Below are 144,179 nucleotides of genomic sequence, written 5' to 3'. Positions count from 1 at the left end.
TGAAAATGAATATTTGGACAGGGAATTTGAAGTTCCCAGCAGTGTCCCACACATAACATTGTGAGTGATGGATGGTTATCACCCAAAAGATCTTGAGCCAATGATGACTGAGGCTGGCAGAGTAATTTTTGAACCATTAGAAGAACATCAAAATGTTTACAGTTGTAAAGATCGACGAGTTCTCAAAATTATAATTGCAGCTCAAGGACAGGGACAGCCACAGACTGCACGAATGACGCATGAAACAATTTACAGTGCTAAAATTTTGAGATTAGACGGTAACATTTGGATTATTTAAAAGAAAAGATGTTGAGACAAGTTCCTGAATCTCTGTGGTCAAAACACAGTACTGATATTGGACTGGTTAAGTCATCCCAACCAGTGAAGGCTCACCAGGAACTGTACCTCCCTGGAAAAACCAGTATCCTCTGAAAGAGGAAGCAGTTCGGGGCATTGAACCTCAAATCGAGGGCCTGGTATGAGCAGGAGTTTTAAGAATTGTTCAGAATCCATGGAGTAACACACCTTTGCTTCCAGTCAAGAGACCTGATGACACATATCGCCTGGCTCACGATTTGAGAGCAATGAATGAGTTTGTTGTTGACTTTCCAGCAGACGTACCTGATCCACATACTCTACTTGCTCAAATCCCACCAGAAGCTTCTCATTTTACAGTTGACCTCTGTGGAGCCTTTTTCAGTGTTCCACTGAGTGTTGAGAGTCAGGGATTGTTTGGATTTACTTACAATGGGCAATTTTATGAATATTTGAGACTTCCACAAGGGTTTAAATATAGTCCTCACATTTTTAATAAAATATTGAAAGAGGATTTGGATGGAACTAATCGCCTACTAAGCAGTACTGTACTCCAGTATGTTGATGACATCATCATTTGTTCCCTAGACAGAGATACATGTCATAAAGACTCAGTCACATTTTTACGATTGCTGGCAGAAAAGGGACACAAAGCTTCTCAAAAGAAATTACAATATTAATATAATATAACAGGGAAAAGTGGTCTATTTAGGCCAATTGATTGCAAAGGGACAGAGATGTATTTCTGATAATCATTTGGAGGCAATTCGCAAGGCTCCAAAGCCCCGGACAGTTAGAGAGATGATGACATTCCTTGGCATGGCAGGATACTCCTCTGCATGGATAGATGACTATGCCAGTTTAACAGGGCCTCTGAGAGCCATTATCAAAGATACTGGGAATGCTCAATTACACGGTAATCTGATTTGGACAACAGATGGTTTGTTGGCTTTTGAAACAGTCAAACAGCGTCTTCAAGAGGCTCCAGCTCTGGCGCTTCCTTATGAAGAGAATTATTTTATCTTGTTAGCATCTTTTATCTTATTAGCATGTGTTATACTATATGTTTTTGTTTTATGTTACAGTTAGTTTAGAAGTTAGGGATAGTATATAATCTTTAGTAGGAATACACATAAGCAAGTCAGTTGACCCTTTCTTGACATGAATACTGCTTAGACAGTTGGAGCCAGGCAGACAGGAAATGGTAGACTCTCATCGTAAAACGTGACAGCATAATTTACTGGTGATTGATAAGTTCCTGGACAGGAATATGGCCTCTGACTGGGCCATTTGGGAAGACAATGGAGAAGAAGGACTGCACCAACACCGAAGGAGGCTGGATGAAGAAGATGAGGTCATCCAAGAAGAAGGACTGGATTGGACTGAATTAGCATCAATAATTTACATATGTTTTTCTATATAAACTGGGCCAAGGGATAGTTAGGTTGTCAGACTTCATGCCCTGACAATGGACTCTGTTATTGTAGGGTTATGAACTGGCCCGGAGCTCTGTAATATTTGTATCTTGAATTGATTCTATGTGCTAAATACATTTTGAAATTGGTATTTGTTTACTTGAAGTCTTCATTTAAAGAACATGCAGATTGGCAGTGACACACGAGAGGTATTGCAATCCAACACTGACTATTCTAAAAATTTCTTACTATACGTGTAAACTTCTACAGGAGGCAAGCATGCATGTGCGGTGCTTTGTCAGCCAAAGGGAACAAGGACGAGCCGATTGCATACTATTCCACTGCCTTTTCCGAGGTCGAGATGGGACTTCCGCTCTGTTATCGAGCACTGGTGGGGACCTATCTGATGCATGAAAAGGCATCATCTGTCACGATGGGTTACCCTGTGACTATTCTTTGTCATCATAGTTTGCGAAACCTGTTGAATTATGGTAAATACACGTCGACAATGCCCAGACTGAGAGACTATCACAGATTGTTGGAGCAGGAAGATGTCACCCTGGTTAGGTGGGCGACTGCTAATCCGTCTGAAAATCTGCCAACCCCTGAGGATGGAGAACCACATGACTGTGTTCTGACAGGGCTCTTGTTATTGGCTTGGCAAAAGTTTGAGTGCTGGTCATGCAATCGTGGAACCTCAAGGCTCTAATTTTGTTGTTGTAAAGGCCGAAACGATACTCCAACCAGCCTCTGCACAGCTTGCAGAACTTGTGGGGCTAACAGAAGCTTGTCTTTTGGCAGAGGGAAAGAAAGTGACCATCTACACCGACTCGGCATGTGCACACAATGTGTGTCATCTGTTTGGGGCAGTGTGGAAGAGTAGAGGTTTCAAGAAGACAGACGGTTCTCCCATTCAGCATCATGCTCAGATCATGAAACTTCTACAAGCCATGATGAAACCAAAAGAAATAGCTATTGCTAAATGTGCAGCACACAAAACCGACCAGTTTAGGATTACACGAGGAAATCAAGCTGCCGATGATGCAGCAAAAGCAGTTACGGGAGCAAACAAGCCTGGCAAGGTCTTTTTGGTCACTCATGAGATAGATTTCGAGGAAAAAGTTACAGTACAGGTTGTTGTCATGCAAAATGGTGTTTCTCCCTTGGATAAACAACTTTGGCAGGATAGGGGGGCCATTAAAGATTCTTCTGGAATCATGAGGACTTGATCGTGGCACCCCCAGATCTTTTGGGTCTGATGATCCTGGAGGCACATGGGTTGGCCCATGTTGCAAATCACTAAACAATATGGTTTTGGGGCTCCTTATCTGGTTGAAGAAATTGATTATGTCATTGGCCGATGTGCTATCTGCCTGAAAAACAATGTTCGCCGTGGGGTGACAGTTCCTCCGGGCTATGTTTCAACGCCCACAGGTCCAGGCAAAGGTCTGGCACCTCTTCCTGGCACCGCAGGAAGAGGCACAACAGAGACTCGACGAGCAGAGGAGCACCTCAGTGCAACTGGGAGATAAGGTATTTGTAAAGGTGTTCTGGAGAAAGTGGTTTGACAAGCGTCGTGAGGGTCCGTTTCAAATCAAATCAAATAAATCTTTATTTATATAGCATCTTTTACAATCAAAATTGTTTCAAGGCACTTGCCAGAATCCCAGGGCCTAACCCCCAATAAGTAACAGTGGCAAGGAAAAACTCCCCTTTACCAGGAAGAAACCTTGATCAGGACCAGGCTCATGTAAGGGGACTCTCCTGCTGATGGCCGGCTGTGTAGAGAGAGAGGGGAGGAGGGAGGACAGGTAGATGATAGAATGGAGAGGAGAGGAGAGGAGAGGAGAGGAGAGGAGAGGCACAGAGCACAGAAACACATACAAAAATACACAAGCCGCCGGCCAGTCAGCGGGGCCGGAGGTCATCATGCAGCTCCGAAGGCGGCAATACCTGTAAATGAATACAGGGGGGAGCAGAAAAACTACACAAAAATCAGCATAACTAGTCTACTTGATGATGAGGAGGAGAGGAGAGGAGAGGAGAGGAGAGGAGAGGAGAGGAGAGGAGAGGAGAGGAGAGAGGAGAGGAGAGGAGAGGAGAGGCACAGAGCACAGAAACACATACAAAAATACACAAGCCGCCGGCCAGTCAGCGGGGCCGGAGGTCATCATGCAGCTCCGAAGGCGGCAATACCTGTAAATGAATACAGGGGGGAGCAGAAAAACTACACAAAAATCAGCACAACTAGTCTACTTGATGATGAGGAGGAGAGGAGAGGAGAGGAGAGGAGAGGAGAGGAGAGGAGAGGAGAGGAGAGGAGAGGAAACCATGACCCAGTGGGGTGACAGAGGCCTGTCAGGTGATCATGAGCCCCCCCCCCCCCCACACACACACACACACTTCTGTATTCATTCGCCGCTTTTGGAGCTGCGTGATGACCTCCGGCCCCGCTGACCCACTCAGCTGGCGGCTTGCATAAATAGTGTATTTTTGTATGTGTTTCTGTGCTCTGTGCCTCTCCTCTCCTCTCCTCTCCTCTCTATCATCTACCTGTCCTCCCCCCTCTCCTCTCTCTCTACCCAGCCGGCCATCAGCAGGAGGGTCCCCCTCATGAGCCTGGTCCTGCTCAAGGTTTCTTCCTGTTAAAGGGGAGTTTTTCCTTGCCACTGTTGCTTCTCTGGGATTAGGCCCTGGAATTCTGGAAAGCGCCTTGAAACAATTTTGATTGTAAAAGACGTTATATAAATAAAGATTGATTTGATTTGATTTGATTTGATTGACCTGCCAAAGAGTACAGACATGTTTTTCAACAAGGCAGCTAAAGTTGTTATATAACAGATTCTATTGAATAATGACCCCCTAATTAAATTATGATATAAATTTATTTGTTTTATTTGCCCCTTGGGGAGAGGAAAATAATAGGAAGATTACAAAGAAGGTCAGGCAGACAATAAACATAATAATAAAAGACTGCAAACTGGGCAGTGCTAGTCAGGCCTCAGGTCTTCTGGTTAAAAGTATGTCAGAGTGAGCCTATTCACTGACAGTGATGACAAAACCTGTGGGTGAGAACAATATATTTCGAATACTAATAAACTAAAACATTTTGTGGTCATTTTTCCATTTTTATGCCACAACTCTATACACTGCCCAAGAAAATGGCTGTTTAGGCATTTAAATTAGTAAATCCTCCAATTATATATTGAGTTTCAAACCTGCTGGAGGAAATTTGTCAGTTCATGTTGACTAGTGATCAATTATCTTCTGCTTCTACTAGCCCTTTGTGCAACTGTTAAATGTATTTGACAACATCCAACGGTCATCACAGTTAAACACTAACCTTCTAAATAGGAAATATAAAGACCAATGACTCCTGCGGGCTTAACTATGAGGACACACACACGCAAACACAAAATTGAAGGAGGACACTAAACAGGACATTTTGTCAACTACAATTATTGATGGGGACACCAAATCTGCCATTATACTTTTTGGCAGATACTGGACAACAAGTGTAAAAATCAGAGGGAAAACATTAATATTTATTTTCAGTATAGTTAGAATCCTATACACTGTAAGATGTAGGTTTATCATTCTGTTTGAGTCTATAATACTGTGATTTAATTATTTCATTCTGTAATTTGATTTGTTTTTGTTCAGATAACCTAAAACATAACAGAAACAAATGAGGCAAAGACAACAGTGTTGAATTTTACTTGCAAGGAGGACGGAGAGATGTGCTCAGTTACACATCTCCAACACGTCCTGAGGCACACCTCTCGCCACCCTTCTTTTTAGGATTAGGATTTAGGATTAGGAAGTCCCTAGTTACACAGAATTCAATTGTGCCTAAAGGGAGGGGGGAACACAAGAATAGCAGGGTCCATTCATAGTAAAACATGTGAACCATAATGGTGAATATATGAACATGTCTTCATTGATTTATTAGCTTGGCTTTCACACACACAGCACATCCTTCCATACAATGTAAATACATACACAAAGAGGAGAAATTATCCTGCGTCCCATGCTGTTATCGGCAACTCCAATCAATGTTGCATCCTGATACTCCTTACAGCGGCTGTATCCTGTTGTTCTTGAACATTGAACAGGTGTGCGAGCTCACACATTAAGCATCACGAACATTAAGCATTAACAAGTAATAAAAGCATAATGTGATGAGATACAATATAACAAGAGTAAAGAATATAACAAGGAAAAGCAAATAGGAGATAACTTTATTATAATGATTCTAACTGTTTTTATTATCAAAGCTAAGGGGCTTTTAATTATTATTTCTGGACCCCCCCTTTCTCCCATAAAACTATGGGAGAATCTACCAAAGTCGGGTGTAGGACAGCACTGCTCTCCGTGTCACCAGCCTGGTACCTGAATTAGAGAGCCCATAACTTGAGTGATGTTTATTAATTAGTTATTTTTGATTTAATGAGGATGGGCCATCGTTAGGCTCATTGTCCAATTGCTGTTTGGATAAATCAGTTGCTCTATGAAATTCACCTCGGCTGCCTTCTGTTGGGGTCCAGGGTTCCGTGTTGTGTTTGGTTTTTCCTGCAGGGGGCGTGGAAGAGTCAATATTGGCAACAGCTGGCGCTGCAGGCAGGCGCACCAGTCGGCAATTTCCATCAGGCCACCTATTTAAGGAGGGAGAGCATGCCTACCAGCGTCAGAGTGTTTTGGCGGTTTCCCTGCTTGTTTGAGTTCACCACACTGTCTTGCTGGACTTGTGAACACGCAGAACCTGACTTCTGTGTTGGCTCTGCGTTGGAGCTCTCTTTGTGCCCCGGAAGTTTGGATGAGTGCTTCACTGCAGTCCAGGAGGACTGCCATTTTGAGTTTGTTAGATAAAACCTGTTTTGGGACTTTTTTTTATCACTGCATTCTTGCCTGTTTTGGGGTCCTGTCAAAACCCAACCCTAACACCTTCTTTGGAGCAGATTGTTTCTACTTCAGCATCTTTTCAACCATCACTTGATGCGCATGATGTTCCACTGTGAACAGATGAGATCTGATTTTCATTCTTATTTATCACAAAGCTGAATTTTGACTGGCTTTTCTCAGCGTTGAGCAATTTTCTCTCAGCGGCCGGTTATTGTGTTTTCTTCCTCATCATGACAGAGACAACAATGTCATGCAGTTTCTGCAAACAAAGAACAAACAATGTAGAGATGATGGCATTTGGGACTGTTGGTAGCTATAATTATCATAAACTCTGAAAAGATATTCAAAGACAGAGATAAAACAGTTGTGACCTTCTGAAATTGTTTGTTAAAACTGACCAATAAAAGAGGACAAAAAGAATAAAGTGTCCCAGTGTATGTGACCTTCAACAGTGGAAATATAATGTGAAAGAATTGCACTTTCCAGAAGAAAGCTGATTTGTTACATTGGTACATTAAGAGGAAAATATGTGCCTCACACTCATTTTTGTACATTTGTGTATACTGTGACTATAAATTAAAATTATGTTCTGTGATTTATTTTGTTGTAGTGAAAAATGTTAATATATTATTCTTTCGAGCATTTTAGTAAGTGGAGCTGTTATTAAATTAAATTAAATTAATGCATTCCATCAATGCATCAATCAATTCATCAATTCATCCATGTCAAGAATATAAATTGCCAATCAAAATCAGATCATCAGTAGTAAATTGATGTATGGATTTGATGTAACTAGGTATTTCAGGCATTTCAACAGACCACAGACCTGATTTCGGTTGCCACGGAAAACCCAGATGCTGTCACAACTGATTGAATTACTGCCATCAGTGAATCAATCCGATGGAATTGAATGTCAAGAATTAGCACAGGCAACTCCATCCGTGGAGACAGGTAGACATCCAACTGCCAGTGAAGAAAAAGCTGCAACTCACATAAATGGGTTCATTCAATATTCATCAATGTGATTATTGGAAGAAAGTTCCACCCCAGTCGAGTAGATAGCAGTGCTAGGAAGTGATAATACCAGGCAAAAGACATTAAATAATAACCAAAATGTAGGGGAACTTTAGAGTGTTGCAGGCAAACTCCACATAGAAAACTGGAATCAAACCCCAAATTTTGTTGCTTTGAGGCCTCTACTACAAAAGTGGTGGTGTTCAGAGGAAACTTTGTGAAAATGTTTTGATGTTGATTTAAACAGCTGCATGATCAAAGTGGGCCCTATTTCATGTGATGCTGCAACGGACAAAGAAGAAACAGGTGTGCAAATGAAAGCACGCAATGTGAAGAAGTGAGGTAACGAGTATATGAGGTGGAACATGACTACATCAGTTGAGGTAAATATGCAGAACCTGGGAAGTGGTAGAAATTAAAGAGTCGGCTGGCTGGCGGAAACTGTGAGGGGAGCTTAATGAGTAAAGTGTAGGTGAAAAAGAGAAAGGAAAGGTTAACAATGGGGGGCAGGCCTGTAGCTGGCAGAGAAGACATGCTGTTTAGGAGTAATGAGGAGGGACAGTACTGGCAATAGGCACATCACAAGGGTCAGATCAGATTAGGTTGGAGGCAGAAGTAAAGGCCAGACTGAGGTGAGTTAGACAGGAAGGAAGAGGAGGGAGCACTGCATATTTTGGGATAAGAATGGAGTTGCCAGGCAGGAGGCAAAGAAAGTGGAAATATGTTGGAGGAAAGCTGGAAGAGGAGGTGCTTTAGCAATTTCATGAATGGAACGGCCTGATAATAGGAGAACATTTGATATGCCTTTCCCTGTGTCCACATATAAGCACAGTGTCATATAAGCACAGTGACATCCCACCTGTGTGTAGTGTAGCACAATGCAACAGAACAGAGTAATTTTAGTTCATACCCTATTCATCTGGGTTACTTCAATGCTTCAACAAGCAGCTGACTCATTGTTGCTCAGCAATTTACTGGTTTCTCACTTGCAACACTGAGTCAGATAAGGTCATCTAAAGGAGGACTGGTGTTAGAGACAATGTCAGGGTATTCACGAGGACTCGCTCACGTGCACATGTAGGATAATAATGCATACTTGCAGTAGTTTCTAGTATAAAAGCTGAATTGTACATTCTGAATTAACTCTTCCAAAAATATAAGCCTCTTTTTAAGGTATTTTTACACAAAGTTCTGATTAAACTTTTGTTAGGTTCAAACTATTCATATACTGTAGCAATGCTGTAATCGCTTATTATCACTCCTGTGCAGAACCCTGTGACCTGCTTTAACTGATGTTCTATCGCCTCGGGATAGCAGGGGACAACCTGACCATCCTGTGACACTCCATCCTTATATGTTCCTTTTGTATATATCATGCTTTGTTTTATCATGTGACGCTTACGCTTTATCATGTGACACTTACACTTACGCTTTTTGTAATCTTACATGTTCGTGTGCTAATATAAAATAAACCTTGTCAAGGCTCACACTTTGTAGCTCACACTGCAGACGTGTGGGTTGCCCTTGCAGCAAGTAAACTGTAGCTTCCGTCTCATTCCTCTGAAGGCAACAGCACAGGGAGAAAACTGATCCTTTTCTCACCAACAACTTAAAATTAAATAAGGTAATTTACTGTACCATCCTGTTCTCATCCCAGGACAAAATTTCAATGCTCGGGTATGGTAATCCCTTTAAATATTATAAATAAGATTTCAGATTTCTCAGACCATGGTTGATTTTTCTCACCCATGACTCTGATTTGTTGATTATGCAAACACATTTAACCTCCAGAGAAGTGGACATACTGTGCTGTTATTCTTTTCCTTAAATTAAACACAGTCATCTACATTTCTGTGATGACATGATTATTTTATTTCATCTCCAGCATGGAATAAAAATAATAAAACCCCTTCAAGTCATCATAGGCTGACTATGGCTGCACAAATGCGAGCGGCTATTTGATATTAAATGTGGGCGCGTCTTGACAAAAAGATTAATGGTCTGTCTCATTTTCATTTTAATGAAACCAGATGGACGGCATCAGATCCAACACAAACATTGTTTCGAGAGCTTGATTTAGTGGCATTATAATTTTACCATTTTGTAACAGCTCAACGGTTTCCTAATGACATTGAAGATGAGGGAATGATTGGGGCGTGTTGCCTCCACGTGGGTTTGTTCCCATAATTCTGACATGCAGACGTGCACATGCTTCCCCCTGCATTCACTTCAAGGGCAGTTCAGCACCATGATTTTTTATGCTAATGCAGGATGTCATGCATGCACATCATAATGAGTGATTTAGTACCTGACTTTGCCTGATTATCTTGACATTCCTGTTACATCCAAAGGACGGAAACATTTCCTGTCCTCCGAAACCCAACATATTGGTGATGAATTTCAGCTCATAAAATTGACAAAACTGCATGTATCATTTGTTTTGACTCACATATCCCCTAAAGAAGTAACAGACTAATATTATTTCATGAATAGAATATAATAAAATAGAACAGAATAGAATATCAATCTATCAATCAATCAATCTTTATTTATATAGCATCTGTTACAATCAAAATTGTTTCTACAGAATCCTATGGCCTGACCCCAAAAAGCAACAGTGGCAAGGAAAAACTCCTCTTTAACAGGAAGAAACCTTGAGCAGGACCGGGCTCATAGGGGGACCCTCCTGCTGATGGGTAGAGAGAGAGGAGAAGGGGGAGGAGGACAGGTAGAGGAGAGAAGAGAATAGGTACAGTTAGAATAGAATAGAATAGAATATTTACCACCAATATCTCAAAGTTCCTGAAAATTTAAATTATTATAATCTTACTTAGATCTAAGTAATATTGAAGTATTTATCAAATGCAGCATTTCTTTTCCCATTTGTCCTACATTTAGGTGATTCAGACTTGATCAGTCACAGATGTCAACAAAGTCTGGTGATGAGGACCCACACACGCACACACACGCACACACACAGATACATACACATGCGTGCACAATGATGCCTCATCCACAGCAAAATAAGATGGAGATTTCATGATTTCACGATGCTAAAAGTCATACAAAACATTAATTGTTAAGCGTTTTGATAATAAATGGGCAGCATAACTATTGTTCAACTTTTTTTAATTGCCTAACCTCGTTTTAATAATCTTTGTTGGCACCATGTACCTGGGTATTCTACTGTACATTCCTGATGTAGTCAAAGACTTTATATTGTGAGTGAGTGAATGGCGTGTGTACCCATTGATGTACTGGTGTAGTAGAGTGACAGGTTTTTCAGAGAGCCTCAGCAAAATAATCAACTTTTTTGAAATATAGAGTACCTACAAATGGACGCAATGGTTACTGTGTTGGAGCAAGTAGATTGATGAATCAGTGGAGAGGCTTTTTAAATCGGTTTACACAGTATTGTTCTCACTTGAGTAGAAAGTGTGTTTGCGTGTGCAGGTATTGCAATGAGTGAATCACGCCGTCATGTAGTTTTCAATGAGTTTCAATCTGAATTTGCTATTGTTGGAAAAGGAGAAAATTGGTGATTGTTTTGAGGCAGTTTGATTTGGATGATCACAGCCACTTCAGCCGGATCCCAACAGACTGTCAGGATGCATGTCATGGTTACACATGAAAGGCACCTTTCCATATTCAAAAGGAAGAGATTGCCTGATGAATTCAGTATAACACAAGAGAATTTACTGCAGAAATCTGTAAATCTGTCTATCAACTTAATTCATCTCTCGCCAGTACACATCGTACATGTGTATATGTACTCCGCCAGACTCTTAGCATGGAGGGATTCCATTAAGTATAAAAGGCTGAATTAATAGTGATCAATGGCTCTGCTCATCGGTCACCAGGAGTGGTCCAACCAAACGCAGTGTCAAGATGGATGAAGGGACAAGAACAGAGAAAGGAGGCTGAGACTGTGTGGGAATAGAGCAGAGGGAAAGATGTAAAGGAGCGTGATGAGAAATAATGAGGTTCACTGTCCTCAAAAGACTTTTTTAAAGAATTGGCAATGGGCTCTAATAGATACCACAAAATACACACCTGTGTTACTTTGTGACAAACAGCTCATATGAAGGTGCAAGGTTTGTCAGGATATCAGTAAGGTTGCTTCACAGACAGTGAAAAAGATGTGCTTAGGTAAATCATTCATAGCCATGACAAGAATCAGTCACTGGATATTCTCCGGCCATGTTTGTTCCACAAACTTAACTTTTAAAAAAACAGTCCAGAGAAGAGGAATAAAGAGAACAAAGTGTGTGTGCTGGTAAGCTTGGATATATTTTAAAAAATGCCAGTGCTAACATTGCCCTGAGGATGAATGTTTATTTAGTGTGCTACAGTGCAATGGAACATTTGCTACCCAGCACACCATCACTGTAAAAAAGAAAAAGTTGAGAAAACGTAAAATTTCAAGGCAACATGATGCAAGAGATTTTTGAGTTTTCTCAACTTTTGCCTACTGTTGTTGACTTAACTAAGGTTTACAAGTTCTGACAAGAGTTCTGCCAACTTGGATCTTTCTGGTTTCAATGCCATGTATTTCTGCCTTCACCAAATGCAGATATTCTTGTTGAATAAACATACAATTATTCCTTCAATGGCATGTATTCCTAAATTCACCAAACACAGATATTCTTGTTGAATAAACATACAATTATTCCTTCAATGCCATGTATTCCTAAATTCACCAAACACAGATATTCTTGTTGAATAAACATACAATTTTTACTCCAGTGTGTTGAAAATTTACCTATATAAATAAAGGAAAATGTATGTTGCTGTGATTATATTTGAAAAATGCTAAATAGACATTGAATAAAACAAAGCACAACTGAATGTTATCTGAAATCTTATTTATTTTGTTGAACAGTGCAAAATGGCATGGCAACATGGCAAAATCTCACCATATATTGTCAACAACATAGACAATAATGAATTTTAACAGTTCAAACACTAAATATGCAACTCTTGTTAACTGGCAAATGATTATATCAGAGGCAAAGGGGTTTAACTACTGTGCACTTGAACAGGCTAAAGAACACAGTTAAAGTCATGTCTGGCTTCCCCATTAATAGTCACAGCAAAAGCTTTGTTTTCAGAGCCCTTATGCGATGTGAACATCGAGAACCGCCAAGCTCAAAAAAGATGGCCTGAATCGCTTCAAAGGTATACCTCATCTGCTTTGGATAATCAATGTTGAGGGCATACAGAAGGCCAAAGAGGTATGCCAAGGCAGTAGAGAGGTCTGGAATGTCATGTAGCATGATTTCCCCTTCCAACACAACTACCTGCTCTAACACAGATGTACCGGCATCGTCATCTTGTAGGATGGTGAGGATGGCAACAGATGCACCGTTCAGCACTGGTTCCAAATTGTCAGTGTCCCGAAGAAAACAGATGTATTATTGAGAGCTAAGAAAAACTAAAGACAAAATACATTTCTACTGATATGAACTTAAACTTCTGTACCATGCTGGTCATTTGACTCATGGAGGTTTTAATAAGAAAAAGCATCTTTTTCTTTAATTAATGACACAGTAGCTTTCACCCGCAAACTTTGTGATGAGTTTTGTACAAAAGTATTTTCTGCTACGGAACACCCACCAATAATGCCCAGCTGCTTCTCAGCAGAAAAAAAGGGAGTGAGAGTTATAAACTGCAATCCTCACTATAAAATGATCTGGACTGCACTGAGGAGGTGTATATTTTCATTCTGGATGAACTCATCCTTCAAAACATCTCATGGGAATTAGGAATTAGTTTTACTTGCATTACTTTGTCTGTACTTACCAAGCACTTCAGGAAAACCTTTGCTGCATCTTCTCGGAGGAAAATGGGCAGGCCTCTCAGTGCTGCTGTCTTTCGGTGGGACACAATGTCGGATGTCTAAAGAGTATTCAGTGGAAAACAAGCATTTCAATTAGTATATTCTATATATAATTATTATATACATAATGTACTTAAAAACAATGCAAAATCAGGACTCTTTTATAGTAATGAAGATAAAGGACCCAGCAACATGTAAAACTTAAAAAAAAATTAAAAAAATACAACACTGCAACCATGTTAACAATTTTACTTCACTTTTACAAATTAAAATTCTGTTAAATCAAATACCAACATAAACACAAATAATAACATAAAGCAATGACTGCTGACATTCATTTTTACTGACACACATCCACTAATGTGTTTTTGCTGAAGCTAACATCTTTTTCTGTTTCTCTTATGAGAGAAGTATATTCATACTCTTCTAAAAATGTCAGGCAAAGGAGCACTTCACTCACCTGTTCATCAAGTTTATCCAGGAGGTCTTCCATCTTCTCCCCAAGAGCTCCCTTCTTAGACCGGTACAGTTTCAGCAGACCAGGCACAAATTTGTCAAGGAATGCATTAAAAGTCCCCAGGAGGTCTTTGCTTGTGATCCGATGAAATTCCTTAGATATCTAAATAAGACAATCAACAAAATATTGCCATTTATTCAGCACAGAACATTCCTGGGTAGCTGTCTTGTGCAGTCTGCCCCATGTTCAATGCCTGACCATGTTATCAACAGTAAAACCTACTTCAAAAAGCTCTTGTGAATACGTCTTTTGCACAGGAATGGAAATACCCTCCACAAAAAACAGTATCAATATGCGAATGCATATTATCATGTTCCAGTGTTGCACCGAAATCTGTGACCAATCATATTCTGTGACCTGCCTTAGTATTCTTTCCCTAACCAGCCCTATTTCCACCAGTAAAAGAAAAAAAAATCCATGCCAAGTCAAAATTATGAGTTAAAGTCCAAATTTGGTCGTTTTTCTCCAGGTGAAACTACTTTAAATTTTTGTCTCATAATGTCTTTTTATTTCACAATTTCGATTTAGCATGGGGATTCTTTTATTCTTGTACAGGCAGAAATGGGCTCTTATAGGAGTGAAATGTTTAGGGTAAGAATATTAGGAAAGGTCAAAGAATCTATGGCATTTGTTAACATGGACCTTGAGGACTGACAATTCAATTGTCAGTCCTCAAGTCCTTGGGAGGATATAACATAACAAAAACACTGGCATTGCACATTTCTGGAGTGGGTGCAGTGTGTTGAGTGGGGGCCTTGAGTGGGGGTGGTAGCGCAAGGTATAATAAAGTTTGCCAATACCCCAGCAAATACCGGTACTGTACTTCTTCAATTATCGTCAATGTAGTATAATAACTTGTGCCTAGGACAGTCTTACCTCCTCAGAGGAAAACAGTGCAGGCCACCTCTCCTGGACCTCAGATACCATAGGTTGACACTCCTCGACCTCTCTTGAGGGAAAATGTCAGCGCCATCTTCTGCTGTATGACTGTCATGTTCTTTTGTTTCTTCTTCATTTCGTTGACCAGAGCAACTCTTTCCTCTTCAAGAGTAGAATCATCATGGTGTTGTGGATAATCTGGGACATGATTGACCTCTCCACGTTTGGGCTTTTTAAGGGTGAAAGGACTGTCCTCTCCATCTCCCCCTTTTCTTTTCCTGTTTACATTTACCTCATTGCAGCCTGCCCTACGAAGCTTTGATCTGTAGTTTCCAAGTTTGTGCTTGATACTTGCTTTCCATCCCTCGTAGCCTGTGATGCTACCTGGCTCCTTCAGACATGGATACTTGAGAACCAGCGCAGAAGCAACTGACTCAAGCTCATCTTTCTCGGGGTAGCCTTTAATTTCAAAAACTGCCGCTGCAATTTTATCCAAAATCTCCATCTTTATGTCTCTTGTCACTGCAAGGCCCTTCTTAGATTTTTCGTATGTCACATTAGCCTTACACAATTTCAGTTCAACATCATATGAAAACTTGGGGATAGGAAATGGAGAGGGCCACTCTGAGACATGCCTTAAGTTCATCTGGATAGAATCGGTCCAGCTAGGCCTGAAATCTTCATAGTGAACACTTACTGTGTCCTGGGAAAAGACTGAAGAAGAGGACACTGAAGCAGTGGACTGGTTAAGTGGAGATGAATCACAGTCCCACATTATATGCAGGACTGCACGCTCAGCTGGTAATTCAGATATTGCCGTCAGGTTGCATAGTGCATTTCCAAACTCTGGATCCTCAAACTGTAGTGAGAAATCACCTCGAAGTTTGAGTCTTTAAGTATATCAATCAACTGCCCCACAGATGCTGGTACTTCAGGAAGCTGGACTCGCCAGCCTTCTCTGGAGGAAAGAACTAACCGAAGTAACAAAGTCTGAAAAGAGGAGAGAGAAAAGGTGGGAGAAAATGAATAGTCAAACCTGATTAGAAAACAGTTGACACCTATACCATACGGCTGCAAATGAGGACCTTTTTCCATATTAATCTGCTGATTATGTTTGATTTGCAAATAATTTAGTCTACAAATGTAAAAAAAAAACTAAAGTCTATATTCATTTCATTTCCTTCAATTCATTCAGCACAAAACTAATACCTAATGAGAGAAGAAAGGAGAGAGGTGAGAGAGTGCGTGAGAGGAGAGAAGAGAAAGGAGTTGATGAGGGGAGGATAGAGGGGGGTGAGTGGGGAGAAGAGAGATAGTAAGGAGAAGAAAGAAGAGTGTGGAGAAGAAAAGAAAGAGCAAGAGGAAAGGAGTGAGGAAGGGGAGCAGAGGACAATAGAGGAGAGGAGAGACAGAGGGTGGATGAGAGGAGAGACAGAGGGTGGATGAGAAGGGAGATGAGGAGAAGAGGAGACAGGGTGTAGGGAAGAGAACATACCATTTTGAGTTGCTTTAATGGAGAAGGAACGTCCTTGGGGTCACCATCAGCTTTCCACCAACTGTGTATGCTGTTAGAGGGTGGTAATCCGTCAGTGCATCTGGATCCAGGACAAGAAGGTCTGCACAGGTGTGTTCAACAAGCTCATAGGACCTGAAATGTTCAATGTACCAGGAACACAGTCTTTTACAAATGAATCTCACCTCCTCTGCATTGACAAGAATGGTCACAATCTTATGGAATTCTGGGAGGCCACTGCATTGCCCAGCAGATAAAATCATGCCCGCCACATACTGTGTCCCATGCAGGTGAATCGTTTTAGACAGAGACACACTGTCTAGATGAGGGTACTTCTTCTGTATTTCACACTTAAGTGATGGATCCAATTCTGAAACCCTGACCACTTTCACATTTTCAACATAGAGTTTTGGCTTGAAAAGGTTCCCGCTATCCAGATGGTATGCCATCATCTGCTGGTTTTTCGAGGAAAGAGTGAGCAGCACATTTTTCCAGTTGTGAGTGTCATGGACCACCTTTTTAAAGAAGCTATGTTTTGCTTCAAATCTCATCGTCCACAATTCCACTAAAGGCCCATAGCCGCATATAAGATGTGGGTAGTGGTCAGTGAAGTGGTGTTTTGGCCTCAGTCTGAAGTCCGGAAAGGTACTGGTGAGCAGCAGGCGATGATCCAGTAGTTTGCAAGATAAATAACACAATGCTTCCTCAGAGAGTCTGTTTGACACAACAATGTCAACAATTTCCTTGAGGTCCATTAAAATCTCCCATGCTGGCTCCTGTTCTGGTATCTTACATCCAATTATAAAAGGAAGTAAGCGCAGCAGTGTCCAATTTTCATGTCCATTACCAGCAACTGTTCCTTTTTCAAAGCTTGCTTTTGGAATTTTTTGAGGCTTGTTTACTTTGTCTGAATATTTGTAGGGAAATAATTTTATGAAGTTATTTAATGCATCAAATGTAATGAAACCTTTGGAGATCAGATTTTTCAAACATAAGGAGAACTCCAAAGGGATGACACCTTCAAAAAGGTCATGCAAAACATCTGGAGGAAATCCGGTTATTGGGTGAAAGTACAGTAGATGTTTGCCCAGTACACATTCCCTTTTTACCCCATTAACACTTTGGAGGTTGTCAGTCTGCCTAAGCTCTTCCAGAAATGTATTGTGTTGATCAACACCCCTCAGCTGGAAGTCATTAACTTCAGTGGTTGCAATTTGGTCCCTACTTATCAAACAAAAGCGACAGAACTTGTCAACAGTAAAACTTTCAGAAAAGCCTGCCAGACCATGTGCACCAAGGTTATCAGCACTTACACAATATACAGTGCCTTTAACAAACTGACCCACAACTTCCACAACAATTCCCTCTTGTTCTAGACACCTTATATCATTAATCAATGGCTCAAAAAACTTTTCATAACCATATTGTTTGACATCCACACTTTTACCTAAGAGAGCTAGCTGAATTGAACTGAGATTCGATTGGAATCTGGCTGGTCAATTTAGAACTACCCAATATACTGCAGTAATCTTATGAAGTTTTCTAGAGGTGCCCAGTGGGTTACAAACTTCAAAATCATCATTATATAACACCAAACTGATACATAAGTTTTGCTGTCCCAGTAGCTTATTGTCCTTGTAATACTTGCCATCTTGAAAAGACTTAAGGTGTCCAGATAAAGCTTCTTGATTAAATACAATTTGGTCCAAAAAAATCTGCCCGTCTGAGTAAAGTCTCAAGTATCTTAGTGAAAGATATATAAACAAAAGAGTTTTTATGAGCTGTGTTGTACAGATATTCTGTGGGTTCTAGAACAGAAAAGTGCTCTTTGAAATATATATTCCTTTGGTGATCTGTAGATAGGGAACCTTTCTCCGATGTTGTTAAAAGGAGTGGATTAGTTTGAACTATAGCATTAGAAATTTCTTGCAAAACAGAATCATTTACTTCAATTTCATGTTTTGAAAGGATCTCTTTGACACTGTTGAGAGCATGAATGTTAGAGAAAGAGAGCAGGTTACGCAAATCCTCTACAATCTTTTGTGTTGCAGCTCAAGAAACATGCAACACTGTTTGCATACACAGAAAGAGAGAAGCCAATTTTTGTTCAAGTGTCTCACTATCCACATCCTTTACAATCTCTTCAACCTCATCTGGTCTCACAATATTATAAGCTGATGTTCCTGCGTCACTATCAGATTGCTCAGTTTCAATTATCTCATCTTCAGGAACAGTTCTTGCAATTGTTCGAAAATCCTCAAGTGTACAATTTTTATGGTTTCGACTTCTGTGAGAACTGAGGGTTGGGCAAATGTTTGTTTTAAAGGTACACCTTAGAAAGGGACATTGTACAGTTTCTCGGTTCTTTAAATGATGTCCAAGATGGTTCCAAAAAGTTTTTTCACTGCAAATCTCCTTAAAATCACACAATTCACATTGAAATGTTGAATTTTTGTGGATTTTCTCTATTGAGTGTGATCTTGAGAGGTGTGATCGTAATGCTCCAGGTGTTTTATATACACATACACAGTCTGTGTGAATGCAAGGCCAATGTGCACCTTGTCCGTGATGAAGGCAAAAATGTTTCAGAAGAGTCTCTTGACTGGAGCTTGTGAATTTGCAAAATCTGCACTGCATGAAATCCACCCCTGAAACACAAGAGACACATAGGACACAATCAGTTTTGCTAAAAGCACTTTTGCAACAGTCCCTGTAAACATAAAATAACAATACAGATTTACTTCCCCAATTTGTGATGCTCCATGACTGGATAGGCAATATCCAGGGTGAATTTGTCATGCAGGGAGAAGAGGATATATCAAATGGCCAATGTAATTCCTAACTTACCAGACTGTCCTTGCTGTTCTATTATTTTCCTTTACCCATTTAGTTGTTATATCCATATTACTAATGATTACTGATTTTAAAGTCTCATTATGTCCATAGTTTGTGAAAGCACCAACTGTCATCACTACAATATTGTTGCAATATTAATAAAAGTATTTCGTCAAAAACATTATATTCTGAATGTACTTATAAGAAAACTTAGAAGTTTAAAGAGACTTTGAAGTATTACATATTAGACTATTAAGTTAAACTTATTATTGGGATTGAAATCTCCTGATATGAAAAAAATATATATCATGATAAGAATTTTATCAATATTGCCTGCAGCCCTACTTGCCTGAAATCTAATTGTAACAGTCATTATGGGATAAAACATCCATATATAACACACAGAAGGAATCCCTAGATGCAGGAGCTGAACACATCAACAAGCCAAAACCAGAGACAACATGAAAAAAGTATGTAGGGAATCATATTAACTTATATATGACCACTCTTCTACTATATCTTCTACTATATCAGGCATATAATTGCTAACATACGTGACGTGTAACATAAATGCAAACGTAAATTCAAACATTTGTCTTTGTTACTATGATAAAAACACAATAACTATGAAAAAATTAATACTATCTGTAATGTGACATCAACAACACACAATTATTCCTCAAATATTCTGTCTCCTTCCCCATTATGTAAAAAGCTCTGAAAATGTAGCGATCTTATAACAGAGCATGAAGCACAACTTTAATTTGTATGTAACAGTTAACTTACAGTAATTAAGGACATTAGACAGTGTCACACCAGCTGTCAAACTGTCAAGTTAGCTTTATACATTACTGTAAAGTAACAGTGCAGCACCGGATAAACGGTGTCTATTGAACAAAAGAAAAACAACTTTAGCTAATATGCAAGTTACTTACATCAGCATCGTATAATTGGCGCACATGTCTGCCATACACCGACCCATGAAAGCGTGTGCACGAGGACGCCTGCCTGCACCCGCGTAGCTTACATGGGCGGAAGTTTGTTGGTCATGTTAACATCATGTCTCCACACAAGGATAACATTAAAACAGATGCTAATTTCCCTGATGGACACCCCCTAAAGGGATCAATAAAGTACTCTTGAATCTTGATAAAAAAAACGAGTAATAAGCTAATAAGCTTTACCACGGCCGACGTGCAGTAAAGATGAGATACCGCCATTTAGTGATGAAAGTCTGTATCTGAATTTCAGACGTGATTAACATTAAACAGTATCAAACATTACTTTTTGCGGGGGTCGAACGAGCTGGGCCGATGCTCTGTAATAAAACCTTAGCATAGAAGTAGGTGAAGGGCTGGAAATGTCATTAGGCGCTTGTAGAAAACGCTAGCAACATACCGTATTGGCTCGAATATAAGACGGTGTTTTTTGCGTTGAAATAAGACTGAAAAAGTGGGGGTCGTCTTATATTCGGGCCAATACGGTACTTAAGCTAATTAGCTTACCTGCTAGGGCAAAATGGTCGTCAGCTCCCGCTTCTTTCCAGAAAATGGCCAAGCACTACTTTGGCCACGTTTGGTCAAGTTTTCTTGGGGCGGGGGGTTCAGTACAGAAAATGTCTACTGACCATCATCACACGTCTCAGGTCTGCTCAGGTTCAGTAGAAGGTCCGTTTGGTCGACAGCGAATTCAAACTTGTTCAGACCATGTGTGCATGCGCACGTCAGTCATCTATGGGGTTTCCCACTGGTTCCCAACTTAACTCAAAAAATCTACTCAAAAGTTGATAATCTTTATTGTGCTGCTTATAAAATCTTAGTTAGGACAACAATGAGAGAAATTGGTTGGGCAAACAAGTTTTTGTAGGTTGTAAATGGAAAGCTTTATTTCTGAGTCAGTTTAATTTGAAAACTTTAATTAAATCAACAATTACGAGTTATCGTTTTTACAGTGATGAATCTCATTAATACCAGTCATTGTATAATGGTTCTTCGGTGTAAGGACTAAGTTTGGGTTGCTTTATGTACTCGCAAGTAAACAACTCAATAAAGACAGGCAGGAATTATTGACAATTGAACACACAAAGAGTACTTGCCCAATGTCAAACCTGAAGGCTCTATTAAATATTTTATTATATCGTTGATCTCTCCTTGGTAGACAGGAAATTTAACATGTGTGACACACTCGGCTCCTCGGTTTGCTCGTGTTATGTCATGGGTTTGTCACATCTCACTTGTGGCACTTCTCAAAGGTCAGTGGCACCCGGGGTCACAGCTAAAATCATTTGAACTTTAAGCAGAGCTCAGCGGGGGCGCACTGAAAAACAATGGGACAGGCTGCAGAGTGCAGTTCTGCTGCTACTCACATTTGAGTCAGGGTCAGTGTCACCCACACCTCCATGTAAAAACATGCTCAGCACAGCTTTCAGATATTTTGTCTTTAGAAGACAGATAATTTTAAAACTGGTTTCCCAATTCATAAGGAACCAATGAAATATTTTATGCATCATTGCAGAACAATAATTTTGCTTCTTACACTCATACAGGTCAGCTAATTTAAATTGAATTCAGATTTAATGCAGTGCAAATGTATTAATGTAGTGTATTTTACAGCCAAACTACAAGCCCAAACTGCCTTAAATTACAGAACCCTGGTTCGTAATCCCTGAGCAACCAGTTTCCAAGTGAGGGGGAAGAATAACTGCCTTTAACCGGAAGAAATCTTGAGCAGGACCCTCCAGCCGATAGGATAGGGCAGATAGGGCAGAATGAGAGAAAGGGGAGATTACCAATGTTCCTTAACCTGACCTTTTTATATTAATCAGAAAGTGGAAAGGAAACGGGAATTGTTTTTTCTTCAATTCTGCAGTAATACAGGGTTGCACATGCAAAACATTGGATGACAGTTAAAACACAAAGAAAAGAAAAATATTGAAATAAACTTGCAGAGGGATAAAAATTATGCCAGACAAGCACTCTGTCACAGTAGTGGAGTGACCTCTTGTAATTGAATAGCATGAAATTAGTCAATGTCTGTAGAAATAAATTCCATGTGCAAGTTTCTTATTTAGCTGTATCCCGCTGACATTGTGGGAAACATGAGAAATGTTTCAGATTATGTGAAAACAGTGGAAAGTAAGCAGGTGCCTGTCTGCAGAAAATTGAGAAAATAGTCCTCCTTCGCCCTGCCACTGTTGGGATTTCTGGTTTGTGTCTGTCTTTGGCCTGCAGGGTGTGGTGTTGAGCACAATTGGGTGCAGCTGGCACTGCAGGCGGGCGCACCTGTAGGCAATTTACATCTTGCTGCCTATTTAAGCAGGTTGTGCCTGTTTGTCAGTTCGTGTGGGGTGTTTGTTTGTTTGGGTTCCTTGGTGTTGGTAGGGTGTCTGTTCGTGGTGAAGCTGTTTGGTTGCTTCCCTGTCGTGTGGTGCTCTGCATCTCCTGGAGGGTTGCCCCTGTTCCCAAGCTTCTGGTTTCCTTGGACGACCGCTCCTGTTCCTGTTGCCCTGGAGGGTTGCTCCTGTCCCCGAGCTTCCTGTTTTCCTGGAGGGCCGCTCTTGTCCCCAAGCTTCCGGTTTTTCTGGCGGGCCGCGCCTGTTCCTGTTCCTGGTCTCCTGGCGGACCGCTCCTGCTCCCCTTGCAGCCTAGGAGGACTGCCTCTGCCTTTAGTGTCTCGGGGCACATTCGTGTGGTAAGCGTGTCGCGCCGGACTCCCGAGTCCTCGCCGGTCCTGGGGGACTGCTGCGGTTTGAGGACTCACCGGTGTTCCGAGTTCCCCGCAGTCCACGGGGACTGCGTCTGGTTGGGGACTCGCCGATGGACCTGTGACAGGCGGACGCTGCCTCCCAATCCCCCTGCGGTCCAGGAGGACTGTTTCCTGTCGTCAGTGTGTGCTCCCCTTCCCTGTAAATAAAGCTCTTGACTACTCCACCACTGTGTCCTGGCCTGCGTTCGGGTCCTCTGCAACCATGTTTCGTAACAGCTACTGCTATCATCATTACCCAGCTTCCTAAAGACACAGCACAGCAAAGCCAATTAACCTCCCCCGGAAGCACTGCTAAAGGCCTTCTGCTCCAAAGGACTGACACGATGTGAAACTGGGTGAGGGAGTGAATCAATGGAATGGAAAATAAGAGAAAACAATTTGTCACAACATTGTCAACTTCCCTTCTGCCGTCTCTCCAGATGTAGGAACAGTGACTTTAGCAGCCATGCCTCGTGTTTCAGTGCAGCTGCTGCAGCCATTTAATGCTCGCAGCTGCATGAGGTGAAACCACACATCCCTTTTAGTATACGCCTTTGCAACCATTGCAGACCTCTCGATGGAGGGCGAGGATGAAGCAGGGCAATGCAGAAAGTGTGTGAGTTGACCTGTAGGAGCATATAGACTTTTGAGGATAGCTCTGCAGACATAGGGTGACACTGTTTCTCTAATGGTGTCAGGTTCCCAGTTTCTGGGAACTCTTTTGCAGGGTTTCTCCTGCGGGGGGCGTGGTGGAGCCATGCCTCAGCCACAGGTGGTGCCGGGGACTGGTGCACCTGCAGACTATCGGCAATCAAGCCACCTATTTATGGACTGTTCTCACGGGTGGCCAGCGTTGGCATGTCTTGTCTGTTTCGGAAGACCCCAGCTACACTCACTTGGACTATTGTAAAACTTTTTCCTTCGTGGATTACTTTTGAACCCGTTCCTCGGACTGTTCGTTTATCTATATCCTTCGTGGTCTGCTTTTGACTCCGCTCGGAATTTTTGTAGTAAGTTTTCATTTTTCTGTTTGGGTGAAGAACGGAGTCGTGGTCAACACGCATTTTGAGTTGCGCGATTTTGTGTGAACAGAAATAAAGCTTCACGGAAGACGATACGCCACTGTGTCCTGCCTGCTTTCGGGTCCTAACACAACTGCTCATAACAAATGGCCAACTATGCAGCCACTGGAAAAGACAATGTGTTGCCTTATTACAGTGTGTCTGCAGAAGAGCATGATAAATATCTCCTCAATAACAGGTTCATTTGAAGAAGCACACTCAAATTGATTACAATGCTTATCTGCTCTGTTTGCACACAAATTCAGCATGTGTGTGTCAGAATTTGAAAAATATGACGCTAAGCATGTGCCACGGAAGTTCTATGTTTTCCTGTCAAAGTAAACAATGAAATGGCATAACTACAGTTTCACAACAGCTGGTTTATTTGCTTGCCTTCAAAAGTTTAAGAAGTTTGAGTGATCCAAAGTAAGAGGAACTTTACATCAGTAGCATGGTGAAAAGAAAGGTGTTACCCAGATGATTGCAGGTGGTCAAGACATATCAGGAAAAAGGGAGAAAGGCCAGATGGTAAGTAATCACCACTTCAGCGTCTGTGTGTGTGTTGCGTACTGATGTTCTGTATGGGATTCCAGAGATGCCTCTTTCACAGGAGAAATCAAGTTCCCCCAGTTTCTTCAAAGCTAAATCTTTTGCTTGCTTACGCGAGACCCATAACAACTGAGCATTTTTCTTGAATTACAAGAATGTCAACAAGCAGAACTGCTTCATAAAACCACTGCTTTGGGTCAGGAGAAAACTTCCCATGAGGTTATTGATGCTTGTCCAGATTCTAAAATGTTAGAAATTCATCTAACAAAGAGACTCCACAAATCCTCCGGCAGACAGATTGTATCCAAGTTAAGGGAATTTAAAATAGTTTTCCACTGGGAAGGGACGGACTGCCAGAGATGGAATAGTAAGACAGGTCACAGAGGAACCCACGAGAAATTCTGAGCATCTAAATTCTCTTATTAGCCAGTTCATGTTCATAACCATAAAGTGTTCATGGTAGGTTTGTTTGTTTGCTGGCCACCAAAAAAAGAAAAATGTTATTTTTTCAAAAAGCAAAACACTGAACTGTGCTTCAGTTCAGTGTTTTGCTTATGTCTAATTCTTGTGATGGGAGGACCTTATTTTGCTCTTTTTACCGACATTTGGGCGAGGACAGATCACTATCACTGATGAAGCAATAAATTATACTTCCGAGCATCCATGGACCACTGAAGGATGCATTGCCAATATCCTGGTGCCAGGAACTAAAGGACATCTTTAGATATCCTCCATATGTGTCCTGTCAGAGCTGTTGGAGGAGTGTACCTGTTGCAATGTTGTTGCATCCGGATATAGTGCAGTGAGTCTCTACTGCTAAGGTATAGCTGGAAATATCAGCTGCTTCAAATGGAAATAGTTCAGGATTTGTGGCATGTGTGTGGAACACTCCTGCGTGCATGTGTCCTGATTGCTTGTCAAATCATGAAGCCCTGTGAAGACAGACAAAAGGGATAGGATGTATAGCTGGGCCAGGTCACCAGGGAGTGGAGGAGGAGGACAGTGATGAGGTGAGAGGCATAAAGTAGGGCCAACCAGAGGCCAGGGAGAATGGATTAACTAACCCCCCCCCCCCCCCCCCCCCACACACACACACACACACACACACTTTCATCTTGTCTGGTATTTAACCCCTTGATGCACAACTTATGAACACACCTTCTAATTTTATTATTAAATGTCCCAATTATAATTTTAATATTTTGTTTTTGATTAGTACAAGGTCAGTCCTTCCATTGTCTGTTTATTATTTTAGGAATAAAAATAGATTTTGGATTACTACACCACATGGGTCAAAAATGACCCATTTATCCAAGTGTGATTTTGAATTAAATTACTTCAAACTATAACAATAATTTGCTTCAAATAATCACTTTAGCAATGCTTTGTGCCAAATAATCATACATTTTATCTTTGAATGTGTTTGTCGTACACAAACATGAACATTCTGTAGACACATACCTCTGATAACAGTTGAAAAGTTGATACTTTAACCATTTTAACATCTGATTTGTGCCCAAATAAAATATAACTGATCACAGTGCAGTAGATAAAATTGAACTGATAATTTAACAATGTAATCTGATTTGATTAGATTTAAACTAATTTGACTTAATTTAAACTAATGTGACACATTTAATTTAACAGCATATGCCACTTGTACAAAGTTCAGAGGTTGCCAGCATCTAAAGCAGGGACACAGACATTTGCATATCACATATGAATTATAACTCTCCACTTTGCTGTTTCAGATTTTGCTGTTTTTTTTTTTGCCATTTGTTTTTTTTTTTGCCAGTGAGGATGCAGCTGTCAAAATATAAGAGTAATCTGGAATTGGTACATTTATATGCGTGATATTTTCCTCAGGATCTTCTGCGTTTGAGTCATATTGGAAAGCGGTAAAGTTGGAAATTTGGAGCTATGGGTTTAGTGCCAGTTAAATTATAAACCATTGAATGTAATCGGGCGATTACATGGATTTAAACCTCTGCTAAGATGTTTTTGGAGATAGCTTCCCACTTCTGGACATAAATCTTTTGGAGATTGTCTAAATAATTAACTGTCCAATTAACAGATTGTAGAATAACAGTTGTTTTCCAGTCACATTTGCGCCTGTATTTTAGAATTCAAAGGACATTGTTTCTATGGTTATTCAGTCTTTTTATTTGCAGGTTATTGAAAATATAACGATCCATCATTAGTGAAACGTAACGCTTATTTTGATTGCCCCTTTAAACATGCAGCAGCCATAAGGACAAAAGGCTTTTAAATCTGGGAGAATAAAATAGCACAAGAAAAAAACTTTGGCCACCACTCTTTCATCCATCTTTGACTTTTCTGGCCACTTCCAACTGTAGAAAATGGATTAGCTTCATTTGTAAAGCAATTTCCTCGCAATGAGGAACAAGAAATGAATACTCTCACACATCTACACATACGGTACTTATGTGCACAGACATATCATCTTAGAATAATGAAAAAATATATTAAAAAATAGGATTTTTAGATTTACCAGTATTATTTATAGGTGCAGTTCCATAAAAGACACTTTTTAATCAATTCTAATCAGGTCTTTTGCTGTTTCTTGATGAAACATTAGATACAAGACGTGTCAGACGATCCAGTGTTGAACCTGAATTAAATATCAACACGTCAGACAGGAGATGTGACAAAACTGTGCTGTGATTAGATACAAATGAAGAAAGCTCTGAGTACACACAGAGCTGACATGGAAGCTGGCAGTAATTTGGAATATTTGATGTATCCTTTGAATACAAATAGCTCTCCCCTATAGCTGAAGGCAGGTGTTGATCAACCTAAATCTCTTTAAATATCACAGTTGATGTATGTAAGGGTTCCTTAATATTTGAAGATCTGATTTTTTTTGTGATTTTGCAGCAGAAATGTTCACATCCAAAAAATACGTCATAAAATCCAGACTGCCTCCACCAAGAGGATTTCAAGGATTTTAAGGATTTCAAGAAAAGCAACACCAAAGACATTCCAAAAAAATTGCATTGGTGTTTTGAGGGTTGAGGCTTTAAAATACCTCTCTAATTGTGATGGCAGTTTTTTGGGCAAAGATACTGATATTGTGTGTGTTTCCAGTAATCACATGCCTGCATATGAATTTGAATTGGCTGCATTATTGCTTGACAAGCAGATATGATTACCAGTAATGCTATAGCACCAGCAGGTTTAGAAAATGCACCTTTATGTGGATGCCGCACAATGATAACTGGCATGACTTAATCGGATTTCAGCTCGCATAAACCAGTTACTATATTCAAAACTGTTATTACTTTTACTTATCACCATAATTTCTTAATGAAAAGACACCTAACTTTTAATGCAAATGGTTTTGGTCAGAACACCACGTTCCCACGACAACAAATGGTATTTTATGCACAGCAGTTATCCTGAGGGGACACGACAGTGGTGACAGCTTCCACTCCTGCCCATCTGGCCAGAGGTTCTCCCTTTATTTCGTTCCAAAATGCTCCGACTCGCTATCCAGGGCATCCTTTAAACAACTGTCCCTTTGGTGCTTCTTTATTCTCCCATCTTCTTTACTGAACACTATCAATCCAGCCATTTTATGTTAACTTTATTTCTCACTCCATTACTTTCTAGGACATAGAGTGGCACAGCATGAGAGGATGAGGTGGGAACGATAGGGAGAAAGAGAACACAGGACAAAAAGAGTTTGCCTCCTTGAAGAGATAAAATGTAATTTCACAATCAACTTGCTGAGATATATTATTTTACAACAATGGGATGTGGGCTGATACAACACTTCTTGGCACCTGTACAGAGCAGTTAGAATGTCAGCAATGGCTCTCTGGAGGGGGGAGGGGGGAGGGGGAGCAGAGCTGGCACAGCCAACTGTAAATTATGAGTGACCACCAAACATGGTAGAAAAAAATCTTGTTTTGTTTAGTATAGTTGAATACGAAACAGTATTTCCAGTATGTAAATCATTACTTTTGTGGCTTGCACTTAGGTGGGAATAACCATTTTAATAGCAGGTGTATAAGAAACTCATGGGAAGGTGGGGGGGGGGGTCTTATATGCTCTCATTTGTCAACAGGTTTGCAAAAAAGACAGGTTGGGAAAATGGCAGAATCTAAACGTCATTTTTTCCAGTTACTGCGCTCCCACTTTGCAGCATCTGCACCACCGTTACACAAGGAACCATCCAGGAACACAGAAAAGCATTGACAGATGCTTCCTACTTCATTAACTACACTCTCCCCTCTTAGGATTTGTGCGGTATAAAACATCCTCATGCATCATGTAGATTGTTCTAGTTTCCATCCAAATATAAGTGCTGCTGATAGCCAGGCAGGTGGCTTGATTCACTATGACAGGTTTTCTGTCAGTATACTGATGAAAGCGGGTGCCTTTTAAAATATGCATGACTGTATTCATCTCAGTCACAGTTTGCTGTTCTTCTGAAACTGTGACACCAGTCCCAAAACCTGCTCCGAAGCCGTGACAACCTTGTTCTGCAGATAAAGAGCACTGTTCTTTGACGTGTCATTCAGGAAATAACGATAGTTAACCATGATGCCACATGAGTTGGCCACGCCCCTGGGGCTAGTGTCGGCGAGCCAGTTGATTCGCCACATGGTGGCGCCGTTCTGCAGGTGAAAGTTCGCAACAGGGTTGAGGGCGCTGCCTCGCCTCTTCTCCCCGTAGAGGTACCAGGCGCAGAGGCGCATTAGGACGGGCTCCAAAACTCTGGACAGGAGCTCAGAATGCATCCATTCACCAGTTCCGATTAGTTTGCGGAGGGCCTCGGTAGCAGGCATTCCTGGCCTGCTACCGAGGCATTCTGTAGCTAGTTCCACCTCCCTCCATTCTTGCTCAGACAGGAGGTCAGGGTGACATCTTTCCTTTCTGTACTGGCCGAGCAGGCCTTGGAGCCAGGTGCAGAAGCCTGGGATCGGAGAGAGGCTGGAGAACTGGGCCATCTGAGGAAACTCACTCTAGAGAGGAGAGAGGTCACACTTTAAATCAGAAAAAAAACACAGTCCCTTCATCAACCACTTAAATGTGTGACGAAAAAAAGCATTTTCTTGATTGTGCTCAGTCTGCTGGTCGGACCTTAGTTTCCTCAGACAGCAACGACATAACAAACCAACTCTTTTCTTTCTTTTTATTCTCTCCTCTTGTACAAGTCCACTTCATTCAGTTGTCTTTGTCTCATCTATGCGCATAGACACATGGGTTCCCCCATCTTCCCCCATTACTCTCTCCTCACACTTAATTCCTCCTACCTTTGCCCTCAGACATCTGGGTTGATAAGTGACACACAGCTGTGGCAGGAGGAATGAAAAACTGAAAATAAAAGTAAACATGTCAGACCCCTGCTGGGGGGAGGTGTGCTGCTGTCAGTCCAGCATTTCAAAACCCTGGCTCATTTCCCTCTCAAAGCATTGGGTACCTGAGAGTATGCAGGGAGAACATAGAAAACTGTGCCAACATAATCAGACTTCCATGTCAGATTTACAAAAATCTATGAAGCCAAGGAAGACCTCCTTCTTTAGCCTGACACCTGTGGCACAGCTCTTCACCATTAAGATAAAAAAAACAAAAACATGCAGATAACGCTGCACCACCACTTGTTTTAGAATCTGCAAGATCGTTATATCCAGGCCTGTGCATAGTTTTATTTAACTCACCATCAAACAGCTGATCAGCAGCTAAGGTCAAACCTTCACATTTTGTGCAAAAGTTCCTTGTCTCTTGTCTTTGTGTGGTGGTAGCACAGTCTGTTGGGAACTTGGTTGAGAAGCAGAGGGTTCTCGGATTGAGCCCTAGTGCAGACAAAACGTGGAAGGTCTTCTGGTATTTGGAGAAGGTACCAGAACACCTTCAAAGCACTGCCAAGGCACCCTTGAGCAAGGTACCGAATCCACAAGTGCTCATATAGGGCCCTGTGATGAACTGGCATCACATCTGGGATGGACTCTGCCTTTGCCCATTGTGTACCCTCCCTATGACCCCAAAAGAGGAGACAGTTCCTTGTCTAGAAACCTGGATGCCAAAAAAGTCTTAAGTTACTTTGAGTGGCTGTATAATGTGTGTTTTTGAGCCTGATTTAGGTGCAATGACCAAAACTGTCATGAAATTAAATCACTGAGCATTATAGACACAAAGGAAAATGAGTTTTGAATATCCCAAAGTTAATTCAATTAGACTTTAGGAGAAGATTAAAGTTCAGATTTTAAAACTAAACTTTAAATTGTGGATTCTTCTTGCAGAAACCCTGTTTTTAAAACTGACATCTGCAGATTAGACAATCCATTTGACAGAATATACATAATTTTTTATTGTAGCTGTGGACTTGGATTCGTCTAATATAGGAGAGTACATTTTTTGCAATAAGTGATAGAATTCACCACAGAATATATGGCTTAAAATTGAATGCATTAATTATTGTTGCTGTGGATACCAACATATGAATTCATTTGAGCCTTCAAGACATATGTGAACAGTGCAACATAACTTCCAAAGTGACAGAAATAGCTATTTTTCTTGGAGCAGAAAAACGCAGAATAAGTTCTGAGCTCAGTGTGGCATAATGTTGCCTACCATTAATATAAATCCCAATAAGTCAGGAGCTGGTAGCCACCAAGAGTTCTGTGCAAAATACTCAATCTGAAGGAGCCCAAAACACAACTGCCTGATTTTTACAGGATGAACTATAAAAAGATTGTTTCCCTTCACTTGGGCAGAGTGCTGTTCTGATGTTCCATTCAATTTTCCAATCATTTCAAGTGCTAGCTGGAGTGGACTGAGATGGAGGACTCTTGGTGTAGTTATTGAGAGGTCTAGAAGAGATTTCATTGCTGCCTGTCTAGTGCTTGTCTGTGCGTGTACATGTGAGTACATGTGTTCACTGAGCAAAAGTAAAACAAATGGGAGATTTAAGAATGCGTACAGGCATAAAAAACCAAAACACCATTTTATTTATTTATCTATTCTTTCAAACTGGTTTGGTGACCTTTACAACAAGTAAGTTCTAGTTCTTAGTTTCACTGCCCCCCCCCACTCACCTGAAGTTCTCGGACCACCCTCTTGATGAGGTAGTTCCCCAGCTCCACTCCCTGCAGGCCGGGCTGGGTGGAGGTGATGGAGTAGAAAATGGCTGAATTTATCTTGTTTACATCTTCTGTGGACTGAAGGGTGGTAAACTCACGAACAATGCTCTGAGAAGAAAACAACAAACTCAGCATCATTTACCCCCGATACACTGCAGAGTTACAGTGGCAGATGTGTTGTCTACCAAATTTTTCAGGGCTGCGGGAGCAAAACTACATATATCACATTGCGAACTATTCGAGGTGGTGAAACCTAACTTTTCTTCATGGAAAGCGTCAGGGGAAATGAGAAGTCCATGCTGCATAGTTTAATCTCAAAGGGATTTGCAGTCCAAAAGTCTATATTTTGTGAGCTAAGTGTAAGAACAAACAGCAAACTCCAGGTGCTTAACCATCCTGTAAAGCATAGTAAATTGAGACACACCTTTCCAAATCCCTGCAGCTGCATGGCTTCTAACCTGAATGTTGTCAGAGATGTCTTCAGTGAGGGCCACGTGGAGCACGACCAGGGGTTCGCCCGGCATGGCTGCGTGGGTGAAGGCATAACAACGGCGATATGGTCCCACTCTGCGCTTCAGGTCAGCCCAGTTCCTTATGGGATGCACAGCCTCATACCTAATGGAAGGTTGCTATTTAGCATTTCGTCCTGCAAACTGCTTCACTGATCGCTGTTACACCTGAGAAGCACATCTGTTTATGCAAATGAAAGCTCGACAAAAAACTGTGGTTGAATTGTGTTATGTATAGAAATCACTGAAATACCTGGCTAAAACACCCATGATTCATTATAGTAATGAGCAAATATTAAAATTCTTCTGACAATGGCCCGATGGGAAAAAATGTAATTAAAATTATGTAACGACATGTATAGTACTGGTATGTATGTGCTATATGTACTGTCTGCCCAAAGGATTAGAACCCCTGTCCCCAAGATAAAAAAAAAATATGAAAATGGAAAAAGATGGTGTGAATATATTTTTTGTTTTAACATAATTTCTGTAGGAGGAAAAACATGACAAACATTCTTAAAGTTTTCCAATGCTGTAAAAATGTGTATAATAAATATTTAATTTCAACATTTCATTACAATGGAAATTAAACTTAAAGGACCATCGTACAGCAGATTAATCATGTGGTGTGTCATTCTCTCCAGGATGCGCTGCAGGGAAAATAAAAATGTAATCATGAATGCTCATTATTTATTTGTAGCCTACTTATTATTTTGAAAGAAGGCTAATACAGCTAATATAGACACTTACAGCATGTGTTGCCTTCATAATAAGGTTTACATAAGGTTTTTAATTTTTTGCGTCTCCAGACAGATTTGTTTTTTGGTCCAAAATGGCTCTTTCAACATTTTGGGTTGCCGACCCCTGCTCTAGGGGTTGCAGCCTAAAGGAATTTGTAAAGAATCTTAACATAATGATTGTTATATATTCTGTATTATTCGTTTTTTGCAGCATTACTTTCCTCTTGTAAATATCGATTTTGGTTTAATAAAAAACATTGTTTAACATTCATTAATGTAACTAGCTGCAGGACATATTGTGAAAAGAAACTAGTTACCACAGTGATGTACTGTATATTGGAGTTAAAATGCAATAGTTGCCTGCATAATGCAGTGGAGCAGATGTTTAGGCTACCAAACAATGAACATTAGGTTTGACAACTACTGTACATTTATTGCAAGTACAGCACTTTAAATACTTTGCCTGCTATTACGCTTTCTTACCACAACATTTGCAGCGCAAAAATAGTTAAAAGACTTCTTGTTTGTCAACACAGCATACAAATACTATGACATGCTGGATTTGTGCTTCCATTTTTGTAATCAAACATTAGGCCTCTTTTGGATTTACTTTTTAATTAAAATTTTAAGGTGTCTACAGAGCTTCAGGATTTGGATTTTATAGATAAAAAGTGATGGAGTAAGAAGGCCCTTACTGACTGATCTTCTGCAGAACCTCACAGGGGGACTTCCAGGTGATTCGTTCCAGCCGGAGCAGACCAACGGAGAACCACTCACACAGCAAGCTCTTCAAAGTGCCATTGAGGTCCTGCAGATGAAATTTGAGATTCGATTTACATTCAAATCCATGACAACAGTTAATTATTCATACACCTCCTTTCAGAAGCCAGTCTGTTTGGCAATGAAAGACCCTGCCCTCAAATTTCCCAAGTGAACAGTTGAAGATGATAGATGAGAAAATCAAGGTCACTGTTACCGCCGTGTTTATTCAGCACTTATTTCAGCTGTTCATTGTTCTTCATCCTTTAAAAAGCAGCTTTTTGGGGGCTCTTGAACATAGAATTCAACGCTAAATGTCTTTTTAGCAAACTTTATGGACAAAACTATTTGTCAACAGAAAAATCCAACATAATCCATCACAGTGGTATTTTGCAATGATGTGAATGTTTCTGGTCCCATGAGCTGTTCTCAGAGAAAGAGCATTGTGATTTATTTGTAATTTTATTTATTTGTCCCTGTAAAAGGTCAGATTTCATTTCACAAAGGTGCGCAAGTAAACAAGTGTATTGCACACTCAGTGGAGGAGAAGCTCTGTATCAGGTTTACTTTATTACCAGATCGCCCACAATTTCAGCGAATGAGTGACTATGGAGGAAATTTTCTGTGAACAATTATCGCAAACACCGAATAACACAAATTCTTCTCCATATGTATGCACCTGGCTCTGCATTTTTCAGCTTGTAGAGCAACATTAACTTAAGAAAAAAATACCTTGGGCAAATCATTTCTCATACAGTCTATGTGATGAATGAGGCATATGCATTTAAAAATGTTTGTTAACGTTGCCGTGGATGGCGTATGTATCCCACTGACCTATGGGATACATTTAATGCAGGGGGGAAAAAAGTTATCAAATGAATGGTGCCAGCATTCAGAGCCAGAGGTGAGATGTCAAGGCAGGAAAACAGAGTGAAAACTGTAGATGCTACTTTAGCATCCAGTATTGCCATTAAAATCTGAGGGGACAGATTGTTAATCAAAAGAAAACACCCATCAAAGGCCAAATAACTAGACTGATGTTTACAGGTAAGGTTTACAACAGAGAGCAGTCTGCCATGTTGATTATGCATGTCTGAATATAGTTTTAATAATGCCAGGTAGCATTGTACAGTTTCTGGATGAATAAAAATAAATAAAGAGAAGATTTAAAAATAAAAAAGTGAGGAGAATGAAGTTGCAATGTTCTGTGGCCCAGGCTTACACTTCTTTTAGAAATGATTTTTTTTCGCTTGATATTTTGATGTTAACTGTATTTTCTGTCACTTCTCATAGTTCCCTTCACCACTCTTATGGACACGACATCAATAACAGTAAAAGCTTTATTTACCATGACCTTTCCTCATTTTAGTTCAATCAATTTTAAGAATGAGTCTGGTGTGCCGACCAAGATGAAGGTGATCAGCAATTTGAGCAAGTCTGTGCTCCTGCAGGTAGGCTTAGACCTTTAAATGCAACAAAAGGTCCCAGTAGGAACAGTTATTGAGATTAAAGGTATCTAGCCTCTTGACAGAAATAAAATAGATTCTGTGCAGAGGGGTTGCAGCAAGTACTGCAGCGAGAGTCTTGGTAAATTGGATTTTCCACAGCGAAACAGTATCAGATTGCAAATAAGAAGAGCACTAACAGGAAATTTGCTCTACGGTTCACCCAAAGACAGGTCATTTTATACTTACCACTACAAATCTGGATGACTGTTATATTTGCATCTGATCTGGTGTTTCTATTTTATTACTTAATTGTATTTTATTAACACTCTTCACTTTATTATCAGTGTGTCAATTCCTCTGCTCAGACTGTGCACAATTAGACAATAGAATGAATAACATAAATTGTAATTTATGTTAATATTATTTTCACAATGTAGAAATAAATCATTTAAATGAATCGCCTTTGATTTACACATTCAGTGTTTACATGCACAGTATGATATAGCAATAAAACGTTGACCACTTATTGGTATTGTCTGAGATAATGACTTCATGAGAATAGTTCTGCTTTCTCATTGTATTTTACTAAACAATGAAGTAAATAAAACAGCAAGAAGGGGCTTTTTGGGGATACACATTGCAGAAAAAAACAAGGTCAGTAAGAGCTCCAAGGGAATAATTTGTGTATTGTAAAAGCAGAATATATTTAGTTGTTTGTCAACAAAATACTTCACCAAATATTCATTAGTAGGTATTCCCAGTGCATTTCACTCTTGCAACTGCTTACTGCGGGACAATGGCCTCTCCTCTTAAATTATAAGTGTTAGCACAGAACTTTTCCTTCTGCAGGTAGCATTGGTAGATTTGATGTTGAAGCAACAAAATATGGAATTTGGAATAATGCCCTATGTCCCGAGGAAAGTTTTTAAAAATTCTATTTTGGGAACAAGAGGAAACTGGGGCAAAGGTAACTCACGTTGTGGTGGAATCTGATCACTGCAAGGGGCAAAGCAAGCGCCGAAAATGCGTCATTGGGGACGGGGGCAGTCCTGGGGGCCACGTTGACTTACATGGTCACAACATGTATATAAATCAATTAAAACATATAAATGAAGGTTAGAAGGAGAGCGCCGCAGCCACCCAAAACCAAGTTAATATTTTTTGAGACAAGCGAGCACCCGTATATTGTGAAAACAGTGGTTTTACCCTGATATCTGGACTCTCGCTAGCTTTAGATGAGATTATTTCAAGCACATCTGCTCGGAGGTCCACAAGAAACTTCACTCCTCCTTCGGCCTTGCTGATGTGGTTGAAAAGCTGTTTATATCGGGGAGTCAAGCTGTATCTCAGCCTGTCTTCTGCTTGCAGAATGGTCGCCAAATCTCGCAGCTGAGTGTCCAAGAGCTTCAGCGCTAGTTCTGAGACGCCTCTGTGGTCTACCCCGAAGTCCTGGGACAGTTTGTTGAGGAAACTGAGCTTGTCTTCCTTCAAGAGACCGTTGTAGAAGTGCATAAACTCCAAACTATTCGATTCTGGAGGAGGAGGGGATTTGTCTCTCGTTTCATATGTGGGCAGTGGTGCAACGATCCTAGCGAGTATCTCATCCATACCCGGGACGCCGCTTCGTAGTGGTGTCGAGTACCAGCACCGAAAGCCGACCTCCGGAGTTCGGACTGCTTTGAGGAGCGTCTTGTATCGCCAATGTCTCGCACTGTTTCGAATAGCGAACATAACAGGATGGCTCATCATCATGAGGAAGGGAACTCAGCTGTCCTCCAATGAACTCAGAAAGGATCCACTTCCGGGTATATTAAAGGGACATCACCGGTAAAAATAGAGGCGCGTTTCCACCGCAGGAACGTCGTGTTATTGATGGGTGTAAAGCAAGACGATACAATTCCGAAAAAAGATGCTTCACAAAAAATATAGCTTTGTTAATTTATTATTACCCCGCCTGGAAGGTTATGTGACAGCCAGAGTTCGTCTTCCTGTCAGCAAAATTACTTATTGCTATTTGCGGAATGTAACATTTCAGGAAATGATAACGAACTGGAATTCTTTTTTTTTTGGTGGTGGTGGTGGGGGGGAACCTTTGATCTTATGTAGATCAAAGTCAAGATGCTTTGATTATAAAGAAACCTAAACAACGTTATGTATGTATTTATCAATACAGCATATGTATTTTACTGGCACTAGTTAACTTTCAGTCATTTTTAAGTTAAACAACCTTCATTAGGTAGACTTCTTGGATCTCTCCAAGTGCTGGCTGCTAAGGTCTGCCCTCTCCCAGTGCGCTTGTTCTAGTATATGTGTATATTATTTGTTTATTTTCTTCCCTTTTCTGTTTTTCATGAAAATGTGAATTTCTCTCTATTATTAAACTGTCATTTCTATTTTTAATTATATCTACAATATGACTACCCAAGTCTGCATCAACTCTGTGGTTAAATGGGGACTTTTCAGTGGTGAATCCTGTCCAAATGATGCTGGAAAAGGCCGTAAAATCAGGAGGTCTTCATGCTGTTTGAACTTGTTCAACCAATCAAAGTTAAGCCGGAAGGGAAGCATGTTTAAATGCTTCCCTGGCGGCGTTTCCCTCTAAATGAGGTGAACTTCGCCGCCCAAAAGTTGGCTTTTGTCATTAAATACAGTTCACTAATTGTCAGTAGCGGTGAGCACGTTTTGAACAGCTCAGATGTCAATTAGACGAGAAATAATTCGGGGAAACAGCATCTGCCTTGAGAAAGTTTTCCTTTGTGTTTGCGTTCGATACGAAAAATCTGCTAATCAATTAGCTGCTCAGGCTTTTGATGATTTCCGAACTTTTGCTATCCGCGCTTAGTTCTTCGCAACAGAAACGCCATTGTTGTCCTATGTGTTCGCAACACAGGTAAAATTCAAGATTGTGATGGTATGGGGAGCGAGAGGGTTGATACAGAAGGAAAGGCCCGCAACAAAGAAGCAAAGATGAAAAGACGAAAAAGTGACCATGGAAGCACCAGAGCTGGCGGAGATGCGATCAAAAATAAGTAAGTAAAGGTGGATGGCACCAAGTTATTGTCCTCGGAGGTAAATACAGTACATACCTCCACTTACTGCCGTCAATGGCACGCTGTAAAGTTACATGCAAGTTATACATTTCCATTGGGTGGTTCATTATTAAGAGCCAGCCAGCTATAAAACCTGGCTACACATTTACTCACGCTTATTGAGGCGCTGGGTTAGATTTAGATACTGAGCTACCCACTATGATAATGCCATTATTTTTGTGCTTTTTGTTCCTTCATTGCTGTCTGATGGCTGTTTAACATTTTATCATTAATAAACCTACTTTTTTTTTATGGTGTTCCTTAATATTCATATAAACAGCAAAAAGACTCCGAAAACCAGAGAGAAGACAGATCTTGGCGAAAGTCACAAGAAGGTATGGAGATAAGATATCTGTCTTTAATATTGCGTATCCTTGTCCTCTGCAACCAGTTCTGTTATCACAGTGGATTCTTTGTTGACCATCTCTTCACTCTGGAAATGGATGATGCGTCCATAACTGTTTCAGAAATAGCCCAGCAAATACCAGGGTAAAAGTTACAGCTCCTTTTACCCAGTGACCCGGCTTTGAGTGCAGTGCTCCATAAGCAATAGAATATACTGGTCTAAAATAATTCTTTGCTGCTAAGGCAGGGTAACACTGAATTCCAGTTCCTAAAAAAAGAACATTTTATACTAATTTGAAAGTAATGACAAACAATGATGTAGCAACGATTGCAGGACAAGGATGTGATATTCCAAATCTTCAAATAGTTTTACAGAATATCTTGACAATATTTGAAATATAAAAAGAACTAGCAATTATGAGAAATAATTAATAATGTAAGACTTCTCATTTGTTACTATATAGTATATACATATGAACTCTGATATGTTGCACATTTTTAGGCTGTCTTTTTCTGGCCTTTGAGATGGTGACCATAATGTTTTTTCCCTCATATAGGTGATGGTGTTTAAATCAGAGAACCTGGACTCAACCATCAGTGCAAGGTAAGGTTGGAGTCACAAGAACAACGGGTAATCTAGCTTTTGCTTTCCTTTCTTCCTTTCTCCCTCCTGAAGTGACAGAACTGAGTCATTGTTTTGCGAATTCAAGGTGCTTTTTAATAATTTATGCCCATTTTATGTTGAAATTACCACATTGTGTGTAATGGGAATTCATTCCTCTAAAGCCCTTGAACACCAACAACTCCTCCAAATATTTAATTTCCATCACTTCGGGAGGCAGGGGAGCAGATACAGCCATGAGGCAGACTGTAGACAGCAGGCTGATGTAGCTGGCAATGCAAAAGACATCATTTTAAGAGATGCAGGTTGGTAAGAATACATTTATCTAAACTCTGGTTTTTGCTGCTCCCTTAAAGCTTTGTTTTCCTTAGAAATATAAGCATTGTGGCTTGTTAAGTTTAGTGGGGCATTGAGTTAAAAAAGGAAACACTTTAGAAGCGTAACATCATGAAAATGCAGTGATCCACCTTGCTTTGACTGATGTATGAATTATGCTCAGTGGTACAGGATATTAAAGAGAGATACATTTAACACAGCTAAGTGAGAACTTGTACACACAAGTTGTCATCTAGCTGTGTTAAAATGGGTGGCTTTTTCCCATTTCCGTGACTCAAAACCACAAACGCAGCATGATTCACTGCCACTGAGTCAAGATGCTATGGAGAACTGGATCACATCTCTTTTAGTCAGGTCTTGGAAGTCTTTAAGAACTTGAAACAAACTCGAGCACCATTGAAGTTCTTCCCTTTATTGCAACATTGCTGGTATTTGAATAGCACTTGGACTAGCTAAATGTTTTTATTTTTGAGTTTGTATCTTGGTGCCTGATAAAGTCTAGTGATTAAAGTCATTTGTGGAATACTGAATAGAGAATGGATGCCGACTGTATACAATAAGAACAAATATCGAGTACCGTAATTTCTGGACTTCAGAGCGCACCTGATTAAAAGCCGCATAATCTAATTTTAAAAGAAAATAAATTTTGTACTTATACAAGCCGTAGTAATATAAAAAATTAGATCGAAAACATTCAGTACCGGTAGATGTTTTTATTACCGTAAGAGACGAGTCACTGACGAGTGACAGACAGACAGGTAAGAAACTTACCTGAAACTCTTTTCACTTGTACATTTATACAGAGACCTTAAATCCAATTTTCATCACGTCAGGATTTTTTAACTTTTCTTTTAATTTAATCCGCTTAGCAACATAAATATATTGTACCGGTAAATGCTTTTTTTTTCTAACGGTGTCTGTAATGCAGCTACCTTGAAATATACGTTTGTATCAGCTACACACAAATTACGTTGTTTATGCTTTTTTACTCAAACAACGAACAATCTAAAACTCCCCGATGGCCCACCTCTAAAATCTTCTATTTTCATCGCGGTGGCGATTGCTTTTGCCTTCAGTCTGATTTGTAGCTCATCAGGGCTTAAAATTCTGGTGTATCACCTGACAAACTGTAGACATTCATTTGTCTTTCCATTCCAACAACATGGGACACTAAGAATAGCAATTCACTAGGCACATTTGGAATTGTGTTTAATCATGACTGTAGCACAGCCAGACTGAAAAATCTAAATAATTTCACTGCCCCACAGGGAGCTTCATGAGAATGCATTATTCTGAATTGAAAACCGTAGCTCATAATATCTGCATCAATTGATTTTTTTTCTGTTTTTATCCCACATATTTTCCCTCTTTCTTTCATGTGTGGTAATGACTATCCCTTTCTATAAAAATGCTTTTTTTTTTAATGCTGGCTTTTTCTTAGTTAATATTTTCCTCGGCTTTAATCTGAGCCAAATATTGTCCATTATTTGTCTCTAATTACTGTAATTATCTAACAGTTTTCATATTTCCTTGATACCTTGGTTATACGGGGAGGCTTCTGGTCATTTTCAAGTCACTTCTCTTCCATTTTCCCTTTTAAATGGCAATTTTGTGTGAACCAGTTGTATGCCAGAGAACAGTAAAATGCACCATTAATCATTGCATTTTTTTTTAAGTGAGTCTGTGAAAGAAACAGATGATGACTTCAGTGCAAGGAAGGGACCGAAAATAAGACGAGTTAAAGATGAGTCTATGGATTCCGATGCTATACCTACGTAAGTCAGACCAGGGCTTTGAGCTCTAGATTAACCTGAAGGAAAGGATTTTGTGAGGAAGTCTCCAATATTTTTCCAATGTAAAATGTTTAATTGTGTTGAAAGTCGATTCCTCCCTGCCACACGTTATCAAAACGTTTCCAGTCTTCATCCTATACGACAAATGCAGAAAATATTTACATTTTGAAAACCAGAACCAGACAACTGTCGACAATTCTGCTTGCTACTTGTTGGCCAATACACTTTTTAAAATGACGATCAGGAACCATACATATAACCCCTACATCTGATATGACTAAAATGTCTTTTTCACAGCACAAAATTAACACACTAACTCGAGATGATTAACAACAAGGACATGTATTAAAAAAAAAAGACCTGTTGGCCAAGGCTGTGGAGATCTGATCTAACCAAAGCACCCTTAATGTACCATTTCACTGCTAATCATGTGCTCATCAGGGCTTAATTCTGGTGTATCACCTGACTAACTGTAGACATTCATTTATTCATTTACCATAGCTCATAGTATCTGCATCAATTGTTTTTCTGTGTTTATCCCACATATTTTCCAAGTTTTCCTTCTATAGAAATGTCATGTGTGGTAATGACCATCCCTTACTATAAAAATGCTTTGTTTTTTTAATGCTGGCTGTTTCTTAGTTGATATTTTCCTCAGCTTTAATCTAAGCCAAAAATTGTCCATTGTTTGTCTGTAATTACTGTAATTATCGAACAATTTTCATATTTCCTTGATACCATGGTTATACGGGGAGGCTTCTGGTCATTTTCAAGTTACTTCTCCCTTTCCCTTTAAATGGCAATTTTGTGTGAACCAGTTGTATGTCAGAGAGCAGTAAAATGCACCATTAAGCATTGTCTTTTTTTTTTTTTAAAGTGAGTCTGTGAAAGAAACAGACAATGACGTCAGTGCAAGGAAGGGACTGAAAAGAAAATGGGTTCAAGATGAGTCTATGGATTCCAGTGTTATACCTACGTAAGTCTGACCAGGGCTATAAACTCTAGATTAGCCTGAAGTAAAGGATATTTTGAGGAAGTCTCTAATATAATGGTGGATCGTAAATAAGGATTTGTTTGAAAGTGGTCAAATTTGTCTATGGAAACATTACATTCACTAATTGATTGATTTTTAAAATCTGCTTCCACAGCTCAAAGAAAATAAAACACAAACTGGGAGAAAGTAGTGATGAAGAACGAAAGACAAAGAAATCAAATAAGAAAATGCAAAAGGTAGAAAGCCACCATTTTAGGAAAATGTCAACAATTATGTTTCATGTTAAATAGATCAGAGTGATGGAGTTTTAAGTAATTTTTAATGCTATTCTTTGCGCAGAAGGTGAAATGTGAAGACAGCAACGAATGTAAAAAGCCAAAGAGAACAAAGGGGGAGATTGAAGAGGCAAGGCAGCTGAAGATCAAAAAGAAGGAAGAGGAGGAGCAAAGTCGTTGGAGATGGTTTGGAAACGCCATTCCTTTCATCTTCCATTGACCCAACACATCCCTGCTGCATCCATCATCAGACAAGAAACCAGTGAAAAATATCAGTGTCTCTAAGTATGTCTTCACCCTTTCATTGGCTTCCTTTTCATTAGGTGGGAAGAAGAGAAATATGAAGATGGAGTGAAATGGAGGTTCCTGGAACACAGTGGACCCTACTTCCCTCCTGAGTACCAGCCTCTGCCTGACAACGTCCACTTCTACTATGATGGTTGGTTGTTTGGAAATGTTGAACATGTCAAATGTTCTCACTCTTAAATAATGACATCACTCAATCATATATTAGAGTTCTTGGAAGAAGGTGCCTGGAGGTGAGGGTAAAGGAGAAAGCTCAGCTGAAACTGTGGCAAAAGGCTGTTGGATCACACATTGATTGATGACTGTAATTGTTTAGCCCTACTTTGATGACAACAGTGCCCAACAGGGAATCACTTTGATCTATTAATTCCTACTTGTTTGTCTCATTGGAACTTAGCTGTAGTTCAGCCTGAATGCTAATTCTGTTTCTAATGCGGTTTCTGAATAACACTGCTTTAGGTTTGTTATTTATGTTCTTATGGCCTCTATATTTGATATTTAAACCAGCCATAGCTGAACAGAATCATGGGTGATGTAAAATAGGTTGACAAGATTCTATAGGTCATCACATGAAATATCTAATAATACAAATCCAAATAATTTGTTTTATTTCATGAAATGGTTTCTTTGTTCTGTGTGTGCAGGGAAGAAAGTGAAGTTAAGCCTCGCAGCTGAAGAGGTGGCGCTGTTTTTTGCCCAAATGTTGGACCATGAGTACACCACAAAGAAGGTGTTCCGAGAGAACTTCTTTAAAGACTGGAGAAAGGTAAAATAATACGGATGACCATAGTTGTTGAGGTAACTTCACAGTTTTAGAGGCCTTAATTGCTTAATCCAAACCAACTGCTGTTATCCTGGAGATGGCTTACCTCTTGACTGCAGAATGCTGGGAGGACCACCTCTAACTGAAAAGATATACAATTAAAGTTAAATTGTTTATGTTAAACAAGTATATCTTACAATGAATTTTGTTTGTTCTAATAAAGCTCACTGCAATCCTCATCGACGACATTAGAACTTAGAGGCGCTCTATGCAATCTTGCATGGTTTCCTCTTCTTGATCCGCTAGCGGTCTGCCCCTGAATATACTGTAAAAAAAATAGTCTCTGGAGACAACACAGGCGTTGTAAATGTCAAAACCACACCTGGGGAACAGACTGCGCATCAAAACATAACAAACTACATTCCAGCCAATCACTGACAAGATTTCAAGAGAGGTAGAACCCCTGCAGGTAGAACTATAAGTTTACTCGCCAAATTTAAATTGGCTCATTTGTAATGACGGCACAGATAAGTTTTCAATTTTGATGCATCTTAATGACAGGAAATAACAGGAAATTAATAAGGAAATATGGGGGGACGAGCTTGCTCTGTTTTGTATTGCATTTACTTTTAATGTCAACGGAGTTGATGTCATGCTAGAGTACATAGTGCACCTTTAAGCACTCTAGTTTACTTAATGCTTCAACTACTTAAATATTGGAACTTAATCTCACCTACGCTTAAGGGTTAAGTTATAAAGATACCTAGCCATCTCAGATATGGTATTTGTTGTTTGATTTGTCTGCAACTGTGAACCTGTAAGGCATATTGCGAGGACTTTTTTTCTGTTTAGTGCTCAGTGCACTTGAGAATATGATTTATGTGAAGGCATTGATATGCTAATTTAATACAAGTTGCTCCCCTAAAAATTAACAAATCCAATTAAAGACTATTATTATAGCCGGAAAAAACTCTGCTCGCTCCAGTGCCCTCAGTGCCTGCTCACTGTCGTGTGTCAGTCATGCTTAGACACACACACTGGCTGTTTATTCACACTGGCAGACAGGGTCTGGAGATGGAGGTGTGTCCTCCTGGTCATCTGCATGTCGCTAATGTAGGCAGCTGGATGGAAGATAAAATCATCTTATAAGCTCCAATCAGGTGATACCATAAACTGTGCTGTTATGATCATGAACATAAATCTGTGTAAAGGAAAAATATTCATCCTTTATACACTATTCATCCTTTCTTCTTAGTTTGCAGCCACGACTACTTCTGACTACTGTGCTTTGGGATTATCTGCCCAGGCACATGATCCCAAAGCACTGCTCTGTAATTTTAGTTGGTATAGAAATGTATTTATTGTGACTTGTGCTTCTGTTACAAAGCCAAAGAACCTTATTTCATCTAAATATACAGCTGATCTTTAATTAAGCAACTAAGTACATAAATACACACTGCGAGAGGTCTTCCAGTTCAATATTTAATGTTTTGTGTCTAATAAGGAAATGACTGATGCAGAAAGGTCACTGATTCAAGATCTTGGCAAGTGTGACTTTGGAGAGATTCACGCCATGCACAAAGCGAAAGTGGAGGCCAGGAAAAACATGACCAAGGAGGAGAAACAGGTTTGTAATATTCATTTTATAATGCTCAAGAATGTAATCATGAATAGATACAGTTTCATCATTGGTCATTTCAATAGGCTTTGAAAGAGGCCAACCAGAAAATAGTGGACGAGTTTGGGTACTGTCTGCTCGACCACCACAGAGAGCGCATTGGCAACTTCAAGATCGAGCCGCCAGGCCTGTTTCGGGGTAGAGGCGAGCATCCTAAACAGGGCATGCTGAAGAAAAGGATTCAACCAGAGGACATCATTATAAACTGCAGCAAGTGAGAAAGTGGAGAAGGGGAGATACATATATGGTGTTTACAGTATACTGTATGTTTCTAGCATTGGATAATGTAAAAAAGAATGTTTTCCCTTTGGGAGGTTGTGGTAAATCTTTGCAGGAACTGTTCCTCCCACTTGGTCCTCAATGATGTCTATGTTATGCCTACCCTGTGTGCTACGACCCCTCAGCCACCTTACAGATTCTGATAGGGCGACCTGGAAAACATGAAAGGAGCTGAGGTGGTGTAATATTCTAAGTGAATATGAGTATTGTTCCTCCTCTGCTGGGTTCCACCTTACATCAGGCTCTAGGTTTAGCAAATCGACACTAAAACTCAAGCCCCTCCCAGAAGTTTTTCAGGGCTGATGCAAGTACCTACCCCAGAGCAGGGACTCGGTTAGGCCCCCGTAAAGGTTCCTGTGTATAGCAGGAGCTGTCAATGTGAGTCTCCACTGCAGAAACCTCCCCCTATCGGCCCAGCCCTGTGAAATTCCTGCAGTCTACATGCTCCTCAAGATGTTACCATGCACTCTGCCTGAATCTACAGAAACTAGCTTCTATTTATCATTCACGCTTCTAATTGACAGAGAGGCTTGTATTCCGGTGCCTCCTGCTGGTCACCGTTGGAAGGAGGTTCGACACGACAACACTGTAACATGGTTGGTCAGCTGGACTGAGAACATTCAGGGCTCCATTAAATACATCATGCTTAATGCCAACTCAAAGCTCAAGGTACAGAAAATGTGTTTTTGTATGCAAAGAAGCAGGTGACATTCTGTGACCTTTCCAAATGGACTCAAAATCACATTTGATAGAGAAAAAAATTAATTATTATCATTCAGTAATATCTCATTTGGGTGTTAAAAAAAGTTGGCAAAAAATATACTGCGTCCCATGTCTCTACTCTTTCTTCTCACAGTTTTGACTCTTCTTCTGCCTTTTTTCCTTTGTTCACTGAATGCAGGGGGAGAAAGACTGGGAGAAATATGAGGTTGCTCGGAAACTGAAGTCCTGCGTGGACAACATCCGTAGCCAGTACCGCAGCGACCTCAAATCTCGACAAATGAGCACGCGGCAAAGAGCTGTTGCCCTCTACTTCATAGACAAAGTCTGTGTTTAGTCACTGATCCAGATATTTTGTCTCAGTTACACCAAAGTGCCAAAAATGAAGCTCTTTGTTAATGAGGTCTGACAGGAGATATTGGGGAAAGAGCAGGTTGAAATGAACTCTGTGTTTCTATCTGATTTTGGTGATCCTCAAGCTGGCCCTAAGAGCTGGTAATGAGAAGGAAGAGGGAGAGACGGCCGACACGGTGGGCTGCTGCTCCCTGCGTGTTGAACACATCACCCTCCATGAGCAAATGGACGGTAAAGAGTATGTGGTGGAATTTGATTTCCTTGGTAAAGATTCCATTCGCTACTACAACAAAGTCCCTGTCATCAAGAAGGTAAAGCTACTAGAAAGGAATTGTTCCAATTCATTTCAGTCTAACCAAATATGTTTATACCAGGAAATGTTTAGACTTGATTTACAAAAATTCTAGTCACTTTTTGACGGTGACTTGATACAAGCCAGGGTGCTTATTGCTAAACCAATATATTTCCTTATTATTATGATGTAGCTTTTACCCTTTTGGATGAGGTCACTTGTATGCAAATATGCAGTTACAGCCAAAAGCAGACAATGAACTGAGAAATGATCCTCCTCTGGGCAGTTGCTGATTACATTCCTGTGGAGGTGTTTGGTTTAATTCCTCTAACTGTTGGAAAGGTTGTAGCTGCCCCTCTTCTTCAGTCTGCTTCTCTTGATTACATGATTATGCAGCCAGATTTTTTTTTCATGTTGTACATGTTCTGATTAATGATATATGTGCTGTACTAATATGTGCCTACTTTCTGTTATCGCCAGCCTTTTACATTCGTTTGATAAATGCATCCCAATGGAGAACTCTTAAGAGAGGAGAGGCTGCAGGGTTAGTTCATTAGAAAAGGGCTGTGATGGGATGTTATTTCTTTCATTTTAAAATTAATTTAGTAATGTGGACAGTGGAACAATCTGAAGGGGGGATGGTTGAGAATCTTAAACTGTACTGGAGTGTGACTTTTTCCAATGTGGGAAAAAAAGCCAAGGGCTATTTTAGGTGGGGTTTTATATTTCTCTGTTTAATTTCCTGTGACAAATTATTTGATCTTTGGGAAATTAACCCTCCTTTCCTTACAAAAATAAAACACCAAACACTATATCCAAGGCCGATGCATTTGACCTTTTATGAATATAATTGAATGTTTTGTGTGTGTGCATGAATGCACAGGTAAAAGACAACAGCTCCTGCTGGTATTCATACATGAGATAGAAAAATGTTATCACCTGATAGTCATGGTATTTTGTTAATGGAAGAATATTTATAATTATTCAAATGAGTGCCTTCAAAGAGTAACGCATTAGCAAGTTTTAATTAGTACCTTGCATATTGTAGTGCCCTCATTTCCCAGACAAATTACCAAGATTGCAACTAAATGTCAGTTGTAATGAAATTGAATGAGGCTAAAAGGAATTTTTATTTCTAGTTTGAATGTGACACTGTATAATACCATACTTGTGGTTTTTCATGGGTTACCTATAGATTATTGCTTGCATGCAGAGAACATAACACACTGAAGGCCGAGCATTTAACAGTAATATGTCCACTTATGGTGTGTGATTGCCAGTTGTACCATTTGAATTTTGAGGAGGATGATTAATGCAAAAGCTTTGGGCCAGCCACAATTAACATTGTGCCAATTACTGAGTTTATAAATGCCAATTGGAACATTGACTTGTGTTTCAAAAAACATGGACTTAAGGGATAACAAGTTGATCAAGTTCAGGTTGTTAAAGTTTATTTTAGACCTCAATTGGTATCATGCATATTTGAACTTTGTAACTTTCAAAGGTGACAACCGTGGAAATGTCAGAAGTGGCAGTGTTCCACCTGTGGATGTGGTCAAAGTTGGACCAATCAAAGCATGTACTGTTGGCATCGAAAGGGCAACATTCATCATGACTGCAGTCTTAAAGAAATACTAGTATCTAAAGGAGTCTATAAGATTTAGTTTCTGACAACCATTTTATTCACTTCTCGGCGTAACACCGACTTTTAAACCACAAGTTTTTCAAGTCAGATTACGCAGGATAAATGTTAACTTACACATTTTTTTCCTCATTTTCAGGTTTTTAAGAACCTTAAATTGTTTTTGGAGAACAAGCAGCCTGGTGATGAGCTTTTTGATCGCCTCTATGTGAGTACTGCTTTTATCATTTTTACTCAGGGGAAATAGAACCTGCATTTTTTTGGGCTCACTAGCACATTGTCAGATGTTTTTGATGATTCAGAACTGCTGTGTATTTAGTCTACATAAAAAAACCTGTAATTTTTATTATTTTTGGACAAGAGTAGAGAGCTCCCAATATTTAACCTAATGTGTAATATTTGAGGAAAATCCCTAAATACAAATAATGAAAATAGAATCATATTTGTCTTTTGGAGATAAAAGACTTCAGAAAGAGCAGGGATTCAATTGAGAAGTGAGGTGAGATAGAACATGAAGGAGTGGGTGGTGTTAAGAGATGAAAGGGAGTAAAGTGAGGAAATGGAATATGAGAAGGAAATGAAATGGGTAGCAGGGAGACCATGAGCTGGAGGAGGTTCAAAAGGGAGGCGGGGGTGTACTCTAGTACATAAAAATGAAACTGCAAGTGGAAATTGAAAGCAAACCATGCTGGGTAAATTAATTTACACATTCTATAAAAATCCAGCATCCACTCAGCCTCTTTTTGTCTCCCTGCAGGCAGCAATGCTGATCAGAATCTAGGTAATTGCCGTCCGTTTACTAAAGGAGCCACTCTGAGTACATCCGAGCACCATCTTTTTAGTTTTGATTCCATATTGTTAGGTTCAAACGACCTAAAACATGAGAGAAACAAATGAGGCAAAAACAACAGCTTTAAGTTTTACTTGCAGCAAGGAGGACGGAGAGATGTGCTCAGTTACAGATCTCCAGCACGTCCTGAGGCACAACTTCCGCCATCCTTCTCTTATTGGAAATAGGAGGTCCCTAGTTACACAGAATTCAAATGTGTCTAAGGGATGGGGAAACACAAGATAGCAGGTCCCATACAAAGCAAAAGACTGTAAATCATAATGGTGAGATTATACGTAGGTCTTCACTGATTTGATTAGCTTAGCTCGCACACAGCACATTCTTCCATATCAGACAGATTAAAAGAACACCTCCTGTGTCATGCCCTGCAGCTCTATCTCCAGTCAATGTCACTTCCCCACAGCAACTGCATTTCTGTCGCCCTTGACCAGAGAAGTTCGAGTTCACACATCAAGCATCATGAACATTAAGCATTAACAAATAATAAGAAACATTAAGTCATGAGAAACAATATAACAAGAATAAAGAATATAACAAGGTAAAAGCAAATAAGAGATAACTTTAATATAATGGACCATTTCCCTCCTGTTTATCACATATTTGCTTCAAATTCTCAGTCATTTTACAACCTCTTCCAGTAGATTTTCGGTTGCAAAGTCATGTTTATGAACACAAATACATTTACACTCAGTGGAAAATTAGCTCAATTCCCTCATAGTCTTCAGAGTCTGTAGTCAAATCCGGTTCTTGTCTGCCGATTAAGGGATACAACTCGGCCATACGGTTTTCCATGGGAGCGAAAGCTGTGGTGATAAGGCGGTTAATAAGAGAACGCAGGCAGGGAATACAACAACATCCACACAAAGTAAGGATTGCAGCAAAAACAGCTACAGAAATCAGGATAGATGTAACTAATGCTTTATACTTCCCAAACACATTCATCCATTCGTCCCACATCGCGGTATTTACTCCTGAGTGCTCTTTCATTTTGCTATTCAGGGTGCGAAGGCCTTCTATGGCCAGTGTGAGACTACCATCCGACGCAGTGTTGTTAGGAATGAAGGTGCAACATTGATCTCCGAACACAGCGCACACACCACCTTTCTCAGCCAACAACATATCCACTGTGATCCTGTTCTGGAATGCCATAAGGGAAGTAGCCGACAGTTGGCTATGAACAGCCTCAAAACAACTCTGAGTCCAATTTCCTAAACGTTGAACATTGTAATGGATGTAGTTGACTTTGTCTACATTCTTATTTATTGTACACCACCAACAAATAGAAGATTCAAAACCAGCTACTTGATACTCTAATTTATAGTCATCTGGAACACTGCGTGGCACACCGATGGTGTCAATATACGTAGGAACATTTTCAGATTGCCATGTAGATCTTTTATTAGGACGCCACTGTTCAGGCATAAATCTATGCGTGTGAGTGACTAATTGATCAGCCAACGTAGGGAACACAGAAATTAGCATAAGAAGTGTTACTAAGCACATAGTCCTGTAGCTCTCATAGGCAATGTATCAAACAGTCTCTCATCCCCACACCACCACCAGAAATAAAATAAATAACAGAGACACAACTTCAGAACATTATAATGCATGCATGAGCAGCAGGGTGCAACAACTGAACTTTCCAACAAATAAAAAATATATTATTTTACAGTAAGAACAGTTTTTCATTTTGCATTGAAAATTGTATCAAAACTACTTTCAGAACGAACAAGCAATTTAAAGAGGTGTTAAAGAAGTGAAGCTGAAATAATGGAGCTGGTGAGCTTCAGGTGAATGAAAAGCTTACAGGTCAAATACAGCATAAGAGCTGCCCTGCTGGTAGTTAAATACCAAGGTTAATCTTTCCATGCTGCAGCGTTTCTACCAAAGATGCTAGGTCTGCTAAGGCTGGTGAAAGGAATTGTCACGGTTGTGCTTGCATTTGATGGCAGACACACTTGTGGTGCTATCGAAGGAACGCTGCTGTTGCCACATTGGTCCTTTAGGTTGTTATTTATGCTTCGCTTGTCATGACGTATTTTGGAAATGTTCAATCTTAGACCTGGGGGTTTCCAGAGGTATCATACAAATAAAAACACGCATATGAAGAAAAAACACACTCCCCAACATTTAATTGCACTCTGTAGCCACTTGGGAGTCATTTGAACTTATTTGGTTTCAACTGAGTTGGAGACTATTATGGACTACTATTATGTTTATCAGGAACACTATGATTACAATTAGCACCGAGGCTAGCATACTACAGCTTCAGCCAATCTTCTGTATTTTTCTGTATTATCTTTTGTTTATTCTACCCACTGCTGTCCTCGTGAAGTTTGTGAAATCGGTACACTGTTTATGGACAGCAATAGATCATAACCTGTTGAAGTAGCCTCCCTAAGTGAGTCGGCAGCTCTGAAAACTTCACTGACTTTCGGGTCTACCCAGACTCTACTCGTTTAAGTCCACCCTATTATCAGACTTTGCATCACCTTCCCGGTCGGGGTTTTCAACAGAAATGACTTTCTTGCAATGTGTGAGGTGTACCCAGGTTGATCTTTCAGCTATTTTAGCAGCAGTAAGTGTAGATAAAAGAACTTCGTAAGGTCCTTCCCACTTAGGTGAATATCAGTGTTTCTTTTTTACACTTCTTACTAGGACCCAATCGCCTGGTTTATAGGAGAGCCTGATGCTGTGTTAAAACCTGCCCGCAACCATTGACAAAGTTCTAACTGGATAGCTCCCACTACATATGCTGAATCTGAATATATAGTGACTTTCTTTCCCTTTGATATTTCTAATGCTCCAACAACTGCTTTCAATTCTGCAAGTTGTGCTAACACTTTACCTGTAATCTTTCCTGTTTCCACTTCCTCAAAACCTTCTTCTGACTTTCTAACTATTGCATAGGCAGCTTTCACCCCCCTCCTGTGGGTGTCTGAAGCAACAGCCGTCTGTGAATAGTATTTCATCTGGATCCTTTAACGACTCCACCTTAAGATCTACTCTGATTTTTTCATCTTTCTTCACTTTCTCCTCACATCTGTGTGTTTCGCCTTCTCCCATACCATCTGCCATATTGATCCCTTCATGTGTGTACGTTATGTGTGGTGCAGTTAAAATCTTGTCCATCCTGGTCTGTCTAAGTGAGGTCATGGTGAGTGCTGCTGAGCTGATCAGTCATACCATACTATGTGTTGTAAGAACTATCAGAGCGTGACCCATCACTAAATGTGCTGTTTTTTTTGTAAAAGTTTGGAATGGATATTGGGGAGCAGGAAATTTTCTACTGTACACTATCTGCACAGCGGTGTTAGTTTTAAGGGATGAAACCCGTCCTTTGTCCCCTGATCACCAGTACTTCGTTTTCATATGAGGCAAAATAATAAAACACAGGACTAGCAGAGTTCTCCTATCAACTCTTCAGTGGCTTAGTCCTCCATTCACACACAAACACAATTTCCTATTTTCTTAACTTAAATACGGCTAAGTTGTAACCTACTTAATTATGGCTAAGTTTAACCCAGTTAATTATGGCTAAGTTTAACCAGGTCTCACCTCTGAGGCAATAATTTGTTGTGAGTTTAGCTGTCCTTTGAATCCATAATCAGTTATCCACTTATCTAGATTAGTGAGTTTCTTTGGATTTTGTTCGTCAATGAATTTCCAATCCTTACACCGCAATTCATCTCTGAGCCTTTGGTTGCTGTTACTTGTCCCCATTTTTGGAGGATTAGGTTTTAACTTTTAGCTCTTCTTTTCTCTCTGTTTGTTGTTATGTTTTTTTTTCATTTTACGAGTTAACCTTATCCTAATTTCCAGTTTGTTTTTTTAATTTTATTAGGAATTTGGTCCAGTCTTGCACATAGGGTGACCTAAAACTGGGATGTTGATCTCATTGGGGTGATAATTAATTAACCGTTGTGGTACTTCTCACTTCAACTCTTTTGAGTGGAGAGTCTTGCCTCTGCATCCACAAGAGCCTTATCACTTACTGTCCCACTGCTTTGGTATGATTGAAAATACCTAGTGGTATTTAACAATCCTTTCACACTCACAATCACTCTTTTGTATGATTTGTCGTGACTTAATTTCTTTTACTCGCGGCCAGGACTCCCTCACCCTGCCTTAGTACTGACCTTAGTACTCTTTATTTACCTGCCATTGACTAGTATTCACGGGGTTTGTTTCTCATTGCGTCTTACAGAGGATTTTCGGGTTCCTCTCTCCCAAAACACTGCCTTAGTGTTTATCGCAATTTTACATTAAGTCCCTGACAATCATCACGCACACACTTTTGAATTCAAAACGTGCTCACCACTGTTGCCTTTTCATCCTGGATATCCGTCAACCATCAGGGTCCAAGCAGGGAGTTGAAGCCCAGTCCCGGAAAGGGTATCTTAGGTCGCACCTAGGCGGCCTGCCGTGGTCTTTCCTGAGGTTCAGCCTCACGCACTTGACCCTTCAAGTGTGTTGGAATCCGGCTCGAAGGACCAAAATGTTGGATTCAAACGACCTAAAACATGAGAGAAACAAATAAGGCAAAAACAACAGCTTTAAGTTTTACTTGCAGCAAGGAGGACGGAGAGATGTGCTCAGTTACAGATCTCCAGCACGTCCTGAGGCACAACTTCCGCCATCCTTCTTTTATTGGAAATAGGAGGTCCCTAGTTACACAGAATTCAAATGTGTCTAAGGGATGGGGAAACACAAGCAGGTCCCATACAAAGCAAAAGACTGTAAATCATAATGGTGAGATTATACATAGGTCTTCACTGATTTGATTAGCTTAGCTCGCACACAGCACATTCTTCCATATCAGACAGATTAAAAGAACACCTCCTGTGTCATGCCCTGCAGCTCTATCTCCAGTCAATGTCACTTCCCCACAGCAGCTGCATTTCTGTCGCCCTTGACCAGAGAAGTTCGAGTTCACACGTCAAGCATCATGAACATTAAGCATTAACAAATAATAAGAAACATTAAGTCATGAGAAACAATATAACAAGAATAAAGAATATAACAAGGTAAAAGCAAATAAGAGATAACTTTAATATAATGGACCTAACACATATATATCAAAAATTCATTAAAGTTATTGTTATATAAAGCAGAAAGAGTGAGAGCTGCCTGATAAAATGGGACACTTGAAGGTATGCGGCATCTTTACTCCAGCGTGTGCAGAAATGTCAGGGCTAGTTGGAGGTGGAATGGTAATGGGTGCTGTGGGCTGGTCTGATTAACATTCAGAAAGGCCAGGCTACCAAGAGGGAGGGGGGTGGGGGGGTAGATGGAGAGGCAGCAAAGTGGCAGCTGGTTCAGGTGAGAGGGGGCTGAGAGTGTGAACGCAGTATGGCTGAAGTGTGAGCAAAAAAACAGGAAATATGTTCAAAAAGGGCAAATATTTGCTATGTGTTCTGTTGATATGCTTAATTTACCCTTTAGATGAAAAAGCCCATGATTAAACTCATGATTGCATTAACTGTTGTGTTAGCTAGTGTGGAGACTGTGTAGACAGTCAGCTCCTCCTATATTCTTCACAAGTGGTAGCAATACAGCAGCATTAACATGTGATACAACCCATCAGATCATTTCTAAATTAGTAGCTGCAATTTTTGAGGTACAATTATTGGATCAACACAGGTTTGAGAAGTTTAGCATAACCCAGTTACAGTTGTCAGAATATGAGCCACACGAAGGGAGAAAAAAGAACTCAGGTTTTGCTTCCACTAATCTTATGAGTCACCTGGAAATTAGCCGCTGCAACAACAAAGTATTGGGGTTGAAAATAAATGTCCGTCCAGCTTGTCTCCCTAAATCACAGCCTCCTATTCTCATTTTGCATGACTACCTTTTTGGGAGCAAACCTTTTCATATTTAAACACCTCAAATGCATCTCTCACTTTGGGAGAGATTTCTTTTAAGCCGATGTATTTGGAACCTACCAAATATGCCTAAAAATATTCTAGTTACTGAATCGATGGTTATAAAAGGAACAATGAAGTCGTCATAAACTACTGAAGTAGGAAAAATGGATTTTCCAGCTAGAGAAGCTTTGAAGGAGGAGGCTTGTACACCAAGGTGCTTGCACTGGCAACAGATTTGCACAGTTGTCATGACTGTTTTTACAGCGTTGAGTGCAAATCAGAGCCCCTGGGAAAGTGAAATAATGCAGCCGGTGACATGGTCTGCATTGATTTCATACAGCCTTTCAATCACTGAGTTTGATGAAGAGCTAAAGTGGACCTGATCAATAGATCACGATTGCAAAACATGTTCCCATCTCATTGAGATGATTATGAGAGTCTACAACATAAACAACATAATTAAAATATCCTCCTGCTGTTCAAATCTTAAGAGAAGAATTCTTTGTGAATTTCTGGGTCTTGGACTAATACGGTTTCTGTGTTTAGAGATTGTGCACTTAGCACAACAGAAAGCGATGCTCCCTGCTGTAAGAAAATGTTGAGCTTTCTGTGAGCGTACACTCACAGGTGAGTGTACACATCATGTGTAGCGCCCGTTGCGAGGGAAAAGGTTATTCATGCAGGCGTTTGTCAGGTTTTCACAGAAGCCAGGCTGAGTCTTTAAACTTGCAGTGTGCAGCTCCTCAGTGGGGGTTCTCATTTTCTTTTCCGCTTCAATGTCTCGGTTTGTAATTCACACACCTGCTGTCCACACGTTCGCACCTATGGTTGTCTGTGAGTGTTGATTTGGCTTCGACATTCAGGCTGTAGCCTAACACTCCATTTCATCTCAGTGCTATTCTGGTAAAGATGCAGACATTTGACATGAGCTAAAAAATGTATAACTAGCAGCTTCAACTTGTTAAAATGCCCAAAGAAATGGTGCTGAGACCTATTTATATCTTCCTATAACAGATGATAATGAGAATGAGGGCAGAATTGAGAGTTCATGTTTTTTATGGGGCTATGACACAGTGCCATCTAGTGGAAGCTGTAATTATTTGTTTAAGATATTTGGGTGGTTTTTTGCCCTGATTTTTGTGTTGTGTTTTGTTTTATTTTTTGGTTGTTTTTTTTCACTGCAGACAAGCATGCTGAACAAGCACCTGAGTTCTCTCATGCCAGGTCTGACTGCAAAGGTCTTCAGGACATATAATGCCTCCATTACCTTACAAGAGCAGCTGAAAGAGCTCACTAACAGTAAGACACACCAACACACACCATACTGCCATGTGTACTTTATTAGCATTTCAGTTAGAATAAAATTAATCACAATTGTACTGATAAACATTTGTGCGTAAATGTTTTATCTTTCACAGTTGTGACCGACCCCCCCATTTAACTCACATGGTGTTCAATTTCTTGTCACAGAGTCCGACAGTGTTGCAGAGAAGCTACTGTCTTACAACAGGGCTAACAGAGCTGTCGCTATCCTGTGTAACCACCAGCGGGCACCGCCAAAGACCTTTGATCAGTCGATGGCTACCCTTCAATCCAAGGTAAAACCTTCTGTTTAACAATTCAACATATGTTGTCCAGCTGCCCCAAAAGAGGTTTGTTCAGTATATTCAGCATAATCAGGGAAAACACTAAATCAAATTCTGTCTTACTTCAGTAATAGTAAGAAAGTGGATAGTATGAATCTATTTTATTTCCTAGATTGATGCTCGAAAAGAACAGCTGGCGCTCGCAAAGTCTGGGCTCAAGCAGGCCAAGAAGGAGGCAAAGGCCAAAGGCAGCTCTGAGTTCAAACTACAGACGTATGTGTTAGTTTTTTTGATGCATTTTTTGTCTGCAGGTGTGATATTTTCTAATGCTTCTGTTTACTTGAGTAATAAGAAAGAGGCTAGAAAGAAAAACAGATTATTTTCTCATAAATCAGGAGCATTATTTCCTCCATCTTTGACTGTTTCGTGCCTCTCTCTGTTTCCCATCAGGCTGGTGGAGCGGAAAAAGGCAGCAGTTAAGCGATGTGAGGAGCAGCTGCTGAAGATGGAGATTCAGGCGACTGATAGAGAGGAGAACAAACAGATTGCTCTGGGTACCTCCAAGCTCAATTATCTGGACCCACGCATTAGTGTGGCCTGGTGAGAGACAAACACTCAGGGAGGGTTTGGTGTAAATAATCGAGGGGAAAAAAAGAACAAAAGAACATGCTAGTCTTCAATCACATTCAGTGTGTCTCTGTAGGATCCCAAGTGTTGGGCTCATACAGCCTCAGGAGACTAATGACACATAATGTCCTCATTTAATTTCCTCCTTGCATGATGTTTAGCCCATCACAATAAAATTAACTTTGGTCCATTCTTAACATACCAATGTTTATTCATTACGGCTTCTTTGCAAGGGAAGCTCTCCAAAGTTCCTGACCAAGCATTTTGTGCTGGGTTCTATTGCACTTTGACTCTGTTTGGAGCTGCCCAAAACAGCTGCTAATAATGACATAATGAAACTAATTCTAAAAAGACTGGACACTGATTTTTTTTTTAACCAAGACTTTTAATTTGTATCTATCTGGAAACCCTGGGCTTCAAATTCAAGTTATTCCTATGTTGAAGAATGTGCGCTTGGACTAGTTTGATAACTACAGAGCTCTGCTCATATAGTAATTCTGCTAAAAATCTTCATTAATTATGAAAAAATGATCAGTAGATTCCAGTAGCAAAAACAGGTATTATACACCTCCCTATTCTGCAGTGCATTAGAAATGCATAAAATGATATCTGGGACTTGGTGCCTTGTATTAGAAAATTAACTAATTTTTTCTGTAATGCTTAAAAAGATCCAGGATCAAATGCAATAAGAGAAAAAACAAATCTGGAATTTATTTCTAACATATGTCTGTCATGTGTGTTTCTACCTGCACAGGTGTAAGAACATGGGGTTGCCTGTGGACAAGATCTACAACAAGAGCCAAAGAGACAAGTTTGCTTGGGCCATCGACATGACAGAAGTCGATTTTGAGTTCTAGCTGCAACATCAGTCTAATAAGCAATATCTACCCTTTCATGCAACCTTTCACTTTGACAGAGTACTTTATTCTTTTCAATGAGTGCTGGTGTCTCTAATTCATCTGTGTTTATTTCTGCTTTTTCTTTTTAAGATGACTGTCGATAGTATTTTGTTAGCATTCCTTTAAATAAAGGTTCCCACCATCTGATAAAGTTCTACTGGCTGCATTTATTTTGCTTTAATGCTAAGTGAACACTTAATGTTGCATTATACAGAGAAAAATGTTAATTTGACCTGTACTTACGAAATGAATTGATTCCGGAAGTTGTTTCTTAACCTGAAAATTAGAGACGTGTTTTCCACGTAAATGCCCTAATCTGTTCCAGGCCCCCAAAAATTAGGATTTCTTTTTTTTAATAAATCATAAAAATGCATCAAAACATGTAACAAATACATGTTACAATTAGATTGCAGCACAATAAATGTAGGAATTCAGTCTCCAGGAACAAAATGAACTTTATTACAGGCTAATCTTACATTAGCCATCATTACTAGCAACGAACATTAACACTTGTGGTAACACCGCCATCTAATGGACAAACATACGAATAACCACAATAAATCCGAAGACGCTGGGATACACACAAACTTCTACATATTTATGTCCCTCCTAGCCAATGGGATTACAGGAAGATGCTAGGCGATAGCCAATGGCAGAGCAGCTTCAAGCATGTTTGCGTTCGCTAAACTCCGCGAGCTGCGAGTAGCAGCGGTAGCATATTTTTGCTTTTTGTATCCTGAAATTTCTTTCGTAACGAGAGGAAATATTTTCCCGTTGAGACATTTCATAACCTGAAAATTTTGCATGTAGAGCGTTCGTAAGTAGAGGTCCCACTGTACTAGAAAATCAAATGAGGGTATCTCAGTTACAGTTTCTTTATATACATTTCAAATTCCCCTCTGCACAACCTGCGCAATAAAACACGTGACAAATTTTGAATTAAGTAAGTTTAATAGAAGAAAATAAACATTGGAATGCATCCCAGTGGTGGGGACTGTGCTGAAGGCTTTAGGCGTTGCTGTACAACATCCTCATCCTGGTGTGGAAAACGATTGGCTCATTAACATGCAGGTCACCATTGTCACCAGCACCACCTTGTGGGACTTAACTGTGCATACACACTCCATGCCATCTGCATTCCAGTTCCAGGAGGGTGTATCAAACTATTCTAACCCACACATAACTCTCAATTTGAACTATAACTGTTTATCACAATATTCAATTTATAAAAAGGCATTTCACACTACAACACACCAAATCGACACAAGTCAGCAAATGGAAAAGTCTGCTGCTCCTGGACAGCGGGTCTCCTTCACACTGTCACTCCAGAACCTGCAGGACAGACATGTTGGTGCATAGTAATTTTGAGAAGTTGTATTTAGAGAAATCTATTCAAAGTTGCAATTCACTGACATTTATGAAGTTGAGATTTTTGGACTGGCGGGTGCATGTGTGGCACTCTTACCACCTTCATTATGATCCTTGACTCTCTTTGGCCTTTTCAGGCGTTGCTTCAATCTCCTCTACGCCTGCTTGGGTCATCAGATCCGCAATGTTCTTCTCCAGGTCGTCGATGCGTGTGCTCATCTCATCAAGTGAGGCAGCAGTTCAGGAACATAACTGACACCAGAGCCTACAAACTACATGTGCAGGTCATTCGCATCTCTTTGGAGCTCTTCACATAAAATTTAAATTCAAACATTTTCCTCTTTTCTCTTTGTAGGTAAACTGTTTCAATGGCACTTTTTAAATCAAAAAGGCAGGATATTTCTCCCGATGATCTGGTCCGACATGGTCTGGAACTTGTCCTGCATTTGTTGCAGGAGCGTCTGCACCTGCAGGAAACACAACATACATGCTTTTAATGCAAACGCCCGCCTCTTGATTTGTTTATCCCAAAACTGGCAACTATACATCCAATTTTGGTTCAGACAAAGTTCGCTGCTTTGGGGAACTATATAAAAACTGCCTGCATTACATTTTCAAGAGTACATCATCAAGCCAAAACAACATTCCACTCAAATGCACCATGTCGGTTGCGTATGCACGATAAAGAAAAGCTGCAGGACAATGATAACAATAGGACACAGTTTCCTTGACAACAATGCAACAGCTTTGTAAGCACAGGAGGCGGTGATCCTCCATTAGCGTGAAAAGCATCATGGAGGATCATAAATGCGCTACATTTTCTACTGTTGTAAATACTGCGATATCAATATAATATAAATTTAAATAGTAATATTAAAAAAAATGTGAATCGGGCTTAGCAATATGATCAAGTCATTATTTAATGTATCAATTCTTTTGAATAAGAACAACATAAAAGGAAACTAGTTTTTGGTTTGTAAAAGGTCTATATAACTGCTTTAATATGCATAGCAGACAGAATAAGAGAATTCAATTATGTGACATTAAATGCATGTCGTTTCTAGTCCACTGATGTCATTTATGCGACCGAGAAACCATTACATAACAGAGCTAAACACAAACTGTGATGTATTTACTTGATAAACAGATCTATATAAACAAACACGCGAACCAATGTCAGAATATCTCTTAAAGAAATGCCACGATCTGTTTTAAACTCGTATCCTTCCTTATGGTTGACGACTCTATTAGCATTACAGCTAAGCTACTGCAGCTAATTCTAGCTTCGTGGTCACGACTCACCACATTTGTGAGGTCCTGCATTGACTTGGGGTCCGTATCTGCCATGCTGTGGTGTAAATAATGATCAGTATGCTAAAATTCGGGGACCGGTCCACGGAGTGCGCCGCTATCAGTTTACTTAGCAGGTCAAAATAGTCGTTTCTCACACAACCCACCGTACAGTCAGCTGGTGTCACAATACTGGAAATCTCGCGAGAACTGCGTCGTTATTAGAAACGTATTCGCGTTTCAAATGAGGAGTGCGTCCGCCAGTAGTTGCGTTTACTTCGCATTCAGACAGGCTGCATTACGTAAACGAGCAGTTCCTTAAAAATACGTAAAGTGGTATTTAAAAAAAACAAAACTGTAGATTGTGGATTTTTTGTTTGCGCATGTTCCTTTCCATCGTGTGCACGAACTGTGGAACTGGTCTCGTCAAAGACCCAAGTTTGTTTTACTATCTCACTACTGGTGGAAATGCCTTGTTTTGATATGGTGAGGAAAAGTAACTGAAGGTACGTAAAGCTGAAACCTGCCTCTAGTAAATAAAAATATTACTACTACTACTACTACTACTACTACTACTACTACTGCTTTTCTACGTACTTCCCAATTCTGAAGTCTTCACAAGGAGCTGACGTCTGACCAATGGACTCCTCAGAAAGAACCTTTTAAAGTTAAAAGAACCTCTGACTAAGGTTGCAGGTGTTTTTAGAACAATTATATTGCAACAAAATGTGTTTTTACTTGCAAACTTTTTACTTGCCAAGTTGCTTAAAACCGACGTATGTATGTTCAGACATGAGCTACCCAACCCCAGGAAACTATCTTTAATCACAATAATAAAAAAAACAAACATGAGGCATATGGTAACACAAGTCAACTGAAAACAAGAAAATAGCTAAATGGTACATTTTAAAAAACGTTTAGAGTAATTTAAAAACTGGGAAATCAATAAAGTTGTCCGATTATGGAGTCATGTTGCGTTAACATTTTTTAAGCTTTTACCAGATGTCTTTGCCTGTCTTAAACTAAAATTCTACCTACCTTTCTCTAATATGTGTTAAAAGAAGACAAGTAAATATTGTTTTAAAAAAATCATGAAAAGCTCTAGCTACTTTACAATTAAAGAAACACCCACGTGATACACACCCAGTCTACAATAATTTTGAAGACCTGTTTTTCTGTAGTTCGACAAAGTCAAACTCCCATATACCACATACAGTATAGTTATAATGCAGCCTGAAACAGGACAGGCTTTTTTATTCTATATATTTGCAACCAGTGATGTACAGCCATACACCAGAGATGCAATACTTTTCTAAATGACAGATTGAAATCGAATTAAACAAACCAACTTCGCTTTAGTAGAGCTAGATTTATTACATCAACTGATGTGTGACGGGGTCACATATAGAATCACTCCTGAAGTACAGAGGTACAGTAGCATTTGCGGTAGTGCTGAAATACCATATTATCTGCAGTCATTACCACTGTTGTAAAAGTAAAGTGTTTGTGTCTGTGTGGTTGAGTAAGGGCAAGCGATGATCCAAGTATCTTTATCTGTTTTAGCTGGTGCTGGCTCTCCAAGCTTTTCAGACTGAGTTGTCAGCTGAGGTTGAATGGCTGCAAAGGACTGTATTTTCATATTGGAGATCTGCAGTATGTTTATTAAAGATAAATCACACAGTCACCCAAGACTAGCACCAGCTCTCATGCACATAGTCTTGTATGTGTGCAGTGCTCTGGTTTGGCAACATAGTGGACACACAATTTCCTTTTCCTGCAAGTTTATCATTTTGAGGACAACAGAATAAAACACAAGCCATTCTTTCTGTATTGTAGTACACTATTAATATAAGTAGTGTAAATTTTATTGGCATTCCAGGCTGAAGAACTTGATGGTGAATTAGTTTGGTTTTTTTCCCCCCACGGTTTATGAGCTGCATAATCTGCAGATATAATAAATTGTTCGTCTTTTTATCAGATCACAAGATGGTAAATGATTATGAATAACTTGTGCTCTTGAGTATAGACAGTCTCATTAGCACTGGGGTTAATTTAACTGCACAAAAAGCCCACAAATCTAAATTTACCAGGTGGAATCCAAACTAATCATAGGGTAATTTAATTTAGGCCCTAGAAGTTATATCAAAATATCCATTAGCATTAATACTGCTGAACTATTTATTCTGACGTGTAAAAGTACTGTTTTACTGCCTTCCAGGTGGGATGACTTGACAACCCAGACAGTGCATACACGTGACAGTCACTATATGAAATGGATGTACAGAAGGAGTATTGCATGTGGACGCCCTTGTCCTGGCTGGTGTCCTGCCTCATGGTGTTTGGTGGGGCCCTGCCTTACATCCCCCAGTACCAGGAGATTCAGAGGATTGGTAACAGTGAGGGCTTCTCCACCAGGGTGTGTCTTTTGTTGCTCGTAGCCAATATCCTGCGCATCTTTTTCTGGTAAGGATGACCACTAATACGCAATATGCATGAAATGTCTGACTTTCCTTTCAATTTTTCAACTTCAGGGGTCAACAGTGCGTTTTAGTATATTTTGTTACAACTGTGTCTTAAAATGCCACCTATCCATCAAATTGCAGGGTTTATGTGCAAACAGGTGTTGTTTTTTTTTGTTTTAGTAGGTTCCTATCATTTGATATCACCTCTGTTTGTGTCCTCATCCTTGTAGGATGGGAAAGCAGTTTGAGCTCACACTGCTGCTCCAGAGTGTCGTGATGATCGTCACCATGTTTGCCATGCTCCACCTCTGCTGCATCTTCCAAAACACCAACCGGATAAGCATAAAGCAACATAGACTTTCAGGTGAGTACTTCTTTCAACCGGAGACAGACGGACAGCAAAAAAAAAAAAAACCTGAAAAAAAAACACTAAGTCAGGCAATACCCACTTCATACCAAAAGGAGGCGTCATTGAAAAAGCTAAGATGGAAAAGCTACTGTTTTGTAATGCTTATGAACGTTTTTTTCTCTCTCTTTATTAAATAAATAAATGCTGTTTCTGTTTTTAAATAGATATTCATTAAGACCACTGTCTGGAGTAAATGCGGTTAATTGAGAAGACTTGGAAGATGGACAAATGTTAAGATTTTACAGTTTAGAAGTTATTGCTGTACATTTTGTGTGCACCTGTGAGAGAGGTTAAAGGGAGTGACACTGGCATATAGTAAGTGAGAAAGAAAGATGCTACAGAATGATGCTGACGGATCATTTTTAGTCATTTCTAAATTATTATTATAAATCCCCAAGTTGTCTGCTTTTGTGAATGGGCCGGCAGTTTTATTAGATGTCCTCCACGGTAAACCAGGATAGTTGAATATTTCAGTGCTCTCATCATGCATCGGAGTGAATTATTAAAGACACACACTGATGCATTGCAGCAGGAAAATACTGTGTGACTGCAATATTTCATGTGTTCAGGCATGAAAATAATGAACATCTGGACCTGTCTTGTCTCAGCAAACCACAGGATTACTCATCATGAGCTCTTCTTTTATTCCTTAATTATTCAGCCTGCATATTAACTTTTTTTTAAAGCAAATTCTAATAATTTATGCGGTGCTTTTCATCTGATGGTTTTGTATGCATTACACACTCAGCATATAAAATCAGGATTAAAGCTCATCACTCCACCTGGTACACAAACAGAGGACGTGCCTGAGGTGCTGTTTCACACATGACGGTACAAGGGGGCTGGGGTAGGGTGAGGACAAGAATAGATCAGAACAGTTTTTACTCCCAATTTACATCCCCCACACACCACCACCACCACCACCAGGGTCCTTTCAATGTAAAGTAGTTTAGGCATGACTTACAAGTCATTTTGACGGTCATACTCTCATCAGCATTCCCCTCTGCAGTGTTTTTCTTTTTTTCTCCTCTTTCTCTACTGTCCTTCTGCTTCTCTAAAATCTCCCTTGAACCCTCTCCTTCAATTGCGTCCTTTACACATACTGTACGCTTACTTTTCTGCCTTTTTCAAGTTGAGTCTGTCTCAAAAAGTATTTCATGGGCGATAAATGTCTTAAAATGAATGAAATCATTGATGGGGAGGCTTAAACAAATTCTGAGGTTTCTGTCTGGATACGATGTCCAGGCTTTTTTTTTTAACTCTATTTTAGCTGTTTATCCACTTTAATTCTAATTACTGTTTTGTCTTTGTTTTGTTTTTAATTTTTGCACCCATTACCTCGGGGTGGTGGTAGCTCACTCTGGGGAACTGGCTGAGAAGCAGAGGGTTCTCGGTTAGAACCTCAGTGCAGACAAAACATGGGAGATGTTCTGGTAGTAGGGGAAGGTGCCAGAACACATTCAGAGCACTGCAGAGGTACCCTTGAGCAGGGTACCAAACCCACAAACGCTCATATAGAGGCCTGCGATGAACTGGCAACTTATCCAGGGGGTGCACCCTGCCTTCACCCATTGTGTAACCTCCCTGTGACCCTGATAAGGGATATAATAGTTAATAAGACAAGACCCATTACCTCATTATCAGCAGATATTATAGATCTACAAAACTCTGTTTAGATTCATTATTACCAATACCATTAATACCAATGTCAATACCATCATGTTGCTCCCAGTGCCTTTGACAGATAAATTGCACATCTCGGATCATGAGCTATTCCTTTGTTTCTCTATAGATTCCTTTCTGATCCTTTGTTTTTTCTGTGAGTGTCCAGAGATTCTTTTTTTTTTTTTCATACTATGAAAACTACCTACTGTGAAATTGCTGATTTGGCCACTTACAGTTTTTCCTACACAGAAATTGCTACACCGGGCTAATTATGGACCTATAATATTCATTGACCTGCCAATGAGAAACATTCATAACTTACAGGGAAATGTAAGGGGATGTAAATTTGACCCATCAATAATTGTATTAGGTCCAAAATGTAGTTGCATCTAAGTAGATTTGCTTCAATTCATCAACTTGATGAAAGTTTTTCTCAGATTACTGAATTCAGAAAATCTAAAATTCTGGCAAAATGGCAGGTTCACAATGGGAGGTTCTAATATTCTATCTCTTTAAAAGCAGAATTGATTAGACTGAAATTTAATTACTTCACTTTCATATTTAATGTGCATGTGCAACTAGATGTGGACTTATGTGCCTGTAGCAGTACGTAGAGTACAGTAGGTACAGGTCCTTCAAAATTCTAGTGACTCAGCCTCAACCTCCTGGTCCATTTTATGCTGCTTTTGAATTATGACTTAAGGCGACTTCCATTTGCCATTGCAGAAGGCCACATTAGAAGTGCTGCTCTTATGATACTACCCAGCCGGCCATCAGCAGGAGGTTCCCCCTATATGAGCCTGGTCCAGCTCAAGGTTTCTTCCTGTTAAAGGGGAGTTTTTCCTTGCCACTGTTGCTTGTTGGGGGTCAGGCCCTGGGATTCTGTAAAGCGCCTAGAAACAATTCTGATTGTAACAGACGCTATTTAAAGATTGATTGATTGATTGACCGAGGAAGCAATTGGACGCCTAATAGCTGCCATTGACCCTGCGGTCATCCTTAAAACTGTTAGCACTTAAGCTGTGAAAGCAATTTTAAATCCCTCTAGATAACCTCTTCAGGAGATGATTGAACAGACAACCGACACATGTTATGAATTTCTTAAAGAGTGTGTGCTCACTGTGTTAATTTGTTGGCTGGGGTGTTGCAAGATGAAGTTCAGCCGGGGTTCCAGCAAATTAGACCCTCATTAATTCATACCGGTTCTTTTCTGTACTGAGCCGTCTGTAGTGTTCTGGTATTAAGCTCAGGTAAAGGATTATATCATGCATACTGGTTGTTTGGTTTATGTATACATTAGTTTGGCACCCATAGGATCACAGTTAGTGCACAATGTAGTGCAGCTAGTTTTCGCTGGGGACATATTTATACATTCACTTTTTTTTTCAAATATTTATAAGCTCATAAGAAAATGTTACAGTGCAGATAAGGAAGCCCCAAGCATTCAACCATGTCCACAGAAGAGGGGAACATCAGATGTAGCCCATACAAAAGCACACCAACATGCTGCATTTATCAAAAAATGTGCTTTTGAAAACCAACTGTAATTAAACCCCTGATAAGAGCTTCAACTCTAATTAGCAAGTCAAATCAAGGTAGGTTGTTTAGAGCTGCTGTAGTAGCATTTAAGCATTTGGATTACTTTGACTGAATTATAAAAACTGGAACTAAAACAAGAACCCTCACAGAAAGCATTTGTGACAATGATAATAATTTAGAAATAAGTATGATGGCAGAGCTGCAAGGGAAAAGCATTTACTGAGGAAGCTGTTTTTCAGTCAGTGCCTCATTAGTAATATAAAGCATTTGGCTGGAGGGGTGACAGTATATCAGAAGCTATTGGAGAGAAAAACACCGAATATGTGAACATGGAGAGGGTCTTTGTCTTGTAATGAAATAAAGAACATAACTGAATCATCTGATGCTCTTCATTGTGTCAGTGTTTGCTGTGTTTTATACATATTATACCATGTATGAATTTCATTTACATCTTCTGTCCCAGGCCCTGCTGTGGTGCATGTTACTGGCCCAACTTCCTATGAGAACAGGACAGACTCAGTGCCAAAAATTAAAGCCAGAAGGAATAAATGCAGGAAAAGAAAACAGTTCTCAGTAAAGTTACACTGGAAATGGCAGAAAGTGCAAGTTTGCATTTTAGGATAAGGATAAAAGACTTTATTGATCCCACATCGGCGAAATTGCACGTTACAGCGGTAGCCCGTGGTGTACAATACAGAAAAGTACTAAAATAAAAAAAAGACTCTTATATTATGTACATTGCTATGTACATTGTACAGTATATACAGAAATTAAAATTATGTACAGGAGGAGTGTCGGACAGTGTGAAGAAAAAAATAAGGTGCAAATAAGATGTGCAAATAAGACATTCCAGAGGTAGGATGATTAGTTAGTGCAAATATGCCAACCCTGGGTTATTGGTGCTACAATTAAGTGTTGTGCATGTTGAACAATCTGACGGCATTTTAGTGATAATGTACAACATAATAATTGTAATCTTGTAATCTTACATGTCCTGTGATTAAAGTCCAAACTAAAGGGAGATTCTGCAGCATTAAATACAAGCACACTTAAAAGGATAAAATTTCCAGCAGTAAAAGCCAGCAGAGACATGAATGAACCTGGTTTCAGACAGTGATATGGATTATTATCATGAATCTTTTGTGTGAGATGGGCGAGTTAAGAAAAAAAACCTGCTCTTGTAACCTTGTGCTCTAAAATAAATCCTAAGAAACTGTTATCAGGAAAGCTCGATACAGAAAATATTCAGAGGGTTGTGCCACAAACTCTGGACGTATTTATAGATGTAATTTAGGTATTCCTAAACATGCCTGTGATCCTACTGATCTGGTTGTGTAACTCAGGACAATGTGGACAGTTTGTCACATTACTGGACAAGCTCCAGTACTGGTGCAGCATAGATGGTGACAGTGGCTATCACCATCTACTGTATGCGCAGGATCGGACTGTGTGTGTGTGTGTGTGTGTGTGTGGGTGTGTGTGTGTGTGTGAGAGAGAAATAAAGACAGAAAGACTAATATGTCGATAAAACAATCAATATACATGATAACTAAATAAAAAAAAGAAAAATCAATTCCTCCTGAATGCCTGTTGATGAAAAACATCCTTAACTCAGGTTGGGTTCCCTTTAATGAGAGATCAGATTTGGCTGACTCACTTGTAAGAATCGATCATTTTTTGTCATAGTACGTGTTGTTAAACATTAAAAATAACTACACCAGTATTTTGTCAATTTTAAATGTCATTTTTATCATGTTCGTGTCCTGAGAAACTTTAGGTAACCAAACTTGTGACTTGGAAGCCTGACTTCTGCAAAGTTTTCCTACTCTATATTCAAAACATTCTGGATGAGTCACTTTGTAGAGGAGCTGGAAGTTACAGCAGTGTGTAAAATAATGGCTGTAACTGCGCTCCTAACCTAATTGGACATGTACCGAGCCTGGGGTCATGTGGCCTCCACGATCGTCATGACTTTTGCAGATTCCTCAACTCGTTGTCAACATGTCACAGTGCACTGCCTGTAGGACTGCCCTGAATCCAAAACACACACACAAGGACATATAACTACACTGAAAACCTTTCCACATCACTGAGCTGGAACTATTAAAAAACAGGGTGAAAAAACAATAACATTTGTTCCAGTGTGAATGTGAGTGTGTGCCCTCCGTTGTACTGGAGACATGTCCAGGGTGAAAAGTCGGCAGATATTTTAATGAGGAAAATGGTTCAGAAAGGTCCGGGTAACACAAAAATTCACGCCACAGAACACAGCAGCTGCAGATTATCTGATGCAAACAGTGTATTTGTGTTTTATGCAAAACACAATCTCAATAGCTGAATGTCTGAATTACAGCTCTGCTCTGCACCTAAGATAAGACAGCTTCTACCAGACACTAGACTCCATATTAGGGTCAATATATTTTTTTTCCCACATTATGTTAATTGTGCAGTAATAGTTCCTCATCTAGTTATTTTCACTGTGATCACCTAAATCTTCCAGTTGGCTGTGGAGGATTGCTAAAGAACAAAGTAAGGTATGCAGTTATATAGTAAATTAAGAGATAAGTGGAAATTATATTTAAATAATGACTTAAACGAGGCAGTGCTGTGATAATTACTGACTATTGACACTGGTTAACATGGTAATTGTACCACGTGGGGGTCAATGAGGGTCAATTTGGCTGTGAGGGTTTTTGTCTGAATCCTTAGTTGAAGGTGACAGACTGGTCATAAAACAGCAAACATTATTTTCCAAGAGGAAAAAAAAAAAAGGAGCAAGCCATCCAGTTTAAATAATAATTAAAATTCCAAGCAGTATGCGGGTATGTTTGAGCTAAATTTGAAACTTCAGAGAACAAAACAGTCCGACATGCATGTAGCACATGTTATGACACAATTAAGATTGGCCTGAATGCCCGTGAATACTGTGCATGTTACCGCCCAAAAAAATAACTGTCTAAAATTTGTCTGTGCTATATTGTGAAGCTACTAACGTGAACCATAACATGAAACTCTTTCTCAGGTTTTAAAAATGTCTTGCTATAGGTCACATTGTTTAATCTGTAAATCTTTAAAGCTCTGGAAATAGTTTTCACCTATCTGCACATCAGCCCTGCTCCCTGACTATCTTTAATGTATACCTGCTTATCTCAGTAGGAGGAAAGGCTATTAACGATGGCCAGTGACCTGGCAGATTTGAGCACATAATTCAAACCCTTTTCAGATTCAGATTCCTTTATTTGTCCCACACTGGGAAATTTACAGCGCAACAGCAGCAAAAGCATGCAGAAAAAAATTGAAATAAGAATAGAAAATATATTTTAAAAATAATGTATATATGTATATATAATAATCCAAGATAAATGGATAATCAGCCTTTTGTATACCTGTACATAGTACAGAGGGTGTATACAATACACATATCAGAATATATATAATATATAATATTAAGTGTGTGCTATCGGGCATTATGGTTGTTGTGCAGTCTGACAGTAGCCGGCGATACCTCTCCTTCACACAGCAAGGGTGGAGCAGCCGCTCACTGAAGGAGCTGCCCAGTGCTGTCAGGGTGTCCTGTAGGGGATGGGATGTGTTGTTCAACATGGATGACAGCTTAACCATCATCCTCCCGTTTCCCACAATCTCCACTGAGTCCAGGGGACATCCCAGGACAGAGCTGGCCCTCCTTACCAGTCTGTCCATCCTCCTCCTGTCCCTGACCATGATGCTGCTGGACCAGCAGACTATCCCATGGAAGATGGCTGATCCCACCACAGAGTCATAGAAAGTCCTCAGGAGTGGTCCCTGCCGTCCAAAAGACCTCAGCCTCCTGAGCAGGAACAGTCTGCTATTGCCCTTCTTGACAAGGGGGTCTGTGTTGTGTGTCCAGTCCAGGTTATTGTTTAGGTGAACACCCAGGTACTTAAAGGACTTCACAACATTGACAACCGTTCCCAGGATATTCACCGGTGCAGGTGGGGGGTTGTTACGCCTGCGGAGATCCACCACCAGCTCCTTGGTTTTATTGGTGTTGATCTGGAGGCAGCAGGCTGCTTGTGCACAAGAGGTTTGTACACAGGCTGGAGGTGTACAAGGTTGTGGTCGGCACGGCCCAGGGGAGGAAGAGGGAGAGAGTGGTATGCCCCCTTGGTGTTGGCATAGAACAGGTCCAGTGTTTTATTGTCCCTGGTGTGGCAAGTGATGTACTGGGTGAATTTGGGCAGAGAAGATGATGGAGAGGCATGATTGAAGTCCCCAGAGATGAGGAGGAGGGCATCAGGGTGCTGTATCTGTAGCCTGCTCACTGCTGAGAGCAGGACATCACAGGCTGCATCGGCGTTAGCAGAGGGGGAGATGTATACAATCACAGCAAGGGCATATGTGAACTCCCTTGGCAGGTAGTGAGGCCTCACACTAACGGCCAACAGTTCAATGTCCTTACTGCAGTGCTGCTCCTTGACAGTGGTGTGCCCAGGGTTACACCATCTATTGTTCACAAACACTGCCAGCCCTCCTCCCTTCTTACCACTCATCTTGCTTCTGTCTGCCCGCAGAAAAGTAAATCCCTCCAGTTGTGCGGCCGTGTCCAGAGTTAGCACGGTTAGCCAGGTCTCAGTGAACAGCAGCAGGCTGCACTCCGAGTACTCCCGCTGATGCCGGGTCAGTGCCACCAGCTCGTCCATCTTGTTGGGGAGAGATCTGACATTCTCCATGATGATGGAGGGCAGGACGGGCTGATAACGTCTCCTGGCGCGACGCTCGACCCCGTCTCCTCCTCTTCAGCTCGGGGGGCACGTCAGGTCGCTCTTCAGACAGCACTGCAGAGCTCCACAGGGTGAATAGCTGGTCCCTGCTGTACACAAGCAAGCCACAGCTCTGCAACAGGTCTCAGGACATGGCGACAAAAAGTGAAAAAACAAGTACAGCCACCAGTGCAAAGTCCACAAGTCTTGCGACCATATTTGAAACACCATTAGGTAGCAACCAGATGCCAAACTTTAGGTGAGCAGAGGCTGATGCATCCCTTCACCTGGACCAGCTCTATACCCTCCACAGGGAGCTTGAAGGAATTTGCCCAACCAGTCAACATCTTTTAAATCCTGTGCTCTTTTTAGATTGAGCTTCGTTCAGACTGACTCTCTGTACTGGCTTTTAAAGGAGCCGTTAGTCTGTGGCGGCAGAGTGGACGTCTGCAGCAGCGCCACCCCTGGGCTGAAGGAGGCCCTGATCCGAAAGAAGATGGTGACATTGGAGCGGCTGGTGGCGGCAGCAGGACCAGAGCTCACCGATGCCCAGGCTGTGAGCTCGGCGCTGGGCGTCCGGTCGGTCCGACTGTTCCAGAGAAGCCTGGGCCTCTGGAAACACAGAATGTCTATGAAAGAGAAGGGTATCCTCCTCCTTCACGGAAGAGGAGAGGCTGAGACCAACCCCACGGACGCTTTCCCTGAACTCCACCTGCACCCAGACCTCCTGGACCTTGGTGGTCCTCTCCTGGATGGCTGTGGCTCAGGATCCCTTCACAGCATGGACAGGAGGATTTTATACAGCAACATCGTGAAGGTACTCAACAAAGACAAACTGCAAAACAGTGCGGAAGGACAGGCCGGGGGGACAGAGTCCTCAGTGGAGGACTCTCTACAAGCCCCCCATCAAGAAGAGAACTGGTGACCTCCAATGGAGAATTTTACATGGAGCCATGGCCACCAGTGCCTTCCTGTCAATTTTAAACCCGAACATTTTAAACAACTGTCCTTTCTATCATCAGCTATCATGTAGCCTGGAAAAACTGTCTATTAGTTTACAAAAAGGCCCTCCGTGAAGCTAGAACAGCTTATTTTTCTTCTTTAATTGAGGAAAATAAGAACAACCCCAGGTTTCTTTTCAGCACTGTGGCCAAATTAACCAAGAGTCACAGTGTTTTAGATCCACATATCCCTTCTTCCCTTAGTGGTGAAGACTTCATGAGCTTCTTCACTGATAAAGTTCTAGTTATCAGAGAAAAAGCTAACCAGGCCATCCCAACAACTGGACCATCACCAGATGTGCTGACTGTGGGAACATACAGGTTCTCCAACAAGTCCTTAAACTCCTTCAGCCCTATATATTTTTCTGAGGCGTCATCGCTAATTCAGAAATCCAAGACCACCACGTGTCTTTTAGATCCCATCCCAACACACCTGTTGAAGGATGTTTTACCAGTGATAGGCAGTTCTATCCTGGACCAGATCAATGGTTCTTTAGTGACAGGTTATGTACCCCAGTCCTACAAGGTGGCAGTGATTAAGCCATTGCTTTAAAAAACATCACTGGATCCTGATGTATTAGCAAATTATAGGCCAATATCCAACCTTCCTTTTATCGCTAAAGTTCTTGAGAAGGTGGTGGTGACTCAGTTACAGCAGCACCTGCAGAGAAACAGCCTGTTTGAGATGTTTCAGTTAGGCTTTAGAGCTCACCACAACACAGAAACAGCACTTCTTAAAGTTACTAAGGATCTTCTCATAGCTTCAGATCATGGACTGGTCTCTATGCTGGTTCTGCTGGACCTCAGTGCTGCTTTTGATACAGTTGATCACAGCATCCTGTTACAGAGACTAGAACATGTGATTGGGATTAAAGGGACAACACTAGATTGGTTTAGATCATATTTATCTGATAGATACCAGTTTGCTCATGTCCATGGCGTTCCCTCCTCATACAGTAGGGTTAGCCACGGAGTTCCACAAGGTTCTGTACTTGAACCAATCCTTTTCACCTTGTACATGCTTCCCTTAGGGAACATTATTCGGCAGCATGGGATACATTTTCATTGTTATGCTGATGACACTCAGCTTTATTTATCCATGAAACCAGAGGAGACAGAGAAGTTAGTGAAGCTTCAGACCTGTCTTAAAGACACAAAGTCCTGGATGTCTTCAAATTTCCTCCTCCTTATCTCAGGAAAAACTGAGTTCATGGTTTTTGGTCCTGAACCTCTTAGGGATAGATTAGATCACATGATCACTGTAGATGGTATCTCATTAACATCTAATCTCTCTGTGAGGAATCTAGGAGTAACTTTTGACCAAAATCTCTCCTTCAACTCACACATTAAAACAGTCTCTAGAAGTGCCTTTTTTCATCTGAGGAACATCACAAAGATTAGGAAACTACTGACGCGGCATGATGCTGAAAAGTTAGTCCATGCATTTCTTACTTACTTCCAGGCTGGACTATTGTAATTCTTTATTATCAGGGTGTCCAAACAACTCTTTAAGAAGCCTCCAGTTGATCCAAAATGCTGCAGCCAGAGTTCTGACAGGTATTGACAAAAGATATCACATAACTCCTTTACTGGCGTCGCTTCATTGGCTGCCCATTAAATTTAGAATAATTTTTAAAACCCTTCTTTTGACCTACAAGGTCCTCAGAGGCCTAGCTCCATCCTACCTGGAATAGCTAGTGACACCTTACCAGCCCAATAGACCGCTCCGCTCTCAGAATGCTGGTCTACTTGTGGTTACCAGAGTCTCTAGGAGTAGAATGGGGGCCCAAGCATTTAGCTACCAGGCCCCCCTGCTATTGAACCAGCTCCCTGCCCAGGTACGGGAGGCTGACTCCATCTCTACTTTTAAGATTAGACTTAAAACCTACCTCTTTGAAAAAGCTTATTGTTACTAGATGTCTGTGTAAATTCTCAGTCATCCAGGTCATTGTATCCAAGGTAGTTTTCTCTGTCAACTGGACTGGGTTTCTTCTCTTGAAGACGTTTCGCCTTCTATCCAGAAGGCTTCTTCAGTTCTGAAGTCGCTGGGGCGAGAGCTTGAAAATATATAGCCCCTGTGGACCATTTGCATGCTTATTGTTACTAATTCTGCAGTTCCCGTTACTACCATAGACAAATAAACTATCATACTTAGGGGGTCGTCTAATCATTAGGTTAACATCTTAGCTATGCTGTTATAGGCCAAGGCTGCCGGGATCCAGAAACATGATCACCTGACAGGCCTCTGTCACCCCATTGGGTCATGGTTTCCTCTCCTCTCCTCCTCTCCTCTCCTCTCCTCTCCTCTCCTCTCCTCTCCTCTCCTCTCCTCTCCTCTCCTCTCCTCTCCTCTCCTCTCTCCTCTCTCCTCTCTATACCCAGCCGGCCATCAGCAGGAGGGTCCCCCTACATGAGCCTGGTCCTGCTCAAGGTTTCTTCCTGTTAAAGGGGAGTTTTTCCTTGCCACTGTTGCTAGTTGGGAGTTAGGCCCTGGGATTCTGGAAAGTGCCTTGAAACAATTTTGATTGTAAAAGACGCTATATAAATAAAGATTGATTTGATCTGAGATTGATTTGACTTTCTGTGATTTTAACGAGAGTGTCTTTCATGTTTTTACCGGGTGCAGTAGGCTGGTAGGTCTTTTTAGTGTCTTAACTGGTGTTTTTAGGCTTTTTAATTTCGTGTTCTCCACTTCTGCTTTTATTTGTGGTCTAAGGCACAAGAGGGCAGGAAGGAGGAAATGCCAGGTTTTTAATTTTTTAAGTGAGGCTAAACTCGCCATTTATTTGTCTAGAATGGAGAAAATTAAAAAATGGAGTGGCATGTGACGCGGTGGCTTTGTGGAAGCAGAACGTGAGGGTGCGCCTGAATCTGGAGTTCTGCTTCTACAAAGCCACTGAGAACCTGGAAGCCTTTAAACAGCAGTGCATGACGAGGTTTTAGTGAAGGTAACAGAGCAGGGGGAGATGGAGGCTGCAGCATGGCTGCTCTGAGGGACAGATGAGGGTTTTTAACTGGTTTTATGTGAACAGAGCACTCTAAATAAAGTACATTTTAAAAGTCAAAGTCTCTCTCTCTCACACCCCCTTATTTCACCCCTTATTTATTTAGCTTGTTGTTTGATTTAGGGCTCAGCCACACACCACCCCACAAAAGTGCTGGAATTAATTGACATATCCTGCTGGAGCATCTTGACTATCTTCAGAGGCAGGTACTGGACTTTTGTCTTTGCCACGTCCTTGTCTGGTTTCATAATTGGATTGTTTGATCATGAATGCAGTCTGTGCTAACAAAGTGAAGAAAGAGCATGTAGCCTGCCCCTCAGAGCCTCTGGGGTCTCTTGTCTTGACACAGCCGACAGGATGAGACTGTTTGGAAAAGACCAGGGTACTCGAGTGTGTGTGTGTGTGTGTGTGTGTGTGTGTGTGTGTGTGTGTGTGTGTGTGTGTGTGTGTGTGTGTGTGTGTGTGTGTGTGCATGAATGGGACATGTGAAGTCAAAACAGTGCTCATGGAGGGTTTAAGAAATGTGCAAAGATGGGAAGAAAAAGGAAACTCACTGAGAAAAGTCATGAAACCAAAAGAAATGTCTCCATCAATAATGCATGTCTACTGTACTCCTTTGGGTTCTTCTGGGCAATTTGATTTTGCAGGTAAACCTTAAGGCTAAGACGATTCCAAGAATGGAAAGTACGATTGAACTGGCTGGTTTTGGGACAGCACTGTGTACAGGTGCCAGTTTGTTTATGACATTTTCTTGACTTCAAACTGAAATAATAGAAAGGCAGCTGGGTGATATAAAAGGTGATATCTATGCCACCCTCTGTCTGCAAGGCACCAGTGATTGTAGTGTTGAAAAAAAAGGCAGATGGGACTAAAGTCTGACTTGTCAAATGTTCTGATAGTTCGTCCTCAGCTCATTGGCTCCTGTCATAGTTTGTGTGAACAAGTCAAATCATGAAAGATAATTTTCACCAAGAAGCAGGTGTGTTAAAACTTTGAAAAACCTGGGTGTCTGGTCTTGTCTCCTTTCTCAGCTCATGTATCTGTTGGCAGCTGTGGGTACAACAAAGCCACCAGGCTGTGCTTATTGCAAGATGTCTCAATTTGTTGATCCCAGGATGCAACAGCAGATGCAGCTGACTGAAGTGAAGTGCAGAAATGTCACACATGCTGATGCTGAGTATGTATGTGTTTACTAAACAGTCTTTGAAACATTATTGTCCACACTACAAAGTAATATGTCATTTTCTGAGATATGCTTTTTTGACTCTTTTAGCAAAGCAGTTGTGGTGGAATTCAGAGTAGATCTTAGGACCCTTGTTGGGCTGTGAGCCTGATTTTAAATATAGCTCTTAAAGCAATAAAAGCCCATTTCTGTTCTAAAAATTACTGTCTTTTGAGGCTCATAGCAAGTCTCATAGCAGTCTTTTGGACATTCAGCTTTCAGGGTCCAAATAAATCTTTAGATTAGCTACCCACTTTGCACAACAGATCAACTATTGGTGCTGCTCAACTATGTACAGTATTCGACTGTATCCACAATGTCATTTTCGTCACAATGGGAGTTATGTGTGCGATATTCTCCATTAAACCTACATTTACTATTAGTGTACCTTGATAGATACTACCCATCCTGATCAGCAACAGCAAAGTATTTATTATTATATTGGTTAAATAAGAGGGTTTAGGTCGAGGATGTTGTATTTACATTTACGAACAAATGTTGTCACATTTTGGGAGTTGATTTTTAGGCATTTTGCGTGTTTTCCATGGCAGTCTTTGCCAATGTTCAGCAGCATACTTTAACGTCAGTTATCTCTGTAGTAAGCAATGTCATGTCTGAGTACCCACACAGCTTAATGTGCTCTTATTGAGTCATCAATCCACTTTAGCTGATGTAAGCTGGTTTTACAGGACAGAGCTTTCATACATAAGCAATGAAAGATGGTCGATCATCTTGCATTATGGTCAATTGAGGGCTTGGCTGCTTGGGATGAGAATGTTTCCTCTCATAGTCTCTAAACTCTTCCCTGGCAGCTTCTGAATTAACATTCTAATGTATGAGACATCATTTTAGCTACTGGACCATGTAGATTGCTTAGATTAAAGTTAGGTTAAATTTTAAAAAAATCACTCTCGTGATACAGAGCACCTCTTCCATTTAAGTTGAACAGTAAATAGTCGCTCCTGGCAGGCAGTGGTGTACCAGTGAACTGTAAAGGCTCCACTTGATAAATAGATTTGTCAGTGAAAAGGTTAAAACAAACCTTAATAAACCCTCTGTATGTATAGCACAGCCTCTGAAAAGGTTATTTCAGTGTAACAGGAATGTAAAAGCTCCACAGTATCACATTCATCTTCGTTCCATTCACTCAGCAGCCACGCAGCATATTGATGTAGGATTGCTGTCTTTGCAGAATGCCCATGCATCCTTCAAGGAAACTCCTATCCCTGCTCGTTCTTCCTCCCATCATAGTTTTCTCTTGTATTAAACTTAAAATCTCTGCCTATCACCGCCACACATCTGTCCTCATGTCGCAACATTATACACACACATGCGAGCCTACTTCCTACCTCTTGTTCTGCTGTGGTTTTATTGATCACCTTTTCCTCTGCATCCTTTGCTCTAAATCCTGCCATCCTGCCTCTCAGACATTTAAACTGTTTCATTTAAACTGTTTCTCTTCATCTGTTTATGTTGCTCCATCTGTAGACTTGAACATGAAGTACTTCTGGCAGTGGAGTGCCTTTGAGGACTACCTCCTCTTCTGCTTTAGCTTCACCCTGCTGTGTGCAGTGGTCACCTTGATGCTGCTGGACTCCTCAGTGTTTGTGGAAATGTTGGGTTTCCTGGCCGTCATATTCGAAGCCATGCTGGGGCTCCCACAGCTGCTGCAAAACTTCCACAATCACACCACCAAAGGCATGAGGTACATCACACTTTGAGGTCAAGCCAGACTTTTCATTAACCTCTCAAGTAGACTCAGCATAGCATACCATGACGCGTTCCCACAAGATTTTAATAGTGCTCAGCAACACTAAATGGAAAGTGGTCTCATTAATCTAATGTTCTAATTACAATCATGAAGGGAATATTAATCATATTTTCCTACAAAATATGCAAATAAGGTTACATCAGAACATTTTGTGCTGAATAGCTGCTTTTTCTGAGTTGGAGAAATATGTGGCGCTGTTTATGTCAGAGATTATGTTTGACACAAGCTTTGTTTCTTTCGAACACAATAAAATGCAATTTGAAGATTGATATAGGCCATACGTTTATATATCAATCAACATTTCCAACACAGCACAAACCAGCTGTAGATATTAATGGTAAAATAAAAATTGCAAAATGATAAACGTTATAATACTTTATTATTATTATGATTATTATTATTGGGATTATGATTATTATTATTGGGATTATGATTATTATTGTTGTTGTTGTTGCTGCTTATTATTAGTAGTATTAACAATAATAATAATTAGAGATTGCAAGTCAAATCAATCTCAATCTTTATTTATATAGCGTCTTATACAATCAAAATTGTTTCAACGCGCTTTCCAGAATCCCAGGGCCTAACCCCAGACAAGCAACAGTGGCAAGGAAAAACTCCCCTTTAACAGGAAGAAACCCTGAGCAGGACCAGGCTCAAGTAGGGGGATCCTCCTGCTGATGGCCGACTGGGTATAGAGAGAGGAGAGGAGAGGCACAGAGCACAGAAACACACACAAAAATACACTATTTATACAGCGGGTCAGCGGGGCCGGAGGTCGTCATGCAGCTCCGAAGGCGGTGATACCTGTAAATGAATGGAGAAGGGGGGGGGGGGGGACCAGAAAAACGACACAGGAATCAGCTAACTAGTCTGCTTGATGAGGAGAAGGAGAGGAAAGGAAACCATGACCCAGTGGGGGGGTGACAGAGGCCTGTCAGGTGATCATATTTCCGGACCCCGGCAGCCTTGGCCTATAACAGCATAGCTAAGATGTTAACCTAATGATTAGACGACCCCCTAAGTATGATAATTTGTCTGTCTATAATAGTAACTGGAACTACAGAATTAGTAACAATAAGCTTTTTCAAAGAGGTAGGTTTTAAGCCTAATCTTAAAATTACCGATGGAGTCAGCCTCCCGTACCTGGACAGGGAGCTGGTTCAATAGCAAGGGGGCCTGGTAGCTAAATGCTCGGGCCCCCATTCTACTCCTAGAAACTCTGGGAACCACAAGTAGACCAGCATTCTGAGAGTGGAGCGGTCTATTGGGCTGGTATGGTGTCACTAGCTCCTCCAGGTAGGATGGAGCTAGGCCTCTGAGGACCTTGTAGGTCAAAAGAAGGGTTTTAAAAATTATTCTAAATTTAATGGGCAGCCAATGAAGTGACGCCAGTAAAGGAGTTATGTGATATCTTTTGTCAATACCTGTCAGAACTCTGGCTGCAGCATTTTGGATCAACTGGAGGCTTCTTACACCCTGATAATAAAGAATTACAATAGTCCCGAGAGAGCCTAGATGTTAATGAGATCTAGATGGTATCTCAGTGATCATGTGATCAAATCTATCCCTGAGAGGTTCAGGACCAAACACCATGACCTCAGGCTTTCCTGAGTTAAGGAGGAGGAAATTTGAAGACATCCAGGATTTTATGTCTTTAAGACAGGTTTGAAGCTTCACTAACTTCTCTGTCTCCTCTGGTTTCATGGATAAATAAAGCTGAGTGTCATCAGCATAACAATGAAGATTTATCCCATGCTGTCGAATAATGTTCCCTAAGGGAAGCATGTACAAGGTGAAAAGGATTGGTCCAAGTACAGAACCTTGTGGAACTCCGTGGCTAACCCTACTGTATGAGGAGGGAACGCCATGGACATGAGCAAACTGGTATCTATCAGATAAATATGATCTAAACCAATCTAGTGTTGTCCCTTTAATCCCAATCACATGTTCTAGTCTCTGTAACAGGATGCTGTGATCAACTGTATCAAAAGCAGCACTGAGGTCCAGCAGAACCAGCATAGAGACCAGTCCATGATCTGAAGCTATAAGAAGATCATTAGTAACTTTAAGAAGTACTGTTTCTGTGCTGTGATGAGCTCTAAAGCCTAACTGAAACATCTCAAACAGGCTGTTTCTCTGCAGGTGCTGCTGTAACTGAGTCACCACCACCTTCTCAAGAACTTTAGCGATAAAAGGAAGGTTGGATATTGGCCTATAATTTGCTAATACATCAGGATCCAGTGATGTTTTTTAAAGCAATGGCTTAATCACTGCCACCTTGTAGGACCGGGGTACATAACCTGTCACTAAAGAACCATTGATCTGGTCCAGGATAGAACTGCCTATCACTGGTAAAACATCCTTCAACAGGTGTGTTGGGATGGGATCTAAAAGACACGTGGTGGTCTTGGATTTCTGAATTAGCGATGACGCCTCAGAAAAATATATAGGGCTGAAGGAGTTTAAGGACTTGTTGGAGAACCTGTATGTTCCCACAGTCAGCACGTCTGGTGATGGTCCAGTTGTAGGGATTGCCTGGTTAGCTTTTTCTCTGATAGCTAGAACTTTATCAGTGAAGAAGCTCATGAAGTCTTCTGCCACTAAGGGAAGAGGGAATATGTGGATCTAAAACACTGTGACTCTTGGTTAATTTGGCCACAGTGCTGAAAAGAAACCTGAGGTTGTTCCTATTATCCTCAATTAAAGAAGAAAAATAAGCTGTTCTAGCCTTGCGGAGGGCCTTTTTGTAAATGTTGTGAATCTTCTCCTGGTGGTAGCCGAGATGTGTTGATGAGGAAGGAATCTTCGCAGACACCGACTTGGTTATCAAAGATGTTTATTGGAGAGAACAGTCAGGTATCAATCGGACACTGCAGTTTGTCCGAGGGAGGTTTCGCGGTCCCATTGGTGAAGAACTCCGAGGTGTCTACATCGACACCTCCTTCTTATACAGTCAAGTAAACACATTCTTGTCTGATGACCTCACGCTATACAATATGGCCAACCCAGGCATGGGCAAACTAAGGCCCGGGGGCCACACGCGGCCCGTTAAACGTTTTAATCCGGCCCGCCAAACTTGAAAAATTAAATGAATAAACCTTGTTAATGTTAAATTTTCACTGCAATTCTGGTGTTTTCCCACTAGAAAAAAGACAGTCAGGAGGAGAGTGATGGTGATATCCTGAAGGATAACAGAACTTTCAGTGCTTTAAAATAGAAATGGTTATTAATTTTTTTTAAAAAAAGGCACATTTTATTCATTTGATTTTAAGTGTTTTAAGACTCATTCCAAAGTCAGATATTTTGTTGTAATGCTTCTCTTCATTTTCATTTGAAATTAAAGCACATGTTTTCTCCATATCCCAAGATGTGTATTTTTTCTCCAATGAGGTGAGGTTACCAAAGCACTCCATCCATCCATCTGCTCCTGGTCCGGCCCCTTTGTCAAATGTTAGAACCCATTGTGGCCCACGAATCAAAATGTTTGCCCACCCCTGGGCCAACCCAATGGTATAGCGTTCAGTTATTAGCAAAAAAGGGAATGTTGAAAATGCTTCATGCTATATATCCTCATATGGAGAATAACCAGGAGCCCACAGGCTCCTGTGTCATCTCTTAGCAGCTTCTCTTACATAAAGGAAGAAGACACAGGACACACGTGTGGAGCATGTCCTAATATGGTGCTTAGGCTGGCTGCTAAACACATTGCGGCCTTACAGACGTAAAGCCTGCATAGAACGGGTCAGATACTACATAAACTAATAGACAGTCTTTTCAGGCTACATGAAAGCTGTCTATTTTACAAGAATGCCACTTCCTTTCTAGTCTGCGCGCTTTCTGCTTGAGGGTCCTGATATGTGAGTTATACCAGGGGGCACACCTCTGATTTACTATTTTCTTTTTCAGGGGGCAACAGAATCAAGCGTGATTCTCAGTGAGGTTGCTGCACCTTCCGCAATAGAGTCAACCTCGGCAGGGCTAAGATTCTAAGGATTGATCCCTGGGGAAACACACGGTGGTCCTGGGATTAGCACAGGGATCACTTCCTTAAACTTAGCTACAGCATTATCTGAAAGACATCTGCTATAGTAAGACTGTGCTCTGAGCATAGAAGAATCCTTAATCATAAATGTAAAAGTGATCAAAGAATGGTCTGACAGGAGTGGGTTCTGAGGGAACACTGACACATGTTCTACCTCAACACCATAAGTCAGAACTAGATCTAGGGTGTGGTTGAAGTTATGAGTTGGTTGGTTTATCTTCTGGAGGAAACCAACTGACTCAAGTAATGAAATGAAGCCATTTCTAAAGCTGTCATTTACAACATCTACATAGATATTAAAGTCTCCAATGATAATGACTTTGTCCGTTCTAAGGACCAAGTCAGATAAGAAATCAGAGAACTCAGACAGGAACTCTGAATGTGGCCCAGCATGGGGCCGATATACAACTACAAACAGAAGTGGCTTTTCTGCCTTCCAGTTTAGATGAGTGATGCCAAGAGTCAGGCTTTCAAATGAACTGGAGCCATATTTTGGTCTAGGATAAATTAATAACTTGGAGTGATAGATTGCTGCCACTCCCCCTCCTTGACCAGTAACACGTGGAATATGATAATTAAGATGGGTAGGAGGAGTAGATTCATTTAAGCTAACATACTCCTCCTCCTGAAGCCAAGTCTCAGTAAGACAAAATAAATCAATGTGATGATCTGCTATCAGGTCGTGCACTAACAAGGATTTACACAAAAGAGATCTAATATTTAACTTATTAATTTTAATAAGATTATGGTAATTGACCGCTCCCCTGCTCTGTGCTTGGTGAACTTTTAACCGTGGAACAGAGACTACCTCTATAGTGTTAAATATATTATTGTTGGTGGATGAGGGTTCTATGGAAGCAGCAGAGAGGTGTGTAAGACTACAACTCTGCATCCAGGTCTGGACCCTGGATTGTCAGGTCAGTTTGGGTCTAATAAAATTAGCCAAGTTACTAGAAATGAGAGAGGCACCATCCTGTGTGGGATGGACATTGTCTCTCCTAATCAGACCAGGTTTTCCCCAAAAAGTGCTCCAATTGTCTATAAAGGCCACCTGGTTTTCGGGGCACCACCGTGACAACCAGCGACGAAGCGATGACATGCGGCTAAACATGTAATCGCTGGCCAGATTGGGAAGGGGACTAGAGAATGCTACGGAGTCCGACATTGTTTTTTGCGTAGTTGCACACCGACTCTATGTTAATTTATATGGTTATATGGTTGTTCTCAATAAAGACATGAAAGATTAGATTTTTTTGTGTGTTTGTTTTAGGCACATTATATTTGTCGGTGCCGTTGACTTACATAAACATCAAATCAGACGTTATGAGAAATAAATGCAGACAAACTTAATACAGCTAAAGTTTCACATACTTCTTCTGGCCACTGTAAACATAACAGTGAGTTAATGACACTAAATTATAGTCCCACTCAGTCTTAATGACAACAATTAACATACCCTTAACTTTACTAACATGACCAAACACTTGTGCTGTTTAACACAGCATCCTCATAGTTTTGTGTCACACTAAACACAACATCATGAACTGAGAAAAGCAGGGATAAAAAAAAAAAACTTTTGGAAACAAGCTATTTATGCAGTCTGGATTTATGGCTTTTTCAACCCAGTAATTTGTTGCCATTTGGTAGTTTGCAGACATTTGTGTTTATGAATTCTGTCAGAACAGTCCAAATATCCAAAGAATTATTTTTAGACAGCTACATTTCTGGGGAGGTACAGATTAGATCATAGTGCAGGATTCTGTTCAAGGTTTTTTTTCATTTTCCATTTTTCATTCAAGGCAAAAGTACAACTTTACCACTGTGGAACCAGGATTTTTTAAACCAAACTACATGAGGATAAATACTGGAGTTATGTACACTGATTATTTCTATTAAAAATTATTTTCCACACTTTTGTCTCTATTCATTCACGTGTAAATGTTTGCAAAAATAAGTAGAAAAGGGAAACAATTGCTTTCAGGTAAAGTCTGAGATTCAGACTTGCAGACCAGAGTTTGGTTTCTTATTTGGATGTAGTCAATTATTAAATGCTCAAAGTACAGAAGTCACTGAAAGCAGAGCTCAGAGGCCAATAAAGTTCCCAACCTGGGGTGAGGTTTTTGTACTAGTTAGGAATTTAAAGAGACTGAAGCTACTTTGTGGTGAAACTATGATTAAATTCAAGGTCACCTTGTGTAGAGAGAAAAGAGTTGAGGAACAGGAGCAAACAAAGCTTATTTTGCATAATGAGTGTTCTTTCCTGCTTAGATTTCGTCAAAGTAAGCAAAGGTCAGTGTGTATACTGATTAGCCTCTTAGGTAGAAGGTTGTGAAATCAATTATGCCCCCTTCTGTGCCAATTAATGGCACAGAACCTCCAACTAATTATCATAATTATTCCCTCATTATGTCGCTCGGCTGTCATCAGTGGAAAAAAAAATGCATACTTGTCTGAAGGTCAATAAACAGTAATTGTCCAAGCCATGGCGGTGTGTTCTGCGCCGCTGGATTTTGACTGTCAATAAACTATGTCTACATTTACTGATTATGTCAAAGACATGGGAGATCAGCTGATTGATGCTGGAGGACTCACAACCACCTTTTAGTCTCGACATTGTGGCATATCATCTTTATTCAATGATATCCACCAAAACAATTATTAGTCTTTCTGTCCTGCTACAGTCTACAGTACATACCCCTCTGTCTCTATATCAGTATACCCCATGGAGCATTGAAAGCTTTTGTTGTAACTGTATGAGTACAGTCATTACTATTGCATATATGTCCACCCTTGAACCACACATTGTTAATCAGAAAACCTAATCAATGCTGGATGAATTTTATTGTGCAACCATGGTTGTAAGATGAATTGCCCAGGCACAAATTTTTGGTCTGTTGTTTCACACACCAGCTATCACACTGTTGTTTTGGGTCTCACTTGTTTGTTTTGGTGGGTTTGCTGACACAGAAGTTCAGTTTTATCTTCACGATGCATTATTGATACTGTATACAGTAATAATAAGTAACAAAAGAGAGAGGAATATTTCTTTTTGGTCTAAATTCAGGATGAAAGAAAATGAGCTGTTATAGCCTTATGAAGTACATTTCTATCCATAAACAGTATTAACCATTAAAAAGGCATTTGAAAACTCTTTTAAATTATTCAAGTACTGCATCTTAGAACTATGAGCGAGTTCACATACCATGTCCTAGGATGTGCATTAAGGCTGGCTTGTGCTCTTGGCAGTCAGCCATCGTGGTGGATGTTGTGCCAAAGATAGGCGATAACATTGCATTGCGTCTCTGAGCTGACTGATGAGCAACCTAACTGACCTCATATCTACAATCATGTTGACATCTACTCAGAAACGTGAAACCAACAGTAATCTGTACAAGCAAACTAACACAGTTGTCTGAAAATATTTCCTAATACCGATCCTCACCTTCAAGTCAAATTCTTTTACAGTAATATTTACAGCCTGCTAATGATTTCCATAGCTTAATTGGAGCGATGACCCTGTAAGGTGGAAACATCCCGGTCAGCACTTCTCTCTCTGGGTCCATTAAGTGTCTCAGATCTATTAACAGCTGTACTCAGCTGTACTTCCAGTTGTTCATTTGAAGGCTGCACAAACTCTTTTTCCAGGTATGATGATGCAGCACAAGTTTTGCACTTCTTCCCATGCGGTCCCTTGTGAAACAGTTTGTTGTTGTTCAGTTTCCCTCAACCAGATGTATATGAAGGAAAGTTAGATGCTGTAGAGAGATGCACATCACGCTTGAAAAGCACCACATTTACTGTGCAATGCATGTATATCTTATACTGATTGTACATTGCTTGTTAAAGTTAAACTAATATCTTATATGACGTACTTCTGATACTGAATCAGTACTAATTCATTAGTGATCCATCAGAATTACAGATAATATAGACCAGGAAAAAACGTATTTTCATTCAATCCTTTGGTGCATGAAATCCCAAAATAGTATAGAGCTGAGCCTATTCCATCTAAACAGCTGGTTTAAGGAATTGAATGAAATGTATGGGTGTTCCAGCAACTGGTTGTTATCAGAGCTGTCTGGGTCCATGGTGATATTGCAGTCATGGTAAGGGCAGGCATAAGCTACACACAAACAATGGTGAATTTTAATGATGGAAATGGAAATTCATGGAGATATCCTTCCACACCTGTCATGCCTTTAATTTGCCGCCATCGCTGATGTAGCATGAAAAGACATAATTGCATGGCTTTCATGCTCTTCCGACATTGCTCCCTCAAACTACAGTTGAACTGCTGATATATTGTTACTATTCAAAAGAGAAGTGTTACACCACTAATGTCATTTATTTTTGATAACACTAAATGATCACAAATATTATCAACATATTCTCCTTAAAATCTTACAGAAATCTTAATCTGCTCACCACATAAAAAAACTCACACCTTGGCAAACCTGGGTGAACAATCTTTCACTGTCGCGTGTCCCTTAAGTTGGAGTCTATTCACAGGTTTCAGTGTTTGTTAACTTGAGGCGACTTTCAACAGAGGACCAGTACATTTCCACTTTGGCCCCCAAAAGAACATAACATCACCGTGACCTCTGAGAAAAAGCACACAAGTTGGCACTGGAGAGCCAGGTCCTCATTAAATGACAAAACAAATAGATTCACGTAAAACACCATTAATCTTTTATTTTTCTGTCTTCTCACTAACTTTATATGAAAACCAACACCATCATTGCCCATTTGCCACTTTCTGTATCACAGTAAATGTACCCTTGCTGCTAAAAGCATTTTCCCACAGACTATTACACAAGCAGTCATCACATATAAAGTCCTTTAACTCAAATCGTGTCGCTCCATGAGATGCAGTTATGTACTGCATGCGAGCATGCATGTCGTGCTTGCATCGTGCCTGAGCAAAGAAGAGCTACTAGTGATTGCTAGAGCATGGTTAATGTGATCAAAACCAATGCAAACTCTCACAAAGTAATTTCTGTCCTAAGGCAAGACAGGACAAGAGAATGCTGTGAGAACTCATATTTCCATTTTATTTAAGTGGACTTATATGGATTATAGAAAAAAATAGATTTTGCTGACTTTGCTTTGTTGCTGTATTTATGACACACAAAGGTCCTATCCTATATTATTGTGTCTGAACAGAATGTATGTTTGCAAGAAAGAAAAGGGCTGTATGAAACCCACAGTCAACTGTTGCACAAGCCTCTTAAATGGACTGTACCTGCTGTCTCCTCAGGAAGATGATAAATCGAGATTAAATCACTCCAGAGTCACTAATTAATCTGTATTGAAGCATTTGGTGACAATTCAGAAATGATTCAGCTGATTGATTCACCATCTCTCCCCAGACTCACCCTGAGTGTATTTACGTATATTAGTCAATGTTTAATACATACATTTAAATGCCAGATTTATTTAGAAAATGTATGTATGTTATGTATTATGGGACACAGAATTAGCTGTGTTTAAATGTGTCAGGAATATATTGTTTCATAAGTGAATTTTCCTTTTGCTGACCACTATCAAACATCTTACAGACTATGTAGACTTTAAGGAAATACTTTATGATTACATTGTTAGCACTGGATTTTCTGAGATCTCTTTTAGATTAGCCATTGCTATCTCATCCAATGTTCCCTCTAATTTTTCATGTGTCTGAGCAGACATACAAGCTCCCTGAGCACACTGAGGACCACTGTGAGCAACATCAGATGGGTACGCTGTGGCCACACACCAGTATCACGCTTGTTCAAAACCTTGGATCATAGCAAGTTACATGGCTTATTAAAAGAATCAAATGACAGCAGCACATAAAATGACAAAGACAAAAATCTTGTTGTTCATGAGATGTGTACTATGTTATATGTGAGAGTCCTGCTTTAACCAAAGGAAAAGTCCTGCTTTGGCCTGGGAAAAAATCTCACTCAGTTTCACCGCTTGTTCTTCTATTTGCACATACTCCGACAGCCATTCCATCTTAAAAGAACCGCATTTCTTTTTTACTTTGGCTTGATGAGTGGATGTGTCTCTGCCCGTTTGTTTCGCCATGATGAGGGATTAGCATTTGTGTCTCTGAGATCCGTTGCTGTTGTTATCTAGCTAACCTGCACGGCGAGTAAAGGTAGGGCACATATGCAAACGCTGTCAATGCCATGATTGGCTGTGTAGCGTAAGTGAACTGTATCGGATTATTGGCTGGACACCTGTCGCTCATTGATTTATGTTGCAAAATGGTACAGAAAACAATATTACTGGTCTAATTAACTAGATTATATCAGTTCTAAAATTAGATATTAATTAATACGTTTCTGTTGAATTTTATTTTGTGCACTGCATAGATTTTCTTGTGCGCTGAGAATGTGCAAGCAGTACGCGATTGCGCAAGCGCACAGCTTAGAGGGAACATTGGGCCAGATTCACGAAGCGTTCTTACGAACAAATTTGTTCTTAAGTCCCATTTACGAACAGTTTACGAAGATTGTGGCATTCACCAATTTCTTCTTATCCTGGATTTATTCGTAGGTAAGAACAAATTCTACGAACACTCAGGAGTACTCTTGCGCACATTTCAGTGCCGACATGTTGGCATGGTTGTGTTTTCTTCTCTTGTGCAGTTCAATAAAATTCAATATTACAATGATAATTCTGTCATATTTATTTATTTATTTGTTTATTTCCTATTTTTGGTGATTTACAGAGAATTTTAAAATTACGTAAATGTGCCAATGACTTAATATTAATCAACCAAATTGGAAACCATGCCAAAACTGTCTTTTTATTTGATTTTATCTTGATTTATTTTATTAGGGGATCTAGGATATGCCCTGGTTGTTGACACCACTGACCAACCCTCAGACTCCACAGGAGTTTTATTCAATCAGATGCATGCGCGCAGTCGCTCCACCATTGAACACACCATTGGCATGTTAAAGGGGCGCTGGATGTGGACACAGAGCCACAACCCCGTGAGGATGTGCGTCCTGACGCAATGATGGGGCCAGACTGCAGGCACGCGGTTCACGTTCGAGCGCGATTAATTGCCCGTTTGTGAATAAAATGCATTATTGTCACAATCCGAGCACAGCTTTTACACGTTTATTTTTTTTTTACATTCTTCTTTTTTTTACATTCTCGTTGATTTCTTTAAGCGTGTTGGCTATAGTCATCAGGGTTGAGGCAATTTTATCAAGCGTGTTAGCCATCCTTTCTTGATTGTTCAACACGGCGTCAGAAATCAGGCGTGGAGAGGCAAGCTTTGGGCATTTCGCTTTGGGCATTTTGCTGCTTTTTGCTCTGTCTACAGGGTCCTGCTGCAGTTCCTTTTATGGGCATTAGTGGGCGGTGACTTATGCTAATCGTATGTTAATTAGACTCACCTGGCACGCGCTTTCAACTTACGAACAGATGGCATTCATCAATCTAAGAACACAGCTGCGAACAATTCTGGGGTTTACGAACACGTTGATGAATCCGACGTAGGGTTTTCTTAAAAAACTTCTTAATAACAACTTAAGAAAGAATCTAAGAAGATTCTTAAGAACATATTGGTGAATCTGGCCCACTGATCTCATCCATTTCTTCTTGTTTCCATTCTCTAAAAATGTATGAAAATCCAAACCATCCTCAGGCCATCTCTGATACTCACTTCCCCTGCCTCTCCACTGCTTCTTTGGGTGAAGTAGAATCCATCTTTTCTGACAGATTGGGAACTTTTCCTTGTTTGCCTGTGTGCAATCGATCAACATGCATAATTCATAGTTAGTGTTTTAAGAGTAGCTAGGCCCTTTGATTTTAGTCTGTCTCTGCCCCCTCGAGGAGCTCATAGCCCAGCTGTGAAATCACCTTACACACAACCTCGTGTGGGTGTAATCGTGTGTATGATTCACATACACACACACATCATGCCAATGCGCAATTGGATGTTTGTGAAGAGGTGAGAGAGGACTGAACCTTTAAGAGTCAGACACTGCTGCTTAACCATATCTCCTTCCACAGAATTGGGAGTCAATATTATCAAGTAATTACCAGGCCTGTCCTCCACTCTGGAACTTTCTCAGTGTATTCAGAGTGCCAGGAGAATTCCTGGTGGCATGGTAAACTGATTAGATTGCTCTGTGTGTCGAAATGAATGTGTAGAACACAGCATCACAGGACATTGCAGGTGCGTCATGTGGGAGTTTTGTATTGTATACTACTCAGTGCTTCCATTGCGCTATCATAGTAAACATGCAGATGCAATTCTGGGAAAGGTACAGGAGTAAGTCGAGTAATCAATATTTAGTCACCAGAAAGAATCAGCAGATCTATTGCAGCAATATTTTACACTGTGAAATGAGGAGTGTAAATAATGACGTGCTTTCACAAACCAAATCAGCTGAATTTATTCCTTCCCCCAAAGTTTCCTTAAACGTTGATATTTGACATATAATTTTTAGACAGTCAACATCTATTAACAACTATAGTTCTAATATCTGAATATGGAAGAAATGTATGCACATGACAGAGGAACTACATATGTTTCCTTCCATCCATCCATCCATCCATCCATCCATCCATCCATCCATCCATCCATCATCCATCCATCCATCCATCCATCCATCCATCCATCCATCCATCCATCCATCCATCCATCTATCATCCAGCCATCCATCCAACTGTAAGGTTAATGGTAGGTTTTGGGGGGTAAATACATAAACAGAGAGAGACAGATAACTCATTTAATCCAGCCAAGGGACTGGGCTCCAGTGGAGAGGCCACTGGGCAATTTGCAGTGAGGCCAAGACAAGACACAGAATCTACTTACCGTATTTTCACGACCATAAGGCGCACTGTATTAAAAGGCGCAGTCTCAGTTATAGGTGCTATTTCTGTATTTAAAACATACATAAGGCGCACCGTATTATTAGGCGCATGCTGAAACATACAGTAAAAAATGACAACGGAAGTAAAACGGTGAGTTTCGACACATTTATTGAACAAAATATTTATTCTTCCGCCACAAAACCATCAAAGTTTTCATCTTCTGTATCTGAATTAAACAGCTGCACTATTTCAATGTCCAACATCCCGAATACCTCTTCTTAATCATCTGAATCGGACTCACCGACCGGTTCCGGTTCAGCGTTGATTTTGTGAAAGCTCTTACAATACATGAAGACAGTATCATAGCACATGCGTCTACAATCCACCCGCATATGGTGGCATAACCTGCCCGCCGCTGCCTCATAGTCTTTGTGAAGGAGTGTTCACCTTCCGTCATCCAGCGCTCTGTCTGTTTCCGTGGCAGCCGAGAACCACGGTGGACAACGACTTCTCGTGCCCCGTTGTATGTATCGCCACCGTGCTGGTCCCTTTTTCTCCACTTTGTGGGTCATAGGGATGTCAAAAGTCAGAGGGATCTCATCCATGTTGGTGATGTGACTGGGTGCGGTTATCTTGTTGCGGCAGTAGGTGCGGAAAATGGCCACCCTCTCCTGGTAATCCGCGAGCAGCCGCTGCGCAACAGTTGTCCTTGCGTGTATGGAGAGATGCCGCCTCAAGCGAAAACACTAAGATTGCTCATTGCCATTTTCAGCCGCATATTCGATGGCCTGCAGTTTAAAGTAAGCCTCATTCATACGCGTCTCGCTTGACCGGCGCCATTTTAGGGGATCCTTACGCGTAGGTGTGCAACTAATCGATTGGCGGAGCGTTTACCGTAGTGCACCCACCAAAGGCGCACAGCTGATTTTGGAACTCAGTCCAAACAAGGCGCTCCATATTATAAGGCGTACCGTCGATTTGAGAAAATCTCAGTCTTTTAGGTGCGCCTTATAGTCGTGAAAATACGGTAACTCAATCAAACACCCATTTAGATGAGGAACATGTTGCAATAAATGACCTGACTCATTAACAGAGACCCTGTCATCCCCCTGAACTCTGTTGTTCTATGGCTTTACTAATACATTCGATTGATTCTTTTTGGGCCATTTAACAGCAGCATTCCTGTAATACACATGGAGATTGTGGTATGCATGATGATTACCATTAAGCTGTTTGTAAATTGAAGAAGCACTTGTGACATTAATCATTTTTTGAGATTGAAAACAATAAATTAATTATTCATAGTTTAATATATTTTATGTAGCTGTTTTTTAAATTTAACGAAATAAAATGGCACAACTGCAATTGTTTATAGACTAGCATAGTATATATTGCATGTATTTTAAACAAAAGCTATGTTATAAATCTGTTGCTATGGTCACTTTATTTTTGTGCTGTGCCAATAAAATGTAAACAACAGTCATATATGCCAGCAATATAAATCTAAGCAGCGTTGCACAAGACAATGTGCTTTCAAGGCCAAGATTCACAGTCATAAATGACATTTAAAGCTGCAACTTTACAAATATTTAGGATGTGAAATCACTTAATTTGCGCACTTGCCCTATTATTTCTCTCTGTCCCTCTTTCTCTTTCCAAATGTCACAATACCCTAGTCCTATTGTTCCCGTCCACTCCCGCAGTTTAGGAGAGCTAATAGCTGCTCTGACAGCACTCGTTCAATACTCAGTAAAATTACTTGCTGGTCCTCATGAGGCACAGCCATCACAATGTGCAATCTGACCCCCTTTCCACAGTCTCCATCTCTCTCTATGTGTCTTGTCACTCTCCAGTTCTCCATCAGAGTGGCTTCATTTCCCACCCCTTTTGAGATTTATCGTCCTCCCAGCTAGACCCCATTGTCATCCATCTCTCACCATCTTCCTTTTACCGCCAACCTCGCTCATGCATCTCCCAGCGCTGCTCTTTTCTCATCCCAGCACCATTTCACCCCTGTTTCCACTTTGCTCAAATGAAGGTGTCAGGTCAGCAATAATCAATGACAGACTGAACTGAGTCTGTGCGCGTGTGCACATGCTATGCTGAGCATGTGCTTTGTTTTTGTTTCATGCAAAGGAAAGCAGGCTGATAAACCTGCTGATTGATGTCAGTGCTTGTGCCTATGTGTGCATATGAAGTAGGTACTCAATCGGTCAATATCCCAGTCCCCTTCCCCATGGACACTCATTGGCATTAATGATGTTGGCTGTCTCATGGCCAAAGAAATTAGCTGCGGGAAGAAATGAGAATTTGGAGAGCAAAGGATGGTACATTGGCAGAATCTCTGGTTAACAAGAGAATAAACATTAAAAGCCAAAAAATAAGGTTCAGAATTCCTAAGAAATCTGATTTTGAGCACTCTGAATTGTCCGTGGTGTTTGTCCAGCCACCAACGAGCCATGAGTACTACAACCATGAGTATCACAACCATGAGTACTACAATCCTGAATACTACAGCCATGAGTACTACAACTGTGAGTACTACAGCCGTGATGTGAGCCTTCTTATGAACAGGCCATAGTAATTCATGACAAAACAAATTCAGAACTGCTTTGTGAAAATTCACATTTGACTCTTTATGAATCCAAGAACGTTCATTTTGAAGACATTGTTAGAGCCTTCTCTACCAACCATTGATATACTGTAGCTTTTCAATGGCCATTTTAATGGTGTGGGAAGGTAAAGCGGGATATAAACCACATTGAGGAAAATAACTTGTAGCTGGGTGACACGGTGGTGTGGTGGTTAGCACTGTTGCCTCACAGCAAGAAGGCCCCGGGTTCGATCCCCGGTTGGCACTGAGGCTGGGGACTTTCTGTGTGGAGTTTGCATGTTCTCCCTGTGCCTGCGTGGGTTCTCTCCGGGTACTCCGGCTTCCTCCCACAGTCCAAAGACATGCATGATTGGGGATTAGGCTTATTGGAAACTCTAAATTGCCCGTAGGTGTGAGTGTGAGAGTGAATGGTTGTCTGTCTATATGTGTTAGCCCTGCGATTGACTGGCGTCCAGTCCAGGGTGTACCCTGCCTCCGCCCATTGTGCTGGGATAGGCTCCAGCCCCCCCGCGACCCTCAGTGGAGGAACAAGCGGTAGAAAATGAGTGAGTGAGAGAACTTGTAGCTGAAGACAGTCTTCTCCTTTAAGTGTGCTGAGTAAGAGACAAACATTCCTTGTATGAACAAATGGTGAAAATGAAAACACAAATTTATTATTTATAGCCATTTTTCTTGTTTTATCTTTGCTTATGTAGGTTTAGCATGAGTTTGCAGTGATGGGCTATTATTTCCACTTGGAGTGAGGACTGAATTTTGCACTCATTTGTTTCTTAAAGAGCATCCATGCTGCATAATATATTGACAACCCATTGAAGGTTTTCAATAATTTCAGCTATTAAATTGTACTGTTGTATTAATGTAGAATTACCTATTAAAATGCCATTATATGTTTCTCACACTTGTTTTCACACACTAGTTTGGCATATATTAAATGTTTCTGTGTTTTGCAGTCAGGGCTGATAGAAGGTTCCATTTTAAAGATGAGGAAGACTGAGAGAAGTGGCAGTAAAAGTAATAAAAATGATGAGTGTTATTACAGACAAAATAATAAAGAAGAATGAAATGTAAAGAAGAGGGGGATCAAAAATGAAAATCTGAAGACTAAACTAAAATGGAAAACTCAACGGAAGGGAGATGTAAAATTGTCTGTTTTTTACCCTCTGGAGTCCTAATTACTTAGAAAGAGAACCAAAACTTATTCATCAATACATCAAACCTTTGCTTAAAATGTTCAGAGTTTTTATGGACAATGTGATTGTACAAAAATGTGTACAGCGGACTGTATCGATATATTGCTCTGTTACTATGATTTTCAGGCTAACAACAAAGGTGAGATGGTCTCATTAACTCTAGGCTTTATGAACTTTATCATGAATCTTGATGACCTAACTCAGATTTGGAATGACTTGATTTCCTGAAGCGCACCAATGGTCTGCTGTCCTGACTGGACGTGTGAACAGCAGGAGATGCATCGTAGATGCAGCAGACTGCTGCTGCACATTCTGAATAATGCTGTCTTTTTTTCCATGTCATCTCAGCAAATGTTTTGGTTGCTCTATGGGGGCCTGAACGAAGCCCAGAGAGCTTTGGGAGTGTTTTTGCAAGGATAGCTGAAGGATAGGACAGGAGTGCTGTCCCTATAGTCATTATACTGTACGTCTTCCTCTCTCACACACTCATCATCTCTGTGGCCATCAGAGAGACTCTTCTCTGTCCCCTGGATGGTTTCGCTTCCTCATTCACCTAAAGAATTGTAGATAAATGTTTTTTTTCCTTGAAAGATCTTTCTCTAACTCTCTCTCTTACTCCCTCTCTCTTTTCCCCTGACCAGGCTGACCCGTACAATAGCCTGAGTGATGAGCCTGTTCCATCCTCAGACACAGATATTTATAATAAAATGAATAAACTCTGATTATTTCCATACCATTGAGGTTTAGTGTCCAGAGAGCAAGAGGAGGGAGGAGGAGAGGAGGGCGGATACTGTGAAGGGTAAACATTAAAGACGCGTGACAGTCAATGAGTGAGGCAGCAGCAGCAAGTTCCGAAGCTACGAAATGATTAAAAAAACCATATTGGACTTAGTTCTGTGGCTGAGTCTTGTGATAGGGCTTCAGTCAGTATGTTAACATTTGTGGATAATTAAGCTATGCTCAAAATTTGACTTTGACTTTTTTCAGAATTAAGCCCTTGTCCCAGTTTACATGCAGTGGAGAAAACCATATAACTGCCAGGAACTACCGCCTCCTCCTGAACACTACATGTTGGTTTACAGCGGGTTTACAGCGGGTTAATGCAGCCCACCTTCTTGTTGATGTGTCATATTAAAAAAAATGACTGGAGTCAGGCAGCATTTCAAACAAAAGTAGGATGGATAGTCATATAGCTTTGTACATAATGTGTGCCTTACTTTATTGTGTGGATCAGAAGCATGCTATCCGTTGTTGCCTACTTCTACTATGACTGGCTTTGTCAGATTGTTTTGTCCTGGCAGGGGTTGTGGAGCATGCGCACATGCATGTTCTACTTTAACCCCGATTAAGGTCAGAGAAAATCAATTTCCAATCACATTATCTGAGTGTTTTAGTCAGATAAGGAGAAGTCTGATATTAACTAGACTAATGTTTACAAGCAATTCAACTACCCAGATACAGTCAGATTAATGCAACAATTTAGTTTTCTTTTGCGACATGTAAACATACTGAGTGAGTTATCTCATGGTACCACGTGTGAATATGCTGGTCTCTCTTTAGTATCTTTGGACCATCAACCTCCATCCTTCTCTGTTGTTCTGTCTGCACCACTGATGACCTAACTTTAGTGACAGCTGGCTTAATTTTATTATTTGAATATGTTCCTTTTTCTGAAATTGCTCTGTAATATTAATTTCACCTTGATTTAGGGGGCAGGCTGTGGTTAGATAATTACTTGTTAAAAGCCATTAGTATTTGTGCAGCAATCATTGGGGTTTTCGTTCAGCAACAAGGTTGCACGATGATAATAAGACATCAGTGTGTCTGCCTTCATTGCTTGTCTGGTGCAAGGGAAAAAAATGAAAATAAAATCATATGCAAGACAGGATATGAGAATATGCCAGAAACTAGCATACATTGTGACATTTAGAACAGCATCAAATGCGAAAATCATACAGTATGGGGCAGTGCATCTTAAATAAAAATGGATTAAGTTCAGAGGGTGATGGGTGGTTTCAGGGGGCAATGAGTTATAAAGCTGGAGATAAGGTTGGGAGGGGATTGAGAATGGAAGACCACGAGTGTGTGGGAGGGTGTACTGATGGGGAGGAGGTCAAATGAGTATGGAGGGGGTTTAATGATTATACAAGCACCAGAATTTTGAAAGCGCTGAAGCTTCTAGAGAGATTCTTGATTGAGATTGAAAGGAAAAAGTCAAATCGAGGAGACTAGGAATAAGAATATTGGCCTGGGGTGGGTGAGGAAGAAAGAGTGGTTAACTGTGAACATGTGCAATGTGCATGATTGGAATGATAATGTAGTATTGGTGATGGTATCCAGAATTGTTCTTCTTTCTTGTTGTTGATGATTAAAGGAAAACAAAGATTTTATTCCTTGGAAAAAGGATGGATGTGATTGCTGGAGGGCCAGAGTTGAGTCTTACCTGTGTAGCAATGGACAGTAATGGTGTATTTATCAAATAAATGGCCAAGGGGTTGATAGATCCTCAAGGAATGATGTCCCAGGACAGAGCACTGGACAGCACCTGCTGTATTGAGGGATTGCCAGGATCTAGGGAATCTATTCCTCCCACCTAGAATATAAAGTGTCTGTCTTTTTGTGTTATTCCAGTGTGAAGATGGTGCTGCTTTGGACAGCGGGAGATCTCTTCAAGACCGCCTACTTTCTGATGAACAGAAGCCCAGTTCAGTTCTGGTTTTGCGGGTTCGTGCAGATCTTCATCGATGCAGTCATCCTGCTGCAGGTCCTTCTCTATAGCCGGGACGCAAGAGTCAAGCTAGGCTAATCTGTCGCTGCTCAGTGTTTTAGCCATTATTTAAAAATTGTAAAATATCTATTTATGTGTATTGGAATATTATGAAAATGTATTAGAAACAGGAAGAACAAAATCAAAGAACCAGCAATCATTGAGCAAATGTTTAGGATTAAACCAAAGCAAAGCTAACAAACTACTGAAAACAAATGTTACCTGCATTTTGATGGTCATTTAAGTTCATTTTTAGCATTTTACACTATTTGTGCTGTGCTATGTAGTACTATGATGCAGAAAAGTGTGGTGAGGTGGAAACACCGAGTGAAACATTGCTCAATTTGGCAGCTCACCACAGCAGATCTGTGTTACGCACTGGAAGCCTCACACATTTATTTACTGCCTGACAGATGACTTTCCCACTTCTCACTATACACCTCAACTGTTCTCTTTGTATGTACGTGATGAGTTTCATGTTTGGCAAGCTCACTGTTCTGCCTGCATGGTTGAAATGGAATTTTGCCATCAGCAGGAAGCATCAGGTGAGGGTTTTAAACGAGGTCTACCAGGTACTGGTAATAACAACCAGCATCAGTCAAGGTGTAACTACTTTATCTATTTTATCTAATACGAACCTTAACTTGATGAACAACATGGGCATTATACAGGACCTTGCACTGTAGTTCAGTTACCTCTGTGAACATTCCAGCCAAATATAACATTACATCCTCTGCTTTTTATTTCATTTTTGTGAATTTACATTTTGAAGAACCATAAACCTATAATATAGCAACATGTCTAGTAGGATTATTAGAGTATCATTGACAAGGAAGGCTATTTAAAAGAATGAATGAGTAAAATGCATCCTTTTCCCCCCAGTATCAACAGCTGCCAATCAAAAGATGTCCAGTTTAGCTTGATGTCTTGTAGCATAGTAACCAAAGCCTCATTTTTATCAGTGACACAATACATTAAATAGGAATAAAGCTGTGTAATGTGTTATAACGGCAGTAAAAAGAAGAAAGATTTATTTTATTACATCCTGATATCCATATATCAAGCTGGCTCCTGAATCCAGTCAGGCACCACATTTTCTTTCATGTCTGCAGAAAAGTTAAAACTCCATTAACAGTGTAGGTACACTTCAAATGGAACCTTAGTGTATTTACAGAAGACTCATCACACATATTACACCTGCCAAATATGGCCTTTTCTAACTGTTTTCAGATGGTGTTACTAAGTGACCTTCAGCACTGAAATCTGCACTTCAGTCATGTTAAAGAGTGCACTATATTATGCAGGTATTAATTTCTTGCTTCACAATATGTACACTACCATGAGCAGCCTGTCTTTTCACCATGATGCTGTGTAATGCTGTGTTTTGCTGCGGCATTACTTTTCTGTTCTTATCTGCGAATGTTGATATTGTCTCAAAACTACTTCCTCCTGAAGGACAGGAGGACACACAGAGGCACATGCACATGATTGTGTTATCTCTCTGAGGATTGCATAATGCATTCCCCAGCCCTTAACACTACGGTTTGTGTATTAGGTACCCAATCTCTACAACCAAAAGCAACACAGCCTTAAAAATTCTAAATATGACAGAAACTGCCTGATTTGAACTGCTCCCTTTTCATTACATTTACTTTTATTTTTACCAGAAATATTTGTAAATGAAATATTTATCACGTTATTCTGTCCCATATAAAGTATTTATATTTTCGCATGTGGCTGTGTGTCATGACTCTGTCTTGAAATGTTAGACATGTAGGAGAGAAAAGTTATTTGTCATGTTTAATGTCATTTTGCGAATTCCTCATGGTGCAGATGTTCTTCACACAAGCCAATGAGGACTGTCAAGAAACAGAAAACCTTGTTTTCCTCCTCTTTTTGACAAAAAATGAAGCGATAGAACAAAACCATGCTGCTCCTGACGGGAAAATGAATTAGTGGTGTTAATTAAGAACTGCAATGCTTGATGGCTTTAATCCCCTCACACAATGCATCATCTTCTTCATCACAGACAGGCATGTACTGTCTAAGATGACCTCACTTCCAGAAATTAGGCTTTTATTAAAAACATAACTTAATGGCAGCCAATTACTTCCTGTGTAATAATGAAATGCTGTAATGGGCATATACACCAAGAATATAACACTAAAATAAGCACTTCTGAACAGACTGCAAATTAGTTCTAAGAGAAAAGGTTTTCCCATAAAATATTCAGCAGTGCAGAATAGAAAACATATGTAAATGTAGCATCCATACATAGAAAAATCAGCACTGCATCAGCTGGTATCCAATACTACTAAGTTCCCTCCGTGTCAGAGTGGAGCATGATTGTGAATGTTTCCCTGCTGTGTTTTGGCTGTATTTCTACGGTTCATCCAAGGAAGACGCCTGTCCTGTAGCATGAAATATGCAAGATAGGCCATAGTCATTCTTAGTCATAATGGACCCACGTAACCCGCCAGCCCGCCTTTCATCATTTCCTATCCTGTGTCTTTGTTTAATTCATCCATCAGCGGATCATCCGGCATGTCCGTCTGTAGAGTCCCTCGGTTAAATGATGGATGAGCCGGGTTAAAATAGTACGCCAGTACTTCTCATCGGTGGAGTGGCTAACTGCCCTGTCCTGCTCCGGTAACTAATGGCCACGTGTGTCGCAGGCCAGTAATGGCTGTTTCATTCCTCCGGCCAGTGTTGCAATCTCCAACTATTGCCAGGATATGTCAGGATATTGTGCACTGACCCAGGCAATCTAAAGGTGTAGCACCTGAAGCAGGTGGACAGGACAGAATTCTATTCCTACTGATCCAAACAGTCTTGGTTAGAACTATGCAAATGCTGATTAAAGATTTGTTACATTTCTATATATCGAGTTTTAATTGGAATATAAAATATTTGCTTAGTTTGAATTTATATCAAAATAAACCCTTTTAAAACTGAAAGGACTGTTTACACAGTAATATATTAGTATACTAAATATTTGGGGGCTACAGGCCATATAAAAGTGAAACTCACTTTAGGATTATGAATTTCTAGTTTCATAATAAAATCAATATAAATAATGTCAATTTGCCTCTCTGTACTCATCTTAAGTCCAACAAAAGCAACAGAACTTGGAAAATCTCCCTCCGTCCCTACCTGAGTTGTCATAGTAGATGCACCTTTTTATAGTGTTTTTTTTTAAAAATCATTCCATCTGAAAAATAATTTGCTTTTTTTCAGTTTGTGCATAGAATACAGTCTTTGAATGCGGCACATGTATTGTTCTTATGTGGCCTGAGTAATATCGGTACTCTTCAGTAATCGATCCCTGATCATCAAAGCTAATAATAAAATAATGATAGTATGAACCTAAACCCCACATTTTGTTTCTGCTTAAATCAACCAATCGACCCAATATTTCCCTTGATCAATGGATAATGTAGCAAAAGGATGAATGAAGCTCTTAAACAGCAGACAAAAGTTTTTAACCAAATGGTGATGATAAACATGCAGCTGTAGGATCTGAATTCATAGGAGAGGAAACAAAGCTAGCGCCATGTAGTTTGTGTTACTGCTGAAAATATCAGTTTAACAGAGAGGGGCCAGAATAAAAACATAATAAAAAATACCAACTGTATATGTCACCAGAGGGAAGGACAAAGTGGAACTCTGCTTTTGGTAAATGTAGCGGAACCAGATGGCTCGGGGCTCAGAGCGGTCTCACACTCCCCGAGTCCTGGACATTCAGGCCTCCCAGGCATGTAATGGCAGACGGGTCACAGTGGGACAGGATCAAATTCTTTAAATGGATGAGGTTTCTTTGAGGTCAACAACTGCAGGGAACCAGAAGGAGAGGAAGGTAACCCTTGCTCAGAAAGGTCGAGTCGACCCAGGTGCCTTTAAAACTTCAGATGTCGTAGAAAATAAAAAGAATAAAATCAGAAAATACTGCATTTATTCATTGTTCTCTGTTTATTTTGACAATCATTCAGTGGCTCACTCATGGCCACCAAGTGGATACGGAGCCCTTTTAGAGTCATTATGCATAAGGAGTGAATGTTAGAAAGATAAATGTAAATGTAGCAAATAGTATCTGCACCACAAATGTAGAGGAACCAGTAGAGAGGAGTTACTGGGAATTATTATGCACAGCTCAGTAGACTTGTCCTGTCTCTGTACGTGTGATCCTCAGAGATATATAACTTTATCTGACATGTCTGATGGTGTTTATGTCGTTTCCAGATTGTAGTTTCCGTAATTATTTCACCTATTTTCAGTCTTCATTATTCTGGATGTTGATAATGGATCAAACAACCATGTCTGATGTGATTTATCGCTGCATACATAACGGCTCCCCTGAGCCTTTTCAGCTCATTGATTTGACTTAATGCAACTTTTCTCACTCGTCAGCCTCATTTCCAGCACATTTATCATGGTAGCACCAAAAATCAGTAGCCATAATTATGCATATATTGTAATTTGTGACCAGGCTGGAGGTATTGGGGTGTAACATCCCTTTTGTGACCCACACTATATTTATCGCAAAGGCTGTAGAATAAGAATGACTCCAGCCTGTACAGTTTACCAGACCATTACAGGGCAGACAAGAGGGGGCAATTGTAATTACAGGTTGCCCTGAATCCAGGTTTGGTTGAATGATACCAGTCAACCATTCACATCCCACCCCCATGCACAAGAATTGAATCATATAGCATCATTGCTATAGGTGAATATGTGAGGCATTTTTAATTTAAACCTCCCCGCTGTTGTTAAGCAGTGTTTGGGGACTATAACAGGGTAAATCAGGCCTTATAGAGCCACATAGTGTCCAGGCTCAGTGCAGCTCCAGTCTGCCTGGAAGCAGAAGCAGAAGAATCAACCAGTAGGACGATGATCAAAAACTCTGGATGGATGTTGTCTAACCTCTGGGAACGTGAAGCACAGCAGAGATCATATCACAGATCCCTATAAAGCACAGACATGACAGCTCCCACTAAATGAAGCATCAACATCAGAATGAAGATGTATAAGTGCACTTTTGTTTGAGGCATCTGCACCAATTCTTAATTCGTAATCCTGCAAGAAGCTGAATTGCTCTTTGGTAGCATCTTATTCTGTTCCAGAGGGCCTCTGTAAAATTTGGCGTGTTCATCTCTGTGCATTTCAGTGAGCCGTGTGCTCATACGTACGGCTCTGCACACACAGGTGAATGTTTACAGGCTACCTATCAGTGTGGGGACTCCCGCACAGCAACATGGAACGGCGACATAAGCGCCTGTCATTATGATGAAGTCAGACCTCATCCCAGATGGCCATTAAATGGATATGCAATGTCACGCGCTCCACTCTGGGAAAGATAGGAGGAGTCTATGGGGGAGAAAAGGGTCCACGCAAGGTTACAGTGTAGCAGGATGACACTAATATACTTGCTCTGGGCAATGTTTTAGCGTATCGGATTGTATTGCACCAGACAGTTTTGCTCACATTATCTTCAAAATGTTTTTTTAAAATGTATTTTATTTCATATTTTGTTTGTTTTTAGTTTTCATTCTGAAATTATTCATTTATTTTAGAGCTGTATATTAATCACTATTTATCCCACTCATCATCAATTGCATTTTAATTTTGGTGGGACAGTCCGTTGTGAGGTCAGAGGTCGACCTACTGAGCCCCTGATGTTTCCTGAGGATGGTTTGGCTCATGCCGAGCATTGCCGCTGTCCTCGCTTCCTTGTGATTTGGCCCTTTGAGCTGAAAGGGCTTCTGTGAAATGAGAAATCCTTCTAGCAGCGTGCAGAAACACAAATTCGTGTCAGTCGATTGTTCCGTCTTGGGTTTTGGCACTCAAGCTTCAGACCAGATATGATGTCCAGAGTGGTCTATCTTGATCGGGGCGTTGCTGCAGACAGCACCGATCCGCAAACGTGAGTAGAATTGTTCATCTGCTGGCCATGACTTTAATTGCATTAAACCTTTTAATCTTATTAATCATGCTAATTAATTGATTTTAACACATTTTCAACTCATTTTGACGACCCTCATTCATTTATTTATGATGAGTGAATCATTCAAGTGTTAACAGGAATCATATAACAACAATTTAGTGTTAAAACAATTACTATGCTCAAATGTTTTTGTGATGGACAGACTTTGTATTTCTCATGCAGCTCCAATCTGCCCGTACTCCTTCACCTGCACAAGCTGCGACCCATAAGGTGTTTCTGCACACAGCGGGAGACAGTGCAGCATCATTAAAAAGCTCATCAGCACATACAACAGAGCCTTCTGTCCTTGGGCCACTTAGTTTTGGCAAAAGGCTGCCAAAAAGCTTCTCATACAACCCCTGTCACACTCTCTCTCATCCAATTCCACCATTCCCTTAACAATTAGCTCTGGGTTAGATTGAGGTCATTACCCTCATCTCCACTGACCATTTAGAGTAACATTTAAATCAGTTTCTGTCACAGACCAGACGAGAACCCAAATGCGACAGAGTTTGACTGAACACTGCTTTATTGTCGGAAACAGACAACAGACAGGATTCACCGGGGAGCGAGCAGAATAGAATAGTCGGGGACGGGCAGGGTCGAGATCGGGCAGAAGGCAGACAGAATTTACTGGGGAGCAGGCAAAACAGAATAGTCAGGAACAGGCAAGGTCGGAACCGGGCAGGCAGGCAAACGGGAATACACTGGAAAGTCATCTGAACACGAGAAACGATCTGGCGGGGAGCAGGTGTGCCCCGGGGATTAAGAAAGGGGCTCATTAGTGTCTAGATGCACAACAGGTGCGCGGGGCGAAGCGACTCACGGGCGAGATTGCCCGCAGCTGTGACAGAGCCCCCTTCTCGGCTTTTACGAACAGCCGGTTGTCCAGTAGCCGCTGTAGTACTGCCCGCACATACAGGTGCTTCCTTTCGGGAAGATCAAGATGTCGTCCAAGTAGACAAAGACAAATCGGTTCAACATGTCCCGGAGTACGTTGTTAACTAAGGCCTGAAAGACGGCTGGTGCATTGGTCAATCCAAAGGGCATAACAAGGTACTCGTAGTGTCCGGCCGGGGTGTTGAATGCCATCTTCCACTCGTCACCCTCCCGTATGCGAACCAAGTGGTAGGTGTTCCTTAAGTCCAATTTCGTGAAGACAGTTACCCCCTGGAGCAGCTCAAAGGTGGAGGCGACGAGAGGAAGCGGGTACTGGTTCTTGACGGTGATTTCATTGAGCCCCTGGTAGTCGATGCAGGGACGCAGAGACTTGTCCTTTTTCTCCACAAAGAAGAACTCCGCACCTGCGGGAGAGGAGGATGGCCGGATCAGCCCAGCAGACAGAGAGCTGGAGATGTACTCCTCCATGGCCTTTCGCTCCGGTTCAGAGAGGGAGTAGAGTCTTCCCTTGGGTGGTGCAGTGCCTGGGAGGAGGTCAATCACTCAGTCGTATGGTCGGTGCAGCGGAAAGGAGGTCGCCCGGACCTTGCTGAACACCTCGGCGAGGTCGAGGTGTTCACCAAGCACAGAGCAGGGGAGCGGTCAATTACCATAATCTTATTAAAATTAATACTAAAGCACAAGTTGGAGAAACTAATATCACAATTAAGTGTGGACTGTTAAATATTAGATCTCTTTTGTGTAAATCCTTTTTAGTACACGACCTGATAGCGGATCATCACATTTATTTTGTCTTACTGAGACCTGGCTTCAGGAGGAGGAGTATGTTAGCTTAAATGAATCTACTCATATGAATCTACCCATCTTGATTATCATATTCCATGTGTTACTGGTCGAGGAGGGGGAGTGGCAGCAATCTATCACTCCAAGTTATTAATTAATCCTAGACCAAAATATGGCTCCAGTTCATTTGAAAGCCTGACTCTTGGCATCACCCATCTGAACTGGAAGGCAGAAAAGCCACTTTTGTTTGTAGTTGTATATCGGCCCCCTGCTGGGCCACATTCAGAGTTCCTGTCTGAGTTCTCTGATTTCTTATCTGACTTGGTCCATAGAACGGACAAAGGCATTATCATTGGAGACTTTAATATCCATGTAGACGTTGTAAATGACAGCTTTAGAAATGGCTTCATTTCATTACTTGAGTCAGTTGGTTTCCTCCAGAAGATAAACCAACCAACTCATAACTTCAACCACACCCTAGATCAGGGGTGGGCAAATATTTTGATTCGTGGGCCACAATGGGTTCTAACATTTGACAAAGGGGCCGGACCAGGAGCAGATGGATGGATGGAGTGCTTTGGTAACCTCACCTCATTGGAGAAAAAATACACATCTTGGGATATGGAGAAAACGTGCTTTAATTTCAAATGAAAATGAAGAGAAGCATTACAACAAAATATCTGACTTTGGAATGAGTCTTAAAACACTTAAAATCAAATGAATAAAATGTGCCTTTTTAAAAAAAATTAATAACCATTTCTATTTTAAAGCACTGAAAGTTCTGTTATCCTTCAGGATATCACCATTACTCTCCTCCTGACTGTCTTTTTTCTAGTGGGAAAACACCAGAATTGCAGTGAAAATTTAACATTAACAAGGTTTATTCATTTAATTTTTCAAATTTGGTGGGCTGGATTAAAACGTTTAACGGGCCGCGTGTGGCCCCCGGGCCTTAGTTTGCCCATGCCTGCCCTAGATCTAGTTCTGACTTATGGTGTTGAGGTAGAACATGTGTCAGTGTTCCCTCAGAACCCACTCCTGTCAGACCATTCTTTGATCACTTTAACATTTATGATTAAGGATTCTTCTATGCTCAGAACAAAGTCTTACTATAGCAGATGTCTTTCAGATAATGCTGTAGCTAAGTTTAAGGAAGCAATCCCTGTGCTAATCCCAGGACCACCGTGTGTTTCCCCAGGGATAAATCATTATAATCTTAGCCCTGCTGAGGTTGACTCTATTGCGGAAGGTGCAGCAACCTCACTGAGAATCACGCTTGATTCTGTTGCCCCCCTGAAAAAGAAAATAGTAAATCAGCGGAGGTGTGCCCCCTGGTATTCACATATCAGGACCCTCAAGCAGAAAGTGCGAAGACTGGAAAGGAAGTGGCATTCTTGTAAAATAGACAGCTATGATGTAGCCTGGAAAAACTGTCTATTAGTTTACAAACAGGCCCTTCGCAAAGGCTAGAACAGCTTATTTTTCTTCTTTAACTGAGGAAAATAAGAGCAACCCCAGGTTTCTTTTCAGCACTGTGGCCAAAAACTAAGAGTCACAGTGTTTTAGATCCACGTATCCCTTCTTCCCTTAGTGGTGAAGACTTCATGAGCTTCTTCACTGATAAAGTTCTAGCTATTTGAAAAAAAGCCTACCAGGTCATCCCTACAACTGGACCATCACCAGACGTGCTGACTGTGGGAACATACAGGTTCTCCAATGAGCCCTTAAACTCCTTCATGCCTATATATTTTTCTGAGGCATCATCACGAATTCAGAAATCCAAGACCACCACGTGTCTTTTAGATCCCATCCCAACACACCTGTTGAAGGATGTTTTACCATTGATAGGCAGTTCTATCCTGGACCAGATCAATGGTTCTTTAGTGACAGGTTATGTACCCCGGTCCTACAAGGTGGCAGTGATTAAGCCGTTGCTTAAAAAACCATCACTGGATCCTGACGTATTAGCAAATTATAGGCCAATATCCAACCTTCATTTTATCTCTAAAGTTCTTGAGAAGGTGGTGGTGACTCAGTTACAGCAGCACCTGCAGAGAAACAGCCTGTTTGAGATGTTTCAGTTAGGCTTTAAAGCTCTTCACAGCACAGAAACAGCACTTCTTAAAGTTACTAATGATCTTCTGATAGCTTCAGATCATGGACTGGTCTCTATGCTGGTTCTGCTGGACCTCAGTGCTGCTTTTGATACAGTTGATCACAGCATCCTGTTACAGAGACTAGAACATGTGATTGGGATTAAAGGGACAGCACTAGACTGGTTTAGATCATATTTATCTGATAGATACCAGTTTGCTCATGTCCATGGTGTTCCCTCCTCATACAGTAGGGTTAGCCATGGAGTTCCTCAAGGTTCTGTACTTGGACCAATCCTCTTCACCTTGTACATGCTTCCCTTAGGGAACATTATTTGGCAGCATGGGATAAATTTTCATTGTTATGCTGATGACACTCAGCTGTATTTATCCATGAAACCAGAGGAGACAGAGAAGTTAGTGAAGCTCCAGACCTGTCTTAAAGACATAAAGTCCTGGATGTCTTCAAATTTCCTCCTCCTTAACCAAGGAAAACCTGAGGTCATGGTTTTGGGTCCTGAACCTCTTAGGGATAGATTAGATCACATGATCACTCTAGATGGTATCTCATTAACATCTAGGCTCTTTGTGAGGAATCTAGGAGTAACTTTTGACCAAAATCTCTCCTTCAACTCACACATTAAAACAGTCTCTCAAAGTGCCTTTTTTCACCTGAGGAACATCACAAAGATTAGGAAGCTACTGACGTGGCATGATGCTGAAAAGTTAATTCATGCTTTTGTTTCTTCCAGGCTGGACTATTGTAATTCTTTATTATCAGGGTGTCCAAACAACTCTTTAAGAAGCCTCCAGTTGATCCAAAATGCTGCAGCCAGAGTTCTGACAGGTATTGACAAAAGATATCACATAACTCCTGTAATGGCGTCGCTTCATTGGCTGCCCGTTAAATTTAGAATAATTTTTAAAACCCTTCTTTTGACCTACAAGGTCCTCAGAGGCCTAGCTCCATCCTACCTGGAGGAGCTAGTGATACCTTATCAGCCCAATAGACCGCTCCGCTCTCAGAATGCTGGTCTACTTGTGGTTCCCAGAGTTTCTAGGAGTAGAATGGGGGCCGAGCATTTAGCTACCAGGCCCCCCTGCTATGGAACCAGCTCCCTGTCCAGGTACAGGAGGCTGACTCCATTGCTACTTTTAAGATCAGACTTAAAACCTTCCTCTTTGAAAAAGCTTATTGTTACTAATTCTGTAGTTCCAGTTACTATCATAGATAGACAAATTATCATACTTAGGGGGTCCTCTAATCGTTAGGTCACATCTTAGCTATGCTGTTATAGGCCAAGGCTGCTGGGGTCCGGAAACATGATCACCTGACAGGCCTCTGTCACCCCACTGGGTCATGGTTTCCTCTCCTCTCCTTTCCTCCTCCTCCTCAAGCAGACTAGTTATGCTGATTCCTGTGTAGTTTTTCTGCTTCTCTCCCCCGCCCCCTCTCTATTAATTTACAGGTATCGCCGCCTTCGGAGCTGCATAATGACCTCTGGCCCTGCTGACCTGTTGTATAGTGTATTTTTGTGTGTGTTTCTGTGCTCTGTGCCTCTCCTCTCCCTCTCTTCTCCCTCTCCTCTCTCTTTACCCAGCCGGCCATCAGCAGGAGGGTCCCCCTACATGAGCCTGGTCCTGCTCAAGGTTTCTTCCTGTTAAAGGGGAGTTTTTCCTTGCCACTGTTGCTTGTCTGGGGTTAGGCCCTGGGATTCTGGAAAGCGCCTTGAAACAATTTTGATTGTATAAGATGCTATATAAAGAAAGATTGATTTGATTTGATTCACCGTGGAGCGAGCAAAATAGACTAGTCGGGGACGGGCAAGGTCGAGATCGGGCAGAAGGCAGACAGAATTTACCGGGGAGCAGGCAAAACAAAATAGTCAGGAACAGGCAAGGTCGGAACCGGGCAGGCAGTGTGAGGATGAAGTTTTGATCACCCGCGCTGTTCGTTCACTAGACTCAGAGTAACCACGCAAACAACAAGAGTTCCTTGCAAGGGGGAGACGAGCAGCAGTTCAAGCTTCCTCTGTCAACTCCGTTCATCTACTGCACGCTCACCTCTTTTATTGGTGCAAACAGAATGGTCTTCTGACATCTTTACAAACTTCTCTAATCTTGACCAACAGGATACATCTGGATGCTGAGCTTGGTTGTCAGCAACTTCAGCACCTTTACGAAACACCCTCATGTTCTTTTCTTATCAACATTCCTCAAACACTCAAAATCTACATACAATAGCATTTAAAGATAATACTAATAACAATAACAATAATTCTCACATTTCCCTCCTGTTTAGCGTTAAATGTGTCTAGATTTTCATCATCAGTATTACATCTTTACATTTTCATGAAATTTCAATGCATTACTTCATTTTCCTAGAAACACATTTCTTACACTCAGAGTTCAACATGGGTACAGCTTAAGACATCTTGAACATTTCTTTTACATCTTGTATTACATTGATCCATTCTTCTTCCGATTCCTCTTCGTCGTCCAGTAGAGATCGTTCTTCCACCTGCAGCAAAGTACTAGTAACAACTGATCCCACGAGCCGGCCAATGCAACCCCGGACAAGAGGTACTACACAAATTACCTCCCTCCTGTCGGAAGTTCCAAAGGCCGAAACTCACGAGTCCTGCCGTCACAGCACTCACCACAATTAGGAAGAACAACTTCATTTCCTTTTAGCTCTCCTTCTCAGGTTCCGACGGGGTTCAGCCGTTGCTGGACCTATACAGGCCGTCAGCCGTTTACGGACAGTCCGCCACTGCTCCCTCGCCTTCACCTGGAAGAATTTTCTGTTTCTTACAATGGGAAAGGTGTATCCACAACAGTTTCCCGTCCACTCGAACTGCAGTCTTTGTGGTCAGCTGTACTTGATAAGGACCTTCCCACCTAGGCGTGTTCCACCTCTTTCGCACAAACTTCTCCACCCACACGTAGTCGCCCGGTTGAATGGGTTCCTGGGGGGTAGAGTCTGTGGAAGACACAGGACTAGGCAGAACATTTACAGCATTCACACATCGGTTGAGTAACACTTTTTTCAGATAATCTGCTATTGTTTCCTCAACATGTTCTAGCCCATTTGTTGTTGCAAAGTATGGTAGGCAATAAGGCCGCCCATATAATGCTTCAAAAGGTGTGATGCCTGTTTTCTTGTGTGGTGTTATGTGCATCCATAATTTCACCAGGTCGAGACAAAACATCCAGTTCTTTCCTGTCTCGTCCATACACTTCTTTAGTCTGTTCTTAATAGTACCGTTGACTCTTTCAACCAACCCTGCACTTTGAGGGTGGTATGCGCAGTGATTCTTCAAATCAATGTCCAAAGTTACTCCTACAGTTTTCACTATCTCATTTACAAAATGGCTTCCATTGTCGCTCCAGATGACCTTCGGAATGCCAAACCTGGGAATGATTTCTCTACATAGAACTTTTGCCACTGTCAGTGCATCTGCTTTTGCCGTGGGGAAAATTTCTACCCACCTAGTAAATCCATCTAACACTACTAGACAATATTGTTTACCTTCACATGGTGTTAGCTGAATAAAATCCAGAAAAACTGTGTGAAATGGATGATTTGGCAATGGTGTAGTGCCTGCAGGGGCCTTAAGGGCTCCCTGTGGGCTGTGTTTTACACAAATAGCACATTGTGAACAAAATTTTTTTGAGTATGTATGAAATCCTATACTATAATAATGTTCATTAACCATCTGTACCATCCCTCCTGTTGAGACATGGCATGGCCCATGGCTCACTAATGCTGCCCATTTATGCATATTCCGGGGAAGGATTGGTTTGTTTCCTATGGTTAATAGTCCTTTATCATCCAGTTTGGCTCCTCGCTTCTTCCACGTGGCCTTTTCCTTTTCTGGAGCACTTTGTTGCATTTCTTTCAGAATATCATTATCTGCAGGTTCTAGGCTAAATGATTCTTCCTCATCATTATCAAGAAGTGTGTTGTTATTTGCTGCAGCCTTTGCGGCTTTGTCAGCAAAGACATTGCCTTGTGAGACTGAGTCTGTGTTGTTAGTATGTGCAGTGCATTTACATACAGCTATTTTACGTGGCTGCTGTACTGCTGCCAATAACTTTCTTAGCAGTTCTGCATGCACGACCGGTTTGCCCGTCGACGTTTTCATCCCTCTCAAATTCCATTGTTGAGCAAACACAAACAGCGTGGAAAATGCATATTGACTATCTGTGTAAATGGTAACATCTTGTCCTTTGCTTAATTCACAAGCACGTGTGAGTGCGACGAGTTCTGCTGCTTGAGCAGAATAGGAGGAGGGAAGTGATTTCGCCTCCACCACCTCAGTTGCTGTAACTACTGCATAGGCAGTTCTAGTGCGTCCACAGTCATCCTTTCTCGATGATCCATCCACAAAGAGTGTCTGTCCTGTAGTCAACGCGACATCACTAAGATCTGGTCGCGGCAGGACCGTAATGGAGACCTCATCCAGGCAGTTGTGCTGGTGTCCCTCTTCTGCGGTGAGAGAGCAGCGTTGCTGGGTTTAAGGTTGTGCAGCGACGAATCGTCAGATTCGGCTGAGACAGCAACACTGCCATGCAGGAAAGATGACGTGCGGGCGACAGGAACGCTATCTTACTTTGTAGCAGCAGTATTGACACTGCATGTGGAACTTGCAATGCTTGTAAAGGGGCAGTTATTTTCGCATAATCTAAGATCCATGATCTGCAAAAATTCACTAGTCCTAAGAATGACATCATCTGCTTCTTTGTTTTTGGTTTCGGAGCATCAAGTACTGCTGTTTTCCTCGACTCAAGAATAGCTCTTCCATTGTGTGTCAAAACATGGCCCAGATAAACCACTTCCTGCTTCACCAGTTGCAGTTTGCTTTTGCTTAATTTATGGCCTTGTGAGGCTAGCCAGTGTAGCAATGTTAGCGTGTCTGACCAACAATCTCCCTCTGTTTTTGAGGCCATGAGGATGTCATCCACGTAGACGAGGATTTGACTTCCACACGGAGGTTTAAACTTAGCTAATGATGACATCATTACCCGAGAGAAGATTGTGGGACTCTCACAGTAGCCCTGAGGTAACCTTGTCCAGGTGTACCTCCGTCCTTGAAACGTAAATGCAAACCAAAACTGGCTGTCTGGATGTACTGGTACAGAGAAAAATGCATTGGATACATCTATCACCGTGTACCACTGATGCTCAGGGTTTAAGTCATTCAGCAGGGTGTATGGATCTGCGACTAAGGGAGACCTAGGGACCACTGCAGCGTTTACAGCTTGCAGGTCTTGCACCATCCGCCAGCCGGTAGATGGTGGTGACTTCCTTACTGGAAATAGGGGTGTATTTACAGGAGACTCAGGACACTCTCTGATGACTCCTGCTTTAAGCAGTGAGTTAAATATCGGAACAATACCCTCCTGTGCATCAGTCTTAAGGGGATATTGCCTCTGAAATGGTCTATAATCTGATTTAGGAATTATTTTTACAGGTTCTGCTCCTTTTATAAGACCTACATCCGCAGGTCCTTCTGACCATAATTCAGGGGGAAGCTCTTTCAGCTTCGCCTCGTCCTCCTGCGTGAGGAAGATGTTTTCTTCTCATGAACTCTGGTCTGTGAGGTGCGTTGCTGGATGTGTCAGCAACCATGTTTTAAGGGGAATACGCCACACCTGGAACTTATCATTAAAATCAACCTCACCCTTAGGCCTATAGGGCAGGCTGCTCCAGTGTTTTACGTCACATCCCAAGTCTTGCCATCTTTTCTTAAGCGGTTTAGCAATAGAAACATGTGGTACAGAACCTGACACTTTGAATAGCGCTGCTGCTTCGGCGGAAAGGCTTCCTGCCGTGCAGACAGCTGTTTGACCACACACATATAGGTGCATAATTACAATCATTTGTGGATCTTTAAGTTTAACAAACTGCTCTGCATAGCTTGATGTGCCGTGTGAGTCTGATTTACAGATCTCACTAGTGCGCTCCACGTGCATGGTTACATGCAAGTCAGCTTGATTGTGGAGCTGGGCTTCAGGCTGTAAGTATGACAGAGCTTTACCATATAACATAGTGATTGGGTCAGAGAATGGAGGGGGCTGCTTTTCAGGAATGTCGAGTGACCAGTATTTACTGCACTTCTCTCCTTCCCTTACCCACAGATTAACCATTCTATCTACAGACCACATCCCTTCGGCTGTGGTACGAATCATCAACTGAAGCTGAGAGATAAGATCTCTTCCTAACGGGACAGATTTACGGGACATGTGGTGGAGATCACAAAAGGGGCTTTAAGTGTGATTCCACTTACAGGGTCACAAACATCTACAGGAACTGACATTCTTTGGTTACGAGACCATTTGCTGATCTCACAAAAATCTGTGTAGAAGTTGGCTTCAGGGCTATTGGATCTCTAATTACTGATTTACCTGCACCCGTATCTACTAAAAATGTTAAAGAATTGCCTAACACGGTCAGTTGTATTTTTGGTTTTCCTTCAGCAAACAGGAAGATGGTTTCTAAATCTAAAACATCTTCTAAGTCATCTTTTTCAAATTGATCAAATGTTGTGCCCTGATTTGTTTTATTTTTGTGACATCTTTTTCCAGTTCTAGTCATTGTTGAGGTGGATTAGAACCTTGCTGCTGTCCTCTATTATATCTCTGGTCACGTTGTTTCTTTCTGCAATCACGTTCCCAGTGTCCATAATTTTTACAATAATGACACCGATCATTTTCACGGGAGTTGCCTCCTCCTCCCCTTCCGCCTCGGCCTCGCCCTTGGCTTGGGAAAGGATTGGCATTGAAAAACATGCCTGTTAATTGGTTCTTACTCTTTTGGCATTGTCTTTCAGCATGCATAGCATGTTGTTCATAGCGGCCTAGGTTACAAGTTCCGAAATCAACTAACTGTCTATCACTCCCGTCAGAGAAGCACGGACCACAGTTCTTTTGACACAGATGATTTATTGGCATGACATCGCCGTAAACGCCATCGACCACCGTCGAACTGTTTAGCACAACACACAATTAAACAGGTTTCACATATACAACACGTACAAACGCAACATAAGAAAAACAGATTACCTCGCTGGCTGCACCCCTGAGGGAATGAGTTTACCATGAGCAAAGAAAAATGTCTTAAAAAGAATGTCTTCTGCAACTTCCTCTTCTTGCAGTATTACCTCAAATAAAAGTTCGTGAAGTGGAGTACCACATTAAAGGTCCGTCACTAAACAAAGAACAGAAACCACTTCCGCCTGTATGATGTGTTAAATAAAGGAATTAAATATTCATAAAAATAAACAATGTTAAATAAAATATTCTATAGACATAAAATGACAACATAAATGATATTTATGGCAGTTAAAGTCTCTCTACCCATGATTTTATCTCTGATTTTGATCCCCCATGTATTGCTTGCTTTAACTGCTGTTGGTAGGGACCTTCTGGTTCTTCCGCATACGGAATTCCACTATTTTTCCGGAACACATCTTTCATTCTCATACTATAGTCTTCAAAACTTTCGTCAGTCTTTTGTCTTGTGGCCGTAATGGCGCTGTAGTCAGCTCGTCTGGTAAAAGTAGTTCGCATGCGCTCGTACAGTCTGTCAAGTCTGTCATTTAGTTCTTGGCTGCCAGGCTGCCATGGTTGTTGAGTGGCTGGATCCACTGGGACCCAATCTCCTCTAACAGTGCCCCATTTTTTACCATTAACACACATGAGGACTTGCTGTGTTTCAGTACCGTTAGTATGGTAACTTCTTAGTAACTGTCTTATGTCTTGGATGCACAACTCTACGTCCATTTGGGGCGAGGTTATGTCATCACAAGCTTTTTTACAGTCTTCTGGAGTCCAGGTTCTGTACACCAAGATAGTAGGATCTTGACCCTGCACACCGGCTTGTGGGTTTGCAACCTGGATCAATGGGTACATCTGCACAGTGTTGTCCTGCATGTGGTAATTTCTGTACTGGGCTCCCGATGGAGAGGGGCCCAAAAAAGGATTAGTGTTTGGAGCAAGGGGGGCTATAGCTCCGGGCGGGTCCAATAGGACCGCCTGAGGAGGAGCTAGTGGAACAGGAGGTGGAGGAACATACGGAGGAGGCACATTTATCAATTGACTCCTGCATCCTGTTTCGTTGTCCTCCGCCCTCACGTACGCACTCAGCGATGGGTATAAGGAGTTCTTATTTTTCTCTTCTTTCTCTCTTTTTCGTTTCTCTTTTTCTTGATTTTGTTTTTCTCTTCTATATTTTGATTCAGTGAGCCAGAGATGACATTGTGTCAACCCCACATTTACTTTTGGATGTTTCTTTCCATATTCTATTAAATCTTCTTTTAATTTTATAATATTGCCTGGCTTGTCTAAGTTACCATCCCAATCGAACTTAGTCATCCACAGCTGAACATATGAGCATGAACCTGGATATTTGTCTTCCATGTGTTTACATGATGCTGGAATTTCGAATTCAGCACCTTTTGTGGAATGTTGGTTGCCCATGTTTGCACTTTATCAGTTTTTATGTATTTGGGTGGAGACGCCTGATCTCCCGACTGAACAACCCTCAATCCCTACAGGATATCTAGTTCAGTCCCTCCGCCGTGGCCTTATAACCCCTCTTTTTTAATCAGGAGAGTATACACCAAGCTTCTACCTCCGAGGAGGCGGGTGTATCTTGCCTCTGCTTCTCTCCTGATGACCAGGCAGGTAATACCGCGGTATATTCCGTGTAGCGCTTTTCGTGTCTTATACTCACTCCGTTGTCTCTATGGTTTCTCTCTGAGTTGTTTTGGTGCCTTCTTCCAGTCACTGGAGATGGTCGCCCTGGGAGGGACGAAGACCGGCCTTCCGTCAACTTGTGATGAAAGGTCTTTCACTTCGGACGTCTTTTGACTCCGGCTGCGCAGACTTTGCCGTTCGGTCGTCCCACGGCGCTCCTCTCCAGGTCTTGGGATCCGGCTCGAAGGACCAAATTTTGTGAGGATGAAGTTTTGATCACCCGCGCTGTTCGTTCACTAGACTCAGAGTAACCACGCAAACAACAAGAGTTCCTTGCAAGGGGGAGTCGAGCAGCAGTTCAAGCTTCCTCTGTCAACTCCGTTCATCTGCTGCTCGCTCACCTCTTTTATTGGTGCAAACAGAATGGGTGTCTAAACAGGATCTCGTAACTCATTGTCTTCTGACATCTTTACAAACTTCTCTAATCTTGACCAACAGGATACATCTGGATGCTGAGCTTGGTTGTCAGCAACTTCAGCACCTTTACGAAACACCCTCATGTTCTTCTTTTCTTATCAACATTCCTCAAACACTCAAAATCTACATACAATAGCATTTAAAGATAATACTAATAACAACAATAACAATAATTCTTCTCACAGCAGGCAAACAGGAATACGCTGGAAAGTCATCTGAACACGAGTAACGATCTGACAGGGAGCAGGTGTGCCTCCGGTATTAAGAAAGGAGGTCATTAGTGTCCAGATGCACAACAGGTGCGCGGGGCGAAGCGACTCATGGACGAGATTGTCCGCAGCTGTGACAGTTTTAGTGCCTCTCTCAGTATTGGTGTTCCTTTGGAGTTTAATCTGAACCCTTTATCCCACAACTGTTCAGACCATTAATCATCATGGCAGAAGCTCGTCTCTCCTCTCAGGTGAAGTAATTGTTGTGTCCTTTGTGTAAAGGAGTGGCAGAATTGACAGAAGATGTGCAGAGCAGTCGCTAAGAAGCAGACGTGGAAAAACAACCACAACAGCACTGATTACAGGGGTTGTAGCCTTCTCTGCCACCACAACCAACTTTCCACCCATGATTATTTTAAGACAAAGCCGGGGACCTTCAGCCTTCATCTGCAATATTTCGAGGTGCGCGGGGTTTATGACGCGTTACTGACTACAGCCATGGGTGTGTAACCTGAACTTATGTCCGTTCTTCTCCGTCGGGCTCGTGGGTACAAAGGAAGACAGGTTACAATGGCGAATGACTTCTTTTATTTCTTATCCAGCGAGGCAACTTACAAGGCGACTACACGAGTTTCTCTTAATCATTTCCCCCGTGTTCCCTCCCCAAAATCACGTCCGGAGGGAACACTCCCCCAGGAACCAAAAATCATTCATAACCGAAGTCATACATGTCATTACCTATTTCTAACAAAAGCATATTAAATAAACTTAACAATAGCTGGCCATAGTTCCCAGCATACAAATAATAGTTTACAGTCGTCCCCTGCTGAAAATAGAAATGACCACATTTCCTAACATTAAACCAATAAGCAATGATCCACTGACTCCTTGGCTCACCTACAGTGTCACCAACAACATGGATCAACATAGTGGACAGTAACAAGTGCGACTTAACATGAGATGTCCAAAACAGGTTTGGGAAAAGGAATAACAAGAACAAAGCGGGAACAAGGGGAAAGAAATACATCACTTATCGTACCCATACCTAACCGGTGGTCATACTTGACGGCCACGACGTGTGGTCATTGGAGGCGGCAACTGCCTAGGTGAGGCAGTTGAATCAGCGTCCCCCAAAGGTTGGAACTCCACATCCACAGCTGGCATTTTAAGAGGACAAGGACGTGCTACTGATATAGGCAATGGGTCAGAACAAAATTGAACCTGAGAACCCCCCTCCGTATCAGTACTAGGCACTGGCCTCTGCGCCTGTGGAGCAGTGTTTAAAGGAATTGTGGGCCGATAGGGGAGAGCCCCCGATAATGCTGTGAGAGTGGACTGATTAGGAACAGGTACTGGGCCACCCCCATCTGCCTCTGAGGGTCCTGTGTTGCGAGGTGACTCATCTGACAACCTTCCCTTATAGGCCTTCAGCCTATTGTGATGCACCACCCATTTCCTGGAATCTGATTTCTTTGGATCGGTAATTTCGTAAGTTACACCAACACTGTCCCCCACCAACACTGTCAATATGACAAATGTCCCCTTCCATCTAGCTGCCAACTTGTTCATCCGCTGTGCTGGGTCATCCAATAACACATAGTCCCCCACCTCATAAGGATGGAACACCACCTGTTTATCATACTGTTGCTTCTGGTGGAGTTTTGCAGTAGCAGACCTCTGAGCGGCTTCCCTGAGGGCAAGAGAAAGACGGGAGGTGACATCTTTGACATAAGCTGCAGGGGTACCTGGTGTTGCAGATGTGGCTGTAGGACCCCAGTTTAATGCAAGGTGTAATGGTAGATGTGGTTCCCTCCCATGCGCCAAGAAAAATGGAGAAAATCCTGTGCTACAGTGGACACTGCTGTTGTATGCTAGTTCCACCTGTGGTAAGTACTGCACCCACTCTCCCCCAGTGTGAGACAAATATTTAGCCAGTTGGTCCTTGAGGGTCCTATTAAAGCGTTCTACCATGCCATCACACTGGGCATGGTATGGGGAGGTACGGGTTTTCTCAATCTTTAGTAAAGCACAAAGCTCCTTTATTAAATCCGATTCAAATTGTCTGCCCTGGTCGGTGTGTATGGATTCAGGAATACCATGATGCCTAATGTAATCCTCAAAAATGCACTGTGCTACAGTAGTGGCACGCTGGTCTTTCATTGGATACACATTGACATAACGAGTGAAATAATCCATAAGGACCAACACATATCGGTACCCTCCTGTTGTCACTGGGAGTTCAGTTATATCTGCGGCAACTTTCTGAAATGGCCGGTCTGCTTGCATGGGCTGCAAAGGTGCTTTCTCATGTGGAGTGGGGGAGCTTCGCCGCTGACACGGCAGACACTCACTACAGTACTTATATATGTTGCGTGACATATATGGCCAGTAACAAATATCCCTTGCCTTGCGTAGGGTACGCTCAGCACCCAAATGTCCACTAAAACTGTCACCATGAAGAGCTTTCAGAGCCGTAGGTACCAGTTGGTCAGGTAGGACAACCTGGTGGGTTACAGCAGCATATGGATTTGGTTTGAAGGCACGACATAGGATACCACTTTGAATACTCAGTCTTGGAAACTCATGCCAAAGCTTTCGTACAACCGGATTTGCTCCTTTCAACACTCCCCTGGGGGGTCTGTTCTTACCCATCTCTGCCCAAGATAAGACAGTCTGCAGTGACTTATCCGCCTGCTGCTGTCCCCGTATCTCAGCTAAATCAATCGACAATGCGGGAGAAAGATTTGGGGTATTCAGTACCTCCTCCCCTGTCCTGCCAGCCGAGGTTGCTACGTCCCTAGGGCTGGTGGGGGTCAAGACACACTGTACCGCTTTAGTGTCCACCTCCGTGCTAGGGCGTCTGGACATAGCATCCGCATTTGCGTGTTGTCTACCCTCACGATGAAGGATGGTGTAGTCAAACACATCTAGTTCAAGAATCCAGCGTGCCCGCCTACCAGTAGGATCATTATCGACCTGAGCTTTTGTAAGACTAAGGAGGGGCTTATGATCCGTGATTATTTTAAATGGGGACCCTGACAGGAAGTGTTTAAAATGTCTCACCGACCAGATGATGGCCCAGAGTTCTCGGTCGTAAGTGGCCCATTTCTGCTGTGCTGCCGTGAGCGTATGACTCGCGTACGCAATGACGTGCTCTTTACCATTTTTCACTTGAGCTAATACCGATCCAAGGCAGGACTGAGACGCATCTGTATAAAGCAAAAACGGCAGAGAAAAGTTGGGATGAGCTACGATTGGCGGATTTGTGAGTGCGTGTTTTAACGACCGGAAGGCCTCATCACAGTCAGATGTCCAGCTAAATAGAGCCCCCTTCTGAGTGAGAGCATTCAAGGGTGATGCTAGGACGGAAAAATTTCTCACGAAGCGGCGGTAATAAGAACACAGCCCGACAAAAGCTCTCACCTCCGTAGTGGTTCTGGGTGTTGGCCAGTCACGAACCTTTTCAAGGTTTTTGGTGTCTGGTTGAAGGCCCTGGCTAGAAACGACATGTCCTAGGAAGGTCACCTGGCTGCAAGCAAAATGACACTTGCTGGATTTCAGCTTAAGGCCCGCAGATTTGAACCGCCTAAAGACCTCCTCAAGGCTGTTCAGGTGGTCCGAAAAGGTACGGCTAAACACCAGCACGTCGTCCAAATAAATCAAACACGCTTTCCAGTGAAGACCACGAAGTACCAATTCCATCAATCTCTGGAAAGTTGGGGGTGCATTTGTTAACCCCATCGGCATAACTTTGAATTGGCAAAGGGCACTCCCGGTGGTAAAAGCGGTTTTCTCTCTGTCCTGTGGGTCCAGAGCCACCTGCCAATAGCCACCAGACAGGTCCATGGTACTAAACCAACATGACCCCGACAAACTGTCCAACGCATCTGCTGGACGTGGCAATGGGTAGGAATCTTTAACAGTCACGGCATTTAATTTTCGAAAATCGATACAAAATCGGTAACTGCCATCTCGTTTCTTTACAAGTACAACTGGCGACGACCATGGACTACAACTCTCCTCAATGATGTCCTCGTCCAACAGTTTTTGAACCTGGCGGTCTATCTCATCCCGCATGTGAGGGGAGGTTCTGTAGGCCCTCTGTTTAATTGGCTCTGCAGCCCCTGTCCTGATACTGTGCTGCACTTTATCCGTTCTGCCAAAATCTCTGTCGTGTGCGCTAAATATGTCACCATATTTAACAATTAAATTCTCCAATTCTTGTCGCTGCTCAGCATCCAGTGCCGCCTGACTGAGGTCAACTTTGGGGAATGTCACAGGCTGGGCCTTCACGTTGGCTACTGTAGCTTCTACTAATGAGAATTCTTCCCCTGACTGGTTCGCAACTGAATGAAAGTCCCCTAGTACTATGTCACCCGGCACACAGCAATCCTCAGAAGTGGGGTTCATAACCTGAATACAAGCCACGCCTCTCTTTACGGTAGTCAATGTACGGGCTACCAACAGACTAGGCATGTTTTGTACGCCAGGTTCTAAGATACCAGTGTAATTGGGACTGTGTTTAGGGTCACTCGTATTAGATTGAATCTTAATCAACACATTCATCTGGCTTAGAGCAGGGACGGTAACAGGTGACAGCATTACAGCACTGCACCTTAACGGCGCTATCTGGGGGCTACACAGCAGTGGAACAGGCCTGTCCCAAAGCTTCAGCTGATTCGAAGTCAGGTCAATGACTGCACGGTGTTTCTGTAAAAAGTCCCACCCCAGAATCAGCGGTTGTGTGGCATTTCTGACTACCTGTACATCATGACTGAAACACTCATCACCCACTCTGATGGAAATAGGGAGTGTGCCTAATGTATCTAAACAATCCCCTGTCACAGATTTGGCCAGAACATATGATTTTTGAATAGGCCTCCTCTGTAAAGCTGGTAGAGACATTCTCAAAGTTTCACTAATCAGTGAAATTTCAGAACCCGTGTCGATAAACCCCTTAACAGCAGTGTCCTCAACAACTGTAAACACATATGACATTGGGGTTACCTGTCCATTGTCTGACTGCATAAGGTGTGGGGTCATACAGTCCTGAACAGCAGATACTCGACCCATAGTACCTGCTAGCGGCCGTTTCCCTGGTAGAAGTTGTCCCTGTCGTTGAAGCTCACGTGCCGTCCTCTCTCTCTGGACGGGGAGCGATAGGAGGACCAGTTGGGTGATTGGCGCTCCCCCCTCCCGGTGCTCCCAGCGGCCCTGATAGCCGGGCGCTGGGCTGGGACTGCGCCGATAACCGGGACTGGCACGCCGATACTGGTCCTGGCTGCTCGATGATCTAGGTGCCCGGTGTGGTGACGATGGCGAAGTATGTGAGTAGCCCTGGTCCCGTCGGCTTGGTGAAGATCTGTGGCGGGAGTAATAATCCCCTCCCTGGGAGGAGTGATGCGGCCAGTATGCAGAGTGACGCTCTGGAGACGGTGATGGCGAGCGCGAGTACCTCTCTCTCTCTCGGGACGACCTCTGCCATGCTCGGCCACGCTCCAGCTGTGCCCTGTAGTCATGATCATTTCGTCGCTGCAGCCGATCCACCTCCAGCCGAAGTGCTCGCACATCAGCCGAAGTGCTCGCACATCAGCCGACAGCTCACGAACGGCAGTCGCCAGTTCAGGTGATGCACTGTGATGAGTTGCATCATGCTTAGCTGACACCATGGCAGAAACAGTCTCTGTCGCTGAGGTAGCCACTGGGGGGGGTCGGTGACTGAGGGCCAGCAGGGGCTGAAAATTTCAAAGCCTCCTGAGCCCTCTCCCACTTGCCGGCAATGGCCAACGCTTCCTCCAGCGTAGTGGCTCCATGCTCGTGACACTTTGCCTGAAGAGTGAGATCTAGGCCAGCAACAAACCTCCTGAACCGCTCCATTGCGATGGCTGGCGCCCCATAATTTGGGAAAGCTTCAAGCACTAGCCTGGTGACTTCAGCAGCATACACTTCCAAGGGCTCTTTGATCAACCGTTGTCTGGCATTAACAAACGTTTGAAAATGCAACAAAAATTGTTTCCTCCCAAAAACTTCATTCAACTTCATAATACTTGTGTCATAATCCTTCTTCTCTGCCTCTTCTAAGGACAGCCAATACGCCAACGCATCCCCACTCAGCCGAGTGGGTAGAATGGTGGCGAGATCCTGTTGCAGGTTATCAGAGCATGCTTTCACAGCGAGTTCGAGTCGCGCCTTCCAAAGTGAGAAACTGTCCTTATCTTTGCCATCACCGTGGAAACACGGCGGCAACTCGACCTTGTAGTGAACGATCCTTCTGACGTTACGTTCCTGGTCCGTGCCCTGCGCTGCGGTAGCATTAGGGCCAGTACTAGAGCTGGGACCACGGCCATCAGCGACCTCAGAGTCCCAGGTATCTTCGTTCCCCGACATTTTGAAGTCCAGGAGGAAAAAAAATCTGACAAAATCGAGCAAACTCACAGTCCAACGCTAGCAAACTAGCTCGACCAAATCCGCGCCACACAGCAGCAAGCGAGGCAACTTACAAGGCGACTACACGAGTTTCTCTTAATCATTTCCCCCGTGTTCCCTCCCCAAAATCACGTCCGGAGGGAACACTCCCCCAGGAACCAAAAATCATTCATAACCGAAGTCATACATGTCATTACCTATTTCTAACAAAAGCATATTAAATAAACTTAACAATAGCTGGCCATAGTTCCCAGCATACAAATAATAGTTTACAGGCGGTTGAGGCAGAGGTCGTTTCATACTGCATTAGCTTGTTGACATCACTAGGTGAAAGCCTCTGATGTTGGCAAACCTTAAGAAATTTGGTAGATACGCTGTAAGCAAGCTAATGTAATGGCATTATTATAAAGTTAGCAAGGATATCTAAGGAAATGCCATGCCAAATTTTCAGCTTCTGAGTATTTTGTTGCTCATAAATGCGTTTACAATGGGTAATAGCTCAAAACTGCAGCTGTATGAAGAACATCTAATCAATATGAATAATAGAGGCAGTAATTGAGGCTTACCTTTCTTACAACACTCCTCAATAATAACTCCGAAAACTGCTGTGTAAGATAATATAAATATGAATATACCCAGAACTCTCATCCGTTACAAAGTCAGTTTGGGTCTCACCCTCCACTGCAACAGCCTTCAGGAGCTGACATGCCGCAAGGACCTGAATCAAACTGCCGACCTTCCAATTAGCAGATGACCCGCCTCCAAACATCCACGTTATAGGGTGGTTGTTCCAAATGTTCAGTGGGAGAAGTCATGATGAGAAATGTAGCTGCAAGGTTCAATGCTTTAACTACCAGGCTGGAAGGAATCAATTAAATGAGATCTAACAGATGCTAACTAAGAGGGCAGGACCACACCTAACGCTCACTCTGTCACTCCGCTGAGGGGATTATCCTGTGGTCCCCAATGGAGCTTCATGCACAGTTCATGGAACCAGAAACCCTCCAAGAAGCTATTTTCATTAGTGCCAATGAATCGTTCGATGCGTCTCACTGATGGGCTGTTCTGCGCTGGCAAACAGGAAGTTAAGTAAAGCAAGAGTGACACTTTGTCAATGGCTCCAAGATCAGGCTGAGACTGAGCAGGTGCTTTTATGATGCTGCTGGTAGGCAGAGAAGGTGAGTTCTTATCTCACGTTCAAGATTCAAAGCTTTTAGGGAAATGGCCCAATAATAGGGGTCAATAATTGTTCACTTTTCTCAAAGTGTTTCATGAATGTTATTTCATATTGCATTTCTCAGGCACTGCACAATAAATCAATGGCAGTTATAATTCAAATACTGTCCTTACGAATAAGTAAGAGGAAATTACTCAAGCAGAACTGTTGCATATATCGAAATCTACATCCATCCATCCAGTATCCATCCATCCATCCATCCATTTTTTCTTCCTGCTGTATTCTCTAAAGGCTGTTTGAGTTTGTCACTTTTTTTTCCCAAAAAGATAAAAAATATATCCAGGCACAGATGTTGGCACTGATTTTCAGAACCAAGGACAGCAGTGTCATCCCCTCCCTCACCCTGAGGAAGATAATTGATGGCTGTAGGGGTGAGAGGACATGGAGAAGGGGGGGTAGGTGAAGAGCAGAGGATGAGAGATAGGGAGAAACAAGTTTCACAAGAAGCTGCTTTATGCGACGGGGTGGCAGGATGACTAGTTTAAAGGGTAGGTAGAGTGTGGGAATATTTAACATGCATGTGTAAACAATCCTTTCACTGAGATGGTAAAAGTGCTGTTAATACCGCCCCTCCATGGCTGTACATGTCTGCTGCTGCAATGTGAGACGTAACTACCAAGTGCCTTTAATATGGCAGCTGAGGCCTTTAACCCTGTATTTTTGTACAGGACATTGACATATACGTGTATGTCAATTCTTATTCTATAGTTTTTCCTCAGTTTGTAACATCCTGCAGTATTTTTCGGGTGTGACGTTCCTGTAATTTATGTCTAATAAGTGCCCCGCACCTGCTGGAAGATGGCCACATTATTTCTGAGCAGTTTGGTACTTTGCACCCACGTCATACTTTGTGGCACTGAAGCAGACAGGTGATTGACCTTGAGAGCATAAATAGTGGGAAAAAGGTGAAACAGGAAAACACTGATATGAGTGATGACACTGAGGATGAACCATCAGTCATATGAGCTGGAAATAGAGTGTGGTTCTCAGGATGCATGAGGTGTATTTATTATCTATGAATTAAACTTTTTCAGCTATTTCTTTTCCTTGCTAACAAGTTAGCAGTTTTTGGTTTATTAGATCACCAAATACAATATATGTCAGGATCCAGTTTTGTTTCTGTGTCTTTATCCTTGTTTTGGTCTGATCGTCTGGATGTATTTCATATAGTTTTCTGTCAGGTCCTGGGTTTAGTTTCTATAACAACTGTCTTGATTTGTCAGGTTGTCAGGGTGAGCAAGGTTGCTTTCTCAGTGCAGCTCAGAAAAAAATTCCTGCAGCTTGTCTTTGAACCTGCATGAGATTTGGTCCTGAAGTTGACATTCCAGTGTTCTTGTGGTCTATGCTAAGTAGCTCACCTAATTGGGGAAGTCTAATTAAACCCTTAATGTAGAATAAGACAAGTGCCACATTAACAGAATTATACACAGGTGCAAAGTATATTCATTATTAAAGGATTACTTAAATTTATACATCATGGAAAAGGTTATTTCACATTCTACTGTTACAACTTCTCATTGCATTCAAGCCTTCTTGCATCCAATGGAGGCTGCTAAAGAAGAAGAAGAAAGAAAAGAAAGAAGAAAAAAAACATACTAAGAGCATGCTGTTGAGCAATGCTTGTCATGCTAGGAAGTAGTCTATATTGTGATTATGTTTTTATACTCTTCTGGTGTATTTGTGACTTGAAATAATGGAAATATCTACACAGAGTGAAACAGACCCAGAAAACTGCTGACCATACAGAACGAGCACTTTACACTTCACTGCTTTAATAGCTTAGCCAAGGAAAATGTAGAGTTTAAATAACACTGTTAAAACCCATAAATTTGTATAGAGCATCATGTTTAGGGCTGTGGCAGCTCAGTCTGTAGGGGTCTGGGCTGAGAAGCAAAGGGCTTTTGTTCAAGCCCTGGTGTGGACATCTTGCGCAAGGTACTGAACCCAGAATAAGCTCTAATAGGGCCCTATGATGATCTGGTGACTCACTTTGGGGTGTACCTCAGGGGTGTACTTTGATCATGACCAGGAGTTCAAATACAAACATCAGCTTGCACCAGAGACAGAAGTAATTGTCAGTAACATATGGCAATAATATCTGTCCAAGCTATGTAAGCCAGTTTTAAGCCAGCAACACCCACAATGAAGGGAAGAAAATTAGTTTTAATAACATCAAAAGGAAACCTCCAGGTTTACTGACTGATTTGTATTAACGGTCATACAAGCGTTTGTATTTTAAAAAAAGAATCATGCAGGAAAATTTTTCATTACTGTCGCTTAGCAACAAGGCAGGTGTGAGAAGAATTGTTGTTACTATTATCGTTTAAATGCTATGATGAGTAGATTTAGAGTGTTTAAGGAATGTTGTTAAGAAAAGGAATGTGTGAATGTTTGAACTCAGTGTTGGAGCTGTTTATATAACCAGCACTTATAGGTATCCTGTTCGATAAGACAAGGAGGTCGTAAAGGTGGGAAAAGTAGATAGGAAACAAGGAATTGTGAGGTCCTGATTGACATAAATCTACTGTGCACCAAATAAAAGAGGCGAGCGAGCAGCAGACAAGCAGAGTTGACAGAGGAAGCTTGAACTGCTGCTCAGCTCTCCCTTGCAAGGACTCCAGTTGTTTGCGTGGTTTGTCTGAGTCTTAACATAAGAACAGCGCAGGTGACAAACTTCACCCTCACACAGGTAAACCAAATCATTTTGGTGCCCTGTTGCTTAGTTTCACATGTATCAAAAACGGAGGGTCAGACCAGACCTGGCATGACTCTGGTGTTCATGATGGTGCTCCACAATTCCTTTAAATAAAGAATCTGCTCAACTCTAACAAATCTAGCTTGCAAAAAAAGCTTGCAACTAGAAAAAGAGCTAGAAAAAAGAAAATAATTGTTGCTGTCTCTGATTCTATCTCCTTATATGTGTTGCTTATGCACACACACACACACACACCATCTTTCCTTTGCTTGCACTTTTTATTCCACTGTTACATCCTCTGTATGTCTTCTCTGCTCACATAGTTTAAATAATTGCACCACACACACACACACACACACACACACATCATTGCCAGCCTTTATGGACCTCTGGTTCCCAGTGTGAATTATTAACTTTTGCTCCACAGGCCCAGACCAAGCTACCAGCATTTCTCAAAACACTAAGCACCAAGAAAAAAAAAGACTTCACCTTCTCTTTCCAACGGGTTCACTGTCACATTCTTGTTTCCAAACTCCATTTGAAAAGTGTGCAGTCTGCACCCTTGCTGTCCTGTGTTCATCCTGTTCTGCAGTTTGTCCAGTTCTGATGTCAGCCATTTAAAGGCAGTAAAAAAATGATAAAACTTTGAGCTCTACACAAAGCACATCAGTGCTCTGTCTCTCTCTGTCTGTGTGTTTGTGCGTGTGTGCTGTTGTAGATCTTTAAAGATCCCACTTTGCAGATTTAGATGTTATTTACTCATTGCATCGACATTTCCTCAGATACAACACGAAAAATGCTAATCTCCTTTTGACGTTTTTTGTGAGGACCTGATATCTGATCGGAGACAGAGTCAGCTTTGGTGACGTCTCCAGTCGATGGTGTTCAGGTTCAGGGCATAGCTGTGACAAACGTTGCATTCTTAGCTTTGGGTTACACAGAGAGCATTTTTTTCTGATTATTCTGATTATCTCACATGTTAGATGTTGTGGAGGTAATGACAGACTGAAATGATGAGGGACAGAGGCTGATAGAAGGATGCCCAGGATGGAAGCTAGAGGAGGAAGAGCAAAGAGAAGATTTAGGAAACATTTACAGAGGACAGGAAGTTAGTTGGTTTAAGAGAAGAGGATGCAATGGATGATTTGCCTTGGCCTCAAGGCAAAATCTGAAAGTTCTACATCGATGATGTAGTGGAGTCATTTTAGTGAGATCCCTGGTACTCAGTGAGGATTCAAGGGTCCTATCTGTCTGCTCACAGTTTCTTTTTGAAAAGACTCTGGTGCATTTGCTGGTGTCAGGACTGGTGTGAGGACGTTATCATGCTGGACAGGTACCACGCCTGTGGTGTGACACTTGACCAGACTTCACCGATTGACAGGTTGAAAGATGGTGTGCGATGGTTATATATCACCCGAAATGTAATGTTAATTTTATTTTGTATCGCCTGTCTTCCGCGGAAGCCTTTTGGACACCCATGCATGCATTTGCCACAGACAGCAGCTCATCATGATGACTGACACACGCTGGTGCACAGACCTGCCTGGGTGAGGGGGAGGAGGGCACAGCTATACAACTTGAAAAGTTGTGAATCAGTGATGTGGCCAACCTGGCATTCAAAACATTTTTTCAATCTGGTCTGTTTATTTTTAGAAATGCATAGAAGAATGGAGGAAAATAGGCTTCGATATCCTGAACAGCTGTAAACCATAAACACGCAGGACAGAGCTGTAAAACATACAGCCAATTAATTTGTTTCATCCCAAAAATATTTAGGTTGTGTTTGGAAGAGATCATTGGTTTTATGAATAAAATAGGATTTCACATTAAATTTGTTTGAAAACAGAAAAAGTAAAGCTGGTGGATGATGTTGACACGTTAAAACACTCTCTCCACCCTTCCTTTGTTGCTCCTTCCCATCCTCTCGTGATGCAGCCAGCCCGCCTGCAGCATTGCATGGAGCCTTGCATGACAATTAGAGGGAACAGTCACTCTATTCTGTGTCCCGGAATGGTTCTGCCTGCTATACGCCTACATGCTGTACGATACAGCCCTGCACCGTTCAACAGGGAACAAAGATTGCAGGTTAATTGTAAGTTGGCTTCCTTAATTGTTGCACAAACAATGCATATTGAGTAAATGAACAGGAAAGGAAGTGAAGGCACTATGGTCTAAAGAAAAAGCCTGGAAGGATATGAATGAGAGAACACACAGATGAGCTGACAACAAAGGGGAGACCAGTGGAAGGATTGATTGTGAGCTCACTGCTGTATGTGGTTCTGCAGGATTTCTTCTGTGCACCTTGGGATCTGTTTCATCACTCTTTTAGACACACATGCACATTCTTTCCTTTCTTTCTGCCCTTGTTGAGCAGCTCTGGACAGCTTTTAAACAGCTGCCGCTGCCTGAGGTCAAAGCAGCAATCGTCAGATGGAAGACTGAATCATCGATGCCAGCATGAACTCACGGATACACATTCACGAAACAATCCACAGCTCTTGGGGTTGTTCAGTCGTATTTTAACTGTCTGTTGTTGGATTGCAATACCTCTCGTGTGTCACTGCCAATCCGCGTGTTCTTTAAATGAAGACTTCAAGTAAACAAATGCTGCCAATTTCAAAATGTATTTAGCAAATAGAATCAACTCAAGATACAAATACAACAGAGCTCCGGGCCAGTTCATAACCCTACAAACAACAGAGTCAATTGTCAGGGCATGAAGTCTGACAACCTAACTATCCCTTGGCCCAGTCTTTTATAGAAACACAAATGCAAATTATCAATGTTCATATAGTCCAATCCAGTCCTTCTTCTTGGGTGACCTCATCTTCTTCTTCCAGCCTCATTTGGTGTTGGTGCAGTCCTTCTTCTCCATTATCTTCCCAGATGGCCAGGTCAGAGGTCACATTCCTGCCGAGGAACTTATCAATCACCAGTAAACTATGCTGTCACGTTTTACGATGGGGGTCTACCACTTCCTGTCTGAGTATCTCATCCTGGCTCCAACTGTCTAAACAGCATTCATGTCAAGGAAGGGTCCACTAACTTGCTTATGTTTATTCCTACTAAAGATTATATACTATCCCTAACTTCTAAAATAACTGTAACAGAAAACAAAAACATATAGTGTAACACATGCTAACAAGATAAAAGATTCTCTTCACTGTCTGTTCTGTCCAGTCTGGAGCGGAAAGAAACGCTCAATGCTTTGCTAAATTTACTGCTAGCTTTGTCTAGCATATCATGTAGAGTGAATCAACTGTGGTTCCAGAGAATTAATTAACGGTAACTGATGAATAAGAATGTGCATAAGAGATATAAAAAATAGCATTTAAAAAAATATATATCGGCCACCCCCTTCTAAATTCTATAACAGCATATGAAAGTAAATGAACTAAGTGAACCATTAGAAGAGTAAAAATAACCCGCTAGCTGCGACTGATGCTGCAAGCAGGCAATTGATTTATTTTTTAGCTCTGCAGTTTCCTCTCATGTTTTCTGTTTGCTCCGTTAATCCGAAGCAATTGTGAAACGGAACCATAGATGGGATGATTTATTATCGATGGTTGAATCATAAGGGACTTCCCTACACACACAGTTCAACCTGCCACATAAAAGAAATGAGCTGTTTGTTTTGCCACAGAGTTTGTTGTCAGTTGTGAAGCCAGTCCAGACTTTGCGTGAGTAGAGGCTGGGGAAAGTGCAAGAATCCATGAAAGGGGGACTTTTTTCTCGTGTATTGTTTTGATTCTTTCTCACACCATCCATTACTATTCTGCTCGTGGCTAGAGAGGCTCCCCTTACCCGACCCCATACTGCTCCTTGTGTCACTTTAGAGAATGAGAATTAAGCTTTGCTGCTTTTTTCCAGCATTCAGAATGGTGGTGATGGTGGAAATGGTGCTGCAGATGAGGTGAGATTTGATGACAATGTAGAGGAAGAGTGTTCAGTGAATATGCCAAGCACAACTATTGCATATTCTGAATATATTCAGTCTGTCTCTTTCTGGGCAACAAAATTATTGAATGGGTTTGTCTATAAATAGCATCAATTGCTTGAATAGAGGGCTTGATATCAGTAGAGGGATGTAAATACACTCATCTATGTATATGACACCGCTCAATAAAGAATCATTTGTTTGACACATTTTACAACATAGACCAGACTGTGTGTCTTTTCAGGCAGCCTAGACCACCACGAGGACGACATTCTGCTGGCTGATTCTCTTCAATGCATCATGCTGTGATAAATGCTTTTGTTTAAGGCAATGTGTGAGTGCACCATACTCAAAATTTTCCCCTTTCACCACTTCAGGCATTAGTTTACATAGATTCAGTTTTGTAGCTTTTCTCTTCAGTATTGTGTGTGATTGGTCAAAAACAACTTAAAAGCCAACAACAATTTGTCTTCTACCTTTCCAAAGATTTGCATAGCATTAATATTATTAATTGGTCAGCACTGTTGCTGTCACAGTCTGTCATCAGGGAATCATTCCACTCACCTGTCCCGAATCAGTAATCAAATCAAATCAAATCAAATCAAATCAAATCAATCTTTATTTATATAGCGTCTTATACAATCAAAATTGTTTCAAGGCGCTTTCCAGAATCCCAGGGCCTGACCCCAGACAAGCAACAATGAATGAACCTGGCATTTAAGCCTCCCGTTCCCTCTCTGTCAGATTGTCCTCTGCATTCATGCGAGTCATTCCAGCGTCATCCCTGCATGTTTTTGACCTTCGTGCCTCGCCTCTGTCCCAGTAAAAGACCTCTGCCTTCTGTCTCTGACCCCAAGTTCGTAGAGGTCTCCTCCGCGTTCTCTTTGCTCCTGGCCGGCCAGTCTTCTGCTGCTCGGTTCGCTCCGCCAGCGCACCAGGATCTTCTTTCCAAGCGTGCTGCATTTGGGCCCGAATGCTCTGCCCATTTCAGTTGCCTTACATGTGAACTCTGTTGTCCTCTAAAGCAGTCCAGAGATGTGCATTTGGGGGATTTCTGAACTTTGCTTTGAGTGTTCGGTTTGTTTCATTTATCTTCATCATGTATGTAAGTCTTATGGAGTTTGCACTGGTGGCTCTACTTGTTTTTTCACTTTTCAATACCGCGTCCGGAGACCCATCACAGAGCCACGGCTCGCTTGTTTACAGCTGGGATCAGCTGTTCGCCCTGTGGAGCTCTGCGGCGCTGCCCAAGGAGCGACCCGATGTGGCCCCCGAGCTGAGAAGGAGGAAACGGGGATGCCGCGCCGGGGTCGAGCGCCGTGCCAGGAGGAGACGCTATCGGCCCGTCCTGCCCTCCATCATCATGGGGAACGTCAGATCGCTCCCCAACAAGATGGACGAGCTGGCGGCGCTGACCCGGCATCAGCGGGAGTACCGGGAGTGCAGCCTGCTGCTGTTTACGGAGACCTGGCTAACCGCGCTAACTCTGGACACGGCCGCACAACTCGACGAATTTACTCTTCGACGGGCAGACAGAAGCAGGGAGAGTGGTAAGAGGAAGGGAGGAGGACTGGCAGTGTTTGTGAACGATAGATGGTGTAATTCTGGGCACATCAATATCAAGGAGCAGCACTGCTGTAAGGACATCGAACTGTTAGCCGTTAGCATGAGGCCTCACTACTTGCCGAGGGAATTCACACATGCCCTCGCGGTGGTTGTGTACATCTTCCCCTCTGCTAACCCTGATGGAGCCTGTGATATCCTGCTCTCAGCAGTGAGCAGGCTGCAGACAAAACACCCTGACGCCCTCCTCCTCATCTCTGGAGACTTCAATCATGCCTCTCCATCATCTTCTCTGCCCAAATTCACCCAGTATGTCACATGCCACACCAGAGACAATAAAACACTGGACCTGTTCTATGGCAACACCAAGGAGGCATAACACTCTCTCCCACTCCCTCCCCTGGGCCGTGCCGACCACAACCTTGTACACCTCCAGCCTGTGTACAAACCTCTTGTGCAGAGGCAGCCTGCTGTCACCCACACAGTGAAGAAATGGTCCGAAGAAGCCGAGGAGGCCCTGAAAGACTGTTTCACAACACAACCCTGTGGGATATATTCAGTGATGCCCATGGGGAGGACATTGACAACCTCACCAACTGCATCACGGACTATATTAACTTTTGTGTGGAGAACACCGTACCCACCAGGACTGTCCGGAGCTTCTCCAACAGCAAGCCCTGGATCACCCCAGACATTAAGGCCCTCCTGAAGGAGAAGAAGAGGGCTTTTGTGTCTGGAGACAAGGAAGAGCTGAAGACTGTGCAGAGGGAACTGAGGAGGAAGATCAGACAGGAGAAGGACAACTACAGGAGGAAGATGGAAAACCAGCTGCAACAGAACAACATCTGTGGCGTATGGAAGGGACTGAAGACCATCTCGGGCTTCAAGGAGCAGAAGTCCCAACCTGTGGGTAACCGGGGGTGGGCTAACGACCTGAACTTGTTTTTCAATAGATTTGATCAGGTACCCACCCCTCCCCCAGCCCAGTCTCCTCTGCTGCTACCCCCGCCACTGTCTGTGCCCCCAATAGACTGTTCCTCCTGTCCCCCTCCCCCTCTCTCGTGAACTTCAGCTCACACATTCCCGACACTTCACACTCTGGCCCATGCCCATCCCCCCCACTAACACCTCCCTGCTCCAGCCTGTCCCTCACACCACACCAGGTGAGGAAGGCCATGAAGAAGAACAGGGCCAGGAAAGCGATGGGTCCGGATGGCATCAGCTCCAGGCTCCTGAAGTCCTGCGCAGACCAGCTGTGTGGGATCTTCAGTCACATGTTCAACCTGAGCCGGAGCTCAACAGCTACAGGCCGGTAGCTCTGACGTCTCATCTGATGAAGACGCTGGAAAGACTCATCCTCGCCCACCTGCGCCCACTGGTGAGCTCCTTCATGGACCCATTGCAGTTTGCCTACCAGCCGAGCATCAGGGTGGACGATGCCATCATCTACCTCCTCCACACCTCCCCCACTCACCTGGAGAAGGCTGGCAGCACTGTCAAATCAATCTTTATTTATATAGCGTCTTATACAATCAAAATTGTTTCAAGGCGCTTTCCAGAATCCCAGGGCCTAACCCCAGACAAGCAACACTGGCAAGGAAAAACTCCCCTTTAACAGGAAGAAACCTTGAGCAGGACCAGGCTCATGTAGGGGGACCCTCCTGCTGATGGCTGGCTGGGTAGAGAGAGAGGAGAGGAGAGGAGAGGAGAGGAGAGGAAGAGGTCATCATGCAGCTCCGAAGGCAGCGATACCTGTAAATGAATAGAGGGGGGGGGGGAGAGAAGCAGAAAAACTACACAGGAATCAGCATAACTAGTCTGCTTGATGAGGAGGAGGAAAGGAGAGGAGAGGAAACCATGACCCAGTGGGGTGACAGAGGCCTGTCAGGTGATCATGTTTCCGTACCCCGGCAGCCTTGGCCTATAACAGCACAGCTAAGATGTGACCTAACGATTAGACGACCTAAGTATGGTAATTTGTCTATCTATGATAGTAACTGGAACTACAGAATTAGTAACAATAAGCTTTTTCAAAGAGGTAGGTTTTAAGTCTGATCTTAAAAGTAGCGATGGAGTAAGCCTCCCGTACCTGGACAGGGAGCTGGTTCCATAGCAGGGGGGCCTGGTAGCTAAATGCTCGGCCCCCCATTCTACTCCTAGAAACTCTGGGAACCACAAGTAGACCAGCATTCTGAGAGCGGAGCAGTCTATTGGGCTGATAAGGTATCACTAGCTCCTCCAGGTAGGATGGAGCTAGGCCTCTGAGGACCTTGTAGGTCAGAAGAAGGGTTTTAAAAATTATTCTAAATTTAACGGGCAGCCAATGAAGCGACGCCAGTACAGGAGTTATGTGATATCTTTTGTCAATACCATCTAGATGTGATATCATGTGATCTAATCTATCCCTGAGAGGTTCAGGACCAAACACCATGACCTCAGGTTTTCCTGAGTTAAGGAGAAGGAAATTTGAAGACATCCAAGACTTTATGTCTTTAAGACAGGTCTGAAGCTTCACTAACTGCTCTGTCTCCTCTGGTTTCATGGACGAATATCGCTGAGTGTCATCAGCATAACAATGAAAATTTAATCCATGCTGCCGAATAATGTTTCCTAAGGGAAGCATGTACAAGGTGAAAAGGATTGGTCCAAGTACAGAACCTTGTGGAACTCTATGCTAACCCTACTGTATGAAGAGGAATTGCCATGGACATGAGTAAACTGGTATCTATCTAATAAATATGATCTAAACCAGTCTAGTGCTGTCCCTTTTATGCCAATGTAACAGGATGGTAGGTTGGATATCGGCCTATAATTTGCTCATACGTCAGGATCCAGTGATGGTTTTTTTAAGCAACGGCCTAATCACTGCCATCTTGTATGACTGGGGTACATAAACTGTCACTAAAGAACAATTGATCTGGTCCAGAATAGAACTGCCTATCATTGGTAAAACATCCTTCAACAGGTGTGTTGGGATGGGATCTAAAAGACACGTGGTGGACTTGGATTTCTGAATTAGCGAAGACGCCTCAGATAAAGGAGTTTAAGGGCTCGTTGGAGACCCTGTATGTTCCCACAGTCAGCACATCTGGTGATGGTCCAGTTGTTGGGATGACCTGGTAGGCTTTTTTTCTAATAGCTAGAACTTTATCAGTGAAGAAGCTCATGAAGTCTTCACCACTAAGGGAAGAAGGGATACGTGGATCTAAACACTGTGCAGTGCTGAAAAGAAACCTGGGGTTGTTCTTGTTTTTTTTCAATTTAAGAAGAAAAATAAGCTGTTCTAGCCTAATGGAGGGCCTTTTTGTAAACTACCAACCAGTCTTTCCAAGCGAAATGGTGGCTATCTATTTTACAAGAATACCACTTCCTTTCTAGTCTTCACATTTTCTGCTTGAGGGTCCTAAGTTGTGAGGGAGCACTGACACATGTTCTACCTCAACACTGTAAGTCAGAACTAGATCAAGGGTGTGGTTGAAGCTATGAGTTGGTTGGTTTATCTGCTGAAGGAAACCAACTTACTCAAGTAATGAAATGAAACCGTTTCTATAGCTGTCATTTATAACGTCTACATGGATGTTAAAGTCTCCAATAATAATGACTTTATCTGTTCTAAGGACCAAGTCAGATATGAAGTCAGAGAACTCAGAAAAGAACTCTGAATGTGGTCCAACAGGGGGCCGATATACAACTTCAAACAAAAGTGGTTTTTCTGCCTTCCGGTTCAGATGGGTGATGCCAAGAATCAGGCTTTCAAATGAACTGGAACCATGTTTTGGTCTAGGATTAATGAATAACTTAGAGTGATAGATCACTGCCACTCCCCCTCCTCAACATGAGGAATATGATAGTTGAGATGGATAGGAGGAGTAGATTCAATTAAGCTAGCATACTCCTCCTCCTGAAGCCAGGTCTCAGTAAGACAAAATAAATCAATGTGATGATCCGCTATCAGGTCGTGCACTAACAAGGATTTGCACAAAAGAGATCTAATATTTAATAGGCCACATTTAACTGTGATATTATTTTCTCCAATTTTTGCTTTAGTATTAATTTTAATAAGGTTATGGTGATTGACCGCTCCCCTGCTCTGTGCTTGGTGAACTTTTAACCATGGAACAGAGACTTCCTCTATAGTGTTAAATATGTTATTGTTGGTGGATGAGGGTTCTATGGAAGCGGCAAAGAGGTGTGTAAGACTACAACTCTGCATCCTGGTTTGGACCCTGGTTTGTCAGGTCACTTTGGGTCTAATAATATTGGCCAAGTTACTAGACATGAGAGAGGCACCATCCCGGGTGGAATGGACACCGAAAAACTGTTCCAATTGTCTACAAAGGACACCTGGTTTTCGTGGGCACCACTGTGACGGCCAGCAACGAAGCGAAGACATGCGACTAAACATTTCATCGCTGGCCAGATCGGGGAGGGTACCAGAGAATGCTACGGAGTCCGACATCGTTTTTGCGTAATTGCACACCAACTCTATGTTAACTTTGGTAACCTCCAACTGACAAAGCCGGGTGTTGTTTGCTCTGACGTGAATAATAACTTTACTGAATTTACATTTACTTCTCGCCAGCAGCTTTAGATTGGCTTCTATGTCGCCCGCTCTGGCCCCCGGAATGCACTTAACTATGGTCACTGGAATCGGCTGCACGTAGCGTGAAACAGAGTCGCCAATTACCAGAGTCAGTTTCTCAGTGGCTGTGTTGCCGAGTGGGGAAAAATGGTTAGCCACGGGAAGCAGTTGGTGGTGCACCGTGGGCCTTTGATTTGGGTTACGCTTCCTGCAAGCCATCACCCAGCCGCCCTGGCTAGCCGGCTGCTCGGCTGCTGCCGGGGGAAAGCAAGCTGTAGCTACACTAGGCAGCTCTGCAGCAGCTACCTTCTCCTGCCTACCTGACGCAACTCCAGACAACTCCAAGCTGCGGAACCGTGTCTAAAGCTCGCTAAGTCTCACCTCCAGAGCCATTAATAAAATACACTTTCTGCACCTATTCCCTTCACTAAAGGAGGCAGAAGAGTAACTAAACATTTCACACACTGAACAGACACAGGGTGAGACACCTAGTGAAACAGGCGGTGAGGCCATGCTAATGCTAATGATCGGTCGAATCGGCGGAGTCCTGTATTTGTTGTATTATGAATTATTTCTCCTTGTTATCGAGTAACTAGAATTTCCCGAGTATTCAATTTTAAATAAAGTGAATCCAACACACACCATGCACAGTGCACCAACAAACTCTATTGAGAAGACAGGAAGTGATGCAATACGTTACCTAATGGAAGTTCCTCCTATTCATCCAGACTCACCTGCCATGTTGGTCTCTTACACAGTCTGCACTTCCTTAGGCAACGCTTCTGGTGGCCTTCAATGGCTCGAGATGCCAAGGCTTTCGTAGCGTGTGTGCCTGGGGAAATTCCTCCCACCAACCTCCCGCTGGTCTTCTCAATCCACTACACATCCCCCAGCGCCCCTGGTCGCACACCGCCTTCCCCCATCAGTTACAAATAATGCTATCCTCAGTGTGGTTGATCGTTTTACCTCTCCCGAATCTCCCTTCCGCAGCAGTGAGTCTGATTTGGTCCCTCCGTCCGAGCCCCAGCCTCCCCCTTGTATTATTGATGGTGGCCCAGCTTACACCGTCCGGCATATTCTGGACGTCCGCCGGCGTGGACGTGGTCTACAATTCCTGGTGGAATGGGAGGGGTACGGTCGGGAGGAGCGGACATGGATTACCCATCAGAATATCTTGGATGAAAGTCTTCTACAGGATTTTTACCGGGACCATCCTGACAAGCCTGGTAGGGCACACAGAGGCGCCCATTGAAAGGGAGGTACTGTCAGGGTCCTGGATGTTTGTCTTGGTGTGCTTTTGTGGTTGTTTTCCTTGTTCCTGCTCTGTTCTTTCTCCAGGGGGTATGGTGGACCCACTTTCCTGCAGCTGTGGCTGGTGACAGTCTCACCTGCGGTCAATTGTTAATCAACTGGCTATTTGTTTCATTCTCTGTTCAAGGTCGCCGTGCCTCCCTCCTTGGGAGAAGGAACGAGCAGGATTTTTTTCCCCATGCTGAGCATGATTTCTTCCCACAGCGTTCGAGACTTCTTTTGTTTTCAATAAACTCTTTTTTGAGATCCAAGTGAGATCCTTGTCTCATTTTGAGATCCTTGTGTTCCAGTGGGTGGTGAGAGTCAAACTGAAGGTACTGGTCGGTATGTGTAGGTTTTCTGTAGACTTTCGATGGTGAGATTTCTGTCCTCAGTCATCTTGACTGCGCAGTCCAGAAAGGCCAGACTGTTTCCTTTTGTATCTTCCCGGGTGAATTTTACATGCTCGTCTGTCTTGTTGAGGTGATCGGAGAACGCTTCCAATTCTTGTGTTTGAATTTTGACCCAGGTGTCATCCACATACCTGAACCAGTGGCTTGGCGCAGTTCCTGTGAAGGATGTCAGGGCCTGGGATTCCACCTTCTCCATGTATAGATTGGCAACTATGGGGGTTACTGGTGAGCCCATGGCACAGCCATGTTTCTGCCTGTAGAAGCCTTCTCTGTATTGGAAATAGGTGGTGTTCAAACACAGGTCCAGCATGGTGCAGATTTGAAAACCTACACATACCGACCAGTACCTTCAGTTTGACTCTCACCACCCACTGGAACACAAGTTGTGAGTGATCAGAACTCTCCAACACCGGGCCAGAGAAATACCCACCACATCCCAAGGCAGAAAGAAGGAACAGGACCACATTAAGACAGCTCTCAAAACATGCAGCTACCCAGACTGGGCCTTCACCAAAACCTCAAGAAAGCGAGACCCCAGCAAAGGAGAGGACGAGAGAAACAAACGCTGCAGTGTTTCGATCCCCTACCTGTCCGGAGTCTCTGAGAAGTTTAGGAGGATCCTCCAGAAACACGACATACCGGTTCATTTTAAACCCAGCAACACTCTCAGACAGAGGTTAGTACACCCAAAGGACAAGACACCAAGACCCAAACAAAGTAATGTTGTTTATGCTATACAGTGCCAGGAGAAATGCAAGGAACTGTACATTGGGGAAACCAAACAACCTCTCCACAGAAGAATGGCACAACACAGACGCGGCACCTCTTCGGGTCAGGATTCAGCAGTCCACTTACACTTAAAGGAGAGTGGGCACTCCTTCAAGGACAGCCAAGTAAGGATACTGGCCAGAGAAGACCGCTGGTTTGAAAGGGGTGTCAAGGAAGCTATCCATGTCAAATTAGAAAAACCATCCTTAAACAGAGGTGGTGGCCTGAGGCACTTCCTATCACCCACATACAATGCAGTCCTCCACACCATTCCAGGAGACCCAGTGACTCACCACCATGTGATCCAGCAGACAAAGGGGAGACACCTCAACAGAAACTAGGTGAACGACCCTACCAACGACTCTGCTAACGACTCTCAGGTGACCACCCAGATCATTAGCATGCAAATGGTCCACAGGGGCTATATATTTTCAAGCTCTCTCACCAGCGATTTCAGAACTGAAGAAGCCTTCTGGATAGAAGGCGAAACGTCTTCAAGAGAAGAAACCCAGTCCAGTTGACAGAGAAAACGACCTTGGATACAATGACCTGGATGATTGAGAATCTACACAGACATCTTTTTTGAGATCAAGTTAGCTGTTTCCTGTCTGCATTCAGGTGCTGGTCAAAGTAATCCCTAACAGAAGACATTTAAAATCAAATCAAATAATTCTAAAATCAATTTGAAAACAAACTGGAAGCCAATGGAATGACCTTTTAACAGGAAAAATGTGTTCTTGGTTCTTGGTACCAGTTAAGACTTGCAGCCACATTTTAGAGAGCACTGAAGTGACCAAGTGGAAGAAGCTGGAATTTACCATTGAGCCACACTGTGCAGCAAGCTTAAGATCATTGTCCAGTGTTACACCCAGACTTGGTTTTGAATTGAAATAATTATTTTAAAAAAAAAAAATCAGGATGAACACTGACTGGGTCACTGGGTCAAAATAGCATGACCTCAGTCTTTTTATCATTAACATTTAAAAAATATAAAACATACAATAAATAAATAATGGTTTGCATTGATTTCTGCAATGAAATCAATGCAGGTACTCCACATGGAAGGCGAGCTACAGAAGAGCCAGTTGCACACAAAAACAACTTGATAAGTAGGACCCAAACCACTTCAACACAACACAACCCTGGATGCCCACCCAGTTTTCCAGTCATGACAGGAGGATTTGATGTTCACCCATGTCAAAGACAGCAGTTACATCCAAGAGCACCAGAACAAGGCAGTGACCAGTGTCCAAGGCTAAAAGAATGTGATCAAAAACCCTCACCAGAACTGACTCTGAACTGTGGCGAGTTTAAGAATCATACACTCATCTAAAAATGATTTGAGTTGGCCATAGATCATCCCTAAAACTTTGGCGAGAAAAGGGAGCCTTGAGATTGCTTAAAATCTAACCCAGGCTTCTAGATTAGTGGTGATACCACTGCAGTTACATTGTTCCCCTGGTTGTCAGCAGTCCCCAAAAATTGAGGCAGTACCACAATGTGTGTTTTTCCACAGAGGCTCTCTAAATCTCTTTTGTTTCAAGGCAATTAAAGGAGCAGTTTAAGACTATACTACAACTATCCCTTCCTATCAATGAGGGCTGACAGGGCCAAAAGAAATCCACTCCTTGATGGCAACATTGATTTTCATCTGTCTTGCATGTTGGATTCCTGTATCCAACTGTTTCATAGCATGAATTAAATGCTTCAAATTTAGTATTTAATATTTGTCTCATTTCTGTCAAAGCAAGGTCTCAGGAGTGAAGTTTTGTTTACTTTACTAATTAACATTTAAAAAATCCTGAAACAAGACGATAACAAGCATAACAAATAAGTCTGTATGCATCAGATAAACTACAACTTGCTGTGCTCCATTTGTACTTTTGGAATTTCCGAGTTCCAAGTTGGAAGTTTCAGCTGGAACCCCCCCAACCCCAATGTCAGATTTCCTACTCAGAAAGTCAGAGATTTTTCCTCACCCGCGAGTTGGCTTTCAAAGATGGCTGCCCCGAGTGCAAACAGTAAACAGATCACTGGCCTTCAATACAATGAAATATGCAGAGAAAAAAGTAGGTTACATTTTGTGTTGCATTTTGTGTTTCCTCTTCATCCACCATGTTTTTAAAGTTTCAGAAAGACATGCATGTTTGTCCAGAATGAGGTATCTATTTTATGGTTGCTACTGTGGTGATGCCACATGACCAGTGATGCATAACTTGAACTGCTACATGTTAAATGTGTTGAGGCAGGAATTGCAAAACAGGGCGGAGGTGGATCAGTCTGTTGGAAGGGGTGGCAAATGGAAGTCTCTTGGAGCTCTGAAGGTGGAGGACTCTTGATACTCCTCTACTCCTCTGATTCACTGCGTCACTTCCTGTCTTCTCAATCGTTGGTTCGTTGATTGCATTGTGCACGGGGTGTTGTATTCACTTAATAGTGAACACTTGGTGTGTTGTATTCACTTAAAATTTGAACACTTGGGACATTCTAGTCACCTGATAACAACAGTGAGAAACAACCCATATTAAACAAATACAGGGCTTTGCCGATTATTAGCGTTAGCATGGTCTGTTTCACTAGGTGTCTTTGTCTGTTCAGCGTGTGAAATGTTTAGTTACTCCTCTGCCTCCCTTAGTGAAGGGAATAGGTGCAGAAAGTGTAGTTTATTTATGGCTATGGAGGCGAGACTTAGCGAGCTTGAGACACGGTTCCGCAGCTTGGAGTTAGCTGGATTTGCGTCAGGTAGGCAGGAGAAGGTAGCTGCTGCGGAGCCGCCTAGCATAACTTCAGCTAGCGTTCCCCCGGCAGCAGCCGAGCAGCCGGCTAGCCAGGGCGGCTGGGTGACGGTTCGCAGGAAGCGTAGCCCAAACCAAAGGCCTACGGTGCACCACCAACCGCTTCCTGTGGCTAACCGTTTTTCCCCACTCGGCAACACACCCGCTGAGAAACCGACCCTGGTAATTGGCGACTCTAGTTTGCGCTACGTGAAGCCGACTCCAGCGACCATAGTCAAGTGCATTCCGGGGGCCAGAGCGGGCGACACAGAAGCAAATTTACGACTGCTGGCAAGACGTAAACGTAAATTTGGTAAAGTTATTATTCACGTCGGAGCCAACGACACCTGGCTTCGTCAGTCGGAGGTCACCAAAATTAACTTGGAGTCGGTGTGCAGCTACGTTAAAACAATGTCGGACTCCGTAGCATTCTCTGGTCCCCTCCCCAATCTGGCCAGCGATGAGATGTTTAGCCGCATGTCGTCGCTTCGTCGCTGGTTGTCATGGTGGTGCCCCGAAAACCAGGTTGCCTTTATGGACAATTGGAGCACTTTTTGGGGAAAACCTGGTCTGATTAGGAGAGACGGTGTCCATCCCACACTGGATGGTGCCTCTCTCATTTCTAGTAATTTGGCTAATTTTATTAGACCCAAAGTGACCTGACAATCCAGGGTCCAGACCAGGATGCAAAGTTGTAGTCTTACTCACCTCTCTGCGGCTTCCATAGAACCCTCTTCCACCAACAATAATAATAATATATTTAACACTATAGAGGTAGTCTCTGTTCCACGATTAAAAGTTCACCAAGCACTGAGCAGGGGAGCGGTCAATCACCATAATCTTATTAAAATTAATACTAAAGCACAAGTTGGAGAAATTAATATCACAATTAAGTGTGAACTGTTAAATATTAGATCTCTTTTGTGTAAATCCTTGTTAGTACACGACCTGATAGCGGATCATCACATTTA

General features: G+C 41.8%; 4 protein-coding genes and 1 long non-coding RNA gene across 14 annotated transcripts; 2 read left to right on the top strand and 3 right to left on the bottom strand.

Moving 5' to 3' along the window:
• Positions 1–12,494: 12,494 nt before the first annotated feature.
• On the bottom strand, positions 12,495–19,453 carry LOC130536651 (uncharacterized). Its single transcript, XR_008953421.1, has 3 exons — positions 14,879–19,453; positions 13,946–14,104; positions 12,495–13,544 (listed from the first exon to the last, which is right to left on the bottom strand). It is a non-coding gene; the product is annotated as an uncharacterized LOC130536651 (long non-coding RNA).
• An 8,720-nt stretch (positions 19,454–28,173) lies between these two features.
• On the bottom strand, positions 28,174–36,900 carry mlycd (malonyl-CoA decarboxylase). Its single transcript, XM_057052739.1, has 5 exons — positions 36,355–36,900; positions 33,637–33,749; positions 32,151–32,307; positions 31,648–31,800; positions 28,174–29,574 (listed from the first exon to the last, which is right to left on the bottom strand). The coding sequence occupies exons 1-5, from the start codon at positions 36,898–36,900 to the stop codon at positions 29,020–29,022; spliced, it is 1,524 nt and encodes a 507-aa protein (XP_056908719.1). The 3' UTR covers positions 28,174–29,019.
• zgc:173742 (DNA topoisomerase I, mitochondrial) lies at positions 36,846–58,619 on the top strand. 5 transcript variants are annotated; one of them, XM_057052725.1, is made up of 21 exons: positions 36,846–36,953; positions 38,039–38,177; positions 38,518–38,572; positions 39,140–39,186; positions 41,217–41,315; positions 42,211–42,309; positions 42,482–42,563; positions 42,667–42,788; positions 42,926–43,041; positions 43,553–43,674; positions 45,176–45,298; positions 45,376–45,563; positions 46,153–46,297; positions 46,530–46,673; positions 46,828–47,013; positions 48,776–48,844; positions 56,538–56,652; positions 56,824–56,951; positions 57,112–57,212; positions 57,390–57,539; positions 58,321–58,619. In XM_057052725.1, the coding sequence occupies exons 1-21, from the start codon at positions 36,899–36,901 to the stop codon at positions 58,421–58,423; spliced, it is 2,388 nt and encodes a 795-aa protein (XP_056908705.1). In that variant the 5' UTR covers positions 36,846–36,898; the 3' UTR covers positions 58,424–58,619. The 5 variants fall into 5 exon arrangements, with proteins under 5 accessions (XP_056908705.1, XP_056908706.1, XP_056908704.1 ...); XM_057052726.1 differs by lacking the exon at positions 36,846–36,953 and adding an exon at positions 36,957–36,975; XM_057052724.1 differs by lacking the exon at positions 36,846–36,953 and adding an exon at positions 37,708–37,819 and having other exon boundaries at positions 42,670–42,788.
• Positions 58,620–59,397: 778 nt separating this feature from the next.
• hsbp1b (heat shock factor binding protein 1b) lies at positions 59,398–61,334 on the bottom strand. Of its 3 annotated transcripts, none has more exons than XR_008953419.1 (4): positions 61,136–61,334; positions 60,234–60,300; positions 59,879–60,060; positions 59,398–59,797 (listed from the first exon to the last, which is right to left on the bottom strand). XR_008953419.1 is itself a non-coding variant. In XM_057052756.1 (4 exons), the coding sequence occupies exons 1-3, from the start codon at positions 61,178–61,180 to the stop codon at positions 59,939–59,941; spliced, it is 234 nt and encodes a 77-aa protein (XP_056908736.1). In that variant the 5' UTR covers positions 61,181–61,334; the 3' UTR covers positions 59,398–59,797; positions 59,934–59,938. The 3 variants fall into 3 exon arrangements, 2 of the variants coding, with proteins under 2 accessions (XP_056908736.1, XP_056908735.1); XM_057052756.1 differs by having other exon boundaries at positions 59,934–60,060; XM_057052755.1 differs by having other exon boundaries at positions 59,931–60,060; positions 61,136–61,333.
• A 2-nt stretch (positions 61,335–61,336) lies between these two features.
• On the top strand, positions 61,337–100,110 carry si:dkey-246g23.2 (solute carrier family 66 member 2). 4 transcript variants are annotated; one of them, XM_057052746.1, is made up of 5 exons: positions 61,337–61,629; positions 63,342–63,586; positions 63,816–63,949; positions 78,657–78,873; positions 98,243–100,110. In XM_057052746.1, the coding sequence occupies exons 2-5, from the start codon at positions 63,396–63,398 to the stop codon at positions 98,415–98,417; spliced, it is 717 nt and encodes a 238-aa protein (XP_056908726.1). In that variant the 5' UTR covers positions 61,337–61,629; positions 63,342–63,395; the 3' UTR covers positions 98,418–100,110. The 4 variants fall into 4 exon arrangements, with proteins under 4 accessions (XP_056908726.1, XP_056908728.1, XP_056908727.1 ...); XM_057052748.1 differs by lacking the exon at positions 98,243–100,110 and adding an exon at positions 84,784–89,648; XM_057052747.1 differs by lacking the exon at positions 98,243–100,110 and adding an exon at positions 79,512–82,302.
• The last annotated feature ends 44,069 nt before the right edge of the window (positions 100,111–144,179 follow it).

The sequence above is a fragment of the Takifugu flavidus genome, chromosome 13, assembly GCF_003711565.1.
Source record: "Takifugu flavidus isolate HTHZ2018 chromosome 13, ASM371156v2, whole genome shotgun sequence".
Classification (NCBI taxonomy): Eukaryota; Metazoa; Chordata; class Actinopteri; order Tetraodontiformes; family Tetraodontidae; genus Takifugu; species Takifugu flavidus.
This window is presented reverse-complemented; position numbering and strand designations above follow the sequence as displayed.

What these genes read in the sequence shown, in the direction of transcription:
- mlycd (XM_057052739.1), bottom strand. Translation starts at nt 36,900, where the DNA reads ATGATGATGAGCCATCCTGTTATGTTCGCTATTCGAAACAGTGCGAGA. An exon ending in GCGAGAGTCCAGATATCAGG is followed by an intron (nt 33,750 to 36,354) that starts GTAAAACCACTG and finishes TTTCATCTGCAG; the next exon opens with GACCTCAATGGCACTTTGAA. An exon ending in GGGTGGTCCGAGAACTTCAG is followed by an intron (nt 29,575 to 31,647) that starts GTGAGTGGGGGG and finishes TCTCCTCTCTAG; the next exon opens with AGTGAGTTTCCTCAGATGGC.
- zgc:173742 (XM_057052723.1), top strand. Translation starts at nt 37,723, where the DNA reads ATGCTTCCCTGGCGGCGTTTCCCTCTAAATGAGGTGAACTTCGCCGCC. An exon ending in CGTCCACTTCTACTATGATG is followed by an intron (nt 43,042 to 43,552) that starts GTTGGTTGTTTG and finishes CTGTGTGTGCAG; the next exon opens with GGAAGAAAGTGAAGTTAAGC. An exon ending in AAGTCCCTGTCATCAAGAAG is followed by an intron (nt 47,014 to 48,775) that starts GTAAAGCTACTA and finishes CCTCATTTTCAG; the next exon opens with GTTTTTAAGAACCTTAAATT.
- hsbp1b (XM_057052756.1), bottom strand. Translation starts at nt 61,180, where the DNA reads ATGGCAGATACGGACCCCAAGTCAATGCAGGACCTCACAAATGTG. An exon ending in TGCAGGACCTCACAAATGTG is followed by an intron (nt 60,301 to 61,135) that starts GTGAGTCGTGAC and finishes TGTTTCCTGCAG; the next exon opens with GTGCAGACGCTCCTGCAACA. An exon ending in GGACCAGATCATCGGGAGAA is followed by an intron (nt 60,061 to 60,233) that starts ATATCCTGCCTT and finishes CTGCTGCCTCAC; the next exon opens with TTGATGAGATGAGCACACGC.
- si:dkey-246g23.2 (XM_057052746.1), top strand. Translation starts at nt 63,396, where the DNA reads ATGGATGTACAGAAGGAGTATTGCATGTGGACGCCCTTGTCCTGGCTG. An exon ending in ATCCTGCGCATCTTTTTCTG is followed by an intron (nt 63,587 to 63,815) that starts GTAAGGATGACC and finishes TCATCCTTGTAG; the next exon opens with GATGGGAAAGCAGTTTGAGC. An exon ending in CACACCACCAAAGGCATGAG is followed by an intron (nt 78,874 to 98,242) that starts GTACATCACACT and finishes GTGTTATTCCAG; the next exon opens with TGTGAAGATGGTGCTGCTTT.